This window comes from Paramisgurnus dabryanus, chromosome 8, assembly GCF_030506205.2.
Source record: "Paramisgurnus dabryanus chromosome 8, PD_genome_1.1, whole genome shotgun sequence".
Lineage (NCBI taxonomy): Eukaryota > Metazoa > Chordata > Actinopteri > Cypriniformes > Cobitidae > Paramisgurnus > Paramisgurnus dabryanus.
Window position 1 is genome coordinate 21,241,142 of NC_133344.1, and position 121,896 is coordinate 21,363,037.

The 121,896-nt window shown below is 37.0% G+C and overlaps 6 protein-coding genes across 22 annotated transcripts; 4 read left to right on the forward strand and 2 right to left on the reverse strand.

Annotated features, from left to right (window-relative positions):
- Window positions 1–1,904: 1,904 nt before the first annotated feature.
- On the forward strand, window positions 1,905–5,404 carry serpinh1b (serpin peptidase inhibitor, clade H (heat shock protein 47), member 1b). 2 transcript variants are annotated; one of them, XM_065280928.2, is made up of 6 exons: window positions 1,934–2,033; window positions 2,824–2,871; window positions 3,311–3,924; window positions 4,006–4,104; window positions 4,185–4,417; window positions 4,499–5,404. In XM_065280928.2, the coding sequence occupies exons 3-6, from the start codon at window positions 3,342–3,344 to the stop codon at window positions 4,799–4,801; spliced, it is 1,218 nt and encodes a 405-aa protein (XP_065137000.1). In that variant the 5' UTR covers window positions 1,934–2,033; window positions 2,824–2,871; window positions 3,311–3,341; the 3' UTR covers window positions 4,802–5,404. The 2 variants fall into 2 exon arrangements, with proteins under 2 accessions (XP_065137001.1, XP_065137000.1); XM_065280929.1 differs by lacking the exon at window positions 2,824–2,871 and having other exon boundaries at window positions 1,905–2,033.
- A 2,376-nt stretch (window positions 5,405–7,780) lies between these two features.
- On the reverse strand, window positions 7,781–15,842 carry gucy2f (guanylate cyclase 2F, retinal). The gene is made up of 18 exons (XM_065280134.2): window positions 15,098–15,842; window positions 14,588–14,889; window positions 14,150–14,504; window positions 13,754–13,838; window positions 13,563–13,659; window positions 13,342–13,470; window positions 13,175–13,255; window positions 12,908–13,084; window positions 11,873–12,029; window positions 11,627–11,776; window positions 11,393–11,541; window positions 9,758–9,921; window positions 9,283–9,475; window positions 9,036–9,210; window positions 8,828–8,926; window positions 8,652–8,746; window positions 8,474–8,559; window positions 7,781–7,933 (listed from the first exon to the last, which is right to left on the reverse strand). The coding sequence occupies exons 1-18, from the start codon at window positions 15,840–15,842 to the stop codon at window positions 7,849–7,851; spliced, it is 3,324 nt and encodes a 1,107-aa protein (XP_065136206.1). The 3' UTR covers window positions 7,781–7,848.
- A 3,310-nt stretch (window positions 15,843–19,152) lies between these two features.
- On the forward strand, window positions 19,153–30,811 carry tsku (tsukushi small leucine rich proteoglycan homolog (Xenopus laevis)). 3 transcript variants are annotated; one of them, XM_065280932.2, is made up of 3 exons: window positions 19,153–19,399; window positions 19,662–19,769; window positions 28,905–30,811. In XM_065280932.2, the coding sequence occupies exon 3, from the start codon at window positions 28,911–28,913 to the stop codon at window positions 29,952–29,954; it is 1,044 nt and encodes a 347-aa protein (XP_065137004.1). In that variant the 5' UTR covers window positions 19,153–19,399; window positions 19,662–19,769; window positions 28,905–28,910; the 3' UTR covers window positions 29,955–30,811. The 3 variants fall into 3 exon arrangements, with proteins under 3 accessions (XP_065137004.1, XP_065137002.1, XP_065137003.1); XM_065280930.2 differs by lacking the exon at window positions 19,662–19,769 and having other exon boundaries at window positions 19,154–19,399; XM_065280931.1 differs by lacking the exons at window positions 19,153–19,399; window positions 19,662–19,769 and adding an exon at window positions 26,322–26,455.
- Window positions 30,812–35,431: 4,620 nt separating this feature from the next.
- LOC135770966 (uncharacterized) lies at window positions 35,432–37,421 on the forward strand. 4 transcript variants are annotated; one of them, XM_065280943.2, is made up of 5 exons: window positions 35,432–35,754; window positions 36,110–36,445; window positions 36,563–36,733; window positions 37,094–37,122; window positions 37,217–37,421. In XM_065280943.2, the coding sequence occupies exons 1-5, from the start codon at window positions 35,697–35,699 to the stop codon at window positions 37,316–37,318; spliced, it is 696 nt and encodes a 231-aa protein (XP_065137015.1). In that variant the 5' UTR covers window positions 35,432–35,696; the 3' UTR covers window positions 37,319–37,421. The 4 variants fall into 4 exon arrangements, with proteins under 4 accessions (XP_065137015.1, XP_065137016.1, XP_065137017.1 ...); XM_065280944.2 differs by having other exon boundaries at window positions 36,566–36,733; XM_065280945.2 differs by having other exon boundaries at window positions 36,164–36,445.
- Window positions 37,422–37,568: 147 nt separating this feature from the next.
- Window positions 37,569–113,180, reverse strand: rap1gap2a (RAP1 GTPase activating protein 2a). Of its 9 annotated transcripts, XM_065280935.2 has the most exons (25): window positions 113,044–113,149; window positions 97,372–97,408; window positions 61,204–61,287; window positions 52,183–52,218; window positions 50,171–50,203; window positions 49,262–49,294; window positions 48,925–49,146; window positions 48,355–48,458; window positions 47,093–47,171; window positions 46,497–46,550; window positions 46,094–46,177; window positions 44,488–44,588; window positions 44,134–44,263; window positions 43,793–43,948; window positions 43,642–43,713; window positions 43,452–43,538; window positions 42,753–42,893; window positions 41,523–41,669; window positions 41,281–41,396; window positions 41,047–41,142; window positions 40,766–40,883; window positions 39,408–39,507; window positions 39,254–39,321; window positions 38,874–38,910; window positions 37,569–38,760 (listed from the first exon to the last, which is right to left on the reverse strand). In XM_065280935.2, the coding sequence occupies exons 1-24, from the start codon at window positions 113,055–113,057 to the stop codon at window positions 38,902–38,904; spliced, it is 2,121 nt and encodes a 706-aa protein (XP_065137007.1). In that variant the 5' UTR covers window positions 113,058–113,149; the 3' UTR covers window positions 37,569–38,760; window positions 38,874–38,901. The 9 variants fall into 9 exon arrangements, with proteins under 9 accessions (XP_065137007.1, XP_065137008.1, XP_065137005.1 ...); XM_065280936.1 differs by lacking the exon at window positions 97,372–97,408 and having other exon boundaries at window positions 61,204–61,288; window positions 113,044–113,180; XM_065280933.2 differs by lacking the exons at window positions 97,372–97,408; window positions 113,044–113,149 and adding an exon at window positions 74,212–74,498 and having other exon boundaries at window positions 61,204–61,288.
- A 5,805-nt stretch (window positions 113,181–118,985) lies between these two features.
- Window positions 118,986–121,678, forward strand: xaf1 (XIAP associated factor 1). 3 transcript variants are annotated; one of them, XR_010542625.1, is made up of 9 exons: window positions 118,986–119,141; window positions 119,749–119,884; window positions 119,994–120,050; window positions 120,192–120,414; window positions 120,575–120,642; window positions 120,739–120,921; window positions 121,146–121,213; window positions 121,328–121,387; window positions 121,428–121,678. XR_010542625.1 is itself a non-coding variant. In XM_065280135.1 (8 exons), the coding sequence occupies exons 1-7, from the start codon at window positions 119,029–119,031 to the stop codon at window positions 121,185–121,187; spliced, it is 822 nt and encodes a 273-aa protein (XP_065136207.1). In that variant the 5' UTR covers window positions 118,986–119,028; the 3' UTR covers window positions 121,188–121,213; window positions 121,328–121,678. The 3 variants fall into 3 exon arrangements, 1 of the variants encoding a protein (XP_065136207.1); XR_010542626.2 differs by lacking the exon at window positions 118,986–119,141 and adding an exon at window positions 119,392–119,648; XM_065280135.1 differs by having other exon boundaries at window positions 121,328–121,678.
- The last annotated feature ends 218 nt before the right edge of the window (window positions 121,679–121,896 follow it).

Consider the following 121,896-nt stretch of genomic DNA (forward strand, 5'->3'; position numbering starts at 1 on the left):
TTTTGTACAAAAACTTGATTGAAACAGTTTTGCAAATTAGTAGTTATAATGCTCTAATTACTAAATACAGTCTCTTAATTTTTCTTTTCTTTGTTCAAACATGTGCAATGCAGCACAAAGTTACATCAGCATATAAGAAGTAACTCTTTTCGCATCTTACATCATGCATGTTTAGTACAGCCCCTCTAAAATCCCTCTAGCTCAGCCCATAACTTAATGACTGCTTTGTGCAGATTTCCAGATGTTTCATGAACACATATGAATACATTGATTTAACTTTTGTGCCAATAGGGCAAATGACCCATCTTCCTGTGAGAAATCTGGTGTTTATAGGACTTTAGAGTTTGAGGAACTGAGCTGTTTGTAAAGATTCTCCTTTAAACACCAGATTGTCATTAGCAGCAGTGCCACATCTTCACATTCCACACACACATTCCACACACAGGAGGTCAATGCAGAAAACAAACATTCCCGTTCCTTTTCAAGTTTTAAGAATTTAACATAATAGAAAATCAGATCTGATCAGATCTATACATTTTTAAAAGAAAGAAAGAAAGAGAAAAAAGAAAGAAAGAATGAAAGAAAGATCATTCTCCAGTCTTAAAACAAATGCTACTATTTCAATTTTTCTTATCTACATCAAAATAGTTATAATATATAAATATTTTTTAAGAATAATCCATAGTTTTTAGGTGGTTGTCATGAGTGCAGGGGTCAGAGCACAGGTAAATGAGCGGGGTAGTGTTTGTTACTTTTCCTTAAAGTTTCCTAAAGAAAAACTAAAGAGACCAAAAGATTCACTTTCAACAAACATCTAAACAAAATCATCACAAAAAGGTTACATTTATCAAGACTGCATTAAGTTTATTGGGTGATTAAAAAAAAGTTTTGCAGCAGTTCCTGCACCACACCCACAGACTAAAAAAGAATTACAGTTTGACGTGGCAGAACTGGGGGAAGGGAGGGGGGGAGGATGAAGGTTTGGGACACATGTCTGTACATCCCCCGAAAGAACGAACTAGAAGGAATGCTGAAAACCAAAAAAAAAAACTTTTACTTTAGCAGTTATAAAAAGTTATATTCTAAGCTCTTTCTATATTTTTTGGACTATTTTCAATAAAATGTACATTCTGTCAGTTCTGCAAAACATTGCCAACTCAGCAAAGTAAGTGTGAGACTCTGTGGTACTGTGCAAAATTCTTAGGCCACCATGGTATTAGATTTGTTGTTTTTGCAAGTTATAGTTATCATATGCAATTATTTCTCAGTCTCTTTATTGGAAAACAACCAGAAAATACAGGAAATGTGTATGTAGTATTAAAAACAGTATAAGCTGAAGTGTCAAGTATTTAGGATAAACTCCCCTTCCACTTAGCAGGAAAATGCAGGATCTCTTAAACCTAAATAAAATTAAATCCTAATTTCTAATTCTAATCAAATGACTTCAGGACTTCAGTTTCCTCAAAGAAGATATGCTTCATTCAAAGACACATCACACTTAATACTGACTGATACCTGAAGAAGACATAGAGTTCTGAAAATTGTTTTGTTTTCAATTTTTTGTACATATTTCCTGTATTTTCTGTTTGTATCTTTAAAAAAGAGTGAAAAATAAATTTTGCTAAAACAACAAAGCTGGTGATGGTGGCCTAAGACTTTTGCACAGTACTGTAACATTATAAATTATGAACAACCATTATGCCCTTCCTGTACATACATCATGTCACTGTGTAAACACGTTTAAACTTTTAAATAAACACTGCAGAAGTTTGATTGCAAAACTTTTTATTAGCAGTTTAAGAAGGCTTTAGGACCAAGCAGAGGTAGAATTCCTCAGATTGGTGGTCACTTGATCCAGTGGGAGGTCTCTTCCAACTTCCACAGGAAAGCCAAACATCCTCATTTGAATATTCCAGCTCCAGCTTCTAGAAGTTTCTTTCCTGGAGTATATAGGCCTCTGCACGAAACAGTTCTGCAGCAAAGCAGCATCCGAGATAAGAAGAGGAACAAGCACATCCGAACGCATCTCCAAGGTAATGCTCGGGGAGAATATGCTTTTTCCACAGATGCTGAGATGCTTTCTTTGGCATACTGAAATAGCTACTGCATGCTTTTGAGTTAGCTTCAGAAATCTCTTCTTACAATTCATTTCTGCATGTTTGAGTTTTTTACTTTAGCTTATAGATAACTTTAACTTTGCATTTATAAAGGGAATTCTGATTTGTTTTTTTTTTGTCCATCTTACGCAGAAGAATCCAAGATGTAACTGTACAGAATATCAGTTATATTGCAGACATATGTGTTAAAAGTAGCAATGATAGGTTATTCTTTTTTCAGCTGTGTTATGCATTTCCAGATTTGTGCAATCTCATTGGCTAAAATTATGAATCTTAAATTGTAAATTATTTTGTTATAGATCTTCCCTTTTTTATATCCTAAATTTAACAGGGAGTCGAAATCCTTTTTCATTGGGAGTGGCTTGATGTTTGATGTAAGCACTCAATCTGTGCTTCCTCTGGAATTCAGACAAAGCTCCACTGTGGCAATTCTGATTGGTCAAAAGTTTCTCCCTAGCCAATAAGAAAAGTCTATGTGTCTTCTTTGTTTGCGTAAAGTTTCCAAGTAGCAGTACAGTTAAAGATTTAAACTCAGAATTCAGCTTTTTTTTTTTTTAAACAATTAATAGTTATTTTTAATAATTAAGGGGAGATCCGAGAAGCACAAGATAGTGTTTTTGCACATTTTTTGATCATTATCGAATGTACTATCTATTTAAAACAATATCTTTGTGTAGATTATCTATATGCACCTCTTGTCTTTCAGAGTGAAAATCGCAATCGTTGACAGCTATGAGAATGAAAAAATATGAAGGTATCCAAGATGATGAAAAAGCAACATGCAAAAAAAGAAACGACACAAACAGAATATGTCACTCAGTAACAATGCTGACGTACCAGCTTATGTAACCATGTTACTGATTATTATGAAACCTTTCAACGTGCCTTTCCTTTAAAGGAATCCACATTTAAGGGCTCAGACACGAGAGTTAAATGGTTAAACATACACATAAGAAGAAGTGCATTCCTGACTGATGATTCAATGCCGGTCGGTGACGTTGCCTTTGTATAACCTAGAAAACATAGCCTGAAGGCTAAATATCCTACTGCAAGTTTACCAACACAGGGTGCATACATTTCAATACTTCAGAATACAAAAAGAAACTGATATAAAACTCACACAAAAAAAATGCACTGTTATAAATATAGTATTGGCATTTTCATAATTTCCTATTGCTTTTCTCCTCCTTCAGACTTCCTTTGCTACCCGAACACATCGCAAGCATGTGGGTATCCAGCCTTATTGCTCTGTGCCTCGTGGCCGTAGCCGTGTCTGGTGAAGACAAGAAGCTGAGCAGCCATGCGACCTCAGTGGCAGACTCAAGCGCTAACCTCGCCTTCAACCTCTACCACAATGTCGCCAAAGAGAAGAACCTCGATAACATCCTCATCTCTCCTGTGGTGGTGGCTTCCTCTTTGGGCGTGGTTGCCATGGGCGGCAAATCTTCCACCGCCTCGCAGGTGAAGACCCTCCTGAAGGCCGACTCCCTGAAGGACGAGCACCTGCACACAGGTCTGTCCGAGCTTCTCACTGAGGTGAGCGACCCGGAGGCCCGTAACGTCACGTGGAAGATTAGCAACAGGCTGTACGGCCCCAGCTCCGTCAGCTTTGCCGACGACTTTGTCAAGAACAGCAAGAAGCACTACAACTACGAACACTCGAAGATCAACTTCCGCGACAAGAGAAGCGCCATCAGCTCCATCAATGAATGGGCCGCCAAGTCAACCGACGGCAAGCTGCCGGAAGTCACCAAAGATGTGAAAAACACAGATGGGGCTATGATCGTCAACGCCATGTTCTTCAAACGTATGTATTGTTGATTTTTACTTGAACAGTACCGAGAAAGTCTATATAAAGAAGGTTAATGATCCGTACCTGTTTCTACAGCCCACTGGGATGAGAAGTTTCACCACAAGATGGTTGACAATCGTGGTTTCCTGGTTACTCGCTCCTTCACGGTTTCTGTTCCCATGATGCACCGTACAGGTAAAGCCAACAGCTTGAATGTCTATGCGAAATCAATCATGCAAGTATTTGCATCTAATCGATTCATCTTTGCATTTCAGGTCTCTATGATTTTTACGATGACACAGAGAACAGGCTGTATGTGTTGAGCATGCCTTTGGCACATAAGAAGTCCAGCATGGTTTTCATTATGCCCTACCATTTGGAGCCTCTGGAGAGACTGGAGAAACTGCTTACTCGCAAACAGGTGGACACCTGGGTCAGCAAACTTGAGGAGAAAGCTATCGCCGTCTCTTTGCCTAAAGTTAGCATGGAAGTCAGCCATGACCTTCAGGTGAATTTTTTAGCTTAAAATTATTAGTCATCATTTATATAAAATTTATTCAGTGCATTAATATTTCTTCTGGTTTTGCAGAAACATCTCGGAGAGCTTGGTCTTACTGAGGCTGTGGACAAATCTAAGGCAGACCTGTCCAACATTTCTGGAAAGAAGGATCTCTACCTTGCCAATGTCTTCCACGCTTCCTCACTCGAGTGGGACACTGAGGGAAATCCTTTTGATACCAGCATTTACGGCAGTGAGAAGATCAGGAACCCCAAGCTTTTTTACGCTGACCATCCATTCATTTTCCTTGTTAAAGACAACAAGACCAACTCCATCCTTTTTATTGGCAGGCTAGTACGACCCAAAGGTGATAAAATGAGAGATGAATTGTAGTTGATAGTGAAAGGTTTAATATTTCATGATGTTTGATAATGACAATATTGTTATTTTATGGTGTGACTGTTACCTCAAATGCACATTCCAATGAATAATCTGTGTATGGTGAACTGCTCAGTAGATTCAAGAACAAAACATTCAATTTTTTTATACATTAGAGACAATACACTCCCTTAGGTAGTATATACAAATGTAGCCATAAGTTTGACATTGTTGGCATCAATCGTGTAGATTATTCAATCAGATACTATGCTTATATTAAGTGTAGTGCCATTGATGTTTGGATGTGGTATTGTGAAATTTATGAGTGCGCTTGTAGAGCATTACATTATGTGACATCTGTGTACTGCCATTTTTGCCTTATCTTTAATGTTTAAAGGGAAAAGGCATTGTGTTTCTCAAGCTCATCTAGTAGATTTCATGTTTACCCAACAAGAGTCTGTATTCCAGCCTGTCTTTCAAACATTTCAGTATGTCAGATGTCATGCTATGTTTCATGTTGTGTTTGCCATGTATGGCTTTTTGCATTTTTGGGAAAGTGTGCATATTTTTCTTTTAATTTCATGTTGTATGTTTTTCAATAAATTTAATTTAAAACAATGATGTATCCTTTAGTTTTTTTTAAGTGGTTGTAGGTGTTGCAAAGAAATGCTTTTCCTTTAATAAATAAATAAATGAATATGTCAAAATGTCTAGCGGTTAAAGGCACACTGCATTCCTAAAAGTTAAATCCTACTTTTTCGCACATGGTTTGTGTGTGACGTGGTAAATTCCTCTGTGCTCTTAAATGTGATGCTTTAACTTATGAGTTAAATTCATTTCAGTGTTGCATCATCTGCTTACCTGTTAAAAGACACAGATTTTCCAGACCCCACACTGTCTTTACGGTACCATAAACCCCTAAAATGTGAAGAATTGTAAGTGTCATCAAATCGAATGGGCCAGTGAGCTTTGTGGAAGTATACAATGGAGGGATTAGAGGCTGGAGTCAAGGGCTCACATGGTGATGGGAAAATCAGAAGAAGGTAAAAAAAACACAGTCAATGAGCAGATATGAGATTTGTCCGGACAGCGGATCAGGGCCGAAACTTTGTCAGGATAATCCAACATGAAAACTTGGGCTACACATAATTTGAAATTCAGAAATTAAAGAGTATTAAAAGAGTACTGCATTAGGCTATAGTACAATTGCTTTTGTAAGACCATAAGTGCAAAACCTTTATAATAGTGCCATCTTGTGGTAACAATACTGTCCATAATTTAGTTCACTTTTTTACAAAGAATTGTTAAAGCATCACATTATTGCTCTCATTATAAATCAATTACAATGGCAAATTTTACTATAATAACAAAAACAATTTTGTTGCATTTAGTGTATTAGAAAATATTAAGATGCATTTGGTTAAATTTACCCAGAAAGAGTTTATATTTGACCCAAAAACATAGCATTTTCAGCATATGTTAAGTTACAACTGAACAGGTTGAGTTTGTCCCTTTTTTACCCAGCGCTAGGTTGAAAGAATTTATAGTGTACTGTCATGCAAATGCTATCAATATTGAGGGGAAATGAGATAGTAAAAAATAAATATTATTACCATTTATTTATTTATAAGTCTGTGCTTTCGATTAATACGTTTGCTAAACTTAAAATGCATAAAGTGTTATTTTGAACAACTTATGTAAGGCAGTCAGATGTAAACACAGCTTACATATTTAAAGGTCACGTTCTTCCTGATCCCATTTTTTAAACCCTAGTTAGTTTGTAATGTTGCTGTAATAGCATACCTGTAAAAAAATGATAAAGCTCAAAGTTCACTGCAGGCGATATATTTTCTTTAACAGAATTCACCTTTCAAAACCGCAAACGGCCAGTTTGGATAACAGTCCTACTTCCTGCTTTAATGATGTCAGTCAGTAGAACAGTTTTTTTTACTAAACTCCGCCCACAGGAATCGCCAGCTAAGCTAACGGCAAGCTAAGCTGCTTTCGAATTACAACACACTAAACAAACTACACAATCAGAACTTGTTACGTATTTCTGAAGGAGGGACTTATAACAAGGAAGACATCAGCCTGTTTTGAGGACAGTGAAAACAGCACTATAGAGATAAGTACTGTAAATTGTGTGGAAAATAATGCTTTTTTTACACGTGAAACATGAACATGCTATATTGCGCACTGTAAACACAATCAAAGCTTCATAAACACAGCAAGAACTGGACCTTTAATATAATCCCATTTATACACAACATATGTGCTTTATTTGAGACAGATAGGACCATTTAACAAACAGGTAAGTAACCTGTGAAAGATACTGAAAATAAAAATATATGTCCATGAAAAGCAGATATCAAGTTTTAATTTGTGATGTAAATCTATAGTATAGCAAGGTACAACTAAAATAAAGGATACTTCTGCATATATAAATATATTTTGCATAAATCTATAGAATTCACAGAATTACTGCATTTCAATTTGCAAAATAGCAACTTATCAGACTCAGCATAAATTATCACATATTTCAGTCCATTTTATCAAACAATAAATTACCATAGGCTCACTTTAGTAATTGCTTGCAAATCAACCAGCTTCAGTCAATTTGGCCTTCACATCACTAGAATATTGCATTTGGTCTTTGCAACAGATGTCCATTAACCCAAATCTGATTATGTCACTATCCTCCTGCTTTTTGGTCAGACTAGATTAAAGTAAATCAATTAAAAAACATCTTTAAGAAGTAACGTGTGAAAAACACAAAATGTAAAAACACCTTCGGTATCGGATGCACACAGGGCCACTTCATTGTAGCCGAAACAGAGCAGGTGGGACAGATTCGGACCCTGGGAAAAAATGACACTTTCACTGACAACCCGTTCCTCAGCTGCTATTTCATTAGCGCTGTTGTTTCTGCTGTGCTAGGCAGAGTCGGATTATACAGACGCCAACAATCTCATTAAACAAGTCTGCAAGTAAGCTGCAGCGATACACACATGCTTGTAATGTCCTTTGTGTGGTTTCTTCTTGGTCATTTTTCTTTTTGCTTCTCAAATTTTGGGCTTGTCCACCTGCCTGTTGGCCTTGCGGAATATTGACTTGATTTCCTCTGTCACCATGTCTTTCCAGTTATCTCTGAAAGTAAAAAAAAAATATAAATTATTTTGAACTTTTACAAATGCAAAAAGAAAGGAAGCCATGCGTGTTCAAATGTATGCACAAACATATGCATACAGTACATATGAACAAATTAACATGCAAATTTGGAAAAGCACCCAGCACAACACAATGTATGAAAAACACCACTGCACAACCACACAAAATACACCTAACTACATAAAAACAACACAATATGCAACCTGCTACCTCCTTGCATGTGGCTATGCTTTTTTCTCAGCTTTCCTTCTCTTGTAATCCTCAATGTCCTCAGGACTCAAACCATGGTTGTCTTCCCTGATGCATAAATCCAATTATCCCAATACATAAATAATGGATCCCATTTATATGTACATAGAGAATTAATCTAAGCAATGAGAATTAATCTAAAAGCTATTATATAACATTGTAAAATAGTAATTGGTCCTTTAAAATAAAGTGCAACATTATAAATTGACGGCATGGTTTGTGGTTTAATACATCAGTTAACAAAAATGACACGAATTATGAAAATCTCACCCTGGTTTCATCTCTGGTGGTTTTGGCAAAGGCTTTGTGAAATTAGATTTTCCAACAAGCCAGTAAGTTTCTTCTATACCTTTACCCTAAAAACCCAAACAAAATATAACAGTAAATCAGTTCATTTAATTAAATGTTGGATGGTTATTATCCATAAAGCAAGCATTCATGTAGGTACCTTCAGCTCAGTCTTTCCTCTAACTTCTATTTTGTACCCATCGTTCAATGACCGAAGAATATTCACTGTACTAATGTTCACATGAATTCTGTAAGCTGAAGGAAAATCTACCATAAATTCATTGACAGATCTTCTCATTTCATCACAGCACAAAAAAAAAAGAGACATGAACATACGCAACCCTGTAGATTCCATACGAGAGGCTGTGTTGACTGTATCTCCAAAAAGGCAGTATCGAGGCATAGTTAAACCCACGACCCCAGCAACACATGACCCTAAATAGAGAGGAAATATGATTTATGAAAAAAGTAAAGGCATAAGTGATGCATTACATCTTTTAGACTTACAATAACATCAGATGATAACAGATGAGTAAATGATTACCGGAATGAACGCCGATCCGTATCCTGACCGGTACTTCCGGCATGTGCCGCATCTTGAAGGATCCCACCGAGCTGAGAATGTTCAAGGACATGTTTGCAATCTCTGCCGCATGTTTGTTGCCATTCCTCTTCGGCAGCCCCGAAGCCACCATGTAGGCATCTCCAATTGTTTCGACCTATAATGAAGAGTGTTACATAGTTTCTCATAGAAATCTATACAGTTTTTTAATTAAGACATTCAAGCTTACCTTGTAGACATCATGGTTTCCCAGCACAGCGTCAAATAGAGTGTACAGATCATTAAGCAGGTCTACAACTTCGATTGGATCGCTAAGGGATGAGATGGTGGTGAAGCCCACAATGTCACTGAAGTAGATGGTGACCTGATCAAAATACTCTGGCTCGACGGAAACACCGGTTTTCAAAGCTTCTGCCACAGAACTGCCAAATAAATTAGTTTTATATACCATAGCAGCAACATGCAATAACACGTCATCTACATGCATTCCTTAAAGATTGCTGCAAAACATCCTTATGGTGTGACACCTGTATGCCATAACTGACCCAAGTAGGACACATTATGGTCCTTATACATCATTCCTCTTGGTCATAAAGATTGGATGATAAGAAAACTCAATTTCCAAAGTCAATAGGCATTGACAGATGGATAAAAATGAAGCTACAATTGATGTTCAAGCAATAAGTATGTGTGTATGAACTCACGGAGGAAGCATTTCAGCTAGAAGCTTCTCTGTCCTCTGCTTCTCCACCTCCAGCTCCTCCGTTCTTTCCCTAATCAGATCCTCCAGGTTAGAGGAGTACTGCTCCAGCATACGCAGCATTGAGTCAATGATATTGGTCTTTTTGCCCTTGTTGATGAGTTTGAACTGAGTACAGAAATATGAAAAGCATTATCGTTAAATGTGAAACAATTTAGATCTAATTTCATGTTAAGCACATCACATGCTCTTACGTCCTCACTGTACTACAAAGTAAGCTATATAGTATTTGTTGTCAGAAAGTGATGATGCCTAATATCTAACAACTTAGTGGACATGAATTTGGCATCCAAAGCAATGCACATTCCATTCAAGGTATCAATATCATTATGCAAATTAACCCCAAAGAAAAAGGAACAAAAGGTGTCACTGTACCTCTTATAAAGGTCCTAATATATACCATTTAGGTACAGATATTTATACCTTTGGTAAAGGTACCAAGTCTATGTGTACAAAAATAGACTTTTTTAAGGGTAATGTCACAGTTTTGATGGGAATATACAACAATAAAATATAGAAATAACGGTACGAAGTTGTCACTGTGACAGTACCCAATTCAAAAAGGTACACATTTGTACCCAAAAATGCATATTAGTACTTAAAAGGTACATATTGGCAGTTCAAGAATACATATTGGTACCCAAATGGTTCATATTAGGACCTTTTTTTAAAGGGTACAGCCCCAGTGACAGCTTTGTAGCTTTATTTTTGATAGTGCTTGAATCTTTAGTTTGCCAATCTCTTTTTTCTGATGGGTCTTTTCTTTTATAGAAGGAGTTAAAAAAACACATAACAGAAGTGTTTGGTATGTCTGTCCTTCTGTCAGCCATTTTAGGTTTCATTCAGTCATATTTGCACTTTCGCCCATTTGCCACTAGGTTACAACATATATTATGATGGATATGTTGCAAAACATCTAGAACAGTTGTTCTTAACCTTTTTCACTTCAAGGCCCCCATTACTCAAAGCAATATTTAAAGCCCCCCACACTCATTCTATTTCTACTCAATAGTGGTTGCCCAAATTGCCCACATGGATTCTGTGAGTTGCCCGCAAAAGCATATAGTCTTAATTTTAATATTTATTTATTACAAATTTTATATTAGCTTGGCTCCTTTTTGTGTATGTTAACATTTTAAATAATGATAAAACATAATTAAAATTAAATTAAATCAATAGGTAAAACAAAAAGGTTTAGAGACTATATATAAAAAGTAGCCCTCCAGATATCAATTTTTATCCATTGTGTTAGCCCTTGCTCACAAAAATCTTGGAGACCCCTGTCATAGGGTTGCAACCGGCTTGGCATGATTAGATAGATGTATATTCATTACAAAAATAACCAAACAGTAAGAAATATATTAATTACGGGATGTTTTATCTTATTTTAATGCATTTATTTTTATTTTAATGTTTTTTTAGTCTAATTTTAAGTCATCATAAGGCCCCTTGAAAATCTGGTTAAGAAACACTTATTTAGAATCCATCTTAAATTTACTTTTAAAAGCTGTAGAAAATGATGTATGGATAAAATAGCGAGTAAATACAAATTGTGTAAACCAAAGTACTGAAAGCCCACCTGATCAAAGATCTCATCAAATGAAGGTCTTCTGTCAGGTTGTTCACCCCAGCACTGTTTCATCAGCTGGATGCATTCCAGTGGAGCTTGATCTGGAGCTACGGTAGGCCTGCACATAGGTGGAGGTTTCTTCACCTTCCTTATTATTTCTGTTAATTGCAATGAATAAGATAAATTATCCTATATTGACTTGCAAGGTTTTTTGGGTATTGGTCTACAAAACATACGACCAACCTTCAGGAGACAAGCCGAGCATGCAGTAGGGACCTCCTCTGACGACGACTTCTTGAAGTATTATTGAAAAGCTATACACATCTCCTTTATACGTTCCTTTTCGTGGATTTTCAAGATCTCTAAGAAGTTCAGGGGCTGTCCAGAAGAGATCTGATGGACAAAAAGTTTTTTTTATAACAATAATAATAATAATAATTGAAAAAAGATTTGCAATTTAAGTGGAAGATTTTTAAAGGATGCAATTACCCTCTGGTGGTGGATTTTCTTTTGGAGCTTTCTGCGTCTCAAGGATCTCATTGTAACCATAATCTGTGATCTTTAGAACAAAGCGTCCATCTACTACACAGTTACGAGATTTCAGGTGCCCATGAGGAAAATCCCTGTGGTGAAGATATTTCATGCCCTAAAGGTTGAGAACCAGAAACCATTGGGTTGACATGTCAGCATCGACAGACACATACTGCAAAAATATGTAGAAATGGTGCAAGGAGGCTTTTAAAGTGGACATTTCACAAAACTTTTTAACAATAATAAATAAATCTTTGGTGTCCCCAGAGTATGTATGTGAAGTTTTAGCTTAAAATACCATATAGATATTTTTATAACATGTTCATATTGGCACTTTGTATATATGTGAGCAAAATGTGTCGTTTTTGGTTGTGTCCTTTTAAATGCAAATGAGCTGATCTCTGCACTAAATTGCAGTGCTGTGGTTGGATAGTGCAGATTAAGAGGCAGCATTATCCCCTTCTGACATCATAAAGGGATCCAGATTTTTAATGACCTATTTCACATGCTTGCAGAGAATAGTTTACCAAAACTAAGGTACTGGGTTGATCTTTTACACATTTTCTAAGTTGATAGAAGCACTGGGGACCCAATTATAGCATGGAAAAGTCAGATTTTTATGATATGTCCCCTTTAAAAATTATCTCTATGTGTTGATGGAGATCCCAGTACACTGTAAACCCTAAAAGTTACCTCAACTCAAACCATTTAAGTAAACCGGTTGCATTAGTTTTAAAACACATACATTTGAGTACTGTGAACTTAAACCAAAAGTTCGCACTACTTAAACATGCATAATTGCACATGACTCAAGTTTACAGTAATTAAATGTATGTGTTTTAAAACTTAAATGGCCTAATGCAACCGGTTTACTTAAATGGTTTGAGTTAAGTTAACTGTTAGGTTTAAACATTCATATTTTCACAGTGTTCATCATAAAACATTAAAATAATCCATTGATAGCTTTAAATAACCACCAGTCATATAAAATACCTTAATAAGATCCAAAACTAATGAAGATTTAAACATCCAGTCCAGTTTGACGTCTTCATTGCGAAGAAGATCGTGTAGACTTCCCCGAGAGCAGTGTTCAGTGACGATGGCAAACATCTCACAATCGGTGAAGAACCCCAAAAACGGATTCACATTTTCATTTCGTAGGTCCTTCATCTAGGAATATAATAGGACAGGATCTGTAACTCAAACATCACACTGAGTTGTTCATAGGGTTTAAATTGTATCGTAAATGTGCAGTAATACCTTGGTAAATATCTTAGTGGTGCTTTGTTTGACCTCCTTGAAATGTCCCTCCTTAAATTTTTTAAGCCAAACCCAATCCCCCTGCAGGAATTCAAAGGAATTACAACTGCAGCAAGTTGAAACCATGATGTGTTCAACAACTTATATTGCATGACACGCAAGGTCACCTCATAGACGGCCACATTTGAATTTTCATGTGTTGCTGTTGCCATACTGTTGAGAGACCGAGAGCGACCCCCTGTGCTTTTCTCATCCATGTAACTTTTTGAATCGCTTAGATCCTCCAGGGTGATTTTCTGTGAGAAAATTATGATTTGTTAATGAATGAAGGTATAAAATAATTCACTTTTTAAGGCATGCACAAGAAGGCAGATGGAGAGAAGCAGACCCTCTTGCTCAGTTGAGGGTTGATGAAGGTTAGGTCATCAAGTGTAAGCAAGATTCGGTTGGGTCCTTTAATCAGCTGGATTTGTTGGATTCGCCTCCTATAAAGAACAATCAATAGCACACATAACTCACATTTGTTATAAATGCCACATAAAATTAAAACGGATCAAGATAAGAAAACAGCAAAGTTACCTTACAAACAAAGTTAGGCCAACAGAACCGAGAACTAAAGTTAATACAATGACAAAAGCTATGACGACATATATTATTTCCACACCTAGAACACAAAACAAAATATTTAGCAAGCAAATACACGTTTTATACAATTATTATTGTGCATTAGGCTGAATTATTATTGTGTTAATAATTTAATATAACTTTTATACACATAGATATATATTGTATTTTATTTAGGAAATTAAGATGATGCATGGATTATATTGGCACTTCAGCAGGCAGCCAAAGAGATGCAAGGGTCAATTACAATACAGTTTTATCTTGTTTTAAAAAATCAAGCCATTATAGGGCAAATATCTCATTGAACGCTACTATAAAAAGTTGATTTTGTGTAAACTTCTTATAGCCTACCTCCTGTGCAGATAGTATTGGGGTCAAACCAGCAGCTAGAATCTGAAGGAGGCGGGGATCCTCCAGGAAAATGTATGGACGTGCCGGCAAACAGGACCATGTCTGTAGTCAGGTCCACTTGAAAGCTGCGATAAAGCTGAGCTCCCCACCCATCAGTGTCCAAAATAACATAGCTGGTCTGCCCGTTTCCTTGGGCATCAACACGGATGTTTTGATTGAACCCAGTAAACGTGATGTTCTTTGTGAAGAAGGCCAGGTTGCTCCCAGACAGCCACTTACCTGCTCTTCTGGCATTGTGCATGGACTTGGCAATGAGGTACAAACTGTTGTAGATGGTACCAAAAAGTGGAGAGACCTGAAACGTAGAACTTAATTAAGTTTTCTATAAAAGGTTCTGGCTACATTTCATGCAAATTGCAGGTGCATTACACTCCACACCTGTTGGGGCTCCTGAGACACTATTAGTTCTCCGAGCATTTTGGCCATATTGAACGCTTCGTTGAACGACATCAACTCCGACTCAACGGTAACGGTGAGAACAGCATCATAGGCTTTGCGTAGTTTGGTGTTGTTTTGTAATGGGAAATAGGTGGTGTTGGTGTACGGCAGGCTGTACAGGAGAGTGTCGTATGGTAGGAACACATAGCGTCCATTTGTCAGCCCCATATCATACGCCTTCATCAGGAAAGATGCTTGTTGCTCACCTCCAATGAGCACTGAGTGCATGCACATAATGATCACTGAAACACACGTGAATGCTTTAAATGTTTATATTGTATTATATTTAAAAATACTATTAAGGCTATGCAGTGAAAATAATGCTATACCCACATAGTAGTCATACATGTAGTGCTGGTGTACAGCAAATGTACAATAATGGATACATTCAATTCATTAGAAATTATGTAAATGTATGTTTATATGGACATTGCAAAAATTCTTATCTACCTTTAATCTGTCCTGCGTTTTGGATGCTCAACAATGTGTTCTCCATCATGGTGTCGTTATTCCCTATGGAAGTAACAATGCCAACAGGAAGCCTTTGGTTTCTGAGGGCATTGGCCACTTTGGTGGCAGTGTCAATCCACATATCCTCATTAGAAGACACAATGGCCACGTTAGCCCATCTGAAATACTTGAGAACATTAAATAGCACCCGGGTCGGAGATGGTAAAGTACGTGCAAATGTTGGGTAGCCCTCGACCCGGTCTAACTCGTAGTTAATGCACGCCCATGAAAATATAGCTTTGTCCCAATTCTTGGCCATAAGAGATGCTGCGTTGCAGTATCCTGGATTTGTAGGGCCTACAAATGCATCCGCTATGTTCTCATATTGTATGAACGAAGTCAATGCTTTCGATGTTTCACATGGCTCTTGAAGGATTACAAAGTCCATTGTACAGCCCAGGTCTAAACTAAAATCCTCGTTGATGCGACCAACAGCCAGTCTGGATGCAACAGCAGGTATTGCTTTTGCGAAATAAGGGTCACAGTTCCAAGGCCCTAAGACTCCCACTTTGAAAATCTGACACTGAACACAGCATGGAAATGACAAAATGCCAAGAATAATCCATAGTTGAATGCTGTAAAATGGGAGGGTTGAGAGGCTGTGTCTGTTTCTGAGGATGGGGCAGCAATGGTAACTCAATAACTCCCATACAGAACCTCCGAATGGGAGGTGAATATGTTGCATTGTCCTCCTTTAGGAGCCGTTATGAGAGATGGATGTTACAGGAGACACCTGGAAACTGAAAAAGAAAGGGATAACTGGAAATCTCAAAAAGATTTTATTTTGACCCTTTATTAAGAGAAAGTCATTCATTTACATTGTTGTTATATAAGTTACATATAACACAAATGATCATAGCTTAATAAGTTAGGTTTCCAAGCACTGGAAATTCAACATTTAAAACTACAAATATGCATTTTAGTAATTATGTTAGTGTACTAGCAAACTAATACATATTAATAAAAATACAATTACATTTACATTGAACTTACCATTACTTTCTGTCACTGGATGCATAAAAACATTTCCACAATATTTCCTCCAGTGTGTATCTTTCGTAGAGTGGTTTAACTGGCTGCGCGTAAAATCCTTGAAAGAGTTACATCTGCATCTTTTACGATGTTTATTTGACATCAATCGTTCTTTGATAGCACAAATAAATGTGAGTGAATCCGATATCTCAGTTCACAAACAACAGTTTGATGATGCTCGCCAGTGGAGTTGAGAGACTTCAACTTCAGCACCCTGGAGAGCAGCGTAATGTCTGCAGTCATCAATCCCGCGTTATCTTTCTGCGTCTTCACAATTCACACTTCATCATCAACAACATCTCAAACTGTTTGAAAAATGTGGTGTTCTATAGAGTTCAGTGTTATCTTATTCCCGTTATATCACAGTTCCTGGTTGTCTTGAAAAGTTTGAACATCATTAAATCATAACAAAAAAAGTCAAATATTTTATAATCCTCTTGCAAAATATCCACAGGCCTAGATCTTTCTCTATTCAATCAGAGTCCTTTGAAAGTGACCCGCGGATGAATCTAATCCATACTTGGTCAGGGACAAAATAAGAGGATTGCAGACATACGTTAACGCTTCAGATCCACCTTTACTCACTGAGGTTGTCATGCAATCAGGTTTTTTTTAAAAAGATAAATAAAAGCAATATAAAATATATTTAATGTGCATTATGGTGTGCTGTTGCACATGACACACTGCTGTAACAATCTGATGTTAAAAAAAACTTAATAATAAATAAAAATAAATAAAATGTAACGTCACATTGTAATTTTGGCGACTCATTTATTCCAAACATTTGCGATGTTTATTTCTAAATAGCCTCTTATAATTTTAATAACAATTATGTTGTAAGGTAAATTAAGGTAAACAGTTTTTAACAGTCATCTTAATTTCATAATGTGCTGTAATTTACCTGAATTCAATTCACATCATAATTAATATGTTTTTATTTACCAACCACAAAACAACCGTAGTTTGCCATTTTTACATTAATAACACGTATTTAACTTTAATATTTAAGTTTGAGCAAAGTCTTTTATCTTGCCATGGAAACCCATTGTACGTGAGAGCATGTGGTGTAATTAAGCTTCTGTGTTGTGTAGTTGTAATAGGCCCGCTTCAATTGAATTTGCGCAAGGTGTATTGGGAATAATTAAAGTTAACGAAGGGCGCTCCCTTGGACGATCCCAAGAGCTCTCTCACATTTGCGTGCGTCAGTTAAACCTTGTGTTTTTAAGAACACGTCTGAGGTGCTCTTCGAACTCATTTGGGCCATGAGCACAATGTGTATACTTCAAAAAAAAAAAATATCGTTTTAAAGCTCTTAACACATAATGGAAACTTGCAAAATATACCTTGTTGAACATTAAAGCCGTAACTTTTTATTAGCCTGTATGCCTACTTTCTGGTTTATTGTTTAACTTTTGGGATTTTTGATTTGCTTAATGCCCAAGTCTTTATAGACCTATGCACTTTTGACTAGAGGTTACTGCAACGAATTTGATGCGGTGAGACTGTGGGAGAGGTGGGGGTGGGAGGCAGAGAGAGCGAGAGAGAGAGAGATAGTGAGAGAGTGCATTGTTCATTTGTGATGACCCATATCCAATAAGCCTCTGAGCTTCTTAAATGTTACACCTTTCTTGACACCTCTACCCGAAAGAAACAGAGGGTGTGAACTCTATAAGGGTAGTACTTTTAGATTTTTTAATGGAAACAGTGTCACTTGGTATGGAGAATGAGAATAAGTATATATACATTGTTGTTATTATAAGTTATAACAACTCATCTGTAGTTATAACAACTTTTCTCTAGTCAATTTAAATAACAGTAAGTTAAAATGACTTGTAAACCTTATTTATTTAAATGTATTTATTTATTTATTTGTGTGTAGATATAGACTTAAGACTTTGGTTCCAAAACGAGATTTAAAAAAAAATTCTAAAACACCATCTTTAAAATTTGTAAAAAAAAAAATCTCGTTTTTTTGATTGTGCATTCCAGTTAATATCAATCAATAAAACTGCAGTTTGTTTGTTTTTAATTAAACCTTCATAACAAAAAAATACAGCTAGTAGCACAATAAAACACAATAAAAACATGATAACATAATAATGATTTAAAAACAGAGTTTCGGAACCAAACGTGTCATATATATGTATATGGAGTTTTATAGGTGGTTGATACAATTACATTGACGATTTAAAAAAACCTTTTATTTCAAAATATATAGACTGCTCTGTCTCCTAACATTTTAGTTTTATTGTACTGCCATCTAGTGTGTTTAAAAGCTCTGCACCCTTTAAACTTAAGGTTATTTGTACTGAACTGAAGGGAAAAAATCTCTCACTGGGGCAGAACCGCTTTAAAAAGTACACCACTGTACTAACAGGGTCCACATTCCTACATCAAAGGTACATAACTGTATCTAAATGGTACGGGACCTTCCAATGATAAAGGTTACCATCCAAGTGACAAAATGTTTAGATTTTATATATATTATTATTATTGTATATTTTCACAAAATAGTGTTATGTGTCATAAAACTCAACAAGAAACGTCTATAAATAAATCGAATTATATTTATAAATATATATAAATCTATTTTTTTTGTTTTAGTTTCATTTTTATTCTACTTTGTTATTTATTTTTTTCTAATTTTTACACATATGGAGAATAAATAAAACTAGGATTTTGATTAGTATACACAATTATTACAAATTGTGTTTAATCCGGTTTTTATTCGGTCGCAGAATAAATAGGTATATACATTGATGTTATTTATGATGACAATATAAATATATCAACAATTATTCTCATTTTCTGATTGATTTGACTGATAGTTAAATTATGACCGCTAAAACGTATAAATCTGTGATTGTGATTGTTTTGTGGTTTATATTGGCCACTAGAGGGTGATATATGGGAGCTGAACTCGTCTGGACGCTTGTGGGCGCGGATTATTATCAGCCGTGCCCGTGGCTGTGTTCGTATATGCGTGCGTGCGGCGTTTTGTTGCTTCATCTTCAGCCGCGAGTTTGTTCCCGATTGATTTACCAGATAGAAAGACACAAACCAAACAATCCCACAAATGTGCTCGTGCGCTGTACTACAAAGTACTTTGAATGTGGCGATGTCTAAACCAAAAGCTTTTTCAGATGTTGGCCTTGAAAAGTAAAAGCTTTTCAATAGACGTGTCAGCCTCGAGTGGACTCACTGCACATGGTAAGTTTCACGAAACAGAAAAAAGTTTTGTCCTGCATGTCAGAAATGTGATTTACTTTTGGGGGCTCGTATCTTGTTTGTTTTACTTGACGGGAACATAATGAATTCTTTCTCCAATCTTTCGCGAATCTTATGCTCGATAAGACATGCAGAAAGTAACCGTTAAAAAAAAGTAACATTCAGTCGTGGTTTGTGGTGGAGTGTCAAGCTCGTTAAACCGACGTTAAAGTTGTTACAAAGTTTGTTTGTGTTTATATTTAAGTTTAGATGTGGGTGAAATCATCAAAGTAGAGATCGTGTGTATTCCTCAACCTAACAACATCTTCAGCCATTAAATGTTCGCACCTCTGGTACACCAAATGCTGTCTAGGTAGGGACATCACTAGATTTTGGGTTAAGTTTGGATTTTAAAATGAACGTTTCTATTACAAAACATCAGCTAATTGCATTGCATTTCAGTCCCGTTCAGCGGATGCTGTGCAACTGTAACAGTGTAAATATTATATTTCGTTATGAAAGCTGTTCAATGTTGATTATATTTGTTTTGACTAAGGTAATGAAATCCTTTTTTTATTTGAAATCATGTCATATAAAAGCTGTTTTAGTTATTTTGGGCGGTAACGTTTAGTGTGTGGTAATGTCTTACTATGTCAGGCTTGTCAGCTGTACTGTGGTTAACACCCAGAAAATGTTACTGTAGTCTATGTTCTTTGTTAAATGCTTTCGTGCATGTTTCTTACATGTCATGATTGAGAAGATAAGGACCAGATTTGTGAGGTTTTGAAATTTGCATCTCAAAGAAACCTGCATGGGAGCAAGAAATGTTACACAAGTTGTTTTACTGAGCTGTTGTAGTCTGTACTTTATGCTTTCATTAAATCTGACTCCGCTTTAAAGTCCTGCATACTTTCAGTTTTATTGGATTATGATGTATGCTAATTAAATTGGTTAAAAACTGACTTCAGTTCTCTTGCGGCGAGCTATTTTTGATCGTTATGTCAGCTGTGCTCTGTGAAAGTTTCATATGTTCTGTATTCTGATCCTGGACCATTTGCCTCAATGCAGATTAAAGTTAAATCACACTCCAGACAGCTTGACTGTTCTCAGATCAGTGTCAACAGATCCCACAGACAGTAATTAAATTAGGAGAGTGTGCACTTTCCCACATTTGGGTAGAAAGGTAGGCTAAATGGTTTAAATGTATAGGTGTTAAGCTGGGACCGTAATTTCCCTTCAAATACATTCCACTCATAATTTAGCTGTGTTAGGAAGAGAGTTAACTGTGAGAGGTAAACAACACCTGGAGAGAACCAGGTTCACACTTTACTGTCATTCCTCTGAATCTTTTTATACACAAAGAAATGAGATGTTCCCACCAGCACAATGTCTAAGTTCACAAAATTTTGTCAATCCGATTGAATTTAATCAGATTGAAGGTTACGACAATACAGTTTACCTGCACCCTAAACATTACAATCTGATTAAAATTTTAGTTTACATGTACATTCTACATAATCCAAACCAAATGTCTACGCAAGCGCACAATCAGGGTTGCCAGCTTTGCGTATCAAAACCATCCCAATGGACATTCAAAACTAGCCCAAAAGCATCCCAATGACTATTCATAGCCCAAACGAAATCCTTTCATTTTTAACGCGCAGAAAAAAACAACCCGCGGAGGCTCAGAGGACTAAAAATCTGTGGGCTTTGCAATGCTTCCCAGCGCACAGCGTTCATCTCTCATGAAGTTCACGCTTTACCTCTGGATAAATCTACAAAGCTAAAGTGGAAAAAGTTGTTCTTAAGAAGTTTTCAGATATAGGCAATGAAAACACAGTTTTTAAAAGGCACAAATGCTATTTTTTGCTTCATGTAGCCTAATGTTATGAAAGTACACATGAATGCTGCAGAATGTACAGAAGGCCTATAGACCGTTTCATCAGGTGCACGTGCGGTGACGCGATAAGCGTATGGTCCGAGCTTTACTTCCGGTTTCTGTTTGTTTAATGGTCTGACTAGTTGCTGAAACTGATCTCTTAAACAAATACCTCGTCGAAAATAGCAAATGTTTTGCGTTCCTATGTAATCTATTTTGCTTGTTATATAAATTAACTACTTTAAAAGGACTTTGTGGTTATTTATTCTTCGCGGAGTTTACCGAAAGTTCCGTGATGACCACGAAAGCCGCTTGTTTATTAGAGCCCGACCGATATATCGGCCGATATGAGCTAATTGCATTTATATCGGCATCGGCGTTTAAAACAGCCGATAAAACATGAGAAACAGTCTCTCATGCTTCACTTATGTTATGAGTGTTGCATAGTTTGCCCACCAGTGGGAGGTCTGCAACTCCTCAAGGGCGATTTATAGTCGTGTGTAGGTCCTACGGCGTAGCTACGGCGTAGGCTATCCGTAGCCTGTGTGTAGCTCTACGTAGCCTGACGCGCACCTCACAAAATTTCTAACAGCGCGTCGGCTCTACGCGGACCGTAAGCGCTGTGATTGGTCCACCAGAACCCCTCCCGTCAGGTAAAAAAACTGCGTCATCTGTATTTCCGTTTGAGACGGTGAAAACAAAGATGAGCCAAGTTGAGGAGTGATTTAACTCAAACTGAAACATAAGTCCCTGTTTATTTACTGCCATCATTGCTGGTCTTCTCAAATTATAAACAACAAGTTGCTATTTCTTCTTCGTTTGTGGGTTAACTTGCTTAGCTTCTTCTTATGTGACGGTACTGTGGTTACACGCGTGATTACTGCCAACCAGCGGTTTCGCGTGTGTTTGCACGTCGACGCGGATGGCGACGCACAAGTATAAATGAAAACCGACGCGAAACCTACGCCGTCGCTGCTACGCCGTAGGACCTACGCACGACTATAAATCGCCCTTTAGTTGACAACAGTGCCAGAAATCCACTACAGAAGAAAGCTATCAGCCAAGCAGATTGCAGAGCATTACACCCGGCATGTAAACCCAGAGGAAAAGCAGAGGTTACCTGTGGCGCGTGGCCGGCGAGCTCAGTGTCGTATTTGTAAACAATGGCAGGTTATAACTTATTATCCACGGTACATATTTTGTTGTTTTCACATCTGTGGCAAACGCTGGCGGTTGCAAAGTTGCTCATGACCAAACAACATTGCGTTTGGCGGCGTCAAACGGGGCTTCCACAGAGAATGTGCTAAGGACGTCGGCAGTTTGGCAAATAGATGGTAAGCTGTTTTAAACAACTTTGGTAAAGAAATGCGGATGTCAGCTTCAGGTGTGCTCGACTTTTAAGCAGCGTGTGTGTGGAAATGTCCGCAAACAGTTCAGGGGTAAACGCGTCATCTGTTTAAAAACGTTCTCATTGGCCCGAAGCTGTCAGCGCGGTCTGACGTCGTCCGTTCTTAAAGCCGGTAATCCTATATTTTTCGTTCACACACAGCACTTACCAGTAAATTACTTTCAATCTTACAACCGGTCTTACTAGTAAATTGGGAGCACTGATTTACCGGAAAGGTTCTGTTTACACATGACCTGTTAACTGCAAATGTTTTTATTCAGACTGCACAAAGAGAAGGGGAGAAGATATACGGGTCTGTTTTGAATGTGTCTGTAAGAACAAATGTAGTGTAGTTTGCGGTAACTACAGTAGGTGCGTCAGAAATGATTAAACCAGAGGGGACTTGTATTATAATTTATTTACAGTACACACACTGTTAAAACCAGCTTCAACTGGAAGTAATTACCACATTAAAAATATATACTTTTGATGTGTAATTGTTTAGTCATTGAGGCTGTAATCTAAGGCTTTTTTAACATTATCCCTTCTGGAAAATGGTTTATACAGCCCACATACATAGAACAGGCAGATATTTTGCTATTGAATGTTGTGTAAGTGCAGTTTATAGGAAATGGGTCTAATATCCAGTTTATTTTAAAAATCTAAATATCGGCTTATAAATCAGCTCTTTTCGAGTTAATATCGGCATCGGCCCCAAAAAATCCATATCGGTCGGGCTCTATTGTTAATATTGTTACTGCTGAAACAGTTGCATGAACCCATTACTTTAATAATGCCTAATGCAATGCCTTGCTATTGCATGTGTCTGTAACGAAAATCATGTGATGCATAAATATGAGGTATATAAGATTTGAGCACAAATGTTTTGCGCATGTGCACAAGGTATTTTTGCATCCGATTGAGAAAATACTAGGATTCACACGTTACATGCATACTTTTCTCAGCTGGTCTGTGCACAGATCGGACTACACCACCCCTTTCAATACAATCGAAATTTGCATCTGATTAAGGTGTTTACGTGAAGGCTTTTCAATACGATTGAGACATCAATATGATAACAAACGGATTATTTGTTGGATGTAAACGTAGCTAGTGACACATATACATGGCACAAGGAAACAACATTTTACACAGTTTAAGCGACCACACAATCAATAGTACTAACCGTAGAGAGATAAAGGGCTCTATCATACACCCGGCGCAATGCGCGACACAAGTGTCTTTTGCTAGTTTCAACCCAGCGCAATGATCATTTTCATGTTTAGCGCTACGTTGTTTAAATAGCAAATGCATTTGTGCCCATTTTTGAAAACGAGGTGTGTTCAGGTGCATTGTTTGCATGTTGCTATTTTGAGGCCACTAAAATAGACTACGCCATTGACCAACTAAAACCTGGTCTAAAGTCTATGGCGCAGTAGTGTTTTTGTTATTTAATGAGTGCGTTAGAAAGTTGCGCTTAGAAACGAGACGACAACGCTGGTTTGCTTATCACATACATGGATGCGCAGCAGCACAAAAAAGCTTTTAAATATGAAAAAGTAAAGCATTCAAATGTAAAAGATTATTATTGAGTCTCTTGGACATAAATGAGGCTCGAATATGAGACGTTAGAAGACAAAAAGAGCTGCTTCACCTGCAGCCTGTTAAGTAAATGAATGCTTTGCTTTAAACAAATGCATCTATTTTTAAATGTTTTTTTTAATGCTACCCCACGGATTTATTATATATGATGACTCTGTACCTGTGGATATGGTGAGATGAGAAACATTTTTAAGTAATGCTTAAAAAAAATCATGACGCTGTTCAGGTGCTAAAACGGCTTTCTGCATGTGTGTAAATTCTTTATCTCCTGTTTGTTACAAATAAAGTATTTTTACAGTACAAACCTTTTCTGACATTTTTGTAAATTATTTTTTGATGATATTGGATAGCCATAAATTTACAGCAATTAAAAGCCTGCTATTTTTACTTTCATGACTAAAAGAAAACAGGTTTTAAAGGATATAATCCAAAAAATAACAATTTCAATACAACTGAAAAACAACACAACTATTTAACATTAATCTTAAACTGGGAATCTTCTTCCTCCGCTTAGTTTTTCAGTTTACAAAGTCCGTCATCTAAATAGGGATTAGATATAGCGCCAGCGCAACTGGCTTTTAAAGGGGATGAGAGCTGAGACTCTCATTGGTTTATTGCACGTTACGCCCAAAACACACCCATTACTCATTAGGAGAATATGACCAACCCTTTTCGACCGTGTGCTCGGCACACAAACCATTTTTCCCGTCGTTAAATTAGCAAAAGTGGATTCGGACACGCCCATTTAGACCGTGTGCCATGCGCTTTAGACCATGGGCTTAGATCGTTAAAATGGGGCCCATACTGTATAAAGAGCTCAGATGCAAAAGCCAATAAATGTCACCTCCGTCAAAAATGAAATAATGATATGAACCAAATTGTCTCGGCATGTACTATATGTTTGTTAAATACTTTTGCCTCAAATTCTTCTAATCCCAGCCTCAGGCTGTTTAGAAATACTGGTTTGTTATCCGAATCCGTTAAACTCCACAATGATTTTTCAGCAAAGTCCTCTAAGTGCATGGAAAAGAAAAGAATGAATTACGATGTGCATGCATGAGTTCTTACCCATCCAAAGGACTGTGACTGGAGACTTTTTAAGAAATGCGCTTAAAGGGTTTTGCAGCAAATTTGTTAAATACCAACAAAAACATATCAGAGGCACTTACAGTAAGAGGCTTTTTCATCTAAACACCTCATATATAATTTAGATGTCCTCAATGTCATAATTAATGTGTTTTTAATTTGAAGCATATTAACAGATAACCGTCAAATGTACAATATCACGGTAATCTTTTATTCAGTTTAATTGGCATGCCTTTTATTCTTGTGACTCCAAAATCTGTTAATTTTTATTGTTAGTGATTGACGCATTAAGATAGCATATCTAATCTCTTAACTAATTAGCCTAATGATTGTATAAAACCTTTAACTTCAATATTATGTTAGTATGAGAATGAGGGGAAAACATGGCAGTTTGGTTTAAAAGTGATTTTTGCAAGGCTTGTTAAAATAAACAGCCTGAGACATTTCTCTTAAAATGACCTAATGTCTTTGGCTACTGCTCCTTGTGTCCTGAGAAAAGAGTCGAGCCTGACTTCTCTCTGTCACTCCACCAAAACAGAAAAAATTAATATGCCTGATAAAACAAGTCTAAATAATTTAGTAATAACATTCTTTATATCCATGTTTAAACATGCATTAGACTCTTAAAAAGTAAATCAACTGATCAGTGGCATTCTGCAATGTAACTCTAAGCACATGTGTTTATACACGTCCCGTTATATAACATTTGTATTACTGACACTCCTAAATTCAGACATAATTCCAAGACTAAATTCCAGACAAAAACTACTTGAAGGTGAATAAATAAGACCTGAAGTCATTTTAAATAAACAAGTTCTTCTGTGTTCAGGTTTTTGCTACCTCATGCTAATAAACACTGACTGAACCCAGTCTCTTTTAACCTGCTTTGTAATCAGGTTAACCCATGGCCAAACTCAGTGGCATTGTTTGCACACAGAGGTCCAATGTTGTAAGAGGTTTAAGTTCAGGTCATTTAGTTAAACAAACAGCACATGCTTGGGTGGTTCATTTGCAGAAGAACAAAATAAGATTGATATAGTTGAGCTGGAGAGAGCGTCTTCATTCTGTCTGACTGTAAGATCCTCGGTGTACTTAATGATAACATGTAAGCAATTTTCTGTTATTTATCTCTGTAATGTGTACTATGGTTTAATCTGTTTTGTCTTTTTTTAAATATATAAAGTTGTTAAGAAATTAAGTTCAAATATAAAAGAATGTATTTTAAGTAGGGATGTTCAATTTCAATTTTTCCGACTGACAACTGCAGCTTATTAACAAAAACATTAACCATTAACTAATAAGATTTTAATATTAAATTGTAAAAATACAGTTGACAGTAGTCTGTGACACGGTAAATACAAACATTTTATTTATACTATAAAATTTTCATGCAACATTACATTATCACAAAGCATGTGATCAGTCCAGAGGATTAATATCCAAAAAGGGCAGACTTTGTGCAAAAAGAGAGTTTATGGTGGGGTTTTGGACACAGATGATCATTGAAGGTGAGACTGAGATGGACCGTGTCATCTTGCGCACATGCACTTTTCTGTGCAGTCGTGCACGGACACATTTGAAGTTCAAATGATTTCTCATACAAATGAATGATTGATTTACAGGCCTTTCACAAATTAAGGATAGAAAAGTGGTGAAATGTCTGTAGGCATGTTTCGACACACACCATGCATTAACAAATATTTTTTTCTTTTAACTGATATTATCAATCGGTCATAAATCCTTACCTTCGGTTAAGCATGAACTCTAATTTTAAGCATATTGTACAGTATTGCATTTTTTTGCATTATGTTGCACTGGGAAGGTTGGGCTAGCAGAGGAGTTTGCTTGGATAATGGATAGACAAATACGTGGCATTCCTGTTGTTGTCTCCATAAACATAACTCTAAGAACATCCTGGAAGCATTGTTGATTTAACTAATGAGGCATGTTTGTTACTCTACACCACTTAGAGATAAATATTGGCGCTTTTCCATTGCATAGAGAGTACCCCACGGGTCTGGTCGTGTCAGCTCACCTTAATTTGGCTTGGTTAGCTTTTCCATGGAGTTTAATATCACTTCATAGTGGCAGGGATTAAAGGCGTGTCGTTATATTTGTGCTGCTGTGACGTCATACAAAAAGTGGGAGCGTGCAGTGTTTCCCATACATTAATTTATTCAAATTTACCACCACAAATGGATGTTTGCACATCATGTTTATCACTTCGACTGTCTCACATGACAGTTTCTGTACAAACACCTGTGACGTCCTAGCCTGGGTGCCAGCCGATCTTAGCCCCGCCCACAACATTTAGAGAAACTGGAAGATCGGTCTGGCGTTTCACCGTTGAGAAGCTACTATGCGAGTCCCAAAACTGGCCGACGAATTGTGAGGGCGGGCTTTATACGATGATGGACAGATGATCAACAGTAACGTATCAACCACGTCACCAAAGAGCGCGTGTGTTCAATCTGTTTACAACGAAATGGACGAATTGAGTATGACAACATCAGGCTAGTGGCGTCCGCTAATTTGCAAAAATGTTGCGCAGACATGCGGACGTGCGCGTGGCAGATTCTCAGCCTGTGGATGTTTTTGACCGCTAAAAGGGAGTAGAACAGGCGAAAAAAAAATCGTCCGCGATTCTCGTGCGTGTTTGGTGATTAGTAGTAAACCTGCTTTCAGATGGAGCACCATTTGCTACACAGAGCTGTATTTCACCGAAAGCTAGGCAAAATCGTGTTTATAATCGTGGATCTCTAAAAGGGAGTTTGGCAACTTACAGCAAAGCACAGATGACAACAGGTTTGCTCGAGACTGTGCAAGCACGAAGGTAAAGCTAATGACGCAGTTTTAGCAATGATGCTGGTAGTGACAATTCAGACCAATCAGTGATCTAGTGTTTTCACTTCACGTTTTAGTATCAGCCCAGCTCGCTTGGAACCCCAACCATGTGGTACTAAAAAGAGTATCGGGTACTACATATTGTACCCAGTGGAAAAGCCCCCAAAAGTAAACTGACCCGACCCAACCTGTGTGGTACGACTATACAATGGAAAAATCTGGATTTCTGCAATCTCTGTAAAAGATGCCTTACCTTCACTGTTGACCAGCAAACATTCCTTTCATGCCTTTATGTAATGTTGTAGTGCAAGTTTTAGTAAAAATAATTATGTATTTTGGGTCTTGGGTGTGTTCTGGAATTTCCAAAATAATTAATAAATAGAAAATTGATGCGTGCAACTGTAAATGATTGGTTACATATGTACAGTGTTAACATATGTAATGAGTGACTGCTAATCTTTTCATACAACCCTCTCAAAGGCCCCTTATGTAGGTCATGGTTCAGTGTTTGACAATAACAAGACCCTTAAACACGTATATTTATTCATTCTCATGAGATTGGTCCTCTCTGTGGTGGTAAATGTTAAAATCACATTTTTAGAAAGGGCATTTATATAATGCACAAATTTTATTTTGTTGCAATCCAGTTCATTGTGATTGATTGTACAACTACCGTTTTTTTACATTTCTATCTGTGTGTTTTGTTGTAGCTTACCATGGCGCCATTACTGTGTCTCATCTTCTCTGTGCTCGGTCTGGCTGTTGTGGGAGGGGTGAAGAACTGCCATCCTAAATGTCGATGTGAAGTGGAGAGCTACGGTCTCTTCGACAGTTTCAGCCTGACCAAGGTGGACTGCAGTGGGATCGGCCCCGCAGCCGCTCCGGTCCCCATCCCTCTGGACACCTCCCATCTCGACCTCTCCTTAAACTCCATCAGCTCCATCACAGACTCCATGCTCTCTGGACCAGGCTACACTACATTGGTTAGCCTGGACCTAAGCAACAATCTCATAAGTTACATCAATCCCAAAGCGTTCCTTAAGCTTCGTTACTTGGAGAGCTTAGATCTGAGCAAGAACGCTCTTGAGAGTCTCAGCGATAGCTGCCTCGCTGGTGTGCCTCTGGTCGAGGTGGACCTGAGTGAAAACCGATTCAAGGACTTCAACTTGGATCTCTTCACCACCAGGATACAGGACATGCCAATCATGGTGGACCTATCCAAAAACCTTCTCACCTCCATATCTAGGAAAACACCTAGCCATCCACTGTACATCAAGAGTCTGATGCTCGCAGGAAACAGATTGAGAACCGTACCAATGCTGAAAGGAGTTCCTCTCCAGTATCTCAACCTGGATGGCAATCTCATTTCCAGTATTGGCGCAGGAGCATTTGAATCACTGACCGAACTCATTTACCTGTCGCTTAGCGGCTTGCCTGAACTCAAAGTGATACAAGCAGGTGCGTTTAAGGGCCTGAAGAACCTACAGGTCTTAGATCTTTCAAGCAACAGCCAACTCAAGTCATTGGGCTCAGATGTATTCACTGGCCTTGTTTCATTGCAAGAGCTAAATTTGTCCAATACTGCTGTCACCCCTTTGTCAAGGACTGTTCTTACTCAAATGCCAAGTATAAAAAGTATAACTTTAGGGCCAGATGTGCATTGCTGGATGACACATAAGCAAGGACAGTTTCATAGACAGATAGGACAGGGCAAACACAACGATATACTTACCTGTGATTCTGCAGGTATGATCTTATGAGCCAGGAAAGACATAAATGAACTATTTTACCTTTGTGCCTTAATTGTACTATGCAAGATTTTATTTTTTCTACATTGCATTGTTCTTGCACATACTTTTACATAAGGTCCAATATTTTACACGTGTGTTCGTTGCATTCCAAAACACAAAGTATATTTTACAAACCCATGCACTTTAGATTCCAGTTCTGTTGTGCTTGTATTAATAAGTCACTTTTGAGATATTTACTGTGTCTTGTGTTCTCATTTTGGATTAAGTGGATTGTATGTTTGTACTTAAAGATGTTGCAAACCAAAGTAGCTGTTTCAAATCTGTGCATTACAAATATATACATTCATTTAGTGATGTAGCACAACTGATAATGTGCTCTATGCTATGTTCTGGAACTTTACTTTTAATGAGGTTAATATTTTAACATCTATCAGGCAATATCAATGTGTGATTTTAAGGGTATTAAGTTACAGAATGATTTATAGTGAGCCTTCATGACTGGTGAATATTTTGGTATAAGTTTAACTTTAATTGGCCAGTTTAACATGCAATACATGGACATTTAGTTTAGCCATTTGAATAAACTAAAACAAAACATTTTTTTACCGTAACTGTATTTAGTTCACCAGAAAAAATGTATTTTTTAATATTGAACCATAAAACGTGATTTATAAAATATGTGACTGGGAAATATAATTTTGCATCACTTTATTGTTTCATCACAGATGTTTAGAAAGACGCTAAAATTATGCACTTTTAATGTTCTCGTGAGGTGATTTAAAAAGAAATCATGATGGTTGTTCATCATGTTGGAAATGTTTTATATTTGTACAAAGTTTTACTCTCTTAATAAATAATTAACTTTACACATGTTTGTATTTTTGTGCTTTTCAATCAAACATTAAGTCATTGTTTAATCTTTCTAAATGCAACTTTTGCCGAAAGTATTTGGATTTCATTGCTAAAAAACAACGTTATGCGTTATACGTAACATACTTATGCCGCAATAGTTAGCCTGTCTGGAACCAAGCTGTTTTAAACCACATCACTGTGTGACAGTTGCATTACATGTGAACGGCCCCTACACTAATAAGATTTTGTTTCTCTCTCCCTGTCTATCTCCCAAGGGTTTTTCCCTCCTAGGACTTTTTTTTACGTTGGAGACGATAACTCACATCATTGTTTAATTTGGGTTATGTACCTTTTGCATATTGTTAACATGTACACACCAAAGGAAATGTAAAATCGTGAATCAGACAATAGGTGCTCTTTAAAATATCCAAAGTTAAGAAAGTGTTTCACGGGCTTTGATGATAAATGCTGTTCTCCTCTGCCGGACGCTCATTGTTTATGAGAAATACAGCCAATGTTTGGTCTCACACGTTGTTCAGAATATGATCAATCACACACCACAGGCTCGAGTATGAGGCATTAGCGGAGATTAACCATGAACAGATGTTTTCGGCATGAGGACAAAAGACTTCATGGCTGAAGTGGTGTCCCACTTTCAGAAACCGATGAGACTTTAGCATGTCATCGTTTAGACAGGCTCTTCACATTCGTCTTGTAGGCCCACAGAAAAAAAATCATACATATAGCAGCTCCGAATTATAGCCAAGATCCTGCTCTTTGAAATTCAAGTAGACTAATCCCAGCGACACATCCCCCACTTCTTTTCAACAAAAAGCTGTAAAAAAGGTTTACTTAACGGCTAAACTTTCACTCCATCACTTTTCACAGGAAAAGTGTCTTGCTCTTATTCTTTTATAGCTCAGGAGACTGAGTTGAGAGTTGCATTAGTATACAAGTAGTAGCATACTTAAATCTCAAGTTTCTTTAAAAAAAGAAGAAATTTGGGAAAACGAATGTGATATTGAAATCTCTGTCCTTTAAATGAGCAAAGTCTTGGATAATGAGATCTTGTCCAAAACTTCTGAAGTGACTCATAATCTAATTATAAGATTTCAAGGATCAAAGTTTGATTTCAATCACTGATTACATTTTTATCTTTAAGATGACCTTACTGAGTTCATATTAAAGATATCAAGGTTATATTTACAGCATGTTCTTCACATTATATAAGAAGATTTTATATACTGTAGAAAACAGTCAATCACAAAAAAATCACTTTTGCCGGGTTTTCAGAGGCAAGGTCACATATACGACTAATACAAAAAAAAATAATGGTTTAATAATAAATAAAGGTATTATAGGAAGTGATAATTAAAATAATAAAGAGATCTCTTTTGTGAATTTTCTCTTATGTGGCTAACTGTCATGGCCAATACAATCAGAACAGCTGCTTTTAAATAAACACTGACCAATAGGGAAACGACAGTTGAGAGTTAAACAGTTATTATGACATTTGCAAGCATGCAACATATGCAAATAAATGCAAGAAAGCAGAACTACCCAGATAGCAATAGGAGGCTGGGTTAGTAGTGAACAAACTTGATTTTCTTAAAAAGAGTGAACAAATAAATCTTAAGTCTGTCATTGCAGAACAATGTAAATGGTCACAATGAATTGCTGATTTAAGCCAGATCTTGAATACACTTAATGTGTGAGATATGATGATGTAAGCGAGCCGTACGATGGTGCATAGTTTTATTATGCTATAAAGTATAAACTTTCCTGCACTTCTGTTTCTGACATGTAAACCTACTGTAAATCTGAGTCTCATCACCTTTCGCTCTACTTTAGATAAGGACGGGCATTAAATGTGCCTGAGGTGAAAAAATAATCATTACATAATCTTAAACTCATTCAACTTATTAAAAAAATGCAGCATGAAATTAAAACAACTTGGTTTTGCAAGTCAATTTTTATAAAAGTTTTTATTTAATTTGTTAAGTTAAAGTAACTTAAAAATATATGTTGATTTGGTATCATTTTTACAGTGTAAATACTAACAATGGTCGGGTGTGTGATCAGCAAACTTTCAAGAGGCGTTTGTGGATTTAAGTTAAAAACACACGAAAGGAATGAAGCCTGACCTGTATTCGTATTGGCATTTCACTTATTATTTCAGGTGTGACGTAAAGAGGACAATCAGGACATCATTTGTGATTGATGTATGAACTACACCTTTAAAAACATTGCACTTTACGTCAAGCGATATGATTAAACTGGTTGCAATGTTTTTTGGTCATGCATAAATCAAGCTGTTGCATAAATCGAAAGCAATGCCGTCACTTGCGTACCCTGTTTGCCTTTTGTTAAAGACAGAGTAACTCTCAGTATCAGAACATGAGCACAATAGAGGCTTTCTCGCTGTGACACTGCATGTGAGTGAAAGGCTTTATTGTCATTAGAGTAGACACATCATGCATGAATGCTTTTGCATTTAATTTTTGAAAATGCAATTTGATGTTTACAGGTGTTGCTAGACAGCGTTGTATTTATGATTGTTTACATTCCACATAATCATGTGTTCGTAAGTTCAATAACATTATACCTTTGTCATTTTAGGTGTGTTTTACAGAATAAAGGTACCTTAAGAGACCTCACATTTAAAAAGAAGCCTTGTTGTGCACCGTATAAAAGATAAATATGTGCAAAGTGGGTAACCTGATCATAGTTCAATCTGTCCTGCCAAGAAACCTTTGAAAGCAGACATTTAAGACTGTGTTGGGGATGTACTATTCATACGTTCACATATCACATCTCTCTTTACATGTAGCCTGCTTAGCTCTGCATTAACAATCTCATTCCTAAGGGCATTGTATATGTGAAAATGTGTGTTAAAGTTTAGTCAAAAAAATTGCATTGTTCGTTGTTGTTTGCCCTAAGGCAACAGGCCTAAGGGGTTTATTTTACTGTATCTGATTATGGGTTGCACATACTTGATTTGTTCCTGCCTGTTTTTTTTTACTTTCCATGTTTGTTTAATAGCGATGTGGTTTAAAGACCTGTAAAGAGGGATTTGGTAATGAGCATGAATGACTAAAACAGTTTACATTGCTTCCTTTGTTTCGACAATCTCTAGCTAATGTCGAAATGACTCAGCTGAATGATTGAGGGGTTTGCTGAAGCTTGCGTAACGTTTTGGACTGGTGATCTACCACCGGGGATTTTCTAAGAAAAACACACATATCCTGAGATTGTATTTCCATGCTGATTTTACACATCTGGTTGCCATTAAGGTTCGGTGACTCAAGTTACTCTATGCAGGGAACAATCCAGCTAAGAGGAGATTTTAAGGGTCCCTCCCTTTGCCTCATACGTAGACTTTTCCATTATTCATTTTTCCATTTAGAGGAAGTTTTAGCACTTGATACAACTAAAAGTATAGCATAAGCGTGCCCAAAATTAATCACACCATGAAGGAGTTTTTGCATGGTATTAATTTGACTTCTTATATCTTGAAATTCTTAACATGAGAAGTTTTTATCTTAAAGCAACAGAGGACCACCCACTAGAAAAAATATTATTTTTCTATAGTAATTCTAGCTAGAATAATAGTATAGTATTATGTAGTATCATATTACTGTAGTAAACTGTCATTAAATTACTGTTATGATGATAACACATTTGATTCATAGGGTTCTGTATGTGTACATTAGCTAATACATAACCTAAGGTGACAATGAACAATGCTTCTACATAATTTATTAATCTTAGTTTATGTTAATTATGTATTTATTATTATTTTTTATAAATATTTTTTAAATCAAACTGTTATTATTAGTTAATGCTAAATGCTAAAAAAATAAAATGCTAATTAAATCATGTAAACTAATGCATTTACGAGTGTTAACAAAGACAATCTTATTGTAAAGTGTTACAATTATGATTAGTGAACTGTAGAATAAGGTTCAAAAACACTATAGGTTCTAGAAACTTTAATACAGTTTACTATAGTAAAATACTATGGTATGCACTGTAATATTTCGTTGTGTGCGCATGTTTCTGAAGAGCTTCTTCTCTTATCTTCAGCTGCTGTGTTATTGCCCGCACATGCCCGTTTATACAGCAGTGAAAATGTTGACTTGAGCACCACCACGTGGCCAAAATGACAACAACTCCATCTAAAAGTCCACAAGAAGTTGTTTTAATCTTCTCAATGCACAATTTGTTGCGTCACTGATGGTCAAACCATAAAGGGAAAGTTTCGCACTTTATTAATGCTGATCTTTTTTAGGTTCTCATCTTTAAAGAGATTAAGTTATTGTGTCTCTTAAAAAATACCAAATCTAACTGTTCCTATTACAAATATCATAAACTAGTATATAAAGCCATTACAAAATCCTATATGTAATGTGTTTTGGGTCTTATTCCAGTAGGATTTAATGATGTTTTATTGGTCCGAACCCAAAATATACCCAAAATAGACCCTATAGCATTAGGTTTTCATTAAAACCAATTCCCGTTATAACCATAAACCCGTTTTAATATCTGTGAGTATGGAGTGCATTAAACTTTAGTAACGTTAAGTGATAGTGAAACCCATGCATGTGCCAACAGGAAGTAAGGAAGGATATGATGGGTTTTCCTTTAGCGCGTGCTGAGCTGAACGTTCCTTCCTTACTGTACATCCACACTGCAATAGTACAGATATCGCTGCCAACTTTGTGTGTCTAGTTAATCTGAAAGCGAAATATAGGCTACTACTTTACAAGAGAATTAAGAAGACATTAAAGTCGCTTTTACCGTTGTGTTTTAGAGATATGTAAGAAGAAGCCGATTTTCCAAGCTCTTTGTAGCTGATCCATTGTGTAAGGAGCGCAGACAATGGACAAATGATAAAACATGGAAACAATCGACAGGTGTTGCCTAACTTTTATTGCGTTCTTGTGCGTCTTTAAAGGTAAGTCACTTTATAAGACGATCAACACTGCTGAAGAAAAACAATAGAAAACATCACAGAAATGGATTTAATGGGAATTTTTATAGGTTTTTAATGTAAACCATGTGGGTCTCTGTTGGTGTCGAGCTTTGTTTTGTAATGGTTTTAAGGGTGAACAGCTGATGGTTTACCGTTATATTTTACTGGAAACCCGTATTTGTCTGTTGTTACTGCAGTTATTGTTTTATTTTTATATAATTGTTCTTGTTTTATATAAATAATACTTGTTAGCGAAGCTATTCACATTCACAGTTATATAATTCGTTATATAATTCGGCAATTAATTGTAAAGTAACCAACTCCTATTTTGTTTCAGTCTGTGAACCATGCCAATCTGTCGTTGCTAAGCGTAATCAACTCTTTGTGCCAGAAGGTGGCAGCACTCACATGAGCTGCGAGGTGGTGCACTGTGGCCTCAGCTGGAAAGGTGGATGGGTTTTCAAGGACTTTAACAGTACAACGTTTACTCAAATCTTTCCTTCTTCACGAATTCATCCGTCCAATGACAGCATGTCGGCAAACAGAACGCGTCTGACGATCCACATTCAAAGCATCAACCAATCAGATGCTGGAGCGTACAAATGCGTGATATCCTGGCCACCACAAGATTTAAGCAGCAGTGGACATCTGACTTATATTAATGTGACTGCAGGTGGATATCTCTCTTACTTTAAGTGCACAGATTCAGCACTTATAAGATACTTAAAACAGGCTACTTACGCGTGACAAAATGGCTAAATCAAATCCATTTGTTATTTGGTCTGTCCAGCAGCAGGAGTACATTGGTCTATAGCAGAGGGGTCCGAGAGAAAGCTCTCACATAGACTGCTGGTGTGTTTTGGTGCCTTGATGTGCTTTCCTATTGTACTGTGTGTGGTTTGGTGTCTGACTCAGGATCGTCCATCAGCACCCCCAGTGCCGCCTCATCCTCGCACTTCCAGTGAGAATCACTAAATTACCTAAAGTATAATTTAACCTATATATGTGATTTACAGTGACCCTGCCAGTGAAAACTTAGCTAGTCATTTTGTGATTTACTCTTTTCTACATAAAATCATCTTAAACAATGTGAAGAACATTCTGTGATAATATAAAATGTAGGCCTATATCTTGAATACTAAGGTCATGTCAAATATTGAAACCAATGTGATAGAAGTCAAAATTTGAGACTTTAGCCTGGATTTCACAGACAGGGTCACACATACAGAATTCACATATACCTATATAAATAAATGTAAAAAGCCATATTATTGGTCTTTTAGTATTCAGTGAATAAACCAATCTTTTATTCTCATTCTAGTCACAGAACGAGTCAAAGCAAATAAGGAAGTAAGTACCTCATTGACATTTGCTTTCTGTCTTGTATCTGCTTCGTTCAATCAATATATGTGATCAATACTGTTATTTGTCTCTATTAATGCAGGTGGTGTATGCAGAAGTGGCATTAAATGATAGAAGGCCACAGAAACCTTGTCCGAAACAAGAGATGCAGCCGACCATCTACTCATCACTGCATTTTAAATGAAAATTACAATTAAAAACATTAATACAAAACAATGTATAAACCAGCGATCTCTTACATGCCAAGGTGAAAACCAGATGAGCCAGACTGATCTTTTTAAAATGCTAACAGGTGTGGTGACACTTTCTGACCTTAGCTTTCTCAACAGTGTTATTTGTAATAAATGTGTGCATTTTGTGAGTAATACTGTGTGTGTGTGTGTGTGTGTGTGTAATTGTAAGTATTTGATGTCATATTGAAACAAAATGGACAGTTCTTTGACACAAAATACATTTTATTTTATAATAAATTCTTAATGGCACATGCCATAACCAAATATACATTTACATAATCTTTTAAATTATCTTCATTCATTTGAACTTCTGTTTACTTTGCAGTTATATTATGCAACATCAACAAAAAGCAATAAATTATGGCGGTACAAACATAAATGCCAACACGGTATCAAACAAAGTTTTCACTAGTGTACAAGAATATTGAAGTCGCTCTGTTCTGTCTAATGCCCTCACCAATGGGTATCACTGTATACTAACAAATGATTCATGAGGAATGAGAGACACATTACAAATAAATAATATATTTTTAAAATCCCTTCAAAATGCTGTCTGTCATGAAAATTCATTTTTGGACATTTATATTTTGTCCTTTTAGTCTCTGCAAAGAGCCTCAGAAAATTGTTGATTTTATATATTTTTTAAATTGTGAAATTTTTTTACTGATTATTGTTTGCACTGATTCATTTGTTATTAAATTAACAACAGTTGCCAAACAAAGACTTTTTTGAGACCATGAACTGAAATGTATGTATTCCACAAATATTTTCTTAAAACAGGGCCTGAAACTCATAGTTTCAGTTTTTATACTACAAATATACCCTGGTAATCTTTTTCTTTGGTCACCCCAAAGGAAATGGCACAGGAAATGTACATCTCACATAATTCATAAATAAAATAACCAACTAAAACACGTCGGTGTCAATAGAGCATAGTTTTCTGTAGTAATGTATGTTAAGGCTTTACACTGAAGGGCATTGTGTTACAAGACTCCAAAATGACCCGTAATTCTGTAACTTCAATAGACTCAAGAATGGCTGTACAGTGTTTGGGCGAATATAATGCAGTTTTGTCTTGTAACGTAATGACTGTGCTGTTCAAGTATTTCAAGTGGCTGTATTCATATTTAGCATCTAGAAAGCAATTGCAGCTATAGGCAAGGAAAGTGAACACTTGTTTGAGCACTAGTTACTACATTTAAATTGTTTCGAAAAGCAGAGACATCTGTTGCTTGAAATCACAGAAGTGTTTCCTACATCATTAAAGTTTCTTTGAGCTTGTTGAATAAAGCTCCTGTAGTCAGCTCTCAACATAATGTTCGGTTTATCTGTTGCAAGGCCTTAAACGAAATGGTCCCGTTTTCCCAAATCAGTTAAATGGCATTCAAAGTCTCTGCATGGACACAAACAGCAGAAAATTAATCATATTATTTTCAATGCTTATAGTGCACAGATTTAGTACTAAGACACACTGATAGACATGCAATATAATAATCTAAAGGTTACCTTTATCTTGTAGTGGCTTTTGTCTGACCTAATGACCCTGGAACAAAAGAAGGATAATTTTATCCGAATCAACTTATACAGTACATTCAATGTACATTTGACCAGTATGTGGTTAAACCCACGACCTTGCGCTTTTCAAGCATCATTACTAATAGTGAAAATGAAATATTCTTGCATGCACATAATGCACAATCGTATTGTGTGTAATTGATTGGTGCATGTTATTACAAATAAAAAATATATAATGATAATTAAAATGAACAACTTTTTGGCTGACATCACAAACCCTTCTTTCTTATTGCTTAACAATCTGTTTAGCTCAAAAAAGCATTGTGTTGTGTGTGTATATAACATGATGACATTACATGCAGAAAACTTACTGTGGAGTGGCTTAGTTTATCAAAGCGGAATTTCAAATTCGACCGTGGTGAAGTTTTGCTCTTTCCATCTGAGAAAAACAAAGAGTGGGTTCTTGTTTATCCGTAGTGTTTAAGTGAAAGCATTTGTACACGTGTTTATATGTGTATGTGTCACCTGTGGGACTGCGACACATGATCAGGGGGGTTCCAGAGTTTTGGCTTTCCACACTTAGAGATGGACTGTAGACGGATGAGGCTGTGGACGGGTGACTGCTCTACAGAATTAAAAACAACACAGAGATATTGTATCATTGTGCTTTTAAACATTCCAGAACCTGGGACCTCTACACCAGACTCAGAGTCAAACGGAGACCATACAAAAATATAAAAAGCCTAAACTACTGTGCTGTATCAACCCATGGTTGGATAAAATATAAACAAACCCAACCGCTGGTTTGATTAAACGAACTTAAACATTGATTAAAGCACCCAGCATTTTTATTTTGTTCACTTTTTATAGCATTTAGGAATCTTGCTTAATGTATTTTTTACTAATGCATGGTGTGTGTGTAAATTTTAGCGGCATCTAGTGGTAAGATTGCGAATTGCAACCAATTGCAAACCCCTCATTTTCAAAACGCATAGGGTAGCCACCACAGGACAGACATGTCATCGTCGGAGATACCTTAGGGACGAAACGCAATCTATAGAAACATGACAGAGACTTTTGTGTAAGGGGACCCGTGATTTGTGTGGATAAAAATGGCTCATTCTAAGGTAAATAAAAAATACAATTCTTTATGTAAGGTCTTTATACACCACTGATAATATAGTTTATTTATGTATATCATATTGCATTTCTGTCAAGAGATCCTTTTAAAAAACACAATGCACCTTTAATGGTAAACATTATATAACATTAGTTCATGCGTTTTTACAGAAAAATATTATCCAAAATGATTTATTAACGCAGAAAATTCATTAAGCGTACAATAATTCACAAATCGTATAACTGTGTTGATTTTTAGCACCATCTAGTGGTGAGATTGTCAATTGAATGGCTCAGACAGCTAAGCCTTACTTTAGAAACGCAAAGTAAACCTATGGTATCTGCTACAGGACAAACATGTCATCGTCTGAGACAACGCAGTGACAAAACACACTCTATAGAGCAGTTTGTCCGTTTATGACTACTGTAGAAACATGGCGGCGTGAAACGACAACTTCTATGTAAGGGGACCCGCGGTGTATGTAGATAAAAACAGCTCATACCAAGATAATAAAAACATAACAGTTCATTATGTAAGGTCTTTATACACCACTGATAATATAGTTATATATATTATATTGCATTTCTGTCTAGAGATCCTTCTAAAAGTACACAATGCACCTTTAAAAGGTCTTATTATCTAACACATTTGAGTGCATTTATTTTGTTTAATGCATGCTTTCAATGCATATTCATACTGAGAAATGTTCTTGTGTGTCTAAACTGTTCAACAGAAGTGTCAGTTGATGTCTAATGTGTGTTACCATGTCCAGCTCCTCCAGAACGTCTCCATCTCCTGCTGTGCTGCTGAAGCTGCTGGTGCTGGAGGATGACCTGGAGATGTTAGCCCTGCCACCGCACTCCTTCAGCTTCACAAACGGCCTGTAGGCACCCAACAGACCACATAGAGAGTAATTGCTTACTGAAAATAGCAAGTACTTAAAAATACCATTTTCCTTGAAGCAGAACCACATAATGTGTCACCCGAGGTCAAAACACCTGCTGAACTCAGGAACTAAAACTCCAAACTTGAACCGAGACTCACCTCTCTTTGTTCGGGCAGATCTCTGGGGAACTGGGATTGGACGATGTCTCTGATCTCACTTCTTGTGAGTGAGAAAACACTTCTGTTTTTTGGTCGCTACACAAGCACAGAGTACAGTTTATGAAACACTGATATTTTTGATAAGAAACATACTACGTGTAAACTTTTCTATGAAGGTTTGCATTAGGTATAAATAGATTTTTGATCTATGTGTGTATTGTATATATACAGTACCTCCGTGTTGGGTGTTTCTCAGTTGGACTTTCTGTACTGGAGTGCAGTCTGGGGAACAGACCTGACCGTCGCTTTACTGGACTCTTTAAGGGAGACTTAGCCGACATCACTGGAGGCTAAAACACAAACACACAACAAATACATTGAAAAACAGCCACATTCCTTTTTGAACTTCTACAATACTCTTTGTTATGATAAGATCTATTTAAATGAAAGTTAAACAGTAATTATCTTTCATTTACAGTGAAGGTGCTCTTTGTGCACTCCATGTTGTTCTGCTGCAGCCCCCCACCACTGACACTGGACGGGACCCCTGCCATGGCCCCTGGACCCTTGTGCTTGTGAGACACCATTGTCTCCATAGAGTGACTTCTCACACGCATGGCCCTCTAAAAAAGAAAGAGATAGAGATAGATAGAGAGAAAGAGAGAGTGAGAGTTGTGTGTGGTTGAAGGGGGTTTTGAAAGGGGTTTCTTGCTGTTTGTGACTATGATGCAAAAAATGCATTACTATCTGCAGCCAGTAGGTGGTGCTACCTACTAACTTTATACTTCACAAAAGAAACGTTGAAAGGTAGGAACCCCAATCTATTCTCATCATCAGTGTTTTATGTATATATTTTATAATTTATTAATCATTTAAATATATGTTTTCAATTAAAACATCTGCAAAAACTATTTGCACAAAAGAATTAAGAAGAGCCTTGTGTTGTTGTATATTGATTTAATGTCATTGTTAAAGTTGTGCATTGATCATCTGCATCATCTCAGCCTTGTAGTGATACACAATCACAGCTGCTACACTGATCAACCCTGCAGGATAAATGTGTGTCTGTATAAGACTCCATACACACCCCGCCTGTAAACAACCACATACACAACAACATCACATATCACAACCCAACAAACACACTTATAAGACTCAGAAAAGGTCTTAGAACGAGGGCTTGGTAAAAACAAAACAAGCAAACAAAAAAAGTTTGTATTTTAACATCTTGAAAAAGACCTGGAGCCAAACAAGAGCCTAAAATACTCAAAACGACATTAATGGCAAAACTATTTGTGAATAAATCAGATTTTTGCATGACATATTCATCTTCTGATACTCAAGGGCTGGTTTCCCGGACAGGGATTAGCTTAACTAGGACTAGGCCTTAGTTTAATTAAAAAAATATATAACTAGTTTTAACAAACATGCCTTACTTAAAACATTACTTGTGTGCACTTTGAGGCAAAACAAAGGGCACTGATGTATTTTATGATATGTCAGTGCAAGTTGTTTTTACAGTTTGGACAGCCCTTTAATCCCTGTCTTGAAATCCGCCCCAAAGTCTGTTTGGTAAAGAAACTTTATTTATACTACATAGAATTAACATGCATCGTCATACACATAGGCTACTGTAAATAGAGAAATACTCTTCACTAATTGATCTAAAAGTGGTTTATAATGGGTTTAATGTATGTTAGTCTCACCTTAAAGGATTCCAGAAGGCCTCCATGACCTCCGTTTTCCAGTTTTTCTTCATCTGCAGCTGAGCCGAGTCCCACTGTGGCTTGTGTCTGTCTGTGAAGTTCATCATGCAGGTTATCTAACAGTGCTGCCCGTGTCCTCTCCTGTCAAAGACACACACATGAACATTGATGCACATATACTTATATGTATATTATAAGCTATATGGACATTACATTGTAACCCATGCTTTTATTTCTTTGTGGAACGGAAAAAAATTGCTCTCTAAAAACACATTACATTGGTACACGTACATAAATCTCATCCGCTCAGCCATATGGTAACTGTGTGAGGAACAGACCAAAACATAATCACTATTGCTTTATAATCTTCCCCTCCAGTGAGCTCGTAATATTCACTGAATCACTAAATTGAACCTAGATCAGTTCAATTCATAGTGTTCATTAATTGTTTTTTTTTAGTTGTATCTCTTTAATGAACCACTCAATTCATCAATCAGAATGTATATATCAGAATGATGTCACCGACTAAATTATTATTATTTTTTACCTTACTAAGTTAATATTTAAAAAAAGCAAGTTTATATGTTTAATGTTCTTTACATTATGTAGGATGACTTTATGTAAAAAAAAAAAAACAACAACAACACAATTATCCACAGTTGTCTGAATAATCCTTTGCACCTTCATAGATAAGCTCACCTCCAGCTTGGCAAACTTGTCTGACTTGCAGCACGCGTTTTCTGCGTTAATCAATTTAGTCAGCAGAAATTCCCGGAACTCGGGACCCTGGGGAAGGACAGATCTCCATCATCCCACGATAAACATCATCATCTTCTGCAAAGTTTAATTGAACGACAAATGCATCACTGCCCGCAAGCGTCTTCATTACCTTCTTGAAGACTGGAGGGTTTGGTAGAGGCGGGCCAAAAGGAGGCACATCCTCTCGTGCTGTGACGGACACCTGTGAACACCAATCAACAATTGAGATTGGTAATTAACAGTAATGTGAAGTAATTCAAGATACATAGGTCTCTCTATACCCTGTATGTGGTATGATCGGTGCAGGGGTTCTCTGCCTGTACTAACACATAGGCATGAAGGAAGTTTGAGGCGATCATGTCGGGAACGAATGGCGTGGGGTCTTCCTGGAAGATGGCCGCGACGATGTCATTGCCAATGTGTCTTTTTCTCTGAAGCTAAAAGAGTATGGAAATGTACTGCATCAACATATAAAAGATGATGTTGACAATGACAAGGCTTTATCATCCGTCATGCATCACTACCACAAAAAACAGCCCGTTCACAAAACAATGAGATGTAACGTAATTATTTCCGAATTATGACGTCATTATTTATAACGTAATACGTTTTCATAGCAGACCTGCTGAACGTCTCCTTCCGTAAACGGCAGTTTTGTGGAAACATGGAACATGATTTCCTTCTGACGAAATGTGGTATAGATGGATTCGGATCCTGTCTGACCATGAGACACATCCAGACCGCCCCTGAACCTGTGGCACACGATTTCGCACAGACCAGACAAATTATTTCTATGAAAAACTGAATATGCAAATAGATCTGATTACCGTCTGCCTAGGCTTCCAGATAAAAACATGCACAATGGGAAATTAAATAAATTATTCACAAGTAGACTGCGAATGTTGTTTAATATTAAAACAGTCCTGTTATGTGTGCTCGGGTGACAGTTTTGAAAGCCTTAATCTTTGTCTCTCACCCTTTAAAATCCTGCAACTCAATATTGTCTCCTAAAACATTGAGGAATTCGGCAAAGGCTGGCGTCTCCTCATTGTTCCCGAAAAGCTCTTCCTCTGATGTCTGATGAAGACATGAATAGCAGAAAGAAACAGAAAGGCAGAGAAAGACAAAAACTAAGTAACTTTTTTATGCAGGTAGTCTGGTCTACTCACCTAAACCAATTTTAAACTAGACAAGACAAGATTAATATAGCTTAAAGGGATAGTTCACCCAAAAATGGAAATTATGTCATAATTTCTTCACCCTGTTGTTTTAAACCTGCATGAGTTTCTGTCTTTTGTTAAACACAAAATAAGATATTTTTATAAATAATAGTAAGCACACAGGTGTTGTCACCCATTGACTTCCATAGTACTTGTTTATCCTACTATGGAAGTAAATGGGTACCAACTGTGTGGTTAAAATATCTTCTTTTGTCCTCAACTGAAGAAAGAAACTCATACAGGGTCAGAATACCGAAAATTGATTTTTTAGGGTGAACTATCCCTTTAACTCTTTCACCGCCATTGACGAGTTAACTCGTCAATCAAGAGAAAACGCTTTCCTGCCAATGACGACTATTTCCGGCAATCTGTAATACTGCTATTATCCACCTCTTCCGCAACTTATAAAACCCGGAAGTATCGCCCTAGGGAAAAAAGCTGTATGTCCGTGTAAGTTTTGAGGATCGCTCTGAATCTGATCTCTATGAAAAGTCCTTCAAAAAAAATTCTATTATCTCAGCTTTTTGCTCAAAATTTGGTGTTTTTGAAGAAACCTACCCATTTTGAGAGGTGATAAAAATAGAACTAATGAAGATAGGATTAAAAAAAATGTGTTTGTTTGTTTGAAAGCAGAGGGTCTGTTTTTTTTTTCATTTGATATATTGTATGTTTATATATTTAAAGAAGAACATTTTCTGGAAGACATTAAACTTTTGTGAAAATCATGAAAAACGCTGGCGCTGGCTGGCAACTTTTTTTTAAAAACGCTAGCGGGAAAAAGTTAAGACCACCTTAAACTAGGTAAGACCAGATAAAACCATCCAAAGACCTTCTCAAACCATGTTAAGGCCAGTAAATAATCTTACACTGGTTTAAAGGTGACATAGAATGATTTAACGGGGTATTTATCATTGTTCTGTGATGTGACATGTAGACAATTTTTTTTGTTTGGGTCTGTAATGCCTTAGAAGCTTCCTAAAAACCTCTCTCAGATAGCTCTATTAGGGTGGGGAATTTTAAACAAGTGGTTTTGCACCTATTTGGCTCCCCCTACTGGATTAACTTGCAATCTCATTACTGATTGGCTGACTTTGCTGCCACTCAAAAAATGTAGCCAATTATTTTAAAGTGGAGGGGCAGTTAGATGCCTGTGATGTCATAAGCATCAGTTTTTCAGATTGGGCCGTTTTCTGGCTGACATTTCTAAAAGAGGAATTTCTATGAGACTGAGATGTTTAGCACTTTTTGTATGTTTGTGAATGCAGGTAGACTACCATTATTCAACAAAGACAAGGTAAAAATGTTTTTTCATTCTCTGTCCCCTTTAAAATTTTTTGTTTTCCAGCGAAAAAAAAATCTCACCTGACCAAACTTCTGATAGATGACTCCAAACTTGAAAGTGTTGTTCACTTCGTGCTCATCGAAACTGACGATCAGCTGCGAAGCCTTGGGGGAGAAAAAACAGAAAGTGAGCAAAACCACCCGCAGGAGTCAATAAGCGATTCAGCACCTTTCTATAATTCAGCCGTTTGTGCCCGAGAGGACATAAGATGGTCAAGACTGCTCTCTCACACACACTGTGTGTTTTAGACACGGCAGACAGCGTAAAGCAGATGGATATGTGATTTCCCCGGAGCACTGAGAAATATTAATTCAGATGACTTGGGTGCTAGAGTGGAACAGAGCAGAGCACAGTCCTATTTCATCTGATGCCTGCAGTAGGTAAACCACAGATGGAGCGAGAAATAAAGAGGGAGATGCTCACCCTGGGGTAGAGGACGGGGTTGAACTTCAGACCTGTGACGTCATCACAGAGCAGCTGAAAGACAGCACAGATCTGATATGAACATTTTATATCCTTTATATAAGTTATTTGATTTATTAGAGAGACTTATGGGACTGTGTGTCATAGGTTTCTACAAAGGTAGATGTGTTTCATTCAAACAAAGATGACAGGAATAAAAATGTGTCACAAAGAAAAATGCAATGTCTAATATTTATTCAGGTACTTGAAGTGGAACAATGAATCTCTTGTACATGTACAGAGTTGAACCTTCCATAATGGTGCAATGTTCGAAAAAAAAAAGGTCAAAATATATACCCCGACTGTCACTGGGGCCGTACCCTTTAAAAGGTCCTAATATATACAGTTCAGTATAGATACAGTAAGTATACATTTGGTATCTTAGAGATACTAATATGTATTCTTGCGGTACTAAATTAACTCTTTAAGTGCAAAGCTGTACTTGTTAAAAGAGTACCACCTGAGTGATGGCCGGGTGTGTATTTTGACAATTTTTTCTGACACTGTGTAGCATAGCATTAAATTCTGTCCTAAATGCATGTCCGACTCAGACACACCTTGGCTATCTGTGGTACGCTTGGTAGCTGGATGAGACCTTCAAGTGGTATCCGCTCATGAAGAGTCTTTGTTTTTGACCTAAAAGACATCACAATAAATGTCTACCAAGCAAACAAATCTACAATTTAACTCTTTCCCCGCCGTTGATAAGTTAACTTGTCAATTGAGAGAAAATGCTTCCCTGCCAATGCCGAGTTTTTCCGTCAATCCGTATTTCCACTATTATCCAGCAGGTGGCGCAGGTGGATTTTACCCAAATTATAAAACCCGGAGTTATCCCCTTAGGGCACACAGTTCAAACCCTGTGTATGTTTTGATCATCGCTCTGAATCTGATCTCTTTCAAAAGTCCTTCACAAAAACAAAATTATCTCAGCTTTTTGCTCAAAATTTTGTATTTTTGAAGAAACCTACCCAAATTTGAGAGGTGATAAAAAGAGAGCACATAGGGTGAAACTGATTTTTTTGTTTGGAAGCAGAGGGTCTGTTCTTTCATTTGATATATTGTATGTTTATATATTTTAAAAATAACATTTTAAGGAAGGAATTAAACTTTTGTGAAAATCATAAAAAATGCTGGCGCTGGCTGGCAACTTAAAAAAAAAAAAAAACACTGGCGGGGAAAGAATTAATAAGTGCAAACTTATTACAAAACAAATCTATTAGCAGTTTAATATGTGCAATAGTGCAACTTTCAGCCTGATCTCATGAATTTCCGTGGGATAGTCACATAATTTTTTGCTAATTTTTCCGTGGCATTCTCACGAATCTCCGCATTTTTCTTTTCCGTGGCATTCTCATGGATTGGTTCCTCAACTGTTTTGTCCTATTTTCTTACCATTTTCACTTCGGTTTCGATTTACATAAAATGACATCCTTACCAAAACCCATCTCTAACCCCAATGCCAGGCGACAATTGTTTAAAGTTTAAAAAATATAAAAGAATAAATCAAAAAAAATAGTATAAACCAATACTTAAAGTGACATACTAACGCAAACACCAAATCTAACCCTAAACTGAAGCGACAATGGTTTGAAAATAGGAAAAAGCAGTTGAGTAACCAATCCGTGAGAATGCCACGGAAAAATTAGCAAAAAATTCTTAATCAAATCATATTTAAGACATTTCATTGGTATATGTGCCTTCACTGGGAGTCGAACCCACAAAGTTTGCGCTAATAATGCAATCCACTATCAGTTAAGCTACAGAAATACTACATGTTTTACATTAGATAGGAATGTGCGGTTTGATTGGTAAGCACCTGAGCATAATGCGCAGTGACTCCTGTCCATCTGTCTCCTCATACTTCAAAGACATGATCAGGTGTCCCATACTACTGGCTGTACAGTAATAGTTCATGTGCTCCTGAGAGAAAGAGAGAGATGGGTGAGGGTGTTTACAAATTCGTCATTTCACAGTTCCTCGCACACTTTCAGACAAACAGGTCAATTTTCCAATCGACTGATTTTGCATTTTTATCACTCAGGTGTGGCCAGGTAAAGGTGACGCTCTATGGGTCCTGTCAAGCAGTTGTGCACAATTTTTATGGTGCCATCGAACCTCAGAATAAGTGTTATGACACTGCAAAAAGTTTGTCCCAAGTGTCGAGTGTTCTGTCCCTCCATAAAACAAACACATATCAAAGAAATATACTTATAAAACTTGATTATTACTTTTTAATCATTTTACAATCCTTTATTAGATGTTTTGTTTATGTGGAATATGTTTTGTTTCTGTGACTCTTTGAAGACACTTGCAAGAGGCAACCCCTTGGGATTAACCCAAAGTGTATCTAATATTCAAACACTGTCATTTAGACATGATTCCTCACCATGCCCAGAAAGTGCTTTCGGTAAGCCCTTGAAGTGCTGTTACACTCCAGCCTGTAACGGAAGCCTCCACTACCACTAGGGCTCAGACCGTCATCATCCTCCTCACAGAAGCTGCTCTCTGAGGAGGTGGGTGTCCCAACCGGGGCTTCGGGATCCTCAATCCAGTAACCTCCAAACTGAGGTAAAATGACCTGCGGATAGGGGCCACCCTTTTCCAGGACCTAGGGTGAAAACAGAGAAATGGGCTTGATAAGTATAAGCATTATTTTATTGGTAGTCTAGAAAGAATTTGATTGGACAAAAACAGTTTGGTGCAACATGAGTCTGTAAACTCACATCCTCTATCCGGGGATAAGGAATGTAGTCATCCTGTTGGAAAGAAAAAGGAAGATCAATAGATAACAAAACAAAGTGAAACAGCACATATCACAAGATCACGATTCAACACAACACGATCAAGCTGCAACAATAACTGCTGACTAACAGCTATTAATTTAAGGTGTAATGTATATCCTACATAACAGCGGTTTCCAACCTTTTTCACTTCAAGGACCCGTAGTTGCCCGCAACAATATTTGAAGGTCGCCCACTACACTCTTAGAAAGGATGTGTTACACATCTTTGTGCGTTAAGCTTTAAAACACATTATGTGTCATTTTGTGTTGATTTTGTGTTAAAATAAAACAATAAAATAAAAGTTGCATTAAAAGTAACAAAAGTAGTGTTGTTTCAATAATAACACAGAGATGGGTAGATTCTGGGACAACGCATTTAGTGTGTTGTTTTTAACACATTCGTTCTAAGAGTGTACTCAAATTTTTTCAAATAAAATAAACTAGAGCTTGAAATGACTGTATATTCCCTACTAAAATGGCCAAAAAATTAAGAAACATCTTCATTTTGATTTGGTTAGCTTATTTTAATGCTTTTGTTGTCCAATTTTAATAATTGGGAATCTGACGAAATCTGTGGAAGTCCTCCCGTGGGCCCCGGCCCCCTGATTGGGAAACACTGCTATATATACCCGTTTGTAGGCTGATTCACACTACATTAGGACTTTGCCACAATCTCTGTAAAACCATTTTATCATAAGAAGTGCATTTTTTGTAAAATGATTAGAAATGACATTTAAGTTGTAAAAGCTGACATTGACACAGAGAAAATCTTTTTACACGAAACCATTACATATACACAACACTTATGCATGCACTTCTACACAGAACGCACTGTGAATACAAGTCAAACCTTGTATTTCTTAGTTTCCTCAGTTTTGGGAGTCTGCCACGATCCAGGTGAGCAGAAGAGAGTTAAAAGAGGAGGGGTCAATGTCACAAGCTAAAACATTAAAACCTGGTTTTCAAATGAACTCCCCAAAACAAAGCAGACCTGTTTACAGTCAACACCAAATCTAAATGAACCCTATGAACATGGTCACGTTCAACATGGTCTTACAGTGAAATATAAATAAGGCATGCTATTCCCTAAAAGCATTTAAGGAGTTCAGATGCAAAAGCTGCTAAACGCCATCTCGGTTAAAAATGAGACGGCACGTATTATATAAAATCCATTCAGAAATACTTCTTTGTTGTCAGAATCCATTAAGAGTCTGTTAAAAAATGCTCATTTATAAGAGAACATGTCAGACGCACTTGTTTTGCATCTGAGCTTTTCATGTGTCATGGTAATCCCTAAAACTTCTTTTATCATCAGTCTCTTTTTTAAAACTGCTCCCCAAGTCTCATGATCAAAACAATCCCTGATGAATAAAATCAAGGCACACGTTGCATTTGTTTCCACTGAATATTGCATTAAATGCAATTTCCAGTTGATTTTATAAAACCAATATCATAGTAAACATAATTATAACACAGCTCATGGAAAGCTTGATTCTGATTGGCCAGTCGTGACATTTGCAGGTTTTTTATTCCCAGAAAAGGAACAGTTTAATATTACACAAAAATGTATCAAATATGTATTATATGAACATATATGACATTATATTTACAATTACAAATGATTAAACCAAGTGTTTGTGACTTTAAAACTAAAAGTAAACGGCTTTTCATCCTGGAAAGTCTGCATCCGTAAAAATAAGCAAATAAAATATTTCAAATTATTATTTCAGCTGACTAATAATCGGGATAATGTACAGGCAGCCGGTTGTAATCGTGAAATAAGCCCCTTTAGTGTGATACAAGACCCTCCACTTTACCCCGGTTCTGATCACACTGTCGAGGCTTATTTTTGCAATAAGGGTGCGTGCACACCAAAGCTTTTACGACAGTGCCGGCGTATGTTTTTAATTGTTTTCAATGGAAGTGCGGCACTGATACTTCAACTGTGAGCCGGTTGGTTGTTGTGATACTTGTCCCGCCCCTCCTCCACTGTGATTGGACGACCGTGAGTTGAATCTCTTTTAACTCTCGGCACTCAGCGCGGAAAAAAACGCTAGCCACTGGCTTATTTGAAAAACGGCCGGCCGCAAGTGTAAAAGCTTTGGTGTGCACATCCCCTTAATGTTTAACACAGTTAATGTTAAAAAAAAAGAATAGTTTCTTCGTTTTCAAAATGACATCTCAAAGACAGACAAGACATAACAATAGCCAAAAATTTATAAATTCCGTTCAGAACTCCTTTTAAAATCGTACTAAAATCCTTATCCTTGATTAAGAACATCTACTGGAGAGAAACAGTAGGCATTCAATCAATGGGATTGATCTTTTACTTACATGTAAGGATGGGATTAGATGGGACAGGTACTTAATAACACCTGACCGAGACCCTGCTACTACCTCAACAGTGTATTAATCAACTGTTTTTAGCTACCTGCTGTGCATTATCTACACACACACATACACACACACGTACAGAGTACATACACACTAAAAAACAACAAAATCATGCTGATGTTATAGAACAGGTCGGTGTGTCCTTTCTCCAGCCCTGCTCTCCCAGGAGGGGTTCCCACTAAATCCTGCCAGACTGACCACAGAGAAAAGTACTGGACCAATCAATGCCTTTCAAAATGAGCTCAGATGTGTGATTATTCATTTAAAGTAAGTGCAAACCTGCTGGATTGGGAACACTTAGCCAGCACTCAAGGACAAACACAAACAACACGCTGGGATCATTACATTACCCTATTACACTTCAGTACACGAAAGTACAAAATTACTGGAGGAGCACTGTGTTCACGTTTTAATTGAAGCTGTTTGCACTTATAAGTCAACTAGGTCAGGTGATAGTTGAAGTCTTACCTGCATCCTTTCCAACATGTCGAAGAACTCCGCAGACTAAAAAAAAGATTAAAAAAAATGAGATAAGTAACTATTTAATTAACTTTTTTAAATAATACTCAGGAAAATTAAAGGAAATTGTTAACTGTCCTTTATAATCAACTTTAATTCATCAATTTAAGGTATAAAAAAACTTCTAACATTTATATTACATTTACACATTTATCCAAAATGACTTCCACTGCTTTCAATCTACATATTTTTCTATTTGTATTTATTTAGTTTTTTAATTTATACACTGTATTCAATCTACATATACATTTACATCATATACAATCTGTGCATTTTTTTTTCAGTATTTGTGTTCCCTTGTGACTTAGCCTTCACCATTGTGTTACTATTGAAGTACTGTACCAGTTGAGCTACAGGAATATTAAAGTCCCCATGAAATCAAAACTGACATTTTTATTATTTCATTAAATATTGCAGTGTTCATTATAAAAAATGTATCTGTCAGGGTTATTTTTTTTTTTAATGTGCCCTCATAAACTTGAATCAAATCTAAAAAATGTACTTCCGCCCTCTTGTGACGATCATTCTCTGATGACATCAGCTAGACCACTTGGACGGGAGCATCTATTAACCCCGCCCCCTCCAACTGCGACCCGAATTCCAATTCTAAATGAAACGCCTACTTTTCTATATCCAATCAATTAACAGTGGAAAACACAAGCCACGCCCACTATTTTCCCTCATGTGAAATTCCGTTTCACTCGGAAATACGTCACTTCAAAGGAACAATTACTGTCTGTCTAGATAACTGCAATTTTATAAAGCGTAAATCAATAGATTTTGATTAAAGTTTCTCAACCAATTGGTGATGTATAAACTAATGTTGTAAACACCTGTGAGGAACGTGGATGTATTAAATAAGACAGCAGATGAATTTGTGACAACAAAGAGGGAAGGAAAAGCTTTTTTTAGCCTTACACACCCTTATTATTACACAAACCACCCAAACTCAACTTTAATGATCATATCTAAAACTAAGTCAACATCTACAAAAAAATTCTGAAATTCTCTGCAAATACGGAGTGCTACATTTTAATAAAAAAAGAAAGATGCATGCTCAGAAATAAAGATTCAGCATACTAAATTAATGCTGATAACTCTTTTACAATGCAGATTTAACACAACACAATAACTTCCTCATATACAAACAATAACTTCATCAAACTTACTACCCCTAAACATTTGCATTTAATTTATGATTTAAGCAACCATAAGTGCTTATATAGTAGCAATGCAATATATTTCACTACACTACTATTACTCCAGACCTACAGTAAACTGCTAATAAACTGTACAACACTTTTACTAAACTCAGAGTTTTGCATTTTTGCATTATGTCTTTTACCTCCAGAAAGGACACCTACTAGTTTCTCAGAGGTATAGCAGATTATAACATCATCTAACTGTGTTCAGACTTGTTTAGAGGATTTACAATGAATGATGAACATGTTTAAGAGATGCAAGAAGGAGAGAGTAAATGCAAATCAGTTAATGTTTAACCCATCGTGAATCCAAGGGCAACTCAGCTTCACAATGTCAACACAGTGCAGCCTAAAAGAGACACATTTACCAAATTAACCTTGAGATATCAAGACCCCCAATACGACATCAACAGGACACGCGACCACGTGAGGGAAAACGCATAACATTGCGAAGGAACATACAGGCGAAAAAAATAAAAAAAGATGTGTACTTTTTTTGATCACATACATTGAAGGATGAAGAGCCCAGAGCTTGAAGCTGTTTGCATGAACATATTAAATGAAATATGAAAACAACACAAATCACTGAACATTTTTTAAATTATGTCACTGTATTGTCATCCAGAACACCGAGCTTATCTACCACGACAACCCGCTAACTGTTGTCTCAACTAGCACCACTCAAGCCCTATCTTGTATCTCTCAAGCTTCTCCCACATTACAGTGAACAACGCAAACGTCCAACTATTCTCTTTAGCACATAAAAGAACCATTGAAATAGGAAAGACACCAGTAAACCTGGTTTACAATGCATTAAAGCACTAAAAATAGACAAGGTAAACATTGTCTAACCGAATATGCCGAGATGTTTTTTCGTGACAATGCCGTTATAGGTATAAATGGGAGCACAAAGAGAGCCAGTGGGATAGTAAAATGTGTTTCTGGAAAGCTGCCCAGGGCTGGCTGATAAACAAACATTACATAAAGCATAGCTTTTCAGCTCAAGCGAATAGACACCAGCCAGGAATAAATGAATCGCCATAGCTCACCAGGTCCCTGCTGTGTTGTTTCTCACATTAGCCAACAGGTCTCACAAACCTTACAGTACACAGAGTCCTCGCTTTAACATGCTGAAGTGTGCAGACAAAAACATACCTCTCTCTCTCTCTCTCTCGTCTGATTAGTAGTGTTCCTCTATGCAAACACTTTTAGAGACATTAAACAGGAAAATGTCAAGTCCGCTTGGCTCCACACCCCAGAACTGGTCCTACTAGTTTGTCTGCAAGTCATACATTTCTCTCTTTCACTTTATACATTTCCCTTTTTTCATCCCTCCTTAATCTGTCTTTTGTATCATTTGTGTTCTGCTTCTATTTGACCAGCAGCTGTTTAAGTCACAGTGTACGAGAGCTTATCATGGGCACACACTCTCTCTACTGGCTCTCCTCGGTTATTCTGTAGGCTGGGAGTTTACACTGGGAGTGGCTATTAACTGTGTTAACAGGACATAATGTATATCTTAAAAAAAAGACGCTGGCATACATGCACGTAGATGAACATGTCCTTAGTGACCGTATTGTGTTGACAACAAACACAGGTGTTAATGAAGCCTTTGCATATGATGTGCATGTGAGTAATTGTTTTGTGTGTGTGTGTGTGTGTGTGTGTGTGTGTGTGTGTGTGTGTGTGTGTGTGTGTGTGTGTGTGTGTGTGTGTGTGTGTGTGTGTGTGTGTGTCAAGCCTGGGATACAGTGCATGATTTTTGCCATCCAATAAGATCATTACCTTATCACACTGTGTGACATAGAGGGTTTACGACAAGCATGTAGACTGTACGATGATGACACCTATTGAATAGTAGGCTGTGACAGCTTTGACTCACGTTAGCGCAACGTCATCAGCATGTGCTACTGGTAAACAAATACCTGTCCCTTACGCAACAAAAATATACTGCAGTATATTGGAAAATATCATGTAATATATAAGGCAATATATTCCCATATATGGGATTTAATATTTATATTTCCCAATATATTGTAATATATGCATAGAAAATATCATATAATATATTAGGCAGTATATTCCCATATATAGGATTTAATATTGATATTTTCCAATATATTGCAGTATATGAATAGACCATACACATATTGATACAAAATATATTGTAACCAAGACCAAAAAGGAACTATGTTTTTACATGTAATAGTTTGTCTGTACATGATTTAATATACTGCAATATATTACATTAATTTAGAATATAGGTATCAACATATTACTCCATATATTGCTAATATATACTGCACTATATTACATACATTTAGAATATATGTATCAACATATTACTCCATTTATTGCCAATATATACTGCAATTTATTACATACATTTAGAATATATGTATCAACATATTACTCCATATATTGCCAATATACACTGCAATATATTACATACATTTTGAATATATGTATCAACATATTACTCCATATATTGCCAATATACACTGCAATTTATTACATACATTTAGAATATATGTATCAACATATTACTCCATATATTGCCAATATACACTGCAATATATTACATACATTTAGAATATATGTATCAACATATTACTCCATATATTGCCAATATATACTGCAATATATTACATACATTTAGAGTATATGTATCAACATATTACTCCATATATTGCCAATATACACTGCAATATATTACATACATTTAGAATATATGTATCAACATATTACTCCATATATTGCCAATATACACTGCAATATATTACATACATTTAGAATATATGTATCAACATATTACTCCATATATTGCCAATATACACTGCAATATATTACATACATTTAGAATATATGTATCAACATATTACTCCATATATTGCCAATATACACTGCAATATATTACATACATTTAGAATATATGTATCAACATATTACTCCATATATTGCCAATATATACTGCAATTTATTACATACATTTAGAATATATGTATCAACATATTACTCCATATATTGCCAATATACACTGCAATATATCACATACATATAGAATATATGTATCAACATATTACTCCATATATTGCCAATATACACTGCAATATATTACATACATTTAGAATATATGTATCAACATATTACTCCATATATTGCCAATATACACTGCAATTTATTACATACATTTAGAATATATGTATCAACATATTACTCCATATATTGCCAATATACACTGCAATATATTACATACATTTAGAATATATGTATCAACATATTATTCCATATATTGCCAATATACACTGCAATATATTACATACATTTAGAATATATGTATCAACATATTACTCCATATATTGCCAATATACACTGCAATATATTACATACATTTAGAATATATGTATCAACATATTACTCCATATATTGCCAATATACACTGCAATATATTACATACATTTAGAATATATGTATCAACATATTACTCCATATATTGCCAATATACACTGCAATTTATTACATACATTTAGAATATATGTATCAACATATTACTCCATATATTGCCAATATACACTGCAATATATCACATACATTTAGAATATATGTATCAACATATTACTCCATATATTGCCAATATACACTGCAATATATTACATACATTTAGAATATATGTATCAACATATTACTCCATATATTGCCAATATACACTGCAATATATTACATACATTTAGAATATATGTATCAACATATTACTCCATATATTGCCAATATATACTGCAATTTATTACATACATTTAGAATATATGTATCAACATATTACTCCATATATTGCCAATATATACTGCAATATATTACATACATTTAGAATATATGTATCAACATATTACTCCATATATTGCCAATATATACTGCAATTTATTACATACATTTAGAATATATGTATCAACATATTACTCCATATATTGCCAATATACACTGCAATATATCACATACATATAGAATATATGTATCAACATATTACTCCATATATTGCCAATATATACTGCAATATATTACATACATTTAGAATATATGTATCAACATATTACTCCATATATTGGGAATATACTATGGGATATATTTAATAGCATAATGAGATGTATTTACTCAATATTAGAAAACGGCAATAATTTCAGAATTGTTCAATATATTGCAATATATCGCTTACGTATATATAATAATATATTCTTATATAATATATCATGATATATTACCATGTAAATTTCGCAATATATGGCGACAGATATATATATATATATATTGTCATGTAATACATTGAGTAATATATTTATGTTGCGTAATGCCTGGCTCACACTACAGGATTTTTAAAATCCTGGCAGATTATGAAATCTGGTTGCAGCACACACATAAGGAGAATCTTGTCAGATATTCTTTGCTCAAATCTTAAACATGCTCACACTACAGGAATTTAAAATCCTAGTGCATCACACACTACAGGATATTATTAGGATTATCTTGCCAGAGCAAGCACTTCACGTCACCTCAGGAGAAGAGTATATAAAGGAATCAAGATTATGATACATTTATTATGATTTCTTTTTTAATATTTACAAAGTAGCAGCTTTCTTTTTGAAACCTAGGCGATTTCTCCTCCTCAGCTCTTGTTTATGAGGCAACGATCATGATATGTTTTAAGGATGTGTTATGCAGGCAGTGTTTGAATGCATACTGTAGATGTGTGCACAATCTAGCACCAACTCAAGTCTAATCCTTATGCAAGATTTTTTACATTTAAATACATCTATTTAAAAACATATTTTAAATATAATTGGCTAGCCTATATATCACTTTTTTTGCATATTTAGGAGTTACTATTAAGTGATGTAGGCTATTTCTATCAATGCTCTGTTTTCCTGTTTCTTCCTAACAGGAATATTATTGTAGGTTTATAAGCATTGCTGCTAAATGACTGATGCTTGGTTAAACTTTATTTTGCACTGTTGTTTGCATTATTTAATTCCACTGTATATATACTACTCTGCAGTGATATTGTTTTGTAGCTATATACTATGTAAATAAAATTTTTGTTGTTTATTCTTCTGAGGCTACTGGTCTTTGAGAGCTTCTAAACAAATTTCAATATAGTTTTATTATGACAGTAAAGTTTCTATTTTATTCTAATCTATTCTATCTTGCAGTGTAGTGTCTAGTGTTAAATTCAGTATTTACATTACCAATGGTTCTGGACAAATATGTTATTTGATGTGAAACGTTGTAAGTCTGGATATGAGGCGCATCAGATCCACAAGTGTGCAGTGTTTCAGCAATCAGTTTCTGTGCGTTTGTGGAGCACGTCACAAAAAATAACTGAAAATCGTCATATCAATTTAAATTCGTTTTGTTAATATGCTAATTATTTAAGTGCAACATATTTCGTGTATGCCTATTTATTTTATTAAATTTCCTCTACAGAATAGCTGTAGGTGCGTGATGTGACTGACCATCATCATGTTCTGTTGTTTTTAAGATATTTTAGAGAATGTTTATAAAAGAGTGAACAACGTGAATCAAGGAATTCATTTCGATATTTTAAATCGCCTGTCTGCCGCTGCTCAACGAGCTGCAGTTGTGGCGGAATGAAAGTAGAATGAAACATTAACTTCCACAAACTATTTCTCCGGCTACGCTGTCTACCCGTACTGCAGCTTGTTTCGCGGTCCCGAAAGCTGTCAATCATCTCCGTCTCTCATTGATTATTGTGAAAGTACTGACGTAATTATGCGGATTTAAAATCCTAAATATCAAACATGTTTGATAAGATCGGGGCGGCCCCGATTTGCTTGAGAGCATATCGGAAGGTGTAAGTTTAGACTTTTAAACGTCTCACATTACAGGATAATCTGGGCCGAACTTCGGAGCCGATCAAGGTCCATTGCCCGATTTCCCTCGGATTCTCGGGAGGGGAGAATCGGGGTAAATTCGGCCCGATTATCCTGTGGTGTGAGCCAGGCATAAGGGGTAGGCAGGTCGTAGCATTGATCGTGCTGAATTTCTGACACTGTCAGAAAACTATATTTGGGTTTCTTTCGTCGCAAGACTGGGAAAACGGACGTCTTTGAACCTTCTTCATTGTACAATATAGGACCACTGATAAAGAGCCAAATTCACCAAAATAATCATGGACTTTGCTGCCTTAACATGGCTGCAGGAGAAGCAATGATATTACGCAGTGCCCGAAAATAGTCCCCTGCTATTGAAAGTTATTAAGGGGACTATTTTCAGCTGCTGCATAATATCAGATTCAATTAATTGTGCTAAGCTATGCTTAAAGTGGTAGCGCCAGACCCGGAGATCAGCAGAATGGATTCCAAAACGGTAAAAATCAAATGTTTAACTCTAGGGGAGCTGGAAAATGAGCATATTTTCAAAAAAAGTGGAGTGTCCATTTAAAGGCATTGCTTTGTATATGTAGCTCAGTGGTAAAGCATTGCGTTTGCAGCACAAAAAGTCATGGGTTCAAACTCAGGAAACACACAAAGTTATTACAAATACATTCCAATATACGTTTTATACATTGTAATGCACTGTAAGTCGCTTTGGATAAAACTATCTGCCAAATGCATAAATGTAAATGATTGCTATAGGGTGTTTTGGGTAGTTGCTTACTGGAGTCAAAAGATTTCACACCCCAATATTCTAAAAAAATTGAGAAATTTGCACTGCTAAAAATATATATTTTTTAGATTACGGGGCAAAGTTTCCCCACAACGTATGTTTTACACGTACGGATTTGGCAGATGTTTTAGTTTAATCCGAAGTGACTTACAAGGTATACATTTTTATCAACACATGTTTCCTGTTTTTAAGCCCATGACCTTGAATGCAATGCTGTACCACTGAGCAACACAGGAACATGTTTGACCTTCACAAGGACATTTAAAAATATCAATTTCAAATCAACCACCTTTGTGTAAAATGTTTAGTAAAATTAATATTTACTTAGTTTAATGTTTGTAAAATTAGTATAATTCATTACAATAAATTACATATTCAATACTGCCTTTAAAAAAATAATAAACAGGATCATTTTTGATAATATGTACAACTATACTATATGGTACATACAAAAGAGCAACTCGTTGCTGGGGCATTTTGAAAAATCAGTCTGTGTAAGAAACAACCTTCACCCATGAAGCAATGACTAAAATAATTGAAAGTATACGTTTTATCATCCTAATATCAAGATTAACAGCTTCACCTCTCTATAAACACTAACCCTCTCTCTCCATGATGTTCCACAAGTGCCTCTCATTTCAAGGTGATCCCGGCTGTGCTCGTAGTGCACCATGCAATACATCTGTGAACTCAGTGCAGTGCTTTTAAACCTTCTCGAAGGTTCTTGTAAATATAAAGGAGACACGGTGCGAACTCAATGGGACCTTAATGCACTGAGAAAATAGATTTCGCAGTCTAAGTGAATAACAATTATATTCAGTAGTAACTTCAGTGCCTTTATAGAGCAATTCAGTGTTACCATACATTTGATTTTTTTTATTACTTTAATGTACGCATACATTTCTGCATCAGTCAGACAGATTACGTAAGAGTATGTTGACATTTCTTGAAGAAGGGTCTGAGATACAATGTTACATAGGACACCCTGGTGACATCACAGGCAGTGCAAACATGTATGAGACAAATGAACCAGATTGTTCCTAAAAGCAGATAACACAGTGTTTGCGAGTGAATGCATGGCCACAAAACTCACCTTCATGGTGGGTGGTGCCGTGCGGGGAGGTGATGGTGGACATTCTCCCAAAGGCACATTGGAGATGGTCAGCAACTCTTGTTTCCTGTAAAACAAACAGAAGCGCGATTAGCTAGATAGATGATTAGCACACTATGTACACTAGCAGAATACAAAGATGTGGTGTAGTTTTGCACTAAAACAAAAGAGCGGACCTGTAATGCAGATGAATACAAACATGTTTGCTTTTCTATCATTGAAACAGCATGACTGACTTTCGTTATTTGTTTTATTTTAAGCTACCATAAATGACATTGTCCATCCTCCAGTCTTATACAAGTCAAGGTAACATTCAAATTCATTTATTAATTCAAGTCAAAAATATGATTTACCTGATTAAATTGAGTTACACCAACTTAAGTGTATAGATTGGATTGAAGCCTCAGATTTTCCAAAGCATGTTACCATTTACAGTGCAGCCCTGCCCTTAAACCTAACCTACACCACACAAGCCTCTCCTCATGTTTACATTTTTCATTAAGACTATGATTTATTGTTTATTAAGCTTTTTTGCTCGTGAGAACATTTCACCGACCTTCAAGCACACACAATGTCGTACTCTTGGCAGAGTCAAGGTTCTACCTCCGGAGAATAAGGTGAAAGACTAAAAGATTAAAAAAAAACAATAACAATCCACCATGTTTACTCCAGGACCCCGGTGTCTGCACAGAGACATAACACGAATAAATTCTGCCCACCAGACCTGCAGACAAACCTCTGTAGGTCAAAAGAGAGAAAGAGGAGGGGGGAGGATGAGCCACGCAGAAAGACTTAAGGCTCCGAGCAGGAACATGATCACATTTTAAAAGCAGTTCTTTCAGCAAAAGACAAATGAGATCTGGGTCTCCTTGAAATAAGAGGAAAGCAAAGTGTGATCCACTGGAACTGCTCCTCACTTTCAATCCTGTATACACTCACACGTCGGCCCATTAAAATCTTTACTTACGACACCAAAAACATTAGAAAACACATGAAGAGCCACAAAACCCCTCAGTTATGCAAATAGAAGACTTTGAAGCAAAATAAAGTTGGGTTGCAAAGTTGAGAACTCATGATGTGATATTTAAGACTGAAATGATATTATAAAAAGACATTTAAGATTCTTCACTACTTCTAGATCACAAATAAAATATATTTTGTTGCTTGCATTGAAGCTCAATTTTATATCATGCTGTAATAATCACACAACTTATTCATGTACAAAATCAATGTAGCAAATACTTGAATACTACAACAATCTATCACTTTTACAATTGATCTGTGATCAAAATTTGCTTTAACAATGTAAAAAAGCAGGCTCATTTGTGTAGCTCATTTGTAAAGCATTGCATTTGCAGCACAAAAGACCATGGGATCAAACCCAAAAACCACACATGTTGATACAAATGTGTACACATGTGTTCTCAGCCAGAAATCCAAACAGTTATGCAGGAGTGCCTGTCAGTCTTTCCATTCTCAAAGGGAAAAACTCACTAAACTGTCTTCTCCATGACCGCAGCTGTTTGAGGTAATATGGTCCAGGACACCAAGACTCTAAACGAAAACCACCAGCGATGTCCCAAATTCATCTCTATATGGCACAGTTTGTGTTAAGAGAGCAAAGTCACACCATCAGCTGATATTATGGGTCAGGGTTCAAAGGGAAAAGCACAGCATTGAAAAGCAGGTTGTGTCCCCAAAATGTTTTTGTTCTGAATTGTTTATGGCAGCAGGAATAAACTGTGCCAAATCCAATTAAGTTCAACTAAGCATATAATTACACATGGCAGGGATAGCAATATAAACAGTTTTTTGAGATATCCCATATTTTGGCTGTTGGTATTAAAATGTTGTGTTCATTCAGATGTTACTGTATTTTCAAATTCTAGATATTTGTTAACTTACTGTAAAAGTAAGTAAGGTCTGCATGTATTGCATGACAAGTCCTCCTCCTCAAAAACCATGAACAATATACAAAGTATATTTATGATTCCCACATTGTGTTTTGTTTGGTAATAACTAGCTGTGTATATTCAAGCGTATACAATCTCACTTTCCAGGAGAGGACAGGACACCACACATGGCATTAAAATGAAAGAGGCAGAGATGGATGTATAAAGGACTGATAAAAATGCATGTTAGAATATTAAAGGTTAAATAATATAAAAAATACAATAGCAAAAGGTACGTCTGCTGAAATGTTAAGTTGACCTCTCCAACCTCTCCAGGTCTTACGGTGCTGCTCTTATAACAGACAATAATGCTCTCTGACAGGATTCTCTCAATAGGGCAAAAGCTCTTTGTTTTTGATGGTCTGTATACTTGCATGCAAGTTCAGCACCACAGTTAGATGTCATGATAGAGAGGACAGAAAACTGGAAATTGGCATCTGCTTATATTACTACACCAACAGCTACTCTCAGCTGTATGAGAACATCTCTTGGCATCTAATGCTCGCATTGTTACTATAGCAACTGTTGTAGATACATCTAATATCTACATTATCTTAACACACCAATCAGAGCCAAGAGTGCTCCATTCAGGATTTTTAAAGGGCCCCTAACCTAGGTTTTTAAAGCAATATTAAATTTGTATCTGGTATCCCCAGAATGTGTCTGTAAGGTTTCAGCTCAAAATACACCACAGATCTTTCATTATATGGTGTTGAACATGGCCATTTGTGGCTGCAATGAAAAACGCGCTGTTTTTGTGTGTGTCTCTTTAAATGCAAAGAAAGCTTCTGTTCCCCTTTCCGTATGCAAAATAGGGGGTACAGTGCTTACACATGTGCTTTGGACTGCGTCAAAACATATGTCTCTGGCAGAAGGTTGAACTACGCGTTCATCCTTTCGCGCAACTTTCACGCTTTCAAAATGAAACTACGGAGAACACCCGCAGTAGTTTTATCAATGAAAGGCTAAAAATAGCGCTCACCGTATGTTCACGCCAGAAGTCAAAAAAAGACGTACACTGTAAAAAAAATCCGTAGAAATTGCAGCTGGGTTGCCGGTAATTTACCGTAGATTTAAATTTATGTTTTTTACTGGCAACATATTGTTCAAAGTTGAATGAACATTTAACATTTACAAGTCTTTGTCTTTACAGAGTAAAACTAAAAAAACAGCATCAAGCAAAACGTTCTGGGAAACAAAATCTGAAGCAAAAAACTGAAAAAGGTTGATGATGATTTCTGGTTCCCAGAATGCTTTGCATGAGGCTGTTATTGTATAGTTTTATTCTGTAAAGATAAAGACTTGTTAATATTTCAAATGTATTTAACTTTGAACAAACTCTTGCCAGTAAATAACATAAATTTAAATCTACAGTAAATTACCGGCAACCCAGCTGCAATAACATTGTAATATCTACGGATTTTTTTTTACAGTGTAAAACTTGTGTTTAATACCTCAGATTAGATAACTGGGCGGAGAGAAGGCGGTCGCGTGTGGCTGTTCGAACACATTCAACCACATCTGCGTTCTGCAACTCCAAAGCGATCCGATCAAAAGTGGTTTCAACCACATTTGCGTTCTCCAACTCCAAACCGATCCAATCGAAAGTGGTTTCGACTACCTCTGGATGTGGTTGAAAGTGGTCAAAAGTGAACGCGTTCAAAACGTTTTGAACACTGTTTACACCTGGTATTAACGTCATCCACTTGTGATCCGCAAGTGGACGACGTTAATGGCAGGTGTAAACGAGCATCTGATCGGCTCTTTTGATCAGCTTTTATAGAGACGGCAATCAAACTTCTTTAAACGTTCCTTGGCTGATAATGATTGCCGCAAAATCAATCAGAGCACCCTTAATCAGAGCTCTGAAGTTTTGATTGATGGTTTATATAAAAAAGTACAGAAACTTTCTCCTGAAACTCCATATAATAATGTTGATTTTAATATTTCTGTTACACTGAACTTAAACACTATTAAGATTCACAGTAAATCACAGTTATGGCTTCATTAAAACATTATCAGTTCATGAGGGAAGCTGGATTCTGAGATATCTGTTGTTGTCCTGCACACGTTGTCTCCAGTTCAGTTTTAACACAAGGCTGTATATCTGCCACTTTAATTAGGCCTGATTCAATACTAATCACATTTGCTCAGTGATTATCATTATCTAATGTTCCGGCAACATGCTGTGATTATACTCTAGAGAGGACAGGAGTACAATATGCACTGAGTATCTGTGATATACAGTACAAACAAAACCAGTCAATGGCCAATCAAAACCAGCCCAAAAATAGCCAAACCATTAAAAAAATGGAAGTAGTGTCCGTGACATCACCCATAGGTTTATAAAGAGCTTTATGAAGCCAATAGTTGGCGGAGCCCGCCGTCGCCATCTTGGCCGCTGGTCACCGCACATCACTCGCGGATAATGCTCGGTACACCAAAATATTTTTTACATCTTATAAGATTTTCAAAATGTGATAGACCACAAACATGAGCATTTAAAATCCCAGATTTAACCGTTTTGCTCCTATAGTGTGTGTGGTGTGCCATGATGTGTCAAAGGTTTGGATGAAGTCATGGAGACAGCGGGAACATGGTCTGTACAAGTTTACTTTGCATCAACTTCCCTTTGTACTGCGCCATGACTGCTTCCGTCTTCCATCATCTTGCTTTCTGATTGGATATTGTTTTGTTTCAAGTGATAATCTCAACACCAAGCGCGCGTTTGTCCTCTGAGTTCCCCCCATACATCAGGATTTCTGATCGTTAATATTAAACATGTTTAATATTTACAATTCGTTATCAGGGTGGCTCCGACATTCTTCCGATCAGGTTTGACACTCTTAACACACCTCATACCAAGGGAAAATCTGAACCATCAAGATAACCTGGAAACAGCTAGGATTGTCGGAAGGGGGGAAATCGGCTCAAAATCATACTGATTATCTTGTGTACCCAGCATAACCGAAAATGGGTAAAAAGGCGGATGAAGCTGAGGTGGCTGGTTACTGAAACTACGGCCGCCTAGCTCGATGGTATAGTGACAGCAATGGCAGTTCACCCATCACTCAAGTGGCCACGCCCTTAATTATGCAAAATTTATTTAAATTCACCCTCCTCACATTTGTCATGAAGAGCAAATTATATTTGAAAAAAAATATTTGCTATATATACCAAAAACAATTTTTGTACCAGGCTGTAAACATATTATTTTCTGCTGTAAAGTTGGGGGTCTATGGGAATCGACTCCCTTATGGAGCCAGTCTCTAGTGGCCAGTTGATGAATTGCAGTTTAAATCAATTCCGTATAGGTTTCAAATGGCAAAATATATACAGTATATAAGAAGGACAACAGATGAAGAAAAATGCCTTGGCAACAGTTTTAGAGAGTATCCTAATTCTTTACCGCAAATTGGCGACACACTGCATAAAAGATTTGTTGGTTCAACTTAAAAAAGGATGGGTTTGTGCTGCCTTAAAAAATTATGTGTTTATAAACTTAAAAATATTAGTTTACTTAACAACTTTTAGCTGAATCAACTTAGAATATTAAGCCAACAAATCTTTATTTACAGTGCATTGAACATGCATTTAAAGAGTTACATTCATATTACAAACAGGAAAATTTAGAAAATATGCTAATAAAAACGTAGTAATAAACTTGTGGGACATAAATGACAAACAATTAAATGAGATGAGAAGACACTGCTAACAATTAAATCCTAATTAAAAATGTTTATTTTTGGTCGTGATTAATATGTTATGAAAGTCTGTAATAAACTTGTTCATTTCCCCAGTTGCAAATGGCAATCACAGCAATAATGAATGTAATATTCAGCTGATTAGAAAAAGACAATGTCAACCATGAGTAATTTAACCGTTACCCTCCAAGAACAGCACATATTTGTTCTGCTTGCAGGAACTATATTAATAAAATTCTGTCAGATTTATTCTTTTACAGCTACATTACATTACTGTATGTCTGAGTCTGTGGCCTCTACAGTACATATAACACAGCCAAAGAGTGTCAAAGCTGTATTTTTTAAATACACAGACATCTTCACACGCTGCTGTAATCTTTTCATCGTTTTACTCCATGACAAGGATAATGGGAAGTAAAACATCCCTTTTAAGGACATTATCTACCAACAGAGAACAAAATGTTGAGCGGTAGCGGCAAGCAATTGAACCCTGTTTTTCCGTCAGATAACAGTGTGGTCAGAGTGATGCTTCATGTTGCACACTGATATGTGGAGGCTATTTTAAGAAATTCAGAAATGTGGACACTGTCCAATGACTCTAGCGTGACACAGACATACAGTATACAGTGTACAGTATTCACCCATTCGGTTGTATACATGCAAATTAACATATGGAAATGAAAATGTCTTGTACAATAATAAAGGTAATTCTGCTAAACTCCATACGTAATAGGAATCAGGAAATAAATGTTGCTAAAACCGAAAACTTTAACACCTAAAAAGGAACAATCGATAATGAGAGCTGTTAAAGCCCTCAGAGCTTTTAGTCCCCGCTGTGCTTACAAGAATTAGTATGGCGAGCGAAACCATTCAATAAAGACTGATTAAAGTAATCTCCACATTTGTCGTACAAAAGTTTTCTTCTTTGCTTTTCTTTTTATTTAGCTTTTAAACTAAATATTAAACTCAGGACTATACTGGGAACTATATTCTCAGAAGGTGAAGCACTGCTACTTGGGCAAGACTTGCGTGAACAGTGCTTCGCCTTCTGACAATATAGTCCCAATATGTATACGGTTAAAAGATGACTGTGTCTCATATGACCTTATTATTTGTACACGTTGTGACTATACAAATAACAACAAATAAATCGGAAAATGTTGGTGTTATTTTGTCACTTATTGGGAGCGGTATGCTAGCTGGAGCCATTTACTTCCAGTCTTTGTGCTAAGCTAAGCTAGTGGTGGGTGCGTCAGGCAGAGTTACGGGACGCACAGAAATGAAAAGTGTATGTATGGACTTATTTAACTCTGGGGGATACGGTGAATAAGCTAAAGTCCCAAAAAGTCTGCGTTTTCCTTTAATATCTGACTTTGCAGTGACTTTATTTTCATCCCAAATATCTGCGCTATGTTTGGACGGCATTTGACGTCTTTTAAATGCATAATTGTGTGCTATAAACAAGCTCAAATGTTGCAAAAGGTTCTGTGAGACATTTTAACTAAAGAATGAAGCATCAAATAATGGTGCAACAGATGCTAATTTGTAAATCTCTAGAAACTTTAAGAGGAACCCGGTTGGCTACTAACTCTCACATGTACTGCATTTAATTCTACCGAGCTAATGCTTACCATCAGTAGACAATCAATAACTCAATTGATCAAACCATTCAGTCACTATTACACATTAGCAAGACTAGCCTGCTACTATGGCAACTGCTCAGCAGCTGACATCCTATAGCAGCAATGCTAGCTAATAATTCCCAGCAGGACAAGACTGGCAATGAAGCAGTTAGGACAGAATGAATTTTATATATCCCTCAATGTGTTTTTCTACTGTTGTAAGTCTGCAAAAAGTAAGATCTTATTCGTCTCCATTTTAGCTGAATTACATTTTACAAGGACAATTCTACCAACAAATTCGATATTTCTTTTACGCATTCATTGTAAGGTTTTCCCTCCACTTTAAAACATGATACATAAAAAGATGTCTTTCCCTTAATAGGTTTGTAGACTTTTTCAGACCCACACACACAGCAGACCACCGGAGGGGCTTTGACACAGGCATCATCACAGGGCTTTTGATATCACTCCCGCTATTAAAGCAACCTGTGGTTCTCTGGGGTTTTTAAATGCATTAATCCTTTGTCCATATCGCTAAATCAAGTCTTTGGAGACAAAGAGCTTGCCACAGGGTTCTGTTAGAGGGAGGAAAGGGGGCGAAGGAAAAGGAGAGTGATATCTAAAAATACCCTCCTCAATTCAACTGCTCTGTAAATAGTCTTTATACAACCTGCCAGGCTGAGCACTTGTTAAGAGAGACAGTCACATCATCCATTCCACTTACAGATACAGTTCAATGAACCAATACAGACACACAAGAATAGACCGTCTCGCAGTTATATTTCAATAATGAGAGACGACTATAAATCATACACAGCTTTTACTATACTTTTGCACACTGTGTTTCATTGAAAACATCCATCTTATTAACCAACCACTCACAATCGGGTTCAACCAGGTGCCACCGGTATGAAAATGAAGGCCACTAACTTTACATAAGTTTACTTTGTAGATAGATAAGTGGATGGATGTCGTGTTTTTGCTATAATAGATCAGATTCAGCTGCTTGGATGACGTTGGTCAAGTGATGCTGTAAAATCTAGGGCTGGGTATCGATTCAGATGTTTCAGATCGATTCGATTTCGATTCGCAAGCTATCAAAACGATTTGATTTCGATTCTCAGTTCAATTTTCGATTCTGGTTCTCGGGTCAGTTTTTATACTCGATTCTCGATTCAACTCAATGAATATAGATTTAATACAAATACTATATGAATAACAAAGAAACAGTGAACAGCAGTTTACAAGTGCGTAATTAATAATTTACAATTTAAAAGCCACAACACTATCGTCGTCATCTTGCCTGCGAAATCTAAAATGCTTCCATACCTCTGACTTTTTATGTGAAGGTGGCATCAACGTCAATGAAGCACCTGAAACCGTCATTTTAAGCATTGAATGAATGAATGACAGGGTCGCCTCTCGCTCCTTGGTAACATCGCGCAAGTCAAAAAGAGGGTGACATCTAGTGAAGAAGACTAGTAATTAGATTAACATTAATCTTACGTTTGCGGAAAAAAAAATCGATTCTGCTCTTTGAGAATCGATTTTGAATCAACCATGAAAAAAACACGATTAATCGAAAAATCGATTTTTCGATTAATCGTGGTTTTTTTACATGGTCGATTCAAAATCGACCATTTTTTAGGTAAGTGGTTGCAATCAGTTTATTAAAGCTACATTTAAACAAAAGTTTTTATTTAATTTTACTTTACTAATCTTTTTTGTTTAAAGGCAGCTTCAATAAATTGATTGCAACCACTTACCTTAAAAAAATTGAGTAAGTTGAATGAATTATTTTTTTCAGTGTAGTAAAATCCTACAAAATGTGTCAAAGATCCCATCCTTTAAAACCAGCTCACCTGTGACCTGCAAGATGGGGAACTGCGAAATGCAAATTGCTTCACGTACCTAAAACAACACAGACATCACATGCAAAACACTGAAGGCGGTCACCTCAATTCATTCTCAGTTAATTCCTCCCAGCGGTTTTACGGAACAAGTAGGATCATGACAAAGTATTCCCACAACATTATAATCCATCACTTCCCCAACAAGCTGTACTGTGGTGATTTTATGACCTGTTGTGCGTATATTACGTTGTGCGCTTGTCCACTCTGTTTTACGGCCTTTTCTGGATGAATGAGCTGCGTGTGTTTTTCAGGTACCTGCTGATGACTTGTTCTTACAAACAGCTAGCTTTCATTTCAAACAGCTGCATATCAAACACATTTTCTCAACATTTAAGCAAATAAAGTACTAACACACTTCCTACTAACCTATTTATTTCTGTCTGTCTCTCTGTCTAAATAGATAGACAGATAGATAGATAGATAGATAGATAGATAGATAGATAGATAGATAGATAGATAGATAGATAGATAGATAGATAGATAGATAGATAGATAGATAGATAGATAGATAGATAGATAGATAGATAGATAGACAGATAGATAGACAGATAGATAGCACATGAAGAGTGTGCAGAAGAAAAGTGAGAAAAACTGAGAGGAAATAAAGTGTGATGGAAACAGAATGAGTCAGGAGGTGCATACAGTGCATTTGAACTGCAGGAGACAGGATCATGGGAGCAATGAGTGATGTTGGAGGTGGAGAAAATTAGACATCATTGAGTCTGAAACAGGAAGCCAGTACAACATTTGCATTTGGTCCTTAATGAACTAAGGTAGTCACTCTCATCACAAAATATCTGCCAAGGCAAACGGAAAAGGAACATCACATGAAATAAATATAAAATATGCTACCTAATATTGGGAACAAAAACAGATCTTGTTGAACTTCAAGCTTTAACCAAGCTGACCTTCAATTGATCTCCCAGCCTGACAAGCTGACAGGTACCCAAACCAAACAGCAACTCACAAAAGCAAGATAGAGACTTTAAAAGCCTTGCCAATGTTTTAGTTTTCCTTCATAAACGAAGCCTAACAACAGTTCGGAAAAACAAATTATACTGATTAAACTCTGTGCTGTTTGGCTCTCCGAAGCCCTCTTGAATCCAAACCTTTTATAATCTTTTAAAATGCAATCAACCCTTCATTAAAAACATGAGAGAGAGCAATAAACCTCTATTTGAATTGGTGTTACAACAATTAACACACCTGTGGAATGCTTTTCACTTATTCAAAGATAAGCTTGAGTCAGGGTTTGATTCCCGACGAATGCATGTACTGATCAAAATGCATAATGTGACAGTCTGTGAAGTCCAGGCTAAAGTCTCATAATTGAATTCAATCATTGATTTGACTTTCATTTCAATCTTTGACATGGTCTAAGTCAATATAAAACATATCAAGGTTATATTTTCACAGATTGAGCTGGGTTTTTCACATATCCGCTTTGTATACATGTAAATATATAGTGTTTCTGCAAACAGACAGCTAATCGGAATGACGTACGACGGATAAAACTGACTCCAACTGGGCTGTGACACAAGTGATGCCAGTAACTGTGCCCATAATCGATAAGCCCTATGCAAATGGAGCTCCCAGCAGCGCCTGGATCAACAAACCACTTTGTGTGGTTCGCTCAAGTCGCACGGCGTCTGTGTGTTTAAATGTGTATGCATGTGCTCGTACAGTCAAATCAGTTTTGAATGAATGATTAGACAGTGTTTACACTAGGGCGGTTGTTCCTGATAATCATGCCGGCGGTGAAACAGGGCTCCGCTGACCAGACAGCCACTAGAGAAACTCAGAAGCGAAGGCTAGTTAATGAATAGATTAGTGGTTTGGTCCTCTGAGATTTACTGCTTTTTAAGGACCTGGTTGCACCTGATCTGTGGAGGACGATGAACAGTGTTCAGCTTTACCTCACGCTCTTTACTTTAACCATTTTTTTGTTATACTTTGTTTTGAAGAGATGTGTTAGATGGAGAATTGAGAAAATAAAGAGAACAGATTTTTTCCTTTGTAATCTCGCATGTCTCCTAGAGTTTAAGAAGAGATCTCAACAATGTTTCAAATAGTGCTTAGAATTGACAAAGTCTGAAATTTCTTGTTAAATTCTTTCAAGGCTAAACTGCGTGACTTGTGCTATCCACATTAACACTAAAAAATGAGATATTGATATTAACCGAATGCTCTAGGCACAAATTTACGTTCATCAAATACTTTTCCTTAAAGGGATAGTTCGGCCAAAAATGATATTAAACCCATGATTTACTCACCCCCAAGCTGTCCGAGTTGCATATGTCCATCGTTTTTCAGACAAACACATTTTCGGGTATTTTAGAAAATATTTTAGATCTTTCAGTTGATTAAATGTAATGTTACGGGGTTCACCCATAGTCCACGACCTTCAAGTCCAAAAAAGTGCGTCCATCCTTCACAAATTAAATCCAAACGGCTCCAGGATGATAAACAAAGGTCTTCTGAGGGTAATCCGTGCGGTGTTGTTGTAGAAATATCCATATTTAAAACTGTATTAACGAAAATAAATACCTTCCGGTAGCGCCGCCATCTTAGTCGCGTCCGCATTCAGGACTTGAAGGTCGTGGACTATGGGTGGACCCCGTAATATTACATTTAATCAACTGAAAGTTCTAAAACATTTTCTAAAATACCCGAAAATGTGTTTGTTGCTGAAAAATGATGTACATATGCAACTCGGACAGCTTGGGGGTGAGTAAATCATGGGTTTAATATCATTTTTGGCCGAACTATCCCTTTAAAGGGGTCATGGCATAAAAATCAGATATTTTCCATGTTTAAGTGCTATAATTGGGATCCCAGTGCTTCTTTCAACCTAGAAAATGTGAAAAAGATCAACCCAGTAACTTAGTTTTGGTAAACCATTTTCTGCAAGCACATAAAAATAGGTCATCGAAATTTGGTTCTCCTTATGATGTCATAAGGAGCTCTTATTATAATAATACCACCGCTTAATCTGCACCAACCAACCACGGCACAGCCAATTAGTGCAGAGAGAAAGAAAGAGAAAGAAAATAATTCACAGCACAATTGAGTTTCAATTTCAACAAACCACCATCATTGCAATCAGTGTTTGAATTTCATCAACTCATTTGCATTTTAAAGGACACACCCCAAATGCCATATTTTTGCTCGCACCTACATAGTGTCAATTTTAACATGTTATAATAAATTATCTGTGGGGTATTTTGAGCTAAAACTTTACATGTGTACTCTGGGGACAGCAAAGATTTATTTTACATCTTAAAAAAGTCTTGTGAAATGTCCCCTTTAAAATTCATTCAGAAATACTACTTTGTTGGCAGAGTTTGAAAAAAGCTTGTTTACAAGAAAACATGTCAGACGCACTTCATATACTCTTACTATATGAGAGAACATATATTCTTCAGTCTATTCTTATTTCAAAGGCATCGTAGGTGAGAGATCACAAAGTTGATGCTAATGACACAAAATTGTGAACTGTTGGTGTGTAGTATAAAAAAAGATGCAATACTTTTTTGACAGGCTGTGAAGTTACAAATGAGAACATACTGACCTAATTACAACACACACTCATGGACAAATTACAATGAAAGCATAAAGTGAACATACAATGACCTATATAGCTATCAACTTCACACACACACGTACACTGTGTGGCCAGAAGCCTATCTTGCAGGTCAACAAGAGTACACAAGCCAATACCAACACAAGACCCCAGCCAGGTCTGAATTAAAGAAACAGGTGAAACTAAAAACGCGGGAGAAGAGAAAAGTTCACCCACCGCTCTCTTTCTCTCTCTTTCTCCCTCTGCCGTCTGGACTTGTGCAGTAGTCCAATGAGAATGACAGCAGCCCGAATTCCAGCTTTTTTGGAGTTCACTTTGGCTTCAGAATCTGACATGCTGCCCGGCGCCCAGTCAGGGCTCTGGGTCCCCGTGAAACAGAGTTTGGACCAGGACTGTCCTGCGCTATTCTGGCACGACCAAGCTCTCTGCCACTGGATGTGGGACTGTGAATATACATCTCCGTCTGTCTCCCTTCTTCTCATGCTCTCTCTCTCCCTCTCTCTCTCTCTCTTTCCTTGCTTTACTCCCTCCTTCACCAGCTCTCATTGCCTGCCCAGTCTGGATCTGATTGGCAGAATATAGCATTGACCACGCCCCCAACTTCTCCCCCTCCCTCACAGTGCCTCTCTCTCTTTCGACTAATTTTCCATCTGTTCTGTTCCTGGACTGCTCATCTCTCATGCCAGACCTTTACACCGGATAGCACAACATACACTCGCTCATTCAAAAAAAAAAATCAGTGCCCTCCTCCCACCACTATATCTTCAGAATCAATTCATTTTCACATTTGACCCCGTATGTGCTTTCGGTGATTCAGAAGAAGAATCAGTCAGTGTCCTTGAACCTAACATGAACATTACCTTTAGCACTTTTAGCATAACAAAAAGGTTTTCTGATGATTCAGGTGCTTAACAAAGGTGGCAAACAAACAACAAGAGCTTGCACATCCTCGCCTAAAATAGTAACAATAGGTGCTCGACTAAGAATGTATATCTCAGCAAACAAAGTTCAGCACACCGCACACACATTTATAACTAGACCTTTATAAAGTTCATTTGGAAAAGCCTTTTCCTATTTGGAGCTGTGGTGTGCCAACCTTGCCTTGTTTTGCATAATAGTAGTAATCCTCACGTTGTCACTATGTGCAGGGACCAACATTTTAAATTGTCCAACAGCTATTGCATTTAAAAATAGATTTCGACAACTAAGTTGAGTGGTGGCTTTTTAAATGATTTAAAATCAAAGACACACAGATCACCATTATATGCCTCTGTTGACTATATATTTACCATAAGGGTTCACATTAATGCACTAAAACCAAAATATGGAGAGCAAAACCAGAAATGTCTTTGTCGTATGTACTAATCTGACTTTGTACATCACTTTGGTCGGTCTCTGATGTTTTTAAATGTGCTAGAGAATAAAACGAATTTGAACTTTCACCGGCAGGGTCACAAATATTCATAGATTTTCTCAGTTCGCCTGACTTGGCAGGAATGGCAAAAATGTAGGATTTCCATCATGTTTCAGTTCGTGTGTGTGTCTGTTTCTGTGTGTTTACATGCATGATGATCCAGCTGGAGATACACATCATTGATTTCCTCCCTTCAGCATCTTGTCTGACCTGTTCTTTATTTCTCTCTCATGTCCCTGTTTGTCTTTCATCTATTCGCGCTGTTTGCTTTCCCCACCACTACAGGAAGTTTCCTCTTATGTTCTGTCTGTCTGGTCAGCTGGAGCTGACTCTTGCCATATATGCCTCACTGGATGCCTAAAGCTTTCGGTAGTCCGCTGCGCACTTTGTATTCAATTATCGGCATGACCCAACCAAACGTATGTTTGGGAAAGATTTACTATCCATTTCCACAAAAACAGATGGTTCTTTAAAAGTTGATATAAAAACAGTTGGTCCTTTCGTAATCAATAAGGATTAAGATGATCTTTAAACATTGTCTATCATTTTGAATCATCTGCAAACCTCAGTCAAAAAAGATGGTGTAATGAATTTGGATGTGAATGAAAAAAAAGGGCAATGTGAAGTGTCACTGTCGCATAGACAGGTGACTCGTATCTAGTAAATAAAATAAATAGGAATGGTTCATCCAAAAATGTATATTTAGTATATTCATTCAAAGTCAACACATTAAATCATGTTCAACATTTATTTAGGGCTTCACTATCAGAAAAAAATGAAAAAAACTGTGCCTTTTTTTGGCACTGGGGTGTCGTTTTGTACCATTACAGGTATATTAAACATAATACAGTGTTGCACCTTTTAAAGGGACATTCCACTTTTTTTGAAAATAAGCTCATTTTCCAGCTCCCCTAGAGTTAAACATTTGAATCTTACAGTTTTTGAATCCATTCAGCTGATCTCTGGGTCTGGCGCTAGCACTTTTAGCATAGCTTAGCACAATCCATTGAATCTGATTAGACCATTAGCATCGCGCTAAAAAATAACCAAAGAGTTTCGATATTTTTCCTATTTAAAACTTGACTCTTCTGTAGTTACATCGTGTACTAATACTGACAGAATTTCTGATTTTCTAAGCAGATATGGCTAGGAACTATACTATCATTCTAGCGTAATAATCAAGGACTTTGCTGCTGTAACATGGCTGCAGCAGGCGTAGTGATATTGCACAATGCTAATCAGATTCAATGGATTGTGCTAAGCTATGCTAAAAGTGCTAGCGCCAGACCCGGAGATCAGCTGAATGGATTCCAAAACAGTAAGATTCAAATGTTTATGGGAGCTGGAAAATTAGCATATTTTCCAAAAAAGTCTTAGTTAAATTTTAGGGGTACAAAACAGTTCCTTAAAGGGACTGTTACAAAATTGTTCCCAATGTACACAATTAATCCTTAGGGTATAATATGGTACCCAAAAGGTACAACATTTCAATGTTTTGTATACCCATAAAGGTACAAAAATGACAACGCTATCTCACAAGAATACGTACATATTTTACAAGTTGGCTAATTTGTACTGTATGAATTCATACAACCACATTCGTAAGTTTTTGTACGATTTGCCTTGACCCCTGTGACGTTGGGGTTGGGTGCAGGGTTAGGGGTTTGGTTTTGTTGTTTTTTAATGAGAATCGTACAATTTTGCATGATTAACTTCGTATGAATTCATACTAATTAACCAACTCGTAAAATATGAACCTTTGAGGGGACCACTACAGAGACAAAAAAAGGACAATTTTGTACCTTTTTCCTGACAATCAACCAAAACATATTAAACATTATATATAAAATATAATGTATCCTGTCCATCAATTGTCTACACAAAAAAGTTTGTCTTTCATCTTTATATTCGTCTTTTAACTACTATTACTATTTTAGGTTGCAAACAGGAAAAAGCTACTTAAGATAACAGACTATAAGACTAACAAATTAACAAGTTAAGAATGACTAAACAATATCAGAACAACAAGTGCTTTATACAGAGCCGTGCACCCCTTCCCCAGACTCGGGCTCTACCATGGTAACATTGTCTCAGATTCCCCAAATCTGCCACAAGGATTCCTGTCCCCACGGCAACCCTGAGTTTTCTCAGAGGAAGGGGCTGGATGGCAAGCAGGCTTTGTCACGTGATAAGCGCAAGAGGTATCTGCATCTATGGTGAGGAATTGTGAAATGAATACATCAGAGGTGTCTGGCAAAATCTCCTGAATGAAACAAAAGAAGAATAGGAGATACAAAGACAGCAGTGCTACGAAGATCTGAGAAGATCCCTCAGAGAGACACAAATCCAAGTGCATGAGCAAACACATCCCTCTCTTTTAATGCCTCCTCTCACCTCCTAAAACACACACACACACACACGCGCAAACATGTACTTTCAATGTCCCTCAACACATCACACGTACAGTTTAAATGCCCTATAGGAAATCACACAGATTCTTTAAACTCATCCAAACATCTGCAGCAGCTCACACAAACACACACCTTTCACACCTTTACTACACTTCACATGTCACGCGTCCCAAAGGTCTTAGTTCAAGTGCAAAAACACACAGACACACTTGAGGGGAAACGTCTCTAGTGACAAACAGTGGTGGGAAGCGCCATAACCTGCATGTTGATCATAAACACAAAATCAAAACAGGAATATTAATATGTGGTTAAAGTAATCGAGTTTTGGTTTCACCTTGATTTTGCTCTTCTGATGTAGCTAATGTGTTCCTGTATAGATCAGTGGTAAAGCATTGCATATGCAGCGCAAAAGGTCATGGGTTTGAAGTTTGAACTCAGGGAACTCAAGTACTGATAAAAAAAAAGTATAGCTTGCAATGCACTGTAAGTCGCTTTGGATAAAAGCATTTACCAAATGCATAAATAATGTTTCTCACATGACAGGGAAATGACAGAAACACATTAATTGTATCTGAAGAAGGAAAGACAAGGTGCCGGAGAGAGCAGCTGAGATCAAATCCCAACCAAACAGTGCAGACAGAAATAGCCGAGCACAGCACAGGAGAAACATGTGGCCCTGGAGCGCAGCCCGGACACTACAGCCCTTGAATGAGCATAGCACTATATCAGTGTGTGTTTCACACACTTTGACACAACTAATTCACAAAGATATACAGGTTCATTCACAATCTCTGAAACAAGAGAGCTATACTCCTAAGAACTTCATTGTCACTAGCTGTGTCCCAATTCTCATTTTTTGAAAGTCGCAGCCTCCGAAGTATGCAAAGAGAACTGAAATGAGCCGTCTAGCCTACCGAGGATCCATAGCTGCGTCACCTGCTGTAAGCACCCACTGCACCTGTCAGCGGGACACAGCAGAGACGTTTCTGATTTTTCAAAATAAATGTAGAACCAGAAAAAATTTAAATATATGACACATTTATGTAGATTGAACTAACCAAATATTTCAGCCAGCTCCTTGTTTCCTGTCTGCCATTATTGGACAAACTGATTAATCCAGGTGTGTCTGATTATTGTTGTTGTGACTACTGAGGTCAGGCACACCTGGATTAATCAGTTTGTCCAATAATGGCAGACAGGAAACAAGGAGCTGTCTGAAGTTCAGGAAGTAGTGTAGCTGGGCATAAAGCCTATTCGTACAAAGTGCACAACATCAGGGATGTCCTGCAAAAGCGTGTAACTTGTTCATCATCTCTCAAAAGTAAATTTTTAAGTCAGTGAACACATCAATTTCATCAAAATGACAAGTTTGTATAACATTGTTCATGAACAAGGCAGTCAAAATCTTTAGCCATGTTGTCAATATACCAAGTGTACACAATTATTAGTGTCAGTATTTTCTGAAGTGGACGAATTCACAATTTATCAATTCAGTTTACATTTACAAAAGACCAAAAAAACATATGGAAACATACGTACAGTAACAGATTATGACACAAAGGTCAACTACTTTGCATGACATGCCTTGTACGATGAACAAATCATAAATGTTTTGGGATGTAAGACTTTTCAACAGAAACCAGTATAATGAATGTTGATGAAAACGACAAAAGCAAACAGCAGACAATTATACACACTCATTTGTATGTTTGTATCAAGCATAAAAAACAATGAGAATTTGCATTTATGTTGTGCACAACTGAGTGTTTTGAAAAATTAATTTCTGAAACTGAGAGAAACTGTAAAACAAATCAATTTATAATAGTAAAACAGTGACGATTTCTGCAAAATACACATGTTTATTTAATACAGGTTTTAAATGTTTATTTTACTATTTTCTGCCGTTATATCCAGCCATTACGGGCATGTAATGAATCTCAGGATAATCTATGCTGTGAAGAATCCATTCATCTATCCTTAGCGGCTCAAGGAAAGACGGATGCATTTTGAGGCTGCATTGTAAGCATCTTCGAATTGGGACAGCCTTCGCCTGTGGTCGCATTGCTATGACGCAATAGGTCTTACAGTATAATGCAGCCTTCGGAGTGGGACACTGCTATTGTGTATGCATAATAAAATTGCACATGTGTCAACCTCCATTGGTACAAGTACCTTTTTACATATATAGCCTACAATGCAAAATGCACAAGAGGCTGTGCCGTATCGTGGAATAAGTCATGATTGAAGGGCCTTGTTAGGTACAAGGCAAAACATGACTTATTCACAATATACAGGGTTCCCACACCTTAGTTAACTTGAAATTCAAGGAGATTTTTAAGAACTTTCCGGGTCCAATACCCTCAAATTCAAGGAGTAAATGTGGGGACACATTTCAAGTGAGAGCAAGGTTACATCGAGTTACCTTTTAAGATACATTGTTACAGTTCCCTTTCGAGGGAACTCGCGCTGCGTCACTGCGGTGACACTTTAGGGACGCCTTCAGGGGTAAGTGTGTCTGAATGTGTATATCAAATTCAACCAATGGTGAGGCTTCACGACAAAGACAGGGTGATGCGGGAGCCAGGAAGTAAATCGCTATCTGAAATATTGCCAAAGAAAGCGTTACAGGGATGCAGGAAGTATTGCAAGGGAGACGCAGCACCTCATTCCCTTCTCAAGGAAACAACAGTTACATACGTAACCAGAGATGTTTTCATGTGTCAAACACAACTATGCAAAAAAGCATTTTGGTACGAATCAACATTTGCATACAGAAGATATAAGCATTTAAAGCGAACAGTTTGGCACGTGTGCTTAAAAAGGCTAGAATTTTAATGATATTATCCTACACTACACAGGGAATAATATAGATTTTTTTTTTTTAGAAAACTTCTTGCATAAAATAGATTCAAGCACTTTCAATGACCTGTATCTATACATGTATATTTTCAAAAACTTCCCAGGGCCTTGAATTTTTTTCCCCAGATTCACAAACTTTCAAGGATTTCAAGAACCCGTGGGAACACTGAATATAGCACTAGCCTTGAGTACCTTATTGCTTTTATAAAATGGTTATCACACAATACAAATACTAAACCAAGGAAATATGTATCAACGCAATGTAAAATCACTATACATCTTTCTTCCGCCGTAAAAATAGTCCCTGACTGACTTTGAACACCATTAATGTTGTACATATGTTTACGTTGCTAAGGGTGCTGTGCAGTAATACACAGAAACATGGGTGCATCAGTCATAGCTGTGTTTTATTGTAAATTAAAACACAGCTATTGACCAATCAGATTCAAAGACTGGAACTAACCATTTTATAAAGGTAAAGAGACACACTCAATATAAAATGACTGTATCCTAAAGTTAAAGAAAACTTCTACATAGATATTATACTTTTGGTTTTTGCCTCTACACTTCTCAAAACACCACACACTTTGAGGTATTATGTATGTTCAGATCCCTAACCCCAACAATAGGCAACAATGTCAGACAGTAATTTCTTTATGATAAACACTATATTGGTCTACCCCTCTGTTTGCAGAAATGTATTCACATGGTCAATCTGAAATGATAACAGCCTTCTGAAGTAATGTCAGTAAGGCCAAGTACCTAATTTACAATCATGACACTTTAAACTTCATTCAGAATGAAACTCAGACATGTTGAACTCCTCAAAGCTTTTGGGCTCATCTCCTATTGACTTGCGTGTGTGTAGGTGCCCACTTCACAGTACATCTTTATACTATGAGACCGTAAACAAAAAACATCAAGAGCAGTTTATAGAGTCGTACACTCCCAGAATAAAGATATAAAAGCTGTCAATGGGACCATACCGTTTTAAAAACACCTTTGTACCAAAGGGTGCATATAAGTACCCCAAAGGTACATCCTGGTACCTCAGAGGAACATATGGGTACCTTCCCAGTGACAGCTTTTGTACCTTTTTTTGACAGTCTACTATAGACTGTATGCTAATACATGTAAAGCATATAAACAGGTCTGAATAAGATTGTGTGTTAATCATTTACATAACAAAAACAACCAGAAGCTAATAGCATTAACTTTACAGTTAACTTGAATGCATCAACTGGTCTGTTATGTCTAGCACTCCATACTTGGTTGCACTTGGCATGCATGTTATTCACTAATGGTGGCAGACTTGAATTGTGCTTGAAATATATTACATATTTGTTCCTTTGGCTAATCACACTGCACATTATTTCCTGTTATTATTTTAAAGTTACGTGCATGGCGTTTCCCGACAGACATATACAGTATGAATTAATGTATTCCTACTTTCTTTGTATCTGTATATGGTGTCAGATGCTCTCTGTAATTGTATTTGTTACATCAGTTGGCTTTTCGCGCTGTCACTTTGGACTGAAAGCATAGCAAAATGAGAAAATGCAAATGTTATGTAAATGAAAGATCTAATGGAGCGCAACCTTTGTAAATGTCATTGACTTGTGGAGCGATAACTTCTGCAAAGAAATCTTGAGGCGGGACTGCTCTCTTGCACTATCAAAGCCTTCCTTTATTAATATGTGAGCGATAGGAAGATTAATAACGGAGGGTTAAAAAAAATAAAAACAAGCATATGCAAGTATTTATTAAAACTGTTTCACATGGAATTAACCCATTGCTACCTCCTGGCTTAAACAAAATGTGACACAAGATACAAAGAAAGTATAAATGCGCATTTTTTATGCCTTATTTACAGATTAATGGCATGCTGTGGATTAAACTTTGTCAGTATAAACACCTACATTTTCTCCAACATGTATGTTAACGTTAACATTAACATTAAAATTTATTTATTGTAGAATTGATATGGACAGTTTACTGTATTAAATAAGCCTTAATTAGTCTTCAAAGTTTTTAAATCACTGTTCTGTATACCTTTACAATACTTTTGTCAGATTACAAACGTTAAAACATCTACCAGCAGGACCTGAGCTATGATAACCAATCAAATTTTTGAGCCATTGGCCACAATAGCGTCTAAAGGAGGCGGAGCTTGTGACATGGCACTGAATCGGTCATTGGTCACCTGAGATAACAACAAATAACATTATGAAACAACCCCCCTCCAGGCTCACACATTACCACAACCAGAGATTAAAACTTGAGGAATGAAACACCCGGTTACCTTCCAAGTAAACCCCTCAGGTGTTGTGTTTTTTCCACATCAACCTCAAAATTCACAAGCGTATGAATCTCATTCTCACAGCTCATCATTTTATGGCAACTTTAAACTTCATCTCTAAGGAGAAAAATCACCAGAGAAATTATTAAGACCCCACAGCTCTGTCATAGGGCATCTAGGACACCGCTCGACAGATCATATATCATTTGCAAAGTGTCTGCACCCTGAGGACAAGAAATATGACAGCTGGCCATTCTCTCTCTGAGGTTAACATGACAAATATTTTATATACAGAAGCTATGAAACCCAAAAAGGACACAGAACTGAGAAACGTTGGGTAATAATGACTACACTTTAAATGAGCCTCCAAGGGAGAATTTTGACAGATGTATGATGAAGAAGAGATTCATTTTAAAGAACCTGTGAACCTATTTTTCTGTACTCCTAATTAAATTAATAAACCAGGTTTCAAATGTATTCTTCTCATTCAGAAAATTGTAACAAAAATATTGACAACTTGACCTAAATTCTCTCTAATGATACCACCTGCCAGTAGCAAATTATGATAATTGGCTGTCACATAATTCATTTTAACTTAATTTCACTGTTTCATTCCAATCTTCAGTTTTCAGTTTCATGTAAAGCTACAAGCTGATGGTCAGCCATCAGACAGGTTTTGAGCATCGTTTGACTTAGTTGTTTGTTACGCTTCCCACCGTCGGCTCAAGTCATTCATCGTCATCTTTTAATAAGTTGAATTAGTATGTTAAATGTGGAGCTCATCTGGGAGTCAAATCATTCTGATTGGTTGTTCGGCTTATTGCAAGCAAGCAAACAATAAAAGTCAAAAGGGAACCCACAACGTGAAATAAAAAAAGATATCGCTTTTAAGACATTACAGATATATCACAAAATCCATCTGTGATGAGCGAGATTTGTCTGAAACTGGTTAGGCCCTGTCCCAAATGGCACACTCCGTACTTGTGGACTTTCTGAGAGTCCACACTTAAATGACTTCATGTAGTGCAGACCTTAGGGACCCTTGACGCGAAGTCCACGAGGGCACACCAGAGTCGTATTTTGGAACAGACTCGAGCATCATGCCGGAAATAGGAAGAGAAGTTGCCCATCAATGTAAACTCCTCCCAACTGTCATCTGATTGGCCTGATTGCGCTTTCGCAAGGACTTCTGGGTTGGTAAAGTGCGTGGAGACTGCAGCAGCCGAACCCTGCACCAAGGGTGCAAAGGGGGTGCTGATGAGCACACTTCGGATCATAAAAATGACAGATAGGACTTGTAGACTAAGCGAGAACATGCAATTTAAGGCCACGAGACCGAAAGTCCACATGAAGTGCGCCATTTGGGACAGGGTTTATGCTGCGTTCCAGGCACGTGTTTTAGCCCATGAATCACGATTTCAAAACCACGACTCACGACTCTGAACTGGGAGTACGCGTTCCAGGAAACCAGTAACCCATGTTTTTCCAACCTTCTACCCATGAAAGTGCACTGGAACTGCAGTGCTAGACCCATGAACTCGTACTAGATCGTACTAGATCGATGTACTCCCAGTTCACAGTCGTGAGTCGTGGTTTTGAATAGGGCTGGGAATTGGCAAGGGCCACACGGTACAATATGTTGCATACAGCGATACATTGCAATGGGTTTTTTATCAATTTTTTTTTTTTAAATAGCTGATTTTTTATTTTATTTTTAAAGCCAAAGTGCATCCACACGAAAGGTGCAGGTTTTTTAATAAAATGTTCTGCCATTTTTTCACTTCCACTAACTTCTGAGACATTGCCTGTATATGACAAACAACTGGACAGCGTCAACTACAGCAGCAGCGGAGGAGGTCGTTTTACGCACACAGAGGGATTATAAAAGTTTTAAAATATCGATAGTAGAGATTGAAATATCTATACACTATCGTGGAAAAAGCATCACGATAGTTAGCTGTATCGATATTTTTGCAAACCCCTAGTTTTGAAGTCGTGATTCACAGCATTAGCATTAGGAAAGCGGCATTAGTTGCCTAGCAATATACACCCTGTCCCAAATGGCACACTCTGGACTTGTAGAGTCCACACTTCGATGACATCATGTAGTGCAGACTTTAGGGACCCTTGATGCAAGTCCACCTGCATGCACCGGAGTCATATTTTGGGACAGACTCGAGCATCACGCCGGAAATACTTAGAGAAGTTGCCCGTCAGTGTGAACTCGTCTGATTGGTCTGATTACTCTTTCGCAAGAACTTATGGGTTGGTAAAGTGCGCAAAGCCTGCTGCAGTGTGGCCTTCGCCGAAGACCGCATCAAGGGCAAAGGGGGCGCTGATGAGCACACTTCGAAGCGTAAAAATGACAGATGGGACACCCTACGGACTCGTAGACTAAGCGAGCATTTAAGGCCACGAGACCGAAAGTCCACATGAAGTGCGTCATTTGGGAAAGGGCCATAGTCTAACCTATTGCCGCATTCCAGGCAACCTGTAACTCGTAAATCACGACTTCAAAACCACGACTCACGAATCTGAACCGGGAGTACATCGATCTAGTACGAGTTCACGGGTGAGTTTTGACTGCCGTTCCAGTGCACTTTCACGGGTAGAAGGTTTGAAAAAAAAATGGTTACAGGCTGCCTGTAACGCGTACTCCCAGTTCAGAGTCGTGAGTAGCGGTTTTGAAGTCGTGATTCATGGGTTAAAAAATGCCAGTATGTAAATGCCATTATGTTTATATTTTGTATCTCATTTGTCACTAGCTCTGTTTTCCTGACTACTGCCACCTGCTGGTAGGGAGAGTCATCTCATCTCTGGATGTGCTACATGGCACATTCTGCTCTCTTTGTACATATTTTCAATATTTGCTAAAGAAGTCGCAGTATATTGTTTTATATTTTCTAAAAAAAGTTTACAAGGAAACCCTTCGCTTTAGGTTGTCTTGAAATGTCACGTTTCACATGGGTATTCTGCAATATAATGGAGTCTTTAGTTTGGTGTGGGAACCCAGAATCCAAGAAATTCTCCTCAAGGACAAAAAGCATAGCATGGCATTACAATCAACTGTGAATTCATTAATAAACATTTATACAGATATAAAGATGCTCTCTGAAATCAGCTATGACTGACATTTTCTCATCTTTATGCGGCCACTAATTGCTAAGATGGCGTTCAGTGCTGGAAAAGCAGGATATCATTTCTGATTAATCTGGCTCAAGAGTGCACCATTGTTCCACAACAGCTACATCAAAGTGAGTGTACGAATTTATCTCCCTATTAAAAACACTTCTGCATCTATAATCTGTCCAATACGCTTTCCCCTTGAGTTTCATCCCTCACACACTGTCTATTTTTCTTTCTGCCTGACTTAATGTACCTTTTTGATTTGACGTGATGCATCCAGTGAACCAAACTCAGACTCCTCTCCCCCCAACAACCCTTTCTTCTTCTGCTGCTGCAAATGTCACTTATTTCATTTGAATCATAAATCAATTTGGCCCCGTCCTTCTGTTTGTGACAAAGCTCGGTCTGACAATTGTTTAGCTCCTGCCCGGCTTTTCTTCAGAAAAGGGCGGATGCTTGCCGGAGGAGTGGCAGAACAACAGCACAGACTGATAGGAGGATGCGATTGAGATGATATAGCGAGCAATATAGCAACAGCACAGCCCGTAAGGTTCCCATGACAAGTAGTAAAGCAGAAAAAGCAATAATAGCTTGAACATTAAAAGTAACAATTTACAAGCAAGCTAAAAGATTTTTTTCTTTCTCTCTATCTCGTCTGTGACGCAGGCGGGAAAAGCAGACAGCAGTTTCGGTTTTAATAGATTCCACCCAAGTCATTTATGAGGCACATTGAATCTGGTCTCCTTTTCAATGCAAAGCTTGTATGAAGAGAAAGAGAAAAAAACGACACAAAGAGAAAGAGAGAGAGGACAACAGAGGTCAGAGTCAATTTAGCAAATTTGATAGAAATTTTGGTCACGTCCTATGTGCCATGTGTCTTTTTGAAAGGAATGTTTTAGCCTTTATGTGATCAGGTCGTAGCGCACAAAGATTCATTTAAAGACCCTCTGCCTGTTTCATATGTGTCCCTGTGATGCACGGTTTTCATTAAAATGAATGGATTTACTGCAGTCTCTGATGCAGCACAAACTGTAGTGTGTAGGTGCCCTTAAATTGAGATAAGACTTGGTGAAGGACACCAAACCACTGTGCTAGTGACACAGCAATTCTCTGTTGTTCGAAAAAGGGAAGCCTGCTGATGGTTATATGAACTGGTTAACTTTGTCTATCAGCACCTGCTAATGGATGCTGGGACTCTATCTCTATATAGGCTTGTATGTAGGCTGACAGCCAATTGAAAAGAGCTGTATATCCTGACAAAATCAGCATAATCCTGTTACTAAGGTAACTAAATCATATGAATTTGTACAATGTCGTTTGTATGTTTTAGTACGATCAGCTTTCCGCCCAATGACCTTGAGTTTAGGAGGAGTGTTAGGGCTGCACAATAGATGAACATTATAGAAATAGCACAAATATATACAGGTGCTGATCATGTAAAAGTTGAATTATTTCAGTAATTCCATTCAAAAAGTGAAACTTGTATATTATATTCATTCATTACACGCAGACTGATATATTTCAAATGTTTATTTCTTTCAATTTTGATGATTATAACTGACAACTAAGGAAAATCACACATTTAGTATCTCAAAAAATTTGAATATTACTTAAGACCAATACAAAGAAAGGATTTTTAGAAATCTGGGCCAACTGAAAGTATGAACTTGAAAAGTATGAGCATGTACAGCACTCAATACTTATTTGGGTCTCCTTTTGCCTGAATTACTGCAGCAATGTGGCTTGGCATGGTGTTGATCAGTCTGTGGCACTGCTCAGGTGTTATGAGAGCCCAGGTTGCTCTGATAGTGGCCTTCAGCTCTTCTGCATTGTTTGATCTGGCATATCGCATCTTCCTCTTAACAATACCCCATACATTTTGATCAGGCGAGTTTGCTGGCCAATTAAGAACAGGGATACCATGGTCCTTAAACCAGGTACTGGTAGCTTTGGCACTGTGTGCAGGTGCCAAGTCCTGTTGGAAAATGAAATCTGCATCTTCATAAAGTTGGTCAAAAGCAGGAAGCATGAAGTGCTCTGAAACTTCCTGGTATACAGCTGCGTTGACCTTGGACCTCAGAAAACACAGTGGACCAACACCAGCCGATGAGATGGTACCCCAAACCATCACTGACTGTGGAAACTTTACACTGGACATCAAGCAACGTGGATTGTGTGCCTCCAGACTATGGGACCTTGAGTTCCAAGGGAAATGCAAAATGTACTTTCATCAAAGAACTTAACTTCGGACCACTCAGCTCTGTCCAGTCCTTTTTGTCTTTGAAACGCTTGTGATACTGTCTGTTGTTCAAGAGTGGCTTGACACAAGTAATGCGACAGCTGAAACCCAGAAGATTCTTTCTGAATCTTCCCCACATTTTTGAATGGGTTTTGTTTGACAATCCTCTCCAGAGTGCGTTTATCCCATAGACTGTCAAAAAAAAAATGGACGATGCCTGTTCACTCTCTTCTATTGGTGAAAAGTGCAGCCGCCAGTGTCCCGATACGGAGCTGACGTCTTGGGACTTGAATCAGCACAGTAGCGTTTTAGGGACCAGTCCTGCGCAGTAGTGAGCAGGAAGTAAAGCCGCGAAATCAAGGCCCCGCCCTCACTCTCGCAGAATGCGCATATCACAGCTGTCAATCATGATGTGACACCACCTTTTTTATAGCATTAAATAACTAACTAAAAACAAACTTATATCAAAAACAAACACTTGTATTTACATAAGCGTGATAAAAACTACAGTAAATGACAGAAACCAGCTTCGGAAAAAAGATAATTGAAGTGTAAATAAATTGTTTAGTTGGTCTCAAGTCTCATTGAATAACATGGGGGAGGCGGGGTTTATGACCTATACTTGGACCAGTCACTGGGGGGGGGGGGCGATCGAGACGTTTTGACTTCACTTTTCAGGGCTTGTGCAGCTAACTTAGTTTATCCCTATTGCTTGTACACTTTTTTTCTACCACATCTTTTCCTGCCTTTCGCCTCTCTATCAGAGCTTTGTGAACAGCCAGCCTCTTTTGCAATGACCTTTTGTGTCTTGCCCTCCTTGTGCAAGGTGTCAATGGTCGTCTTTTGGACAACTGTCAAGTCGTCAGTCTTCCCCATGATTGTGTAGCCTACAGAAGTAGACTGAGAGACCATTTAAAGGCCTTTGCAGATGTTTTGAGTTTATTATCTGATTAGAGTATGGCACCAGGTGTCTTCAAAATATTGAACCTTTTTACAATATTCCAATTTTCTGAGATACTGAATTTGGGATTTTCCTTAGTTGTCGGTTATAGTTATTAAAATTGTGTGTCTGTGTGTAATGAATGAATATAATATACAAGTTTCACTTTTTGAACAGAATTAGTGAAATAAATCAACTTTTTGATGATATTCTACTTATATGACCAGCCCCTGTATAGCTCAGTGGTAGAGCATTGCGTTAGTAGCGCAAAAGGTCATGGGTTCAAACCCAGGGAACACAACTCCTAAGAAAAAATGTATACCTTGTAATGCACTGTATCACTTTGGATAAAAGCATCCGCCACATGCGTTAATGTAAATATAGCAAAGGTTTATTTATTATTATTTCAAAGTTATGTATAGTCAAAGTTTTGGGTCGATGTGGATAGCAGAGGTCGATAGATAGACTGATGCAGAATAACTGGCATACAGTGCCTGTGTGTTCAGGATGTGTAAAAGTTGAACAACGTTCGGAATGTAAAACGTGTATGTTGGTAATATTATTTTTAGATATAAAATTTATTTTAATATAGTTTTAAAAGCGTAAAGCATTTTCATATCGCATTTAGACTACTGCATTGTTTTGAAAGCTATTGCATATCAAATTTCCCCCAATATAGTGCAGTCCTAATGGTCGGGTTTACTTACGATAATAATAATTATGATTATACGATTCATATAGTAGAAATTTATGCAAAATTGTAATCTTGTAAAATAGTTAGCCCGTGCATAACTTGCCATTTGCTGATTTTTGGCAGGGGGCCAATAAACATAATATGAACTCATATCTTTCACAGTTCATAGCATTTACGGTTCAGGTTCAGGCTCAAATATCCCTGGGGGACAAGAGTGTGCACTCGCCAAACAACTGCCTTTGAGGCGCATGGGAATGCCAACAGGTAGCTCTCCCAGGTATCATAAGCCTCCCATGTTGTTCACGTGACCAATGTATGCCTTAGATGCTTTGAGCGAAGATCAAGTGAAAAGCAGCTACAGCAACCTTACTTCACCATCCTTAACTTTTCATCTCTCCACTTTGTATTTTCTCTTTTATATCCCTTTCACATGCTAACACCCACTTCCTCTGGCAGCAATGCCCTGCAAACGCTCATCAAAATTCTTTTTTTCTGTTCTCCCCACCACCACTTCAATCAATAAAAGGGATCCTTGACACGCTCTTATCTTTCATGTCACCATGGTGGTTTTTAATTTTCAACAGACTGTATATGTGGTAAGTCCCAAGGCTTAGAGATGTCTGCTCATTTGTGCGTCGCTCACCAACACTTTCAGCTCCAGTTTTCAACATCAGCATGCCTCAGGTACTTTTGTGCCACCTGACACGTGGATAACAGCATGTCACATAAGTCGTAAGAGTTGAATACAGAACAAAAGCTCTGACTGACAGCTCACCCATCTATTACACAAGAAGCCTAAGAGGCACGCATGATTTATTTTTGCAATATTAACCCACACATCTCAAGGACAATCACCCCCATTTGAAATCAATCACAGAGATGACGAAAACTAAATGTTCTACTCAAGATCTCCACTTTGCCCAGGCGGTGGTCTCGCTTACCCTTTACCTATTCATCCCGAGCCCTTTCGGGCCAGGCAGTAGCATCATCCATCCTCCCAATGGACTCTACGCTCTTTTATGGCCCTTAAAAGCCCCATTAAAACCAAGCTGCCAGATGGTGCCCTTATCAGAGCTGCAGAAGGCTGCAATGGGGGCCGTGGAGTAGTAAATATTTGTAAGAAGAGGAGGGCAGCTGCTTGAGAACAGAGATCGGCGAAAGAGGATCGATCACATACGAGTCTTCATCGCAGCACGCCTTCTCTCTCACACCTCAGACGGATTTTGGCAGCACGCGTGTGTTTGTGTGAAAGAGAGATGGGCAAAGTAGAGAGAAATAATAATTCAACAGTTGGTGATGATCATTAAAGCATCTGTGAATGTAAGCCTAATAACAATAACACAAGCTGTTTCAGCCAGACAGATGCCAAATGAGAGTCTCATCCAAAACAGCTGAAAAGGGCACAGCCGAAACACTCGCATTCAGCAGAGCCAAAACATCTTATATTCAAACTTTAGCATAGTGCTTTAAATTCACTGCTAGTCTTCTAGTGACAAAGAAAGTGTGTCTCTCTCATGGCAACGGTCCTCTTACAGTCTGGTATGTTTCATCATTTCTGATGTATAGCTACTGTATCGCCATAGCCATATACCACAAGAGACTGCTAAGTTGTAAACATGCTGCGAACAAAGCCCTATTCTTTATTGCCATTGAATTATGTGACCCTTATTTCAATTCACTTACTGCAAAATAAAACAATAATATTTGATAGGATTAATGAATTATTTAGAATGAACACAGATGATCTTGATTAAAATTCAGATGATAAATTTTAACAACAACAACAATATAAATCTGACTATGAATTATCTTGAGTTCTTAAGGCTCATTATACACAAACAAATGGTGCTAAATAGCACTAAAAGTGGTTCTTGGCTCGTAATCATAGAGGAACCATTTAAGTGCCATATAGCACCGATGAAGTATCTGTGTAGCACCTGTGTAAACCCATATTGGTGCTTTATAGAACCATATGTGGTGCTATATGACCATGTTTTGTTCTCTATAGGTGCTTTATAGGTGCTATATAGCACAAAAATTGGTTCCTGTATGATTATGAGCCAAGAACCACTTTTAGTGCTATTTAGCACAGTTTGTTTTAGAGAGTACCACAGGGCTGTTGAATGCTTTATTCTAATTGGTTGAGAAATCCATGGGTATACATTATTTTTCGATAAGCACACACCTAACCTGTCAAATGTTTAAAGTAACCATCAGAGCAATGTCTGTGGTAGGCTTTGCATGGTCTAAGCGTAATAATTGACACCGGTCCTTTGAATTAACTGATAATAATGCACACCCGGTTCATCCTTGCCGGGGTTGCGTATGTGTGGGACGGGTCTATCAAAAGAAGGTCCAGATTCTATTGGGGTAGGGGTGTGTATGTTTAGGTGATTTCAAATTAGGGCTGCACGATTCGTGCTAAAATGTGCTACACCGTACTTTTAGTTATAATAAAGTCTCTTGAGTGATTGGTGAATGAATAGGGTTTGGTTTTACACTGCGTGAGTGTAAGCAAGTTTAACTGGCATAACATCTGGAGTGTTGTAATGTAAATACGTGAACGCATATCTGAATACTGGGAAATACTGTACATGCAAGAGAATCGCCGTCATTTACAAAGAGGATTGCGTGTATGTATGAATCGAGATCTTGAATCTTTTTTTGATTAATCGTGCAGCCCAATTTCAAATATCAACATTGGCTTACAAACCTGTTTCAAACATTGTGCACTTCACCCTTAATTGTGTGCATTTTGAGGCAAAACAAAGGGCACTGATGTATTTTAAGATATGTCAGTGCAAATTGGTTTTAGTTTGGACCGCTCTTACATTTATTTTAGTCTACGACTAGACTAAAAATCCCTAATCCCTGTCCGGGGACACCGCCACAAAATGTTGACCTTAAAGGGATAGTTCACCCAAAAATTATATTTGTAATCAAGCAAGAAGAAGGAGCACCATTGACTTCCATAGTAGGAAAGCGAAATACTCTCAGTGGTACTTAAACACGGTTTGGTTACAAACATTGCTTAACTCTTTCCCCACCATTAATAAGTTAACTTATCGCTTCCCTGTCAATGACAAGTTTTTCCTGCAATCCATATTTTCGCTATTATCTACCAGATGGCGCTCTTACCCAACTTATAAAACCTGGAAGCAATCTCAAATGGTAAGAACGTATGTTTTGATAATCTCTCTGAATCTGATCTCTATCAAAAGTCCTTCATAAAAATGCAACTATTTGAGCTTTTTGCTGAATTTTTTTTTTTAACCTAACCATATTTGAGAGGTGATAAAAGAAAACAAATGAAGGTAAGATTTTTTTTTTTTTTTGAAAGCAGAGGGTCTGTTCTTTCATATGATGTAATGTATCTTTATATATTTAAATTTTATTTAACTATTTTCTGGAAGGCATTAAACTTTTGTGAAAATCATCAAAAAATGCAGGCGCTGGCTGTCAACTTTAAAAAAAAAGCTGGCAAGCAAAGAGTTAAATGAAAACACCACTGTTTTTCAATATTTTACTTTGTTCTTACCTCAACTTAGATGAATTATGCTGCGTTCCAGGCAACCTGTAACCCGTAACTCACGACTTCAAAACCACGACTCACGACTCTGAACTGGGAGTACATCGATCTAGTACGAGTTCACGGGTGGGAAGTCACGGGTTTGACTGCCGTTCCAGTGCACTTTCACCGGTAGAAGGTTGTAAAAACACGAGTTACAGGCTGCCTGGAACGCATAGGGTCGTGAGTCGTGGTTTTGAAGTCGCAACTCACGAGTTTAAAAACCTGCCTGAAACGCAGCATTACTACATACCTATGTTTTTTCATTGTGTGCACTTTTAATCTTTGTACAGCGCTTCTTGAATGTGTAAGCATTTAGCCTAGCCCCATTTATTCCTATGCTCCAAACAAAAGTTTTATTTTGTGCCACCATACTTACTTGTGTAACTACTCATGTAACAGTCTTTAAAAAGGGAAAACATGGAAGTGTTTGGTGGCTTCTAAATTCATCCCTGTTTGGATCCTAAGGAATGAATGGGGCTAGCCTAAATGGTAACACATTCATGAGGCGCTGTACAAAGATTAAAAGTGCACGCACTGAAAAAAGATAGGTATGTATTAATTTGTCTAAGCTGAGGTAAGAACATAGTAAAATATTGAAAAACGGTGGTGTTTTCCTTTAAAATATCTTAATTTGTGTATAGCAAAACAAAGAAATGTATACAGGTACTTAAGAGAGTAATTAAATAATTACTGAATTTTCTTTTTTTTGAGTATACTATCCCTTTAAATCATTAACAGTTAAGATAAAAGTGATTGAATAATGCAATATCAAACATTTTCCAGAAAAAGACACCTTTGAGGACATTGCCACCTGCAGGACAATGATGAAAAGGTTTGTTTACGTGCAAGTATAATACCTGTATCTCTGCTGGCCTCTGGTGTCAAACAAGAGTTAGAGCTTAACAAAACACATTATGAAAACATTACACAACTTATGCAAATTAAGTAAACCCTGTTCTCATTTACAAAAAAGGTCAACATTTTTAAAAACAGGTTACTTTTGGAAAAGCACAGATTTGTGGTGTATGGTAAATCTGTTTACAGCTTTTGGGGGCAAAAAGTATGTTGGGGTACATATCTTTGAAGGTGAATTAATAACTAATGAAGTATAATTAATAATTTATATAAATTTAAAAAGAATACAAAACAGCAAAAGGTCACAGGGAAATTTATGCTTCCTGACATTTAACATTTTAGGACAGTAGCAAACAGATCTCCATCCTTCCATACAGTAAGTCGTACATGTGTGTTTTTGCTCTTAGCTCTTAAATCTAATGGGTAATTGTGGGTATGTGTCTCTAATTGCCTCCTGTAGGATTACAAGCCTAATCGAGACAGCTGCAGATGTGGTTAGAGACCCAGCGGTATCCCAGCAGGCAATACGTCTGAGCTGTCACACGATCTTAAATCAACCCTTACGGCAGCCCATAATCCCTTGCCACCCGTAGAGTAAATTCCAGACTCAATCTGACAAACTTTTCCTTTTGGTTTAAACAGACCATTTCAAATGTGTAATCTCACACGGTAGACAGTTTTATAGGTAGATAGCTAACCCAACTCCAAATGAGTTTATAGATAAAAGGCAGCAGTCTTTCAGTGTGAGTTAATGTCATGGCTGTCAGCAGTACACATCAACCCCGAAGAACAGGAGGTTGTCTCCAATATTAGATCGTACTGAGGGGAGATAATTAAATCACAGTGCTGGCGATGGGATTGTTTGTGACAGCTGAAACTTTTCCTCAGGCAGTCTCATTTAAGTGTCAGACGGTTTACCTCCGGTTTTGAATCAAGTCTGTGATCTACTGCTATTTAATATCGAATGGACTAGGCATTTCAACACAAAAGGTTTTTTAATCTCAATTTTCCTCGCATGCAACAATCAGATTGCTTTGAAAATGGAAATGCTAAACCACAAATGTTTCTCCCAGAAATGGAGATCAAATGAAGTCCCATTTTAGTCTTTTGCATCTCTGTTTTCTGAAAAGACCCAAGCAATCTCCAAGTCTCAAACAGTTTCAAAGGACACACAAATGATCAGATTCATCATGATACCACAGTCAGGTTTCAATACGAGCCAAACTATCTCCTGTTCACATTAATTTTATAACTGTATACATGTATCATTTATATGGCATTCCCTGGGAATTAAACCTATGACACTTGTTCCCAGTGCAATGCTTTAAATTGAGCTACAGAAACTGATCCTGTAAATAAAATGTAAACACAAATCAAAATGTGACTATAACTCTCAGCTTATACTGATATAGTAAATATTACCAAGTTTTGAACCAATAATTTCTCTAAATACATACAGAAAACGTTGCAATAATTTGTTTAAAGGCTGAATTATTGTAAAACCATCATGAAATGATACTCTGAATAGCAAAAACAAATACGGAGTACAATAAAGATACAAATACAGTAAAGCATACTCAAAATTATAAGTAAAAAACACAAAGAGCTCACCAGATTTTGCGAGGCATCTTAAGCAATGAGAGGTCCACCAGAAATACTAGAATACAGGCTCTCGCTTCTTTGACTCTCTCTCTCTCTCTCTCTCTCTCCCTTTATCTCTCTATCTCTTTATTTCTAAATCATATTCACACAACATTAAGCTTTATTACAAAAACAAAAGAACCTGCATAAACAGCCGCACAGTCCTGATTATGCGTTTCCTCTAATGTGGCCTTTTTATCCATCAGGTGAAGTGTGCAGCCCATTCACTTTGTAGTTGCAGATGTGCGGGGGTCTTTTTGGCTTGAAACTGCCCCTCGATAGCACAATGCACGCAGACAAGCAGCACACACATTTTTTTGATGGCCCTTCCTTTGTAAACTGATTTCCATGGAGACCAATATAAATAGTAAGCAGCAAAATTAGGGATTGTTATGCCAGACAGAAAAATCACACGCATAAAAGCCACAGAAAGAAACATGACGATGGCTAATATGAATGTATACGGGTATTGACGTATACAATTCCCTATATATCTGTGCTCACACACACATCTTTAATGTGACAAAGCCACCTGTGCTTATCCGCAACCGGGGGCTTCACTATTATTGCTTCTGCTCATCTTTCCTCTTTTATCCCCCCACCCTCCAGCCACACTGGGGTGATAGACACTTGAAGGTTGAGACGGTCATACAGAACTGGCATGGGTGATAAATCAAGCCAGAAACACTTTAATGAATCTTTAATTAAACTTTGCCGGTTATGTGCGCCTTTAAACGAAAATAATCACCAAGTGGCAACATTGCTAATGGGAAACACGTATACATTTACATCCACAAAACCCCACCAAATGTCTTTAGTTAGTTTATACCAACATGCAGTGATGCAAATCATGAAATACATACTAATGTATTTTGCTCAAATCACATTTGTATTTGTAAAACAAATGTAAGTGTAATTGGGATAACAGTGATCGTGCAAGATTGCTTTTGATAACATGCAATAAAACTATGTAGTGAGTGATGTAATCATGAAATGACAGATCTTCCCTTGTAATCCGAACACAAGTGGTCACGGGAGACACATTTACCTGCAGGTGTAAATGGTGAAGTGTCTCACCTGAGCACTTGCAATGGTTTCACCCTGAGGACAGATCTTAATGCGAGATGTAAACAGGCCCGGTGATAAGTCCAACCGAGACTGTAACATCTGCATAAATACTCTGATAAAGATCTTACACCAAAGTCAGATTGGCATGCTCTTAACAGTTGAAATGATTACTGGATGACAGATTCATTCATTGCATAATTAGGCATCTCATCAGAAGAGAGGTTAGTATGGGTTCAAGTTTGCTCTACACACAGACTCCCCGTGCCCTCAGGGCTGCAATGCTGGACTTGTCAATCCTGCAAGGCAGGAGAGAAAAAGAGAGAAAATATTACTAAATTCAGGAATCAAAGTTATTGCTGCACTCCAGAGCTTTAGACAAACAGGCGTATAATGTGGGAACACATGCACCTATTTTCCATCTACTGTAAATACACTTTTGTAGACCTTGCAAACAACTTAAGGAAATTTTTTGTGTTACATAGAAAAATGTCATACTGTACAGCTTTGCATCAGAATGAAGGCAAAAGTTGACACATAAAGGGACAGTTTTCCGGACAGGACTTATCCTTGTCCCAGACTTGAGCTGCTTTAATTTTAATATAGTTTAAACATGATTTGTGATGATAAAACACATTTCTCATTCAGATTTTAAAGCACATATCAAATATTTATTTTACTTGCTGGAACAGAACAGACTTTTTGAACTTGTTTGCCTGTGATCTTACATTGATAAGCATTTACTGCTGTTTAATTGGTACTGTGTTTTAATGATGCGTCATATTTTTAGTGTTTGTGTAATTCTACAGAGGCCTAATTATTGTTTCCATTAGGCCCAAAGCAAAAAAAAACAGCATGAGGTTTATCATTTCAGCTAAACTAGTGGTGAGCCGCTACACTCGCTGGTAATTTTGTATACTGTGCTGGCACTGGAGGGGGTTTGGGTTGAGTTACCAGTTCTGTCTTGCAAGCAAAAACAATAGAAGAAATACATGATGAATCCTGTAAGGGGATTCAGAGAATCGCTTGAATAGTCTCTGAGAATGTATATTTCTAACATTTTGTCCATTTGAATGTGTGAACATTAACAGCTGAATGACAAAAGTGAGATGATCCATTCCAGTCAGAGGGTAAATTATCAATCATTCACTTCCACAATACTTGAATACTAAAGAGGAGTTAAAATATTAATTTTCTCAGAGAAATGTTACAAAACATTTATGAACCTGTCCATATCTTTTACAGAATATATCTACATGCATTAGATGAAAATCATATACAATATTTGACCCTATCTTTGAAATCCAGGCTAAATTTTGAGCATCAAAATGTGATAATATAATTAAACATACTCATTCGATATTTAAGATATCAACATTATATTTTCACAGATTGTTCTTTATATTATGTAGTATCATTTTTTGTAGAAAACATACTGTAAAAGGCATGAAGTTTAAACAACTTAACTATGCATGTTGATTAAGCAATTCAACCTACTTTTGGTTTTGATTTGTGATAAGTTGACACAACTTAGAAAAACAAGTTTAATTTGTTATGTTAAAGTAACATAAAATATACATTGATATGATATAATTTTTTACAAGTAACTCCCAAAAAAATACTTTAGCTGCGTTTTCACAGGCAGGGTCACATATTTTCTGAATACTGCACACTGTAAAAAATGTGCAACATTTAGTCAGATAAACTATTATTTTTATTTTTTTTAAATGGAATTAAACAATTTTAACTTGATTTTATAATTTATGTCAACGTTTTTAAGCCAAAACTTAAAACAGTAGGTTGAATTGACTTGCAAAACCTAGTTGTTTTAACTTCATTTTTTTTTAGTTTAATAAATTCAGATTTAATCATGTCAGCTTACTATTTATCTTGACAAGAGATAAGTTGCTACAACTTAAAAATGAAGTTGACTTTTTCAACTACATTTTTATAGGTTCTAGTGCTGGGATTAATCGCATACAAAATAAAAGTGCATTTTTGCCTAATATATGTGTCTGTACTGTGTGTAATAATTTTGTATATTTAAACACACACAAATACATATATTCATTTCAGAACATTTTTATTTATATATAAATTTTTATTGTTAATATAAAATATATGTATATATATATATATATATATATATATATATATATATATATATTTATATTTGTATATGTAAATGTTTCTTAAAAACATACATGAAAATGTGTGTATTTATATATACATAATAATTACACGCAGTACAGACACATATATAAAGCAAAAAAATGCACTTTTATTTTGTATGCGATTAATTACGATTACTCTTTTCCCAGCACTAGTTAAACCAACTCATCTCTAGTCAAGATAAATAATAGTAAGTTAAAATGACTTGTAAATCCATGTTAATTAAACAAAAATTTAAAACAGCAAATAACTTTCTCGGGAAATAACTGCAAGGCTTGCCAAGACCAATTTCTGTTTGTGTGTGTTTTGATTATCCTTATCATCAAAATGTTCTCTGTACAATGAAATTCATATTGCCTTCGGTGAGTGACACACACATATGCAAAGGTGGGAGATATGCAGTGTCGTCATGGCCACATTTGTGACGCGTTTGTGTAATCAGTGTGTATTGTCAAATACGGAACGCTTTGTCTTTATTCGCTATCCATTATCAGAAAATCAGCAGTGGTCCAGCACATAGCCCCAAGGTGCACTGCCATTAAACTCACACAGTACATGCACATGCATAGCAGCTGCTTTAATGTGTTAAACTATAAAGAACTGGATGGATACTATGAATCTTTGTGTGTGGTATGCCTGTGGTTCATATATGTACTTTTAACTGGCTCTGTACTTTCGACAAAGTCAGTAAAGTTGAAACTACTCTAATTTAATGTGTGCAATACATATAAAGGATATATACATTTTATTGTTCTAAAAATAAATCTCTGTTATGCATAGAAAATAAGGCAGACATAGGTTTACATTCTTAGTTTTTTTTTTTTGCTTAAAGAATTGTTTAGTTGATTTTAGAATAAAAGCACTTTTACAGTATTTGGTTGTATTTGACTTTTACAGTACTTTTGCATCTGTTTAACTTGTATATCTTTTAAAATATTTAATAAAAATAAACTGACAAATAAATCTACATCACAAAAATGTATGTCTTACTTAGTATTTTGTGATGTTTTCTGGTATAAGTATCTAAAAATCATTAAATTGAAATACAAAGCAAAAAGAACCTATAGCCTTGCTTTCTGTAAGAAATGTTATGAAAATCAAGTTTATGCTTAAAATAGGTAAAGAAAAATATCTGCCAGCAAGAAAAGGAACTTTATTCATTTTTTCTTGCCCCACTGACAGATGTTTTAAGTTGTTTTAGGCCTTAACTCACTTGATTTTCATCATTTATTTTGGAAAACAAGACGTTATATCTGGGGCATTTTGCTTATCAAGTTAATGTATCTTAATTTAAGAATGTTTAGATATTTATACTGAAAACGAAGATAAAAACAAGTATGCAAGTCATTTTAGCAGTGTAGAATATCATTATATCACAGGGAATAGTATTGAAAAATAAACTCAGTTGATAATGTTTGCAGCCCAAAACACCTCAAAATATCTAAATTGATTTCTCTCAAATGTATTATGAAAAATAAAAAGTTCAAAAGTGACCAATTTGCTAATTTCTTTTTTAAAGCACAACTAGGATCATGTATTTTTATCAAGTTGTAAATAGACAAGCCTCTCATTCTAGCTCATACATAAAGAAATACGAATAAAATCTGATGCACGTTGTTCACATGTGAATCTTTTTAAGCACAAAAAAGCTGTTGAAGAAAAACAAAGAACCTACCATCCAAATCCACTGAAAGACAAACATCTTCTTTTATTCCTGTACATGTTGGCAAACACGATCTCTCTGTCTTTCTCTTTCTGCTTTAGTGAAGGACAGAATTCGCTTCTTTCTCCCTCTTTTAAATATTCCCCACTTTTTTTGGAGGGTTGGTTGAGTAAGGGACAAAGGGGCAGAGAGGTGAAGGAAATTGCTGCCACCTACTACCTGTTCCCTTCCATACAAACCCAACCTCCCACCCTCCTTCACTTCATGCATATGCTTTAATGTGTGCCTATGGCTATGCAGGTCACAGTGGCTACATTACATCCAGCAAAGTACCAGCACAGGAAGTACAATGTCAATTCTTATCCATTTTCTTAATAGCTTTTAACCAACTGGTCCCAAGGTACCCTAGCAGAGTAATCAAAGGTATAGCTCTTTGTAGACATGCTTCACTTTTTTGATGAAGAGAGTTAACCATATCCTACCTACTGCAGAATTATGTGAACCGATGAAATTCTTGAAGATATACTTTATTTCTTTTTTCAAGCTCAAATCAAGTACTTGGGCACTGAAACTCATAAAGTAGGGAGAAAAACTTAATTTAAAAAAATTATGTTTTAGACAGAGATATATTTTTGCTATGGTCAATAACTCACAAGTGTGGTCTATCAAAGGTGGAATTTTGAACAAATGTAAATGTCTTTAGTATAATTTTGCTTTTAACATAAGTAGCGCATTGTTTGTTACTGTTGACCCTGTCAGCTGGGACGAAAGTAACACACAAGTGGGTCAAAAGTAACACAATAGAACAAGATAGATTTTTGTGTTACATTTGTTTTTAGTGAATATACATGACTATGACCTTGTTAATACTTGCAAACATATTTTGTTATTTATCTTAAAGGGGGGGTCAACAAAATGCAGTTGGATGTGTTACAGAGTATTTTGGTGCCGAATGCACTTGGTTCGTACAAGTTTCAGAAAGTTTTTTCGATTAAGGGTCCAGCTGACGTAAACTATATGTATCACTTCTTTTTATGGACTTTTCCCCCGGAAAAGCATGCCCACGTCAATCAGCGGGACTGACAAAGACTCAACAATGGCACAAGAGAAGAAGTGTGTTTTTGGATGTAAGGAGAAAAAAGCCAGCATTATGGAAACAATGGATATAGTTTGTTTATCCGGATGTAGCAGCAGAGTTTTGCGTGTGTGTTTGTTTAATGCTGGATTTCATTGAAAAGTCCCAACCGGGTCATGAGTTGCATGTGTAAGTAAGACTTCTGTGTATGTTGGAAATCTGGGCGTAAGTGCATGTTATATAATCGACACAAACATGTAGTGAATCAAAAGATATCCAGTAAGCGTTGTTTAAAGTGTTGACTCGCGACTCGCTCCTCCCGCCGTTCATAACTCCTCCTTCCGAATTTTTTCGTATGTTATCGGAAAGAATCGCTAAGCTAAAAGCTAATCTGTCTTTTATAAATCTGATAAAACTAAAGACTCTTCGGAGATATAAAGGATGTAATACTACTATATAGGTACTCCAGATTACCATCAGATACACAAAAACAGCTTGTGTTATGGACGCTTTAACTTTATTTATAAATTAGTGTTTAATTCGCATATTTTTGTGTTTTGCTTTGGTACTGAAATTGGTACAGAGAACCGGAATTTTTTACTGATATTTTGGTACCGTCACAACACTAGTCCCGCATTACTTGCGCCCCGATTCTCCCCTACATTTTATATTGAAATTTATATTAAAGATTGCACTATACATTAAAAAGTTAAAAGTTATTTTTAAACTGCCACTAAACCCAAAGCAAACATCTATCAAGTGCTCTTTACACTTTAAAATGGTGGGTTATTTTCAACCATAGACTGTAAAAAAATATGGACGTAGGCACCCATTGTTTTGGAAAGATAGTTTTTTAAGCTTAAAGTAGGCATTGCCTGCCATCGCCATCTTGGCCGCGCGTCACTGCGAATCACTCGCGGAAAACCGAAAATGGGTAAAGAGGCGTGACATGGGTGAAGCGGAGGTGGCTGGTTGCTGAAACCATGCCCACCTAGCTCGATTCTAGTGACAGCAGTGGCTGTTCATCCGTCACTCAAGCGGCCACGCCCTTAATTATGCAGAAGTTTAAGGCTTAATATAATTTAAACGTATGAGTTACAAAAAAATTCACCCTGCTCACAGTTGTCATGAAGGGCAAAATTTGCTATAAAGACCAAAAACACTTTTTGTACCAGGCTGTAAACATATTACTTTCTACTGGAAATTTGGGCATTTTTAACATGGGAGTCTATGGGAATTTACTCCCTTTTGGAGCCAGCCTCAAGCGGCCAGTTGATGAATTGCAGTTTAAGTCACTTCCGTATTGGCTTCATCAGAGAGATCGGAAGGTTGCCCCTCTTTGTCAACCTAATGTTGGGTCGAAAAGGGATGAACCATCTTGTTGGGTCAAACATTTTCTAGGTTTACTTTCAACCCAGCATTGGGTCAAAAAGGGACAAACCCAGCAGATGGGTTAAAATTAACCCAGAAAATGTTTATATTGGACCCAACAATGGGGTTAAAACGACCCAGCATTTTTGGGGTTGACTGTACTGTAATGGATTTTAAAGAAACTCTCACTTCACACATAACTCATTCTTGTTTTAGGAAACCTTTTAAACAAAGAGCTCAAATCACGAACAGCACTGCGGACATGCATTTTGGTTTTCCTTTCCCCCACATAGCACAAGCAATATCATCTGCTTCAATAAGGATTAATGCTGGGCATAGCAGAGCGTCAATATATCAGACAAGCATCACTTGAACTTTTCTCGCTGGCTTTGTGATTCATAACAACCGGGAAGGGGGACGTGTTCACAACCGGTCACTCTGGATCAGACATTGATTAGAAAGGATGTTTTCACATACCATTATAACACAAGCACAAAAAATGACAGACATGATCTATCTAAGTGCATTGGACCTCTGCTAACAGCTGTAACATCATTGCAGACAGACTGCAGTCTAACAGCAGCAGACAAATTCACAGCCGTTCCCCAAGGCCAAGTCAGAAGCACATAAACCTATGACTCAGTGCGGGTCCAGACTGCCCTGTGTTATTTATGCCTTTATGTAACACAAAATGAAGTGAAGAGTGTGTGTGCTAGTACATGAAAGAGATCCAAGATTATATTCACACTAGGAAAAGCATCTGATCTGGCTTTTGTACAGCCTTGTTCATTTTAATTATGTTTGGACTGAAACTAAGATTTTTAAAGGTGTATTATTACATTGGAAATAAATCAGTTTTCTCAATAAAGTATTCGTGCCCTATTGGTCAACTAAGTAGTCGTGCCCTAAACTCACTGTTGGTTTAACAGTGCCACAGTTTTTAGGAATTTGATTGGTTTATTTATAGCAGTCTCTGCACGAGCTATATGCAGTATTATGCACAACACTGTCAGAACAAAATGTTATCAAGCTGTCACTAGGACAGTACCCTTTACAAAGCTCCTAAAATTTACAATTTAGGTACATCATTCAGCACGAGCAGTACATTTGGTAAGACTAAGACAAAAGCACTGTACAAAGATGTAAAAGAATTGGGTTTAAATAAAATATGCCAAATATGTTAACACCCCTATAAAAAGATAATCTCAAAAACATAAGCATTAAGAATTCAGTTATTTCATTCAATTTAGAACCTTTAACAAAGTCAAGCTGAAAACATTCATAAGAGCACTAAACAAGTTCTTGTTTATTATATTGTAACGTTTCTGTTATATAATATTGCTTATTAAAATGATTACAAAAATTAATTAATTGTTGCATGAAAAAGTAATAAATAATCCACTCTTAGTCAGCAGTACCAGTCCATCCCTCAAAACAGGCTGAATCCGAAACCGCATACTGCCATACTATATAGTAGGCAAAAAGCAGTAGGCGAACGAATAGTATGTCCGAAACCTCAGTATACATAAAAGGGTAGGCGAGAATTACCTGAATTTTTGACTATTTCTTGCTAGATTCAGAGGCACGTGTACTTAAGTATCGTCCCAAACCGCCTACTTACTGAAAATGTAGTAAGGGAAACAGTACGTGAACAGAGTAGTATGTCCAAATCCTCAGTATTTATAAAATAAGTAGGCGAGAAATCCCCGGATGCCCTACTAAGTTCGCCCAGATTTGGAAGCAAGCATCGGATGGACACTTCTATCCCAGCTTTCCCATGATGCCACGGGAAAGCAAAGCAAGCAACCGGAGACCAACCAATTGAGTGATTTCAATACGTTACACAGGGCTGTTCCTCAGCACCCTGACTTCACGCACAGACCCAGGATATAACACAAAGTGCTCAGCTGATTCATGAAAATAAAGATGTAGAATTGTAACAGCTGTGTTGAGATGACAGTAAATATGTGATAGTTTGTTATAAAATAGCCTACATTTGACTAAATTTGAATTAAAAAGTTTTTATTGTGATATTTTTTTATTCATGTTTCCTGTTGTTTTAAATAAATAAAAGAGCATCATTGCTTCACTAAAGTGTAATCACTTGTCATCTGACAATACATATTATATAACAGTCTGCTTGTTTTACTTATTTTTGTCCACTAAATAATTTGGTGTAATATAAAATCTTTAACACTGACAGAGACCTTTGTAGAGTTGTCAAGTTACTGATGCAATCATGTGTTAGTGCACCTGTCCCTCATACACACGCATCTGTTTTCATGCCTGTTATTAGGTTTGTTCGAGTTCATGTACCGCTGCAAGAACCAACAGGTGGATGACATCAAATAACCATGAGAGCAATTCCCGAAATCACATGGAGATTTAGAGTCGCTCTCGCGGTACTGTGATGTCGTCCTACTGTCGGTTCTTGTTGTTCCGCATGAACTCGAACAAGTCTACTACGTTATAGGTCACATGATAACGTCAACATGGTAAACGTACGTACTGTCTTGTCTTACCGCTTGTTTAGTAGGTACTAAGTGAAATTCAGTACCTACTCAGTAAGTATGCGATTTCAGATTCAGCCAGAGAGTGTGTACCCAAAGTATAAAAAGGTTAAGACAGTTCTTCTATGATTACGAGCAAAGAACCACTTTTGGTGCTATATAGCACAGTTTGTTTTTAGAGTGTAGGGACCATTTTTCTGGAAGTTCTGTTCCTAACCTTGCTCTTATACAACCCCAAAACAGAAAAAGTTGGGACACAAATTGTGAGTGAAAAGGAATGGAATAATTTACTAATCTCATAAACTTATATTTTATTCACAGTAGAATATAGATAACATATCAAATGTTGAAATTGAGACATTTTGAAATGTCATGCCAAATATTGGCTCATTTTGGATTTCATGAGAGCTACACATTCCAAAAAAAGTTGGGACAGGTAGCAATAAGAGGCCAGAAAATTTACATGTACATAAAAAGGAACAGCTGGATGAGGACCAATGTTTAGGAATGGGAATGTTGTCCCATTCTTGTCTAAAACAGGCTTAGTTTCTCAACTGTCTTAGGTCTTCTTTGTCGCATCTTCCTCTTTATGATGCACCGAATGTTTTCTGTGGGTGACAGATCTGGACTGCAGGCTGGCCATTTCAGTACTCAGATCCTTCTTCTACGCAGTCTTGACATTGTAATTGATGCAGTATTGCATATTGGTCTGGTATTGTCATGTTGGAAAATGCAAGGTCTTCCCTGAAAGAGACGACGTCTGAATGGGAGCATATGTTGCTCTAAAACTTGGACAAACCTTTCAGCATTGATGGTGCCTTTCCAGATGTGTAAGCTGACCATGCCACACGCACTCATGCAACCCCAAACCATCAGAGATGCAGGTTTCTGAAATGAGCACTAATAACAACTTGGGATGTCATTGTAATCTTTAGTCTGGATGAAATTTCGTCCCAGTTTTTCAAAAAGAACTTGATTCGTCTGACTACAGAACAGTTTTCCACGTTGCCAAAGTCCATTTTAAATGAGCCTTGGCCCAGAGAAAACGCCTGCGCTTCTGGGTCATGTTTAGATATGGCTTCTTCGTTGACCTATAGAGTTTTAGCTGGCAACAGCAAATAACACGGTGGATTGTGTTCACCGACAATGTTTTCTGGAAGTATTCCAGAGCCCATGTTATGATTTCCATTACTGTAGCATTCCTGTATGTGATGCAGTGCCGTCTAAGGGCCCGAAGATCACGGGCATCAAGTATGATTTTCCAGCCTTGACCCTTACGCACAGAGATTGTTCCAGATTCTCTGAATCTTTGGATGATATTATGCACTGTAGATGATGATAACTTCAAACTCTTTGCAATTTTTCTCTGAGAAACTCAGAAAACTATTTTTCGCCGCAGCATTGGGGGAATAGGTGATTATCTGCCCATCTTGACTTCTGACAGACACTGCCACTCTGAGAGGCTATTTTTATACCCAATCATGTTGCCAATTGACCTTATAAGTTGAAAATTAGTCCTCCAGCTGTTCCTTATATGTACATTTAAATTCTGTGGCCTCTTATTGCTACCTGTCCCAACTTTGTCTCACTTTCAACATTTGATATGTTATCTATATTCTATTGTGAATAAAATATAAGTTTATGAGATTAGTAAATTATTCCATTCCTTTTTTACTCACAATTTCTACAGTGTCCCAACTTTTTCTGATTATAGATCAGACTATAATTTTGTGTTTCAACCAATAAAAATGGTGGTCAGTTTAGGTAAACAAGACACTTTTTAAATCACCTGAATCCCATATATTTAGGCAACCCTTACCTCAAAGTTATACTGATAATGGGAAAATAATACTGCAATACAGATTAGGTTGAAAACTATTCACTATATTTCAGGCCTTTCAAAATTTCCTCCCTGAAGACATACATAGCAGGATTTCTTCTCCTATAAAAAAGAGTGAAGGGTGTTCATGATGTGAATAAATGATTGAGGAAGAGCGATAGACAGAAGGAGCAGCATTAGCTTCAGTTATGCAATAAACTCAAGGTTAATCATACCTTACAGAACATTGAAAAGAAGGAAGCGATAAATCAAAAATGAATTTAACAGCGGGAGGAAGCTTCTCTCTTACAGATTTATTTAAATGGCAAACCACTGCTCCCCAAATCTCATTTACACATTGAACTTTTCTGCAACTTTTCCACTCATCCAATAAGAGTAAATGTAAAACTCCATTGCGAAAGCACATTATGCTAATTCTTTACTAGGATGCAACAGGATGTACTCATTTGGCCGACCATATAAAGTCAAACATCCTGTAGCAACAACCCAAGGAGGACAAGTTCCTATTCTCTATCTATTCTAAAGCCTAACCATTAACTACCAATAAAGTTAAAAGGATATTATAAATTCAACAAGCCTAACCCTAAAATCTGATTGGTTGATAGAAACATTGTTCCATCACAACAAGATTAGCAAAATCACAGTGACCTATCAGCCCTTATTTTTACAAATCACACTACAAAGTGGTAAAATTCACATTAAACAGAGTCATTGGACTATGCCCCATATGCTGCAGTCGCGTTTCCCGGTTTCTGTATTGTGCCTAATGGACTGATGACTGATGTTTTGTCGGCTCCGGCTCAAACTAAACGATGGGGTTGTTTTTCATTCCGCCAGCTCACCCGCTAAATGAGCGGCATGCGTTCTCATTAGATTAGTGACTAGAGAGGGGGTCGTATAACTCACAGACTACGCTCACACGATCTGCTGTCTGGGCTTTTCCTCTTATCTGTCAATAAAATGAAGCCACCACAACCTGACTTCAGAATCTGCATTATTATTCTACCTGATTATTACTCTCTTACACGCACACACACTAAACAATTCTGGGTTGTTTCCTCCCATGGTTGGGTAAAATACGGACAAACCCAATAGTTGGTTTAAATTAACCTAGGAAATGTAATCTGATCTAACCATTGATTGAAACAACCCAGCACAGGCTAAATTTAAACCTAGTCTTAGCCTCAAACAGATTGTTGGCTGAGCACCGAATGCATATGGCACATTTAACTGGAAACAATTTGGCAGATTTGTAATCGGCCTCTGATTGGATGAATTAGACAGGAATTCTGGGGTATGTCTTGCGTTCTTTAACGGTACCATTGGAAATAACACAGAGCTGTCTGATCGAAGAGGAAAGCTTTCGTGTGTACACCATTGATGATGAGAATTCAAGAAAATCAACTAAAGGCTCAATTTTAAGCCAGCATTGGGTCAAAAAGGGACAAACCCAGTGCTTGGTTGTTTTAATCCATTGCTGGCTCAAATATACACATTTTCTGGCTTAATTTAACCTTACAGGCTGGGTCGCCCCTTTTTTACCCAACATTGGGTTAAAAAAAATAGCCCAGCATTTTTTAGAGTATATGCAAGGTTCATGGTATAAACTTTGTTGTAAACTGTTGAGATTTTCAGTAATGCACACTGGTTTGTTACTGTAGGCACTTTCCATGTCCCTAAATATGAGGTTGCACAAAGCGAAACGTGATTGGTTGTTTTACCTATTAGCACATGGCCTCATGGGAAGTCTTTAGCCATTCAACCCAGCCATAGTTCTCAGACCTTCTGCCATCAGGTTAAAGATCTGGCTATGCAACCTAATGTTTGTGTATGTCCATATGTTACCCAACCGAGAGAACCACCCAGCAACCTTTAATTGCTCTTTTGTTGTTGTTTTTCTGTACAATTCCTTCTGATCTGCCTCTATTTAGTACAACATTGCCTGTAGTGACACATGAGTAAAAAATGATCTTGACAAGCAAGTCTGAAAAGGAACCTAATATGAGAAATTGAATATAATTCTGTTTTGCCTATGTGTGTCCAAAACCACCCGGTGATGATAAAATCCACCAACTTCTTTATTTTTTAAATCCGTGTAAAACCTTAATAGTCTCGTGGGACTAGCTGTTGGCATTTTCTGAGCAAACTGACATAATTTTGCACAAGCCCCGCCCATAATAACCGACTGACTTTGCTGTATAAGCACAATTACTGACCACAGCATGTTTTACTCTGTCTGTGCCTTATTAAAAACTGTGTATGTTTTTGGTTTAGATAACAGAAACAATTTTACATGTTTGAATACGAAGAGCTACAGTATAGCACATTTGCATTTAAAAACACACACACAAAACAGCACTTTTTCCTGCATATCCAACAAAGGACCTTTTCAACAAGGAATAATAAATTAACTATAAGGTGTTTGGACTCGAAACTTTACAGACACATTCTGGGGACACCTGAGGCTAATATTAAAGAGAAACTATGGTCCCATTCACGATTTTACATTACATTAAGTGTGTAAGTATGTATTAGTACATGTTAACGATAAACAAAAGGTACAAACACCAAAGTAAACGATGACGCGAGTTATCATTTCCAACGTAAATCTCTTTTCTTGGACTACAACAAACACACAGATTGTAGGCAACAGTTTACTTCCTGGGCCTGTTGACGTGTACAAGTCCAACATTATCATAATTCCCCCCGCTTTGACTCACAGCCTGTAAATTAACTCCTGTTAGCATTGCATTGTGAGCGAATCTTTCAAACATGGTAAGGAGCGTCACATTTCCGGCTGACATCAGAGGTATTCAGGCCAATCACAACGTACAGATTAGCTGGCCAATCAGGGACACAGCGCTTTTCAGGTCGATGAGATTTGTACAAAATCAGAGCATTTGAGAAGCAGTATATCTTTGTATTATACCAAATACACAAAATAATGTTTTTTAGCAATGAAATAGGTGCACTTTAAATCCTGAAAAATTGCTATATTAGGTGATCTTTAATGTGATCTGGTTAAGGTTTTGAAGAGAAATGTGTCCACCACCATGGGTATTTAATTGACAGTGATCATTTTCAGTTTATAAGATAATCTCTAATTGACCTCTTTTCACCTCGTTCATTTTCTCTCCTTCCCTGAACTTCTCAACTTCTCTCCTAATTTTCTCTCTCACTGTGTTTTCTCACATTTTGACTTTCTCTGCTTGACTCCCTAATCCACTCATTAAACGTGAACTGACGCTCTCTCTCTCTCTCTCATCCATGTACTGCGTGAGAGGATTTCGATGGTTGTGACAAAGAGCTCAGTCACTACACCCACTCACTGCCTGCAATATTTTACACCCACCTGAACATCAAACACATGTACGACACACAGAAACAATGCGTTGCTTCTAGGTTTTCTGCAGCATCTTATCTTTGAGTCACTGATGACCACAGAGCGAGAAACAACCATCACAGTTCTGCAGTATGTGGTTTATGGTCTTGTTCATCTTTGCTTCACATGAGCTTGATGTTTTGTCAGATGTTTATTCTGCATCATTTTATGGATGCAAACCCGTTTTCCACTTTTTGTCGTGTCTTTCGATGCACAAGCAGAGAAGAACAAAACAGAAGAGACGTGAAGAGAGAAGTTGAGAACAGAAGAGGTGAGAAGTCACCGGAAAAGACAAAAGATGTTAAGACTACAGGAGACTTTATGACTTTATAGCAGAGTCCTGTAGCTCAATTGGTAGAGCATTGCGCTAACAGCAGTAAGATTGAGGGTTCGATTCCCAGAAAACACTGAAAACATACTATACGTATAATGCACAGTAAAGGGCATTGAATAAAAGTGCCGGCCAAATATATAAATGTAGGAAAGCTGAAAACAAATCAGAAGAAAGATTAAAGCTGTTAGTTCCTTCAACTGGTGAGTCATTCTTTATTAAACTTTCTGTTCATCACTTAAGGCCCTTAGGCAAATAAAATGAGGGCACGTATAGAGGAGAGAAAATGAGGTGTGAAGTGACTATACCACAAAATAACGAGAGGAGAAAAAATTACTTGAAAGTGAGAAAGAGACCAATTGGGAAAATGATTGGAAGGATGAGTCCAGATGATGGGCATTGCAGGATCTAAAATAAACTGTAAAAGGATGTAATTATGTCATAAAGGTGGACACTGTTGCACTGGAAAGGATGGCAATGTTTCTCTTACCATTCAACAAGCTACAGACATCACTTCAAAGTGAACTCTAAACCCAAGATCATATCATTATATGCTATAACCACAATGATGACTGCTAAATTCACACATGCGAAATCTGAAATAACATTTTGTTTTCACAGAAAATGCAAGGTGAGATGGCGTGCCAAATAATACTATATGCATCTTACTGCATTTGCGGTATATTTGGTTATTTAACCAACATATGTTACATATTTAAGGGAAAAGAAAACATCACAACAACTGCTTGTTGCATAAAACAAATCAGACATTTTAACGATGTAAACAAACAAACAAACAAAAATAAATAAAATATCACCACTATCGTGCGTAGTTGCATATTCCAACTACTATATTATTCGCATCAACCTAAAACTTTAACCATAAATTACTTTTTAAGTATTAAAATAAAATCTAATTTATTGCATTGCAATGCTGTATATTGCACAGCCTTAAATTTTTTCACTTTGTGAGGGCTTTTATAATGCTTCTGTTTACTAAAACCTGCACAGATGGTGTAACTGAGTCATGTTCATCACCAACATACTTTATTTATCCTTTATTTATTTATCAAATCACGCAAAAACACATCCCCCTGACAGCCACAAATAATGACATACACTCATTGAATGAGTCACTGACACAACACACATACAAACACGTAGCCCAAGAACTATTATTAAATAATTGAACAAGTACAAATGTTACACGGCTACACTGTAGGGCTCAGTAACAGTTTTTGCAATTGCAAGTGCGAGAGTTCAAAACTACAAATCAGTTTAGCGTCCCCAACACAACTCTGAGTCATGAGCAGCATCAAATTCCCAACGACGACATGACCGAATCCCAAATACAGCTTTACGTGACATCCAGTAAGACAGCACGCGCAAATACAAAACACACCCATTAAGTCACAGCTTAAGCTTGAGACAACACTCGCACGCACGCACCTGCCAAAACAGCAACAGTTATGGTCTCGCTCGAACCCACACTAACCACTGTTTCCCATTAGTGTGACACACGACCAAGAAAAGAGCTTTACAATCCTCAATCCATCATGCACTTGAATTGCCAGTAAAACATTATCTTACCTTGAATCTGCCATCAGTGGCTCACAAGACTGAGTAAACACAGCAGTGCAGCATGAACCGAGTGGTTCAACACGAGTGAGGAGAGAGAGGATAGCTCAAATAGAGCAAGAGAGAGATAGAGATAGAGAGAGAGAGAGAGAGAGAGGGAGGCAAAAAACTGAGAGAATGCAAGCAAGAAGAATTGTGAGAGAGAAAAAGAAAGAGATAGATAAAGATAGAGTGAGCGAAAGAGAGAGAGAGCGTGTGTGTGTGTGTTGAAGAATGTAGGTTGTAGTTGTAGTAGTTGCTATGGTAGTGAATATGCCGCATCTATGATGGATTTGTGAGGGGGTGAAGACAATTTTTCATACAAACAGTTGAGCCTCATAAACCATCCTTGCACAAGATTTATGGCTCACACATATATACGCTGCCAAAGCATTAATAGCTTCCACTGAATTTTTTTTAACTGAATGCATGCAAAGAACGCCACAGATGCAATGCACATATGCAAGAAAATCAATATTTAAGAGCTTGAGTTGTCATTGCACGCTCTACAATACAAGCAGAACCTAAACCAGATTATAGAGGAAGATTCAATTCAGATATTTGTGATGAACATCAGTTTTTTCCACATGTAGCCAATAAAACATAATGCGGTCAATCCATTCATTCACATCACTGTGGTAAAACCAGATCAATGTCCACTTACACACACACACACACTGTCACCCGCCCATAACAACAGAACATCAATACTTGGAATTCAAGCGGAAACAAATCACGTATCTAGGGACACATATTTTCTTGCAAAGGTCATGGGCTCAATTCTCAGGGAAAACATACAAGTACTAATAATATGTATAGATAGACCGTAAGTAGCTTGTAATGATACAGTCATAAACATAAATAACAAATAGTTGGAAACCTAGGTAAGAAAACTGGATTAAGTCTTTACTCAAGCACAGACGGAAACTCATGCATGCCCTGTTCTCAGCAAAGTCAAGTTGCAGTTAATACAATCATTCACTCAAAGTGCCTGTTGAACATTGCCTGGCTCATTCATTTGACTGTTTGTTTCGAGCGGTTGTATCAATCTCATTCAATCTCTCGGCGGTTTAGCTTTTCGAGAGCCATTGGGACTTCTAATTGGTGCACTTTCTGAGGTTGCCTTGGTAACCCTCTTTGGAAATGTTCTTTAGAGTTCTGCCAGAGGGTTTGGTTGGCCGAACATATGTATATAGCATTAATCCAAAAACAACAGCGGGTTCTGTAAGGTGATGCGAAACCCTGACAAAAGGTATTTCTAAAACCAGCAGCAAATGGCTGAATCCACAGGTGGTGGACAGAAGAGTCACACCCTACCACACTTTCTCGTCCCCCTCTCCTCATGTTCTAAAATCAAACTGTATATGGAATGCTACATTTTGCATACACAAAGTATCTGAAACTGGTCTTGTTAGGTGTCATATGAATTATGAAGTGTTTTATGTAAGTGGTACATTTGGGTTTATTTAGACAGCTGTCATTACAAAGCAGCCATATCACCCTGTAGCCCAAGACAGCTTGCCCACTGAAGCTAAGCAGGGCTGAGCCTGGTCAGTACTTGGAAGGGAGACCACCTGGGAAAACCAGGCTGCTGCTGGTAGAGGTGTTAGTGAGACCAGCAGGGGGTGCTCACCCTGTGGTCTGTGTGGGTCCTAACACCCCAGTATAGTGATGGGGACACTATACTGTCAAAAAGCACCGTCCTTCGGATGAGATGTTAAACTGAGGTCCTGACTCTCTGTGGTCATTAAAAATCCCAGGGTGTCCTTCGAAAAGAGTAGGGGTGTGCCCCGGCATCCTGGCCAAACTTGCCCATTGGCCTACTAATCATCCCTCATACTTATTGGCTATATCACTCTATCTCCTCTCCACTAATAAGGTGGTGTGTGGTGGGCGTTCTGGCGCAATATAGCTGCCGTCGCATCATCCAGGTGTATGCTGCACATTGGTGGTGGTTGAGGAGATTCCCACATTCATATGTAAAGCGCTTTGAGTACTGAGAAAAGCGCTATATAAATGTAAGGAATTATTATTATTATTATTATTATTATATGACAACAGGATTCAATGTTAATCTGCAACAATAAAAGTAAGCAAACTTAACCCACTGTATGTATATTAGGCAACACTCCTAAGCTTACGAGAGCCAATCAGTATATCATTATCACGATGCTTTGTTCTCTGGATATTTAAGGAAAATGGTAAAAAGATTCAGATGGGATTTTCTATATCTAGAAATGCACCCCCATGATGCTGTATCTTTGTATGTATGATATTCCAACAGTATCTCATGGCAATTCGTACATATTTTACAATGTGGCTAATTCGTACCGCCACATTCGTACACTTTTGTATGATTTGCCTTTGCCCCTGTGACGTTAGGGTTAGGGTGGGGTTTTGTTATTGTTTTTTATGATAATCGTACGTTTTTGCACAATTAACTTCGTACAAATTTATGCAAATGTATGTACAAATTCTCGTGAGATCAGGCCGGATATTCCATCATGTAATCAAAGTCAGCAGTGAATACAGGGGGTTTGGTTTTATCTATTTATTTAATTTCATTTATTTTCACCTGTGGTTATTGAAAATACAAATTTTGCCTGGTTTTACCCTAGACGTCTGAGCTGTGTTTTGACAGCTATTAAAGAGGACCAATTATCCGATTTACGCATTTTAATTGTGTATTAGTACATGTTAACGATATGCAAAAGGTACAAACCCCAAAGTTAACGATCACACGAACTATCGTTTCCAACGTAAATCTTTTTTCACATAGATTGTAGGCAATAGTTTACTTCCTGGGATTGGTGATGTAGACAAGACCGACATTATCATAATTCCTCCCACTTTGGACTCAGCCTGTAAGTTAACTCCTGTTAGCATTGCATTGTGAGCGAATCTTTCAAACATGGTTATGAGCGTCACATTTCCGGCTGACGTCAGAGGAATTCAGGCCAATCACAATGTACAGCTTGCCAATCAGGGACACAGCACTATCAAATAGATTAATTTTGTACATGAATCAGTAATTTTCAGGAAGAGAGTGAAATCTGGAGCTACAAAAATGTACGGTATGTGGAAATAATGTGAGTTTTTTAACCATGAACTACGCAAACACATTGTATTTTACCAAACACATAAAATTAAATTTTTAGCCATGAAATAGGTGCACTTTAAATGTCTTTTAAATGCAAAATTGCTTGCTAGATTTTATCCAAAGCAACTTACTGATGAAACTGATGCCTTCTTGTAATGCACTGTATGTGTTCTCCCTGCAGACAAACCCATGACCTTTATGCTGCTAAGGTACTGCCCTACCAATTGTCCTACAGGAACAAAACATCCAAACAACAATTTTGTTACAAAATAGCAATGTGCGCATCTTAAAATTAGAGACACAGCATGTATGCTATGATAAAAAGAGGCACAGCATGCATGCTATTAAAATTGAATTTCAACAAACAGTCACATTTCAATTCTATTTACTGTAAATGTAAAACATGTATGATAAATGGGAGCCCTTTAGTCCAATATAACAATATTTATTTTCATGCATTATTTATTGGACTATCATTACAGCTGTGATGTCTCTGATCAACCATATAACTTGCAATTAAGAGAGCTGAAAGCAATTTGATCCAGCGCAATAAAATCCTACAGAGAAGAGAAACAACTTCAGGACATAAATGCAGGAAAGCATGTGAACTTATCTCTGTGACTGTAGAAAAGAGTGCAAATATGTCTTTGCTTTCCTGTTTTGACAGGCGAATCAAGGAACTTTTCTCAAAAAAAGTGCATGCACTCACACAAACATACAATGAAACAGGCTTTAAGTGCACTTCACAACCACATTTAGTTTAATGGCACGTTTATGTAAAGCCGGTCTGTTCACCCTTATATGTCTGTGACTGTGGCACAGCTAAAGCTGATCACAATTCTGATCAGGTATTGCAGCTGACAGCTGGGATTGAAAAAATAAAGCAGCCTGTGCAAACTTTCCTGTCCACACCCATCTGAGGTGAGAGCGAAAATGCGAAACTCAATACAGTAATTACTATGATTGCCCCGGCGTGACACAGCTGTCTGCTCCTGTGCACTTTCTGCTGACAGACATCCATTAGCTGATGTCTGATGTCTCAGCAGCCAGGAACTAATGTTGTGCCACCTGCCATGATACAAAAGCTTTGTTCAATTACTCTGAGAATTTTTTTTATTAAGAGATTAATAAAACGATGAAGCAGAGAGTCCGTATAAGAGAACATTTCCTAATTGGGGCCAACAAGAGACATCCATTCAACGGTTCATTAACGTCTCTGGCTTTGGAAAAGGTACAAAGAAATGCAGTGCTGAATGCCTTAAACTGATACAAAATGAAAATTCTGTCATCATTTACTCACTCTCATATTGTTACAAACCTGTTTATTTACTTCCATAGTATTCTTTTTTCTACTATGGAAGTGAATAGGGCTTGCGAACGGTTTGGTTACAAACATTCCTCAAAATATCTTCCTTTGCATTCATCACAAAGAAATGTATACAGGCTTATGAGAGTGAGTAAATGATGACAGAATTTTCATGAACATGAACATCTTGCATTCACCACAGAATAAATGCAACAGTGCTATATTAAACATTATACTTTTTTGAAAGTGTTTACTAATATATATATATATATATATATATATATATATATATATATATATATATATATATATATATATATATATATATATATATATACACACACATATATACACACACACACACACACACACACACACACAAGTAAGCCATGCAACCATTTTCTATAAAAAACACAAAGTGCTTTTTAAACAAATGCTTACATTACTGTATATTCATAATAACTCAATGAGAGGGTGTATTACAGTAAGTGATTCAATATTGTTTTACAATTGCATCAGTTGCTACTATGAAATTTAGCTATTTTATTTATTTACAATGTTTCTCAGCTCATTTTACAGAAATCTAGTTAAATTCATGTAACCATGGCAATGAGGAGCCATTCATTATTTTACCTGTTGTTCCCATGGTCCTACTATAAATAGCCTATTTGACTGTGGTAGGTTACTATGCAGCAGCTAAGACTGTGTTTACTGTGCTAAGCTATATGGTAAATATCTGCAAGGGATGAGATTCCCAATGCATCCTGAAGATGAAAGGTGTTTGAAGATGAAAAGATTTGTTTCACCACATCAAATGCAATGAGTAGTATTTTTGTATACATGTGTAAATGTATACATACACACACACACACGCATATATACATATATACATATACATACATACACTACCAGTCAAAAGTTTAGAAACACTTACTCGATCTATATTTATATTTTTTCCACATTACAAAATAATAGCAAACTCCAAACTATGGCATAACAGAAATGTAACTGTGGGAATTGTGTTGGTGAATAAAAGCATCCAAGATAAATTCAAATTATATCTTATCTGAATCTCTGAAGTCTCATCAACCTTTGCTTAGAAATTGCAAAACCGTACTGTGTTAGCTTCTTGAAGTTTCACCTGAAGGAGTTCACATTTACTACATATTGAAAGAGTTCACATTTACACTGGGCTCTTAGTGATGGCTTTCCTTCAATATTCTGTCTGTTTGGCACAGTTATATTAGTTATTATATATATTATTATAATATATATATTATTTATATATATATATATATACATTAATAATATATATATTATTATATATGTATATTTGTGTCTACAAAACTAATTTCAAGCATTTAGCCATATTAAGATCATAGTTAACATTTTAATCAAGTGTATCTAACTTTTGATTGGTAGTGTACTGTATATATTAGATAACTCATTTAACACACCTGCTGTTGTAAGTTTCAGTTTCACTTTCTGTTCACCAAAAGTAGGATTTTGTGCCTGACACACACACAGTCAGTCATCACTCCCGAGTGCAACTATGGATACAGAAGAAAAGGTTTCACTCCCGAGTGCAACTATGGATACAGAAGAAAAAGTTTCACTCTCGAGTGCAACTGTGGATACAGAAGAAAAGGTTTTATGTACTCACTGGTGAGTGTTTTTACCATTAATCGTCATTAGATTAGAAATCCGCGTCTGTTTACTATTTAAACATAAATAAACAAAACACAGCCGTGCTGCTTGAGTTATCCACAATCATCGACTGTTTAACGTATCATCATCAAAAATGAAGTAAATAAACATTAGACGTCTTGGAATTATATAGCTAAACATATTTATTGTGTCAATCGTTAAAGGCGGTTTAAACTGAAAGTGAAACCTATCGGTTAGCAACAGTGACGTCATCAGCTAGTTTTTTTAAGTTCTAATTTAATCTATAAAGAAATAGTAATAAAGTATCTTGCTGAAACATTAAATGATTCAAAGTCAAAGGATTGACTTGGTTGACAACTGATTTCGCGTGTTTATTACTTGCATAAAATGCGCGTGCACTGCCGTCACACCCTGAGTACTCCCCCCTCTAACTGGAATGGGTACCAGCCGAGCATGAGTCGATTGGGTGGAGGAGGAATGCAGCAAAACTGTCATGGGACAAAGGTGTGGGATGGCTATAGAGAGACCTCTTTGGATTAAATGACCATACTTCTCCCGAACTTAGTTAACCTTCATTAAATGTGTGTGTAATGTTTCCTCACAGCAATAAAGAAGTGGCTAAAGCAAACTTTGACCTACATGAACCGCACTGTCGGAGGTTTCTGTGCCTGTGTCCTGACTGTGATGACACTGTCCCGCGAGAGCTGCTGGAAGAACATAAATCTGAACAACACGCACAGGTCTCACTATGATCTCTGCTTCTTTTTGTAGGCTTGGTGCTGTGTGTCATTTTTAACCCTCGTGAATTATTTAAACTTTATTGCACTATTTTTCTTCATGTCTCAAAAGGTAAAATGTCAAAAGTGCAATAAAAAAATGGAACGAAGGCATCTGTTGGACCACGAGGTAAAACACCTTCATAGTACATCACACAAAAAAGACACTCAGTACTGTTAGTACTGCAAGATGTCTGAGAGATCTCACACTCTCTGTGCGTTTTCTCACTCCTTCCCATCTCTTTGAATCTCTTTATGTTTTTTGTTTCAGACAGCTGAGTGCTCAGAACGGCTACAGAGCTGTGAGTATTGTGGTCTAGAGCTTCCTCTGAATGGCCTATTGAAGCACAGTTTGTCCTGTGGGAGCCGCACAGAGCGCTGCCATGACTGTGGCCGTTACGTCCAGTTTAAAGACCAGCTTAAACACACAAACAACTGCTCAAAAACCCACCCAAGGTCAAAGAGTTCAAGCTCTGAAGACGATGAAACTAATGGTTAGTGACTGATGCAAACACTATTAGGTATTAGCTTTACAGTAGGTTTAACCATTACAAAGTTGAATAAAGTTCAGTTATCTAATATTGTTTTCCACATCTTTTGGTTTTTGGGTATGTTGAATGTAAAATACTGATTCAGCATGTCATTTATTTCTAGATGAGTTCACCTCAAGATGTTGGAAATGTCAGCAGTCCATTCCTTTAGATAGTCTAGATGAGCATGAGGTAAATAAAGGGTCATAAGCAAACATATTTCTATAATACAAATTATTATACATTTTGTTAATATGTTTGTGACTTTTCATTTTATTTTTCAACCAGCTGGACTGCAAAAATGCCTTACAGTTTATTAGAAAGGATGTTGATTTTGATGACACTGCAGACTTCTCATTCTCAAAGTATCAAAGGGTAAAGAGAGAAAACCATATGGAGGAGCTTGATAAAATAGGCACCTGTAAACTCTGTCACCTGGCACTTCCCATTAAGATTCTTAAATGGCATCAGGTACTGGTCACAGATAAAGAATATGTTGTTTTAAATGTGTTAAACAAAGTGCTGCCTCAATGCTAAATACAGCGCTCACAATAATAATTTTGTCATTTCAGCAAATACCGTACAATTTACTTTGGGTTAATAAACTGGAAAACAAAACGATCCAAGACAAATATAATTTAGGGTACCTTTAGAGCAAATGATTAATTGTTATTGGTGCTTTTTCTATTGTTTAGCAAAAATGTGAATTAAATAAGCATCTGAGCCTCGCACAATGAAGACTGGTGCAAGCAGAACTAAGAATGTAAGTATACAGACAGAGAATATATTATGCAGTACCAATGTAACTTATAAATGCAGTTAAAGCAAACTATGAATTTTACAACTATTGTAAATTAAAGTATGTTTTGTCTTACAGGGTAGCTGGGAATATGATTAAAAACTTAATAATCACAAATGAGGGTGTGACATCACAATTGCAAATAATAATAATAATAATAATAATAATAATAAAAGTGGCAATAATATTAAACACTTTAAATAATTAAAGTTAAAGGATACTGTTTGGTTTCAGTGTGATAATAGCCTAAGTTAAGCAACTTAGATCCCTACGTAGGAGAAATATTACTAGAAGTTTTTGAAATATGCAATATGTATATATGTTGTTTGAAGTATCTCCTTTTTTTCATCACTTTGTGCTTGATATATCTGAACAGACTTCAATTTTGATTTTGTTGCAATAAAGATATAAAAAGACTTATAAAAAAGATTTGTATCAAAAAACATAAGGTGTGTTTGTTATATGTGCATGAACATAGACTACAAACTATTCCGAACTAAAGTAATTCTGTCTATATGACTTTAAAAATACTATTTTATGAAATAATTTGAAGACCCAGTCGAACATCATTCAGTTACAGATTGATATAGAAAAATAGGAAAGTACTTGCCATTTAGACCACAAGATGGCAGAGTTTCAGACAGGGT

Bases quoted from the DNA above. Each gene is read 5' to 3' on its own strand.
- serpinh1b (XM_065280929.1), top strand. From the start codon at position 3,342: ATGTGGGTATCCAGCCTTATTGCTCTGTGCCTCGTGGCCGTAGCCGTG. The intron at 3,925-4,005 runs GTATGTATTGTT...CTGTTTCTACAG, and splicing joins CAACGCCATGTTCTTCAAAC to CCCACTGGGATGAGAAGTTT. The intron at 4,418-4,498 runs GTGAATTTTTTA...CTGGTTTTGCAG, and splicing joins AAGTCAGCCATGACCTTCAG to AAACATCTCGGAGAGCTTGG.
- gucy2f (XM_065280134.2), bottom strand. From the start codon at position 15,842: ATGCAACATATTCACCTCCCATTCGGAGGTTCTGTATGGGAGTTATTG. The intron at 13,471-13,562 runs GTCTGCTTCTCT...ATTTTCTCACAG, and splicing joins ACCCTCAACTGAGCAAGAGG to AAAATCACCCTGGAGGATCT. The intron at 8,747-8,827 runs GTATGTTCATGT...ATTTTCCTTCAG, and splicing joins TATGGAATCTACAGGGTTGC to CTTACAGAATTCATGTGAAC.
- LOC135770966 (XM_065280943.2), top strand. From the start codon at position 35,697: ATGGAAACAATCGACAGGTGTTGCCTAACTTTTATTGCGTTCTTGTGC. The intron at 36,734-37,093 runs GTGAGAATCACT...TTCTCATTCTAG, and splicing joins GCCTCATCCTCGCACTTCCA to TCACAGAACGAGTCAAAGCA. The intron at 37,123-37,216 runs GTAAGTACCTCA...CTATTAATGCAG, and splicing joins GAGTCAAAGCAAATAAGGAA to GTGGTGTATGCAGAAGTGGC.
- rap1gap2a (XM_065280933.2), bottom strand. From the start codon at position 74,477: ATGAGAAGAAGGGAGACAGACGGAGATGTATATTCACAGTCCCACATC. The intron at 44,264-44,487 runs GTGAGAGACAAA...CGTGTGCCACAG, and splicing joins GAGTTGCAGGATTTTAAAGG to GTTCAGGGGCGGTCTGGATG. The intron at 41,397-41,522 runs GTAAATGAAAGA...TTTGTGTTTTAG, and splicing joins GCACAAAGAGCACCTTCACT to CCTCCAGTGATGTCGGCTAA.
- xaf1 (XM_065280135.1), top strand. From the start codon at position 119,029: ATGGATACAGAAGAAAAGGTTTCACTCCCGAGTGCAACTATGGATACA. The intron at 119,142-119,748 runs GTGAGTGTTTTT...GTTTCCTCACAG, and splicing joins AAGGTTTTATGTACTCACTG to CAATAAAGAAGTGGCTAAAG. The intron at 119,885-119,993 runs GTCTCACTATGA...ATGTCTCAAAAG, and splicing joins AATCTGAACAACACGCACAG to GTAAAATGTCAAAAGTGCAA.